General features: G+C 34.6%; 10 protein-coding genes and 4 pseudogenes across 16 annotated transcripts; 11 read left to right on the top strand and 3 right to left on the bottom strand.

Annotated features, from left to right (window-relative positions):
- The first annotated feature begins 13,899 nt into the window (after positions 1-13,899).
- On the top strand, positions 13,900-15,110 carry LOC120152278. The gene is made up of 7 exons (XM_039164537.1): positions 13,900-14,023; positions 14,101-14,205; positions 14,293-14,388; positions 14,480-14,500; positions 14,578-14,636; positions 14,807-14,897; positions 14,991-15,110. The coding sequence occupies exons 1-7, from the start codon at positions 13,931-13,933 to the stop codon at positions 15,078-15,080; spliced, it is 555 nt and encodes a 184-aa protein (XP_039020468.1). The 5' UTR covers positions 13,900-13,930; the 3' UTR covers positions 15,081-15,110.
- A 1,810-nt stretch (positions 15,111-16,920) lies between these two features.
- Positions 16,921-18,332, bottom strand: LOC120152277 (E3 ubiquitin-protein ligase RNF185-like). Of its 3 annotated transcripts, none has more exons than XM_039164534.1 (2): positions 18,201-18,332; positions 16,921-17,772 (listed from the first exon to the last, which is right to left on the bottom strand). In XM_039164534.1, the coding sequence occupies exon 2, from the start codon at positions 17,756-17,758 to the stop codon at positions 17,072-17,074; it is 687 nt and encodes a 228-aa protein (XP_039020465.1). In that variant the 5' UTR covers positions 17,759-17,772; positions 18,201-18,332; the 3' UTR covers positions 16,921-17,071. The 3 variants fall into 3 exon arrangements, with proteins under 3 accessions (XP_039020465.1, XP_039020466.1, XP_039020467.1); XM_039164535.1 differs by having other exon boundaries at positions 16,921-17,768; positions 18,201-18,329; XM_039164536.1 differs by lacking the exon at positions 18,201-18,332 and adding an exon at positions 17,872-17,994.
- Positions 18,333-18,845: 513 nt separating this feature from the next.
- On the bottom strand, positions 18,846-20,732 carry LOC120152269 (UPF0496 protein At4g34320-like). 2 transcript variants are annotated; one of them, XM_039164526.1, is made up of 2 exons: positions 20,428-20,732; positions 18,846-20,243 (listed from the first exon to the last, which is right to left on the bottom strand). In XM_039164526.1, the coding sequence occupies exon 2, from the start codon at positions 20,141-20,143 to the stop codon at positions 18,974-18,976; it is 1,170 nt and encodes a 389-aa protein (XP_039020457.1). In that variant the 5' UTR covers positions 20,144-20,243; positions 20,428-20,732; the 3' UTR covers positions 18,846-18,973. The 2 variants fall into 2 exon arrangements, with proteins under 2 accessions (XP_039020457.1, XP_039020456.1); XM_039164525.1 differs by lacking the exon at positions 20,428-20,732 and adding an exon at positions 20,286-20,420 and having other exon boundaries at positions 18,846-20,244.
- A 10,639-nt stretch (positions 20,733-31,371) lies between these two features.
- LOC120152271 (NEDD8-conjugating enzyme Ubc12-like) lies at positions 31,372-33,038 on the top strand. 2 transcript variants are annotated; one of them, XM_039164527.1, is made up of 6 exons: positions 31,372-31,536; positions 31,755-31,881; positions 32,061-32,169; positions 32,361-32,439; positions 32,561-32,677; positions 32,782-33,038. In XM_039164527.1, exons 2-6 carry the CDS (start codon positions 31,773-31,775, stop codon positions 32,917-32,919), a joined length of 552 nt encoding a protein of 183 aa, XP_039020458.1. In that variant the 5' UTR covers positions 31,372-31,536; positions 31,755-31,772; the 3' UTR covers positions 32,920-33,038. The 2 variants fall into 2 exon arrangements, with proteins under 2 accessions (XP_039020458.1, XP_039020459.1); XM_039164528.1 differs by having other exon boundaries at positions 31,409-31,536; positions 31,768-31,881.
- Positions 33,039-34,923: 1,885 nt separating this feature from the next.
- On the top strand, positions 34,924-36,400 carry LOC120152401 (UDP-glycosyltransferase 72E1-like). The gene has a single exon (XM_039164621.1). It carries the CDS (start codon positions 34,961-34,963, stop codon positions 36,398-36,400), a length of 1,440 nt encoding a protein of 479 aa, XP_039020552.1. The 5' UTR covers positions 34,924-34,960.
- A 2,014-nt stretch (positions 36,401-38,414) lies between these two features.
- LOC120152371 lies at positions 38,415-41,812 on the bottom strand (annotated as a pseudogene).
- A 1,263-nt stretch (positions 41,813-43,075) lies between these two features.
- LOC120152460 lies at positions 43,076-47,209 on the top strand (annotated as a pseudogene).
- Positions 47,210-53,371: 6,162 nt separating this feature from the next.
- Positions 53,372-54,778, top strand: LOC120152262 (pentatricopeptide repeat-containing protein At4g36680, mitochondrial-like). The gene has a single exon (XM_039164519.1). It carries the CDS (start codon positions 53,428-53,430, stop codon positions 54,655-54,657), a length of 1,230 nt encoding a protein of 409 aa, XP_039020450.1. The 5' UTR covers positions 53,372-53,427; the 3' UTR covers positions 54,658-54,778.
- A 996-nt stretch (positions 54,779-55,774) lies between these two features.
- On the top strand, positions 55,775-57,119 carry LOC120152259 (annotated as a pseudogene).
- Positions 57,120-82,638: 25,519 nt separating this feature from the next.
- Positions 82,639-84,918, top strand: LOC120152442. 2 transcript variants are annotated; one of them, XM_039164664.1, is made up of 3 exons: positions 82,639-82,984; positions 83,079-83,294; positions 84,615-84,702. In XM_039164664.1, exons 1-3 carry the CDS (start codon positions 82,751-82,753, stop codon positions 84,636-84,638), a joined length of 474 nt encoding a protein of 157 aa, XP_039020595.1. In that variant the 5' UTR covers positions 82,639-82,750; the 3' UTR covers positions 84,639-84,702. The 2 variants fall into 2 exon arrangements, with proteins under 2 accessions (XP_039020595.1, XP_039020594.1); XM_039164663.1 differs by having other exon boundaries at positions 82,660-82,984; positions 84,685-84,918.
- A 5,865-nt stretch (positions 84,919-90,783) lies between these two features.
- On the top strand, positions 90,784-92,764 carry LOC120152441 (annotated as a pseudogene).
- A 3,167-nt stretch (positions 92,765-95,931) lies between these two features.
- Positions 95,932-98,657, top strand: LOC120152443 (sulfite exporter TauE/SafE family protein 3-like). Its single transcript, XM_039164665.1, has 12 exons — positions 95,932-96,281; positions 96,380-96,539; positions 96,666-96,866; positions 96,945-97,009; positions 97,100-97,139; positions 97,210-97,271; positions 97,351-97,437; positions 97,518-97,568; positions 97,666-97,887; positions 98,018-98,111; positions 98,219-98,359; positions 98,478-98,657. The coding sequence occupies exons 1-12, from the start codon at positions 96,060-96,062 to the stop codon at positions 98,558-98,560; spliced, it is 1,428 nt and encodes a 475-aa protein (XP_039020596.1). The 5' UTR covers positions 95,932-96,059; the 3' UTR covers positions 98,561-98,657.
- Positions 98,658-102,852: 4,195 nt separating this feature from the next.
- LOC120152249 (ATP-dependent DNA helicase DDM1-like) lies at positions 102,853-107,901 on the top strand. Of its 2 annotated transcripts, none has more exons than XM_039164511.1 (16): positions 102,853-102,948; positions 103,178-103,255; positions 103,571-103,834; positions 103,923-104,000; positions 104,397-104,749; positions 104,834-105,023; positions 105,144-105,319; positions 105,781-105,850; positions 105,941-106,130; positions 106,316-106,411; positions 106,501-106,595; positions 106,684-106,803; positions 107,049-107,168; positions 107,262-107,360; positions 107,455-107,559; positions 107,665-107,901. In XM_039164511.1, the coding sequence occupies exons 2-16, from the start codon at positions 103,187-103,189 to the stop codon at positions 107,899-107,901; spliced, it is 2,262 nt and encodes a 753-aa protein (XP_039020442.1). In that variant the 5' UTR covers positions 102,853-102,948; positions 103,178-103,186. The 2 variants fall into 2 exon arrangements, with proteins under 2 accessions (XP_039020442.1, XP_039020443.1); XM_039164512.1 differs by having other exon boundaries at positions 102,860-102,928.
- A 4,981-nt stretch (positions 107,902-112,882) lies between these two features.
- Positions 112,883-118,868, top strand: LOC120152465 (succinate dehydrogenase [ubiquinone] flavoprotein subunit, mitochondrial-like). Its single transcript, XM_039164683.1, has 16 exons — positions 112,883-113,172; positions 113,679-113,840; positions 114,415-114,502; positions 114,955-115,101; positions 115,182-115,322; positions 115,565-115,650; positions 115,739-115,831; positions 115,931-115,994; positions 116,146-116,289; positions 116,624-116,811; positions 117,121-117,295; positions 117,378-117,548; positions 117,777-117,846; positions 117,937-118,057; positions 118,139-118,176; positions 118,506-118,868. The coding sequence occupies exons 1-16, from the start codon at positions 113,068-113,070 to the stop codon at positions 118,606-118,608; spliced, it is 1,896 nt and encodes a 631-aa protein (XP_039020614.1). The 5' UTR covers positions 112,883-113,067; the 3' UTR covers positions 118,609-118,868.
- The last annotated feature ends 9,031 nt before the right edge of the window (positions 118,869-127,899 follow it).

Raw genomic sequence — 127,899 nt, 5'->3', positions numbered from 1 at the left:
GAGCAAACACCGAATTGCCAAGTGTCCGAGCAATGTCATAGTTTGAACGTAACCTACTCATAAGACCAGGGCTTTCAAGTTTCCTCTATAACCAATTGCCTTAGTGGAATAGCTCACCTTTACGGATTTAATTTCTTAAGATTGTCAAGAAGAACCTGTTATAGCCTAGGTGTTTGTTGAAAGTCAAAAATTTCATCTTTAGAGTTCAATTTTCAAGCAATTGACCTAAACTGGATTCACCTACTTGACTCTTTCATTTGTAAAGATCATCATCGTCATTGAACATCTTAAATAAAAAACATAGTAATTGTCATATGCAAATGATGCCCCATGTTATACGTACCTTATGAAAGGAAAAGGTTGTATTGGTTAATTGTAAGAGCAGGGTACGGTGTTTGAGGGTATATTCTGTAACATCCCAAATTATGGATTAGTGACCAAATTGTAAAGTTTCAGAATTTGATGACTAAAGTAGAAGAATGAAATAGTTCAATGATTATTGGATATATATGATGAAGGTTATTTAGTAATTATTAAAGGAAATAAAGGGTAAAATGGTCATTTGATCATTTTAGGAAAAAATGGAATTATATACACGTGGAAAGGGAGAGAATTCTCCAGAATTCTCTTCTCATTTCTTCTTCTTCTTCTTCACGCGGAAGCCAAGAGCAAAGGTAAGTTTGATTTAGCTTTTGATTTCTTGAAAGTTTTAAGTTGGATTTGAGTCTTTGAGGGTTATATAAGCTTAAGGAAAGCTTATATAAGTTTAAAACACCAAAGAGATCGAATTAGAAAGGAATTTCTATTAAGGGTTTATAAATGAACTTTTGTTATAGAAAGGTTTTAGAAGTTCTAAAGTTGGATTTGACTTGCCATCAACTTAATTAAGAAGTATTAAGTGTTAGAATTGGATTTGAAATATGTGAAAAATAGGGTATGATTCTTGAAATTCCTAAAGAGGAGAGGATATTAAGGTTAAAGATGAGATAAATGAATATTAATGAGTTTAATTATGTATATGAAAGTTAGGAATATGAAAGGGGTGGAAATATGAAGGATTTAATCCAAAAAGAAGGGTTTTTCGGGTTCAAAAAGAGGTTCTGGGCAGAGTGCATCGATGCATATTCATAGTGCACCGATGCATCAATGTTAAAACCCAGAAATTGTTTGAAGGTGCATCGATGCATTGGTAGTGCATCGATGCACTCTTTTAAAATAAATACATCGAATGCAATTTGTGCATCGATGCATAAGTAGTGCATTGATGCATCCCATTAATAAGGAAACATCGAATGCAATTAGTGCATCGATGCATAAGGCATGCATCGATGCATCCCAGTAATAATACAACATCGAATACATTTTATGCACCGATGCATCAGTAGTGCATCGATGCATACCTTCATTAAAAGATGAAATTGACTTTTCTCTTGGTCTAAAGAGTGAACCATTAGAGTATATTAGTTATAATACTAATATAGATCTATGTATGATGATGTAGATGTAGAACGTGATCCCGTTCCGGATCAATTGAAGGATTCTAATCTAATCAAAGCAAAGCTAAGGTGAGTGCACCTTCTCTAGTATATGAGGTTCAATGGAAAATAAGACTTGTGATAAGTCTATTTCCAATAGTGAAAAACATGAATTCATAGAAGTATGTATTTGTTATGATTTATATGTGTGCATGGGTATATGTGTTATTGATATGAATATGGTAAGTAAAAGGGATTAATGGTGATGATAAGAATAATAATAAGGATAATGAAGTGATAGGTATATGTGAATATAGGTATTGATATGTTTTGTATGTATTGTAAGATGATATGTCTATGTGGTAACATGATAAGATGACAATGAGTTACATGTCATAGGAACACATGAGAAATGTTATGAGCCATATGAAAGAGAAAGTATATGTGATACATGAGGGTGAATCCTATGTGACATATGAATATGAATTCATATGAAAAGTGACATGAATTACATGAAAGAAACTACGTGATTACATGTATATGTGAATGAAACCATGAGCTTATATGAATATATGATATGGTTACATGAATATGTAAAAGGATATAAAAGATAATGCCCATGTTATGTGTCATGAGAGCTAGGGGTATAGTTGGCATGCCAAGAGTCGAGGGTCTATGTGGTCTTTCGGGATATATATGTATTCTTTGGAACATGTGTGAAGTCTGGTGAGACACATACTTGATCCCTAGTATATGTATATGATTCTTAAGGAGATATGTGGTCCTTCGGGATATATATGTATTCTTTGGAACATGTGTGAAGTCTGGTGAGACACATACTTGATCCCTAGTATTTGTATATGATTCTTAAGGAGTGATATGTGGTCATTCGGGACATTATTATATGGCACTACGGTGCAATTCTACGCGGCACTCCGGTGCAATTCTACGTGGCACTTCGGTGCAATTATATGAGCTGTGGTGACAGCATTAGTGCACAACCTCTATGTACTCGCATATCTTTAGTTCTCACATGAGTATCATGGGCTATTAAATAGATAATATTAATAAAGTGATAGGATAATATGTTTGTTCCCTTGTGGAATTTCATGTGTGATATTGATTGTACAAATGGTAACTTATAAGACTATATGATGAAAGGAATCAATGATAGTGATAAAATAAGAAAGAAATGAAGATGATAATATAATTGATTGAGTGTACGTGTTTTATGATAATATATATATATGGTTTACATGACATGGTATGTGTATGTGCAATTGGTTATGGTATATGTTATATGATATGGACATAAGAGATCATAGGAACATGAGATAAGATATATGAATGATAAGGACATATATGTATGCATATATTCGTTACATGTAAAAGTATGAGTGGTATGAAATGATAGTAAGAATTGTTTAGGTATGATTATTAGTACCGTTTACCTTATAAGTTTTTATGCCTCACTAAGTCTTCGACTTAGCGTGTGATTGTTTCACACGTAGGTTTCGAGAAGAGTAAAGAGTAATGCGGAGCAAGACAGGCCAGTTCTCCTTACCAAATGTCAGATCAGAAAATATATGTACTGGTTATAGAGTGTAGTTGACATGTAGTCTAAAGATATAAATTGTATGAACTCTGATATATTTTGTAAACGTTTTGAATGAGTTAACTGTTATCAAAGTTTTTAAATTACTCACTATTTTATACGAATAAATGTTTGAAAAGTCAATGTGAGACTTCGGACTCGTATCCGGGTCGGATACGGGTTGGGGGTGTTACATTTAATGGTATCAGAGCTACGGTTTAGCCGATTCTAGGCTTAAATCGAAGTCGGAAGTGTTTTAAAAAGTGTACATGCCAACTCAAAGTGAAAAATTCTGATCTGATAGTGTAAGGAGTATGCTGTCTTGCTAATAAAAAAAATAGATTATTATGTGATAATAGAAGTATGATAATAAGAGCTTCGAAAGAAGTGAAAGGTAATAAACCTGAAGGTAATAGCATTCACCTGCCTTAGCCAGACAGGGAGAAGAGCGAACACCTCAGGAAATGCCTGTATAAAATTTGGAAAATTATTCTTCATGATTGAAGAATGTTCTGATGTGTTTTCAATTTATACTTCTTTAACTCATAGAATGAAGGTATCAAATTAGTTGATAAAGTTGCGAGCACCCAAGTTCAAGGGTGGATTTGAGGAAGGTTCTATTGTTATAGACCTTTGGTTGAATGATATGATAGAAGGTTTTCATTTCTTCAAAGTGGAGATGTTGAATTGAGTATTTTTGTTACTACTTTGGTAAGTTAGAGTATGGTGGACAATTGTCACCATAAGAACGTTAAAAGATTAAATGATGTGATTAGAATTGTATAAGAGTTCAAGAATAAGTGCATTGATGACCAGTTTATAAAACAGATGAAACTGGAATACACGAGCTTGAAACAAGGGAATTACACCTTGTATGAGTATGATTATAAGTTTATTAAGCTAAGCAGAATTGCTGCTGAGTTAATTCCGACTGAAAATGATACATGTGATATTTTGTTAGGACTTGCGCCTTAAATTAAAAGAGTGTTACTGGTTTTGAATTTGTTATCGTTTCAAGAAATGTTTAATTGTGTTAAAGCTTTAAAGGGAAAAAGCTCATAACGAAAAGTTTGGAGAAATAAAATCTTAGATGATTAAGAGAATTAGTGCTTCATAGAATTTTCGCACCATCAAAGAAAGGTAGAGATTCTGGTTCAACTTTAAACCAGACATGAATTAGTTGTATTCTCCGTCAGAGAATCAAATCAGATGAGAGTTCGACAGACTCCAACAGTATGGTTGATCTTGAAAGATTAAACAAAGAGTTAATTGAGGATAAGTCAGGATTAAAGACAACCCTTGTGAATTGGGTTAAAAGCTCTTTTAGAAGTTATGTAAATCGAAGCAGAAAAAATATTGAAATCTGGTGATTTTTTTAAACAAGTGGAGAAAACATAAGTATAAGAATGGTAAAGAATAAGGTTTTGTGCGAGTAAAGTTGACTATCAAAGTAATGAAAATGTGATAAGGAGTGATGGTTATGGATAAATATATGTGATATAAAAGAGCATGGGATTATGAAGAACATGATATGGTTTAGTTATGTATAAGACAATGCGGATTATAAAAGGATAAATGGATAAAGATCAAGGAATGGATTAAGTGTTTTGCTAGAAATTAAATAATGTGGAGGATAAGAAGTATTTTAAATGTATCAAGTGAGGTAGATACTGTTTTTGTATTTAAGATGGAAAGAGTTAGCGTGGGCTAACAAGATTATGGGACGGAATGTATTGAAATTACAAGATTTCAAGATATGGTAGGTTATGATAACCAAATATGAAATGAATCTGGATACAGTTGTATACTGTGATTATAGTAAAGTGATAGAGTGAAGGAAGTGAGGATTCAAATGTTTGAGTAAAACTAAGGATTGATAAGAAGAGTTTAAGTATGGGTACATCAATGATCAGTTTATAAATAAAGGAAGTTAGAATGTTAAGCTTGAATAATGGAAGTGAAATGGTGTATGAGATTGAATGTTTATTTGATTAGTTGAGTAAACTATTGTTGAAATAATTCCGACTGCAAAGAATGTATATGGATGGTTCGATGAAGGTAATAAAGGAGACAAGGCATAATACTGTATATGAATGAGAGTATGGGTTCAATAAGTGAATTACACTGGGTTGTTTTTAACTGAAATGATGTGTAAGATTAATTTGATCAGGGCTTACGCCCTAGATTGAAAAGTTGTTATTAATTAGCTGTAATGGCATGGATGTTAGAATTATCCAATTTGAAGGAAACATAAAGTAAGTTAATCAAATGAGATACGAATCTGGATGTGGTTGTATATTTTGATCATATAAATATGATATAGGCAAGGAGATAAATATTTATATGTTTTAAAGAAAATTTTGAAGGAAGAAAATACAAGAAAGATATGATAAGAATGAGGTTTTGTATAAGTGAAGTTGATTAGTAAAATTATAAAGATATAATAAAGACTGGTAATCAGAGATAAGTTTAAGTGATAGGAAAAGAGTATATGAACATGAAAGAAAGATATGATTGGCGTATAAGAATATTTTGAGTTATGAAGAAAATGAAAGGATGAAGTTTAAAGAATTAGATGTGATAAAGATTATGTTGAGATATAGGTTATAAGTTTAACCAGAAGTAAGAAAAGTATGTCAGGTAATATGAGAAATTGTTTAGTTATGCAAAGTGTATGTTTAATCAGTTATGATGAAGATTTAAGGTTATGTTTCTTGGTCAAGTGGATGTAGTCAGAGAAATGAATAAAGATTTATATGTAGTAAGGAAGTTTTGGAGTCAGTCAAGTAAGGCTGAAATAAAAGTTTGGTGATTCTTGAAAGACAATTGAAGATTGGCAAGGAATTTGATTGATTTATGAGTTGGAGTAATAAGAATTAATGTTATTGTCTATCTGATAAGTAACATGATAGGAGATATAAAGTAAAAAGGTAGTCGAATAATTGAAAAGATAAGAACCAAGTTATTAAAGATGATACAAAAGATTAAGTTCAGAAAGCAGCATGAGAACTTTAGAAGATATGTCCTTTTCAGGATGTGCAGTGAAAATTCGAGGACGAATTTTTTTAAAAGGAGGGGAGATTTGTAACATCCCAAATTATGGATTAGTGACCAAATTGTAAAGTTTCAGAATTTTATGACTAAAGTAGAAGAATGAAATAGTTCAATGATTATTGGATATATATGATGAAGGTTATTTAGTAATTATTAAAGGAAATAAAGGGTAAAATGGTCATTTGATCATTTAAGGAAAAAAAATGGAATTATATACACGTGGAAAGGGAGAGAATTCTCCAGAATTCTCTTCTCCTTTCTTCTTCTTCTTCTTCTTCTTCACGTGGAAGCCAAGAGCAAAGGTAAATTTGATTTAGCTTTTGATTTCTTGAAAGTTTTAAGTTGGATTTGAGTCTTTGAGTGTTATATAAGCTTAAGGAAAGCTTATATAAGTTTAAAACACCAAAGAGATAGAATTAAAAAGGAATTTCTATTAAGGGTTTATAAATGAACTTTTATTATAGAATGGTTTTTGAAGTTCTAAAGTTGGATTTGACTTGCCATCAGCTTAATTAAGAAGTATTAAGTGTTAGAATTGGATTTGAAATATGTGGAAAATAGGGTATGATTCTTGAAATTCCTAAAGAGGAGAGGATATTAAGGTTAAAGATGAGATAAATGAATATTAATGAGTTTAATTATGTATATGAAAGTTAGGAATATGAAATGGGTGGAAATATGAAGGATTTAATCCAAAAAGAAGGATTTTTCGGGTTCAAAAAGAGGTTTTGGGCAGACTGCATCGATGCATATTCATAGTGCACCGATGCATCAATGTTAAAACCCAGAAATTGTTTGAAGGTGCATCGATGCATTGGTAGTGCATCGATGCACTCTTTTAAAATAAATACATCGAATGCAATTTGTGCATCGATGCATAAGTAGTGCATCGATGCATCCTATTAATAAGGAAACATCGAATGCAATTAATGCATCGATGCATAAGGCATGCATCGATGCATCCCAATAATAATACAACATCGAATACATTTTATGCACCGATGCATCAGTAGTGCATCGATGCATACCTTCATTAAAAGATGAAATTGACTTTTCTCTTGGTCTAAAGAGTGAACCATTAGAGTATATTAGTTATAATACTAATATAGATCTATGTATGATGATGTAGATGTAGAACGTGATCCCGTTTCGGATCAATTGAAGGATTATAATCGAATCAAAGCAAAGCTAAGGTGAGTGCACTTTCTATAGTATATGAGGTTCAAGGGAAAATAAGACTTGTGATAAGTTTATTTCCAATAGTGAAAAACATGAATTCATAGAAGTATGTATTTGTTATGATTTATATGTGTGCATGGGTATATGTGTTATTGATATGAATATGGTAAGTAAAAGGGATTAATGGTGATGATAAGAATAATAATAAGGATAATGAAGTGATAGGTATATGTGAATATAGGTATTGATATGTTTTGTATGTATTGTAAGATGATATGTCTATGTGGTAACATGATAAGATGACAATGAGTTACATGTCATAGGAACACATGAGAAATGTTATGAGCCATATGAAAGAGAAAGTATATGTGATACATGAGGGTGAATCCTATGTGACATATGAATATGAATTCATATGAAAAGTGACATGAATTACATGAAAGAAACTACGTGATTACATGTATATGTGAATGAAACCATGAGCTTATATGAATATATGATATGGTTACATGAATATGTAAAAGGATATAAAAGATAATGCCCATGTTATGTGTCATGAGAGCTAGGGGTATAGTTGGCATGCCAAGAGTCGAGGGTCTATATGGTCCTTCGGGATATATGTATTCTTTGGAACATGTGTGAAGTCTGGTGAGACACATACTTGATCCCTAGTATATGTATATGATTCTTAAGGAGTGATATGTGGTCCTTCGGGATATATATGTATTCTTTGGAACATGTGTAAAGTCTGGTGAGACACATACTTGATCCCTAGTATATGTATATGATTCTTAAGGAGTGATATGTGGTCCTTCGGGACATTATTATATGGCACTACGGTGCAATTCTACGCGGCACTCCGGTGCAATTCTACGTGGCACTTCGGTGCAATTATATGAGCTGTGGTGACAGCATTAGTGCACAACCTCTATGTACTCGCATATCTTTAGTTCTCACATGAGTATCATGGGCTATTAAATAGATAATATTAATAAAGTGATAGGATAATATGTTTGTTCCCTTGTGGAATTTCATGTGTGATATTGATTGTACAAATGGTAACTTATAAGACTATATGATGAAAGGAATCAATGATAGTGATAAAATAAGAAAGAAATGAAGATGATAATATAATTGATTGAGTGTACGTGTTTTATGATAATATATATATATGGTTTACATGACATGGTATGTGTATGTGAAATTGGTTATGGTATATGTTATATGATATGGACATAAGAGATCATAGGAACATGAGATAAGATATATGAATGATAAGGACATATATGTATGCATATATTCGTTACATGTAAAAGTATGAGTGGTATGAAATGATAGTAAGAATTGTTTAGGTATGATTATTAGTACCGTTTACCTTATAAGTTTTTATGCCTCACTAAGTCTTCGACTTAGCGTGTGATTGTTTCACACGTAGGTTTCGAGAAGAGTAAAGAGTAATGCGGAGCAAGACAGGTCAGTTCTCCTTACCAAATGTCAGATCAGAAAATATATGTACTGGTTATAGAGTGTAGTTGGCATGTAGTCTAAAGATATAAATTGTATGAACTCTGATATATTTTGTAAACGTTTTGAATGAGTTAACTGTTATCAAAGTTTTTAAATTACTCACTATTTTATACGAATAAATGTTTGAAAAGTCAATGTGACACTTCGGACTCGTATCTGGGTCGGATACGGGTTGGGGGTGTTACATATTCTGGGTAAGGTCAAGGTCCTTGTTTTAAAACATGTTACTTTGTCAAAGATCCGTAACTTTGAACCATTCATAGAGTTTCTTAATTCAAATGATATTCAAAGAATTGCAAGTTTGCAAATGTGATTCATTGCTCGTCATCATTAAAATAACATAAATGTTCTTACAAAACTTGAAAAAGTGAGAAAAAAACAATTTCAAACAGAATGCCTCAAATGATGAAATGATCTTCCTCACTTGGATGCCCCCAAGTTGTTGAAGTCAATCCAGTTCTGGTTACGCATCTTCTGTACGACTCTCTTGAATGCGTAACAGTTCTCAATTGTGTGCCCTGGGACACCGCCGTGATATTCACAATGTGCATCCTCATCATACCACTTGGGGTATGGGGGCTTCATGGGTTCCACCGGATATGGTGACACTACGTGGGTGTCAAGAAGTTGCTGATAGAGTTCCTTGTATATCATCGGAATAGGGTCGATATGTTCCCTTTCCTTTCTGGGTTCTCTCTGAGATTGGTTAGAAGTACTAGATGGTACAGCTGCAGTTGTTTTTGAGATCGTAACACCTTTGCTAGCGTTGTGGGTGTTGACATTATTGATCTCGCGGTCCTTGTTCTTCACGGGAGGCTTTCTACTAGAGTCACCTCCTTCAATCTTTCCTTGTTTTATGGCCAGTTCAACCATCTCACCGGCCATAACTAAATTTGGGAAACTTCCCGACGTGATTGCTACCAAATACTCGAAGTAAGGTGCCTTCAGGGTTTGTATAAACAACTTTCTAGTTTTATTTTCATCTAAAGGTGGATGAATTTGCACAGCCAAGTTCCTCCATTTTTTTGCGTACTGCCTGAAACTTTCGTTATGCTTATTTTCCATACTTTGTAGCATAACTCGATTTGGCCTTATGTCGTTGACATGTTTATATTGTTCCAAGAATGACTTAGCCAGGTCCTTCCAGGTCTTGATATTTGATCGGCTTAGCTGGTTGTACCACCGAATGGCTGAGCCCGACAGGCTCTCCTGGAAGCAGTGAATCAGGAGGTGGTCGTTTCCTCCATATCCTGTCATCTTTCGGCAGAACATGGTGATATGAGCGGATGGACAACTGTTCCCGTCAAACTTCTTGAATTCCGGGGACTTAAATTTCGGAGGAAGAACCAAGTCTGGGACTAGACTGAGTTCCGCGACATCGATTTCATGGTAGTCATGGTCTCCTTTGACTACCTTTATTTGGTCCTCCAATTGTTTGATTTTTTCCTCCATCTTTCTCGCTTTGTCCTCTTCATCCAAATCTGGTACATGGTAATAACCCGGATTATTCTTAGAGTTAAATACAAAGGACGAGGGCTTTGCTTTTGCAGCAGATGAGTCCCCTCGAAGTTCTGGTAAGATTTCAGGTAAGATAACCACTTGCGGGGTAGGTTGTATAGTTACCCCTTCCGGTGAACCTGCCCCAGGTGCACTGGTCTGTTGTAGGCCAACTAACTTGGCAATGATCTGATCAACCAAGGACTCTTGGTTCTTTGTGATTGTTTCTAGAGTACTTCGACTATTTTGGTTTATCTTGTCTTCTAGCTCTTTCTGTAGTTTCAACATATTCTCCTCGATTTGTGTAATTCTGGCTTCCATCCTCTTCTTCTTCAAACGAGTGTTATGAGGATGGGGTGTGTCCAATGCTTGAGGCGGTGTATCCAGTATTTTCTCCCTTTGATGAGACATGTTTATGTTAGTTAATGTGAATGCAAAGAAAATAACAAAATGCAAAGAAAATAAAAAATGCAAAATGTCTAAATATATGATGCATGAAATGTCCGAGGCATTGATCCAAAAAATGTGCCTGTTATTCTGAATAACCCTTATTGGTGACAAAAGTGTTACGTCTGAAGAGACAAAAAACTTTTTTTTATGGTACAAATCTTGCACAGCTTCTGACAAGTTGATTCGTCTTTTTCACTGGTTGAATATCCTGTCGAACCATTCCGGCTCCTTTGGCTAAACTTGTGCAGGTGATGGGCTGCTTGCCCCAAAAGGGGTCTCGAAAGACTAAATCTCTGACTTTCACTCTATGTTGAGCTTGATCCAAACGAAAGTGCCATTGGAGCCCTCTATCTGAAGTTTATCGACTTGTTTCTAGAATTCGTCAATAATGGTCTGCAACTTAGCTGGGGTTTCGCCACTTGTTATCGTAGTTTTCAAAATGACCGTTTGGGTCAGCAACATTTTCCTCGTCTTGCCCCTGCAACCTTTGCCTCTGAGTATTCTTTGACCACGGCTGGACTTCTGAGCTTTTTATCTCTTTGTATTATAACCCCTTTTTCCATTAATGCATATTATTCATGTTTAACAAACACATTTTTGGTGGATCAACACATCATTTTAAATGATGCAAACGATGAACAAAAAATAAAAGAGAACAAAAAAAATAAAAGGGTTAGTGAGGTAAATCAAAAAAAAATGAAAAATCCTACCCCACATGATATCTACCATGCATGCTTTAATTCCTACCTGAACATGATCTCTATCCCGCATGCTAATTTCAAACAAATCCTAACCGCATATTTGTCTGGTTCGCATGCTTTGAACAGAAAATAAAGCAGGAAACAAAGCAGTATAGGGTTTGGAATGAGGTTTTGGTATGGGCTCTAATTCCCTATACTCTCTCGGTTTAGGTTCTAAAAAAGGTACTCGAGTTCTCCTTGCCGGTGCCCCATTGGGCTTGCCTGACCCTTAGTCCTAAGCCCATTACAAGCTTGCGTGGACTAAGTTAAACTCGAGAGGACACATTCCCTTATGTCTGTGCGGTGAATAAATTCACACGAAGACGTAAGGTATATGAATCCCGAAGGCTACTTGCTAGGCATATGCGGTGAATAAATTCACACGAATGTGTCGCTTTCACCCCACTTAAAACGGGTTCGGAGCTCGGGTTTAGAGCTTAGAGATGACAATTTTGAAAAAAATATGAAATCATTAAAAAACGTCAGTACAACTATTTATTTGAAAAATAATCAAAGGTAAATAATTAGAATCAAATAAACAAATTAAAATTTAAACTTGTAATTTTCGCTAAAAAAGACAACCGGAAATTAATTTCGACCTATCCCCAGCAGAGTCGTCAAGCTGTCGGAACCGTCTTTCGGTTGGGCCCGGAATTGGGCTTCGACTTGAAATGATTGAGTTAGGAGTCGCCACCGATCATTTTTAAACGATATTTAGGTAGATCGGACACCATTTTACCTGATCTGCGTTTTACCAGAAATATGTCGGGCTCGGGAGTCAGTTACGGTCAAGTAAGGATTAACACCCTTGAACAACCCTTTCGATACCAATTAATTTGCCGGTTGTCTTTATTTGTGAAAATTTGAAATTAAAATTAAAATTTAAAAACCCGATTCAAATTACTTACCTTTGATCGAAAAAATTCCACTGAAAATGCCAAAATGTTAGATGATAAAATAAAAATAAATACGAGGGAAGAAAAATTCTAAGATAAAATAGGTAACAGAGAAAATTAAAAGTTAGTAAAAAAGAAAATAAACAAAAACAATAAAAATAATTAAAATAATAAAAGAAAGTCAAATGAATAAAATAAAAAAAGACAAAATGGTTAGTTTTTAATAAAAATAAGAATAAAATAATAAGTAAAATAAATAAAAATATATTCAAACTAAAACCGTGAAAGAAAAATAATAATAAATAAAACTGAAATGACAAAATTAAAATAAAAGTAAAATAGAGGGTCAAAATTAAAACAAGTGCAACTAGTGACCATAAGGTGAAAACTCAGCTAAACTAGGAGGACTTAGGGATGATTTGACCCTAAATTTAATGGCTTAAACGTAACACTAGGAAAGAAAGGGGATCTAAATAGGATTAAACCAAAATTAGCGACACAAAAAGCTGTGAAATAAGGAGTTAACATGTGGTTTACCCAAAACCTAAAATAAACAACCCAACCTTATCACTCTAGTACACGTGCAAAGCTTAAAAAATGCCTCCCCTCTTCCTTTTCTCTCTATTTTTCTTTTAATCTCTCCTTCTTCTTAACCGGCCGACTCCACACCCAACAGCAACAGAGGTAAAGGTAAACTATAAATCCCTAATTTTTTGTTTTGTTTATTATTATTATTATTATTATTATTTAAAACCTCGAATTAGCATACAATGAACAACGAAGAACTAAAACATAAAATAGATCATATTTCTCATTTGCATTCCAAAAATTTAATCGACTAAACCAAGAAATAAAAACGAGAAAGTACCTCCCTTTTGAAATAATTTTCGGATCTTTTTATTGCTAATTGCTGATAATCCCCCTTCTTGAAAAAAATACAAATGTTTCTCACTATTTTCTCTGGGATTTTCGTGTGATTTCTTTTGAGCTTTTTTCATCTAGTAATCGTCTGATATCGTCCGTGCTTATGTGTTCGATTACATGTAATTTATAGGGTTTACAAAACCTTATTTTTGGGTGTTTAAGTCCTAATAAAACACTAAGTTTGTTGTTGGTGATGAACGTTGTCGAGAAATCCGGGAATGAAGTTGAGAGACGTGCGGCTGAAGGGGAGAACGACGTTGCTGGGTAGTTGATCATTGTTGGGCCACCTGGGCTGCTGGATATTGTTTATTTTTGGGTGGTAGCTCTTGTAGAAAATCTGGGCCTGTAACATGTAGTACAAAATAAATGAAAAATAATATTAGACAAAATTTAGTGTCTTCAATAGTACATATTGTAAATCGTGCGTCCAGTTTTTTTTCTCCCATTAATTAAGTTTAAAAATAGATTTAGCGTGTTTAAAAGATGTGTAAGTGGACACAAACCTAATAATCTCAACAGTTAAGGATTTGTTGTTATCTTTTTAGGTTTCGGGTTTAAATATATTTGAGGGTAGCTAAAAGTGGCACATCAGCTATGGAACTTGACCATGATTCATCATCAGAAGATGAATCGGCCCAAGTTTCATCGAAAAAATCCGGCACTCAACCTATGCCGATCCCGAGATCCGTTAGTCTTGAACCTGCATTGATGCAAGACTTTTTTTTTTTAATGTAACCTGATAGCTGAATTGGTTCATTTTCCAGGCTGCAAGTTATGGTACATTCCTGGCTGCCTCAATCAGCTTACCCTTAGGAAGTAAGGCATGGATGGAAGCAGGAACTGGCTTTATCTGTCGACGACTATTACAAGTATTGTTACTGATAATTCTAACTCAGATTCGAAAAAAATCGGCCCATGTAACTGCATATTACTTAAACCATTAGTCTCCATTGCAGGAACACGGCATGGAGCATAGTGCCCTGGGGCAGTGGCTGGGATGGCTAATGGCTGCCGTATACATGGGCGGTCGAATCCCTCAGATATGGCTAAATGTAAGCATTGATCTGAAATAGGAAACCATGGATTTCTTTCTCATTGTAATTGTTTTGGTTCCTTAACAAATAATTTTCTTTTCTTGACTAGATCAAAAGAGGCAGTGTGGAGGTAATTCTCTGAACTAAACCTATGTATGTATTAGAATATGAAGATTGAATTTGCCTAAACCTGTGGAAATCATATAGGGTTTGAATCCTCTCATGTTCATCTTTGCACTGATAGCCAATGCTGCCTATGTGGCAAGGTCAGCATTGTCTCAGACGATCTATTTCACTCACCGTTTAAAAAACAAGAATGTCGAACCGGTGGTCTCACAGTTTCGACATCAAGTCCGGTTCTTCGAACATTGATTTTTACATTTTTACGTACTCTGATCTATAATCATGTCAAGCTTCACTTTGAATGTTTCCACAGCATTCTAGTGAGAAGCAGCGAATGGGAAAACATCAAGCCTAACATGCCATGGTTGCTGGATGCTGCAGTTTGTGTGGCACTCGACTTATTTGTATCCTTTTTGTTGATTCTCTTACAACAGTTGGAAGATTTTATTACAGTTTCTGCTCACACGAACATGAAACCTTAACATTGTTTATAACAGATCATATCACAGTATATATATTATAAATATTTCAGAGAGACAGTTAACATTGATGGAGATTACATGGAAGAAAGCAAAGAAGCAGAGTAGAAGGGTGAAAGTTTAGACGATAACTTCCTGTTCGCTTCTGTTTCTGTAGGTTTCAATCGGCAAACTGAACTTTTATTCTTATTAGCTGAACCGATTTCTTCCTCCTCTCTTTTCCCTTTTTTTTCTTGTTTACAAATTGTGTCAATTTTATTTATCAATTCAACTTTTTATTCTTTAATTTTATTTAACCAGCGGCGTCATCGATTTTAATGTTGGTTGCCGTCCGTCGATTATCTTTTTTTTCTTTGTTTATTTATTATTTTAATAAAAATAATTATTTCTTTGTGACATATTCTTTACTTTTATGACACGTTATCTCTGTCTTTGTGGCATGTTTTCTTCTACTTTTTGATAGTTTACGGTTTTTTGCCGTTATTTTTGTTTATATTTTTTTTCAAGGTTGGATTTGAAATCTCTACGACTAATCAATACGGCGCTTATTTGTTATTATGATAATCTTTTCAACTTTGGACCCTCAGATTGATTTGGATACGCATTTTACGTTCATAAATAATTTTGTCACGTCGCTTGACTCTAATTTGCGATTTGTCGGTGGTCTTTCAGTAGCTTCATCCTCTTTTGTGGTTCGTTTATCGATACAGTCAAATTTATTCGTATCTTTATTTTATTTAAGTTTTTTGTTAGATTTTTTTCAACATTTTCTTTCTTTGGTCTTTATGTGATCTAGGTAGCTAGTTTTTGTCTTAATGGTAATAAGAAAATGTCATAATTATATTTTAGATTTACGGTTTTGCTTATAAATCTTCATTGTAATTTTAGATATTTTCTATTTTTAATAAAACTAACGATTTTCTATCAAAAGAAATATCTAAACCATTACTTTTGTTCCATTTTAATACTTAAAATCTTACCTAAAATTTAGTTTATATTTCATTTTGATACCCATCATTAAAAACTCAACAAAATTACTGATGTGGCATATATTATATTTTTCAACGATAATGTAATATTGTCTTATAATGACACATCAACATCATTGTTAAGTTTTTAACAACGATACTAAAATAAAACATAAATTAAATGTTAGATGTGGTTAGAAAATGAAATCTAGATGCCAAAATAGAATGAAATAATAATTTAAGTGCTAAACATGTAATTTATCCGTTATTATAAATTAATCTTTATATTATATAGATTAAATAATATATGCAAATATAATATATAAAAATATAAGAAACCGGATAAAATCAAACTCAAGTCTTAAAAATTTAAATCTAAATTTAACCTATATTTTAAATAGGCCAATTTATTTTATCTAAATCCACATCTTGAATCTAATATTTTTACCAAATCTTCCCAAATTTCGAATATTACTTGGAACGTCAGCAAATAGCCCAACCCTTTCACATGGATACCGGAATGTTCATACAGGATTCAGGTAAAATAAGTCGAACTTTTATTCAATTTTAATGGTTTTAAATTTTCAAATCCCAATTCATTACTTGGTGCGTGCATGAACTTTTTGGATCCACTGTTTTACCGATATATATATATATATATATATATATGTATATAGATAGATATATCTGAAGTCAGATACAAGTTTAAGAAACAACTGTAGCTTTGAATGAATCTAACAAGAACTTATGAACCCAAATGGTGTTTCAGAGAAGATGAAAGCCATCAAATGTCCATAAAAATATGGTAATTGCAAATACATTGCAGACCTAGAAAAGTACCAACATCGGAACAGTTTTCCACTCCGTTATTGGACAAGATTTTCATGCTCTCGAGTAGAATAGGATATGCCGAATCACTTCTTCACCGACGACAATGGTACGCCGAACAAGCAATCACAATGTCTCCATGTCTCAGGGGGGAATGGAAAACTTAAACTAGATTTTTATTTTTGAAAAGAGGAAATGACACTGGTTTGAGTTGTTTTTGAAGCCAAAAACGTAATCTACAGTGATGTTGCTATATTTACAGATACTAAATAACCACCACTGGCCAAAGGATTGAAACTATTTTCACCAATAAAGCAGAGCAAGCAAGACAAAGAAACCAATCAACAAAAGAAGATTTTTCAATACATTATCTGCCTGCTGCCCTCCAGTCGTCGGTGGGGGGAACCCATGAGCATGAGCATGTCCACCATGAAACGTATGGAATCCATAAGGAAATCCTGAAGGTGTTCCATACACAGCAGGATCTGGATATCCATGAAACTGAATATTGAACAAGGATGGCAATAAGCCTCCAAAACCCATTGTGAAGTTACCGATCCTTGCAGTTGCCATCGGAACAAAACCTCCCATTAGTCCAAACCCGTAATTCACAAACTGGTTTGTTTCCGGGGGTGGAGGAGAAGCAGTTGCTGGTCTTTGTCCTGCTGGGCGGTTAGGAATTTCCATGCCTAGGTACGATTTAGAGCGGGGGTCGGTCTGGTTTTTGCCCCTGCCATAAAGGGGAACAAGTTTTTCCTCTTGTATGAGGGCCTTGCAGACGGGGCATTCTTGACAATGAGAGTGATGGTGCAACCACCGGTATAGACATGGCCAGCAGAAGAGATGGCCACAAAGTGTGACAATTGGATCTTGGGCCAATTCAAAGCAGATATTGCATTCGAAGTCACCGGCATCATTAGCAGTACAACCACTCGAGCAAGATTGACTTGCGGGAGGCATGCTTGTCGATTCCCCAAAACCACTCGCCATTGCTTATTATATACCTAAACCAGTAGATCAAAATATCATGAGGAAAATGCACGAAAAGGCAAAAAAAATTCTAGAAATTCAAGTTATGGAATGAATAAAGAAAAAAAATTCACCACTTTCAGTCAATCACAGCAAATCCAGATCCCAATTTTTGAAGAATATAACCACAAACCTGATAGAACTCTAAAAAACAAATCTTTCGAATTCATCAAATTATCCCATAAATGATACAAATCATTAACATATATCAACAGTTTATTAGATCTAGGTTAAAAAAACGAAATCCCTAATCTATAATCAGAATATTAATGGAATTTTAAAAAACCCAATAAAAAATCAACAAACACGATCGCATCTGCATTCATCACAGAGTATAATCTAACAAAAGTATAAATTAAAAGAAAAACGTAAAAGATCTAAGAATTAGGTAAAAGGAACTAACCTGAGAATCCAAAGAATTGATTGATAGAGTCAAGGGACAAGTTTCTTAAATGGGTGTAAGGTAGTTTCGGGAAGATTCGAGGTTACTCCAAAATTTCCGTGTTGTTTATTCCAAGTCTAAGCCAATTTAGAGAGGGAATGGAAGATTCTTTATATACTATACAACTTTAACAGAATGACAAAGAAAAACAGTGGGGTCCCATTGTATTTCACAGAAATTCTCAGACGGATTTAATTATTTTATAATTTTTAAATAAAATTATTGAAAACTATTATATTGAGGATATAACATAATTTCAACCAATTCATCTATAATCACTTAATAAATATCTTTTTTTATATAAAAAACTTTCATTCATAAATATAACATGATATATTGTTAGTAAATTTTTTTAAAAAAAAATGTTAAAAATTACTCAAATATTTTAGATATAATTATTTAATCTTAATAAAATCAATATTTAATATAAATTTGTAATTCGAGTTTCTTCACCAATTGGTTTCGACCTCCCTTTTCCCAACTTGAGCCGAAATTCATGACCCGGTCCAAAGAGAAGTTTGGTTGAAACCATCCAAGCCGAAGCGGAAACCCAGATCTAAACACTGGACACAATCAGGGAAGATGTGAAATCGAACCCAAATTAGATTGACGGAACAATGTAATTGATATATATGATCACGTCCAGATCTACTCACTCGTAGAGGTGGAACTTCATTAACTCTAATTGAACATAAAGTTAATACAACGTAAACACAGCAAAACATACGTCATTGCTAGATTTCTAAATGGCCGGAACCAGTTGATGAACTACCAGAATCTTTCATCATCTTCTTCAAAACCACTGTCCTTGCCATCCTAATATTACGGCTACATGTATCGGCCTGTTGACCCAATTCCTCGATGGTCGTCATAAATGCTTCCAACTTTCTCTTGATCTCATTGATCGCGAGCTTCAGTGCATCTTCTTCTGCAAGTGCAAAACCGGCATCATGCAATAGTGATTCCATCTCAATTTCCAGCTTCCTGATAAGCACTCTTATGTTTTCCAAGTCATGGATTGTGAAGTGAGAACGACTCCACATTTCGTTTATTAACTCCTTCTGCCCTTTCAGATCGTTCTCGTATCGCTTCCAAAGCCAATTGCACCATTTACCGACCGAACCGATAGGTGCCAGGGCAGCTGCCAAAGCTGCTACAACGGGCGGTGCAGCTATGGCTGCTGCCACCACAGAGAAGATCACAACCGAAACGAAAGTGGCTACGAACAACACATTGGACACTCTCCTCCATGTTTTCAAAGATTTCAACTTCTTATCGAGCTTTCTCTTCCGAGCTAGTAATTTATGCAGCAATAACTCCTGCTGCCTACGAACTGAATCGAACAGTATAAAGAACTCATTAGTGAATGGCACCTCTGCTGCTTTAAATTTCCCTAGTTCCTCCAAAGTCTTCACAAATTTCCTCTCACCATCCCCAACTTGTAAACCCGCCTCTTCATCAAAATTCCTAACAGCAAACTGAATAATTAACTGGTTGTTTCGAGCACGTTTGAGGCAATTCTCAAGAGCAGCGCAAAATTCTAATGTCTTTTTACTGTTGTCAAAGTATTCCTCAACCAAAGAAAACAAGTCGGGGTTTTTCCATATATCTCTCTGACGTTCCAAAATGATTTTCACCGCTTCCTCGTTGGTTTCAAGAAGACATCCGATAACCTGTTTGAGCGAGTCAAAAGATAAGGATCGAACATTCAAACGAGCAGCGAGTGTGCCAATGACATCGTTAGTGCGTCGATGGAGGGTGGCATCAAATTGCTGCAAAGTTGAATCCTTTCTACAAGCAGCCTCGTAGGAGCTCAAGTCTGATTCGAACAGAAAATCGGTCCTGCCTTGTGAAGATACTTCTGGACCACTTACTGTTTTGCTAGATTTGCATCCCATCATCATAGCTGATAAAGATTCAAATCGTGGTGGAGAAGATCTTTAAAACCCAGAAATAGTTTTCAAGTTTTAAGTAAAACCCAGTAATCAAGTAGAATCCTATTGGCCTACTTAAATGAAAACTTGATTTTTTTGAAGTGAAACAAAATAACAAAAGAAAAAAAAATAAAGCTTGGGTAAGATCTTAAAAACCCAGAGATTGTTTTCTAGTGTGGAGACTGGAGACCAATTAGATCGAGATGATAACAAACCAATTATCCCCAAAGGTTAAAAGGATGAACTTAAAGTACCTTAATTTCAGCTGAAAAGTGAAAGATTCGATGGTTTCTAGAGCCCTGATTTATCCTCACCTGAAATCCTTGGCAGATTGTAAAGATCGAAAACCAAAGTTGACCACAAACAAGCTATGATGTAGAACTTAAGGAACCATCTTGACACACAATTACTAGGAATGAGAGAGGAAAAAAGGGGGGTTATGAGAAGGAAACTGAGAGAAAAATAATTGTAAGACGGGAAAGATAAGAGGAATGAAGTCCAAGGTGTGTCTTTTCCCAACAACCATACATGTTGAAGGGTAACAGTAGAGTTTGATTTGTCTAGCGTTGTCAGAAAGAATGAAATAGAATTGGTAAAGCTTTAGGGCCAAAAGCCAGCCCAGTGACGTCTCGGAGCCTTCGAAGCTACTTCTCAAGGTGGTAGGAACTTCTTTTTGGACAAACTACCATATTGATTTTTTATTTCTTTCAAATTTCATATTTTAAATTCTATTATAAATATAAGGGTTAACTACTTCAAATATCATTTACCTTTAAGTGTGGGTTTGAAAATGTCACTCACATTTCAATTTTATTAATTTTAACACTGACATTTATGTTTAACTCTAATTATGTTATCCGTCGTTAACCTGTTAACGGGACGCTAACATGGCATCTTCTTGCCGTGATAGTGATGACATGGACGATTTCATTAAAGACATTTAATCCAAATAAGTTCCTTGTTGACATTTTAACAATTTATAAAATCTTAATTTGTAACCCTAACCCTAAATCCCAAATTCATTTATCTCATTCTCTTCTCTTCTCATCAACGACAGAAATTAAAAATCACAAGAGAAAGTTTGATGGTGAAAGAAGCATAATGAGACGGTGGATATCTGGGGCGTTTTTCCTGATATATCACCCATTGGTTTTATTTTTCCCTGTCAGACATCGTTCAGACTATATTTCCCGATCTAACACCCTTTGCAGTAAGACGTGCCCCCTGAAGTGCGCCTTATGTTGACATGGAATATACGTGTGTAATGTGCGGCCCTAGGGCGCGCCTTACGCCACATAGGGGTATAGCGCGGGGCAGGGGTCGCTTCTTACCTTTAACTGATACAATTATGTATGGCGCGGTGCAGATACCGCGCCTTGTATAATTATAGTAACTTTTATCGGCTATAAATACCTTCTCCCCCGTAAATTTCCTCACATCTTCCTCTCAACCTACAAATTAATATAACAATTCTCTCAAAGAGTAAATAATTTCGACAATCTTCTCATATTTGATTCAGAAGTTCGTGTGATTATTCGTTATAGGCTAATTTTGTTATAATTTTTTCCTTATTTTTTATTATGATTATTTGAAAAAATATTATACTAATTGTTTTCAATTAATTTCTGTGTTTGTAAAATTTGAAAGCGGGAGCATACGTCAGAATATTTTTGTGGTGCAGGTAATAATATAAAATTATATTATTTAAATTATTTACGTTTATGTGTAAAAAAATTATTGTGTTATATTTTCGTTCATATATTATTTATTTAATCAGGTTTGTTTCAATTATTTTTTTTGCAGATATAATATTGTCGCACTTTTAAACTCTAAGAATAGTGCGACTTTCAGCTATTGTTTATTATGATGGGGAAATTTGAGAAGATGAAATCGGCGTTGTTTTCGTATCAAATGAGTGTGTTAAAATATCATTCAAGAGAAACATAACTCTTGAGGAGATGATAACAAAGATTTCGAGGAAGGTTCATGTTGAAAGTAGTAGAAGAATGTCGTCGTTGCAGTACAGATTTCCAACATCATTGTTGTCATTAACTTATACAACATTCAAACTATCGAACAATGATGATGTTGAAATGATGGTTAATTCTCAAAGTAATTATTCAAACACCGATATTGAGATGTATGCAAAGTTTGTTTAAGTGTGTGTTGTTTGGGGTCAATCATTAAGCTCCCATTATGGGCTGGCTGAACAAGTTGATCAAGTTGACAGCCCGACTACAGTAATGTGTAATGATTTTAATGTCATAATGGGAAATCTGCATCATGGTATCATCACATCAACTTCAATGGGGAGACATTCATCAGCAACTCCTTAGGATATGTATCGAGGTGGGTCCACGAACAATCCATATGACAACACCGCGTCTCGTTCAATAGGAAGACATTCATCTGCAAATTTCTTTGACCTTAATATGGAGATGCCATCGACACAACAATCTGTGCAGTTTCTATTTGACACGATGGCTTCAAGCTCTAGGGGGAGGCATTCAACTGTGAGCTTTTTCGATCTCAATATCGATATGCCTTCTAGTTCAAGGGGAAGACGTGCAAGTAGTAGGTTCTTCGACCTAAATATGGAGAGCATGGAGGAACTATCATCTCTACCAGAAGAACCGCTTCGTGAGCCTGGTGTGGATGGTGCTAAGACTAGACTATTCATTAACCCAGAATCACCGCAATTCAAATCCGATGATGATGATAATGTAGATGAAGTTCCATCAAATGTGGCACAAAGTGACCCTCCAGCACACATGTATTAAGCTGATTATGGTGCAATGTACGGGCCATAATTTGCGGATATGCCTCATCTCGGTAACTATGGATATTACTCATCAATAAATAATGGTGAGTTATCTTTAGGCATGGAGTTTTCAAGCAAATAAGAAGCGATGATGGCCATAAAAAATACAATATTCGTAATTCTGTTCAATTGAGAGTCGACCGCTCCACGATAGAAAATATGTATGCTACTGTGTCCGACGTGAAAACGGATGCAATTGGATGGTTCGCGTATCGAATAGGAAGATGAAAAACAACAGATGGAAACTAACAGTATACAACGGTTATCACACATGTTGTGCTGGAGGGTCAACCAAGATCATCCCAACTTGGACTCTGAAGTGATATGTCAAGCCATCATGCCCATGGTAAAAGCAAGCTCTCGTATAGTTGTTGCTGTGTTGATTTCAGCTATACAATCGCAGTATGAGTACACTGTCTCCTATAAAAAAAGCTTGGTTGGAAAAACAAAATTCCATTGTCAAACTTCATGACGAATGGGATGCATCTTATAACGAACTTACAGGTTGGTTTAGGCTGGTACGGAGGTTGAATCCTGGGACAATTGTGGACTTCGAAACCTCTTATGCATACCATAATGATCGAGTTCTTCACGATCGATGTCAATTTTACCTGGTTTTTTGGACTTACCCACAGTGCGTTAATATTGTCAAATACTACAAGCATGTGGTCCAGATCGATGGGAGTTTCTTGTATGGAAAATACAAGCAAGTTTTATTATTGGCAGTTGTCCAAGATGACAATCGCAACATTCTTCTAGTGGCTTTTTCTCTTGTTGAAGGAGAATATACATATTCTTGGGCTTTCTTCCTCCGAAACTTACGTGCACATGTTATCATGAGGGAAAAATATGTGTCATTTCATATCATGGAGCTGGGATCAAAGCAGCAATGGAGTCTTTGGGTCCAATGTGGCAACCACCCTTTGTCCAACATAGGTATTGTCTCCGACACATTGCTGCAAACTACCATGGAAGGTACAAGAAGAATGATGAGCGTCAATTAATTGGGCGTATGGTTAAGTGAAACTGATGTAGTTTGTTTTCTTTTGATCATTTTAATTTTGTAAAGAAAGCAAGTTAGTAAGTTATACATTTTTTGATCAGGTTACGAACTACTTCCTCAAACGTTTGAATCAATGCTTCAAGATTTGCGGGCGAAAAACGAGGAAGGATACGATTACATCAACCTCATCGATAAAGAAATGTGGATGAACGCATATGATGGTAGATATCGATATGGACATATGACGACCAACTTGGCTGAGGCAATCAATTCAACCTTAAAGGGTGCACGGCACTTACCTGTAGCGACTTTGGTAAAAACTATATATTTTTTGTTTGGGGATGCTTTTTGTGAAGCTCGGGAGTACAAGCTCAAACCTGGATGCAAGGCGGTCATGTCTATCACCCTAAATTAGTTGCAGATCTACAAAAATAAATTGTTGCATCAAATGGAATGTCTGTAACAAGCTTCTCTAGAAGGCATGAAATGTTTCGTGTCACAGAGTTACCGCGACCTCTTCAAGGGATTGAAGATGTGTCGTTAAGAGTAAATCTACGGGGACAGAACGTACGACTGCGGGTTTTTTCAAGCTCTGAAGTATTCATGCTCTCATGTGATAGCAGCTTGCAGGCATACACGTCAAGACTATAACTGTTTTTTGGATCCCGTATACCTATTATCTGAAGTTTTTAAGGTATACGAATTTGAGTTCCCCCTATATGTAATGACAAAGACCCTGATGAGGTTCAGGATTAGCTTCCGATTGTACCAAATCTGACTTTATTGAGGGAGCATGGTCGTCCAAAATCCAATCGAATTCATTGTGATATGGATATTCGAGAAAGATCTAGACAAGATAGACGATGTGGGCATTGTAGAAACCCAAGACACACTAGAAAAACATGTCCACTTCTGTTGTCATCAAGAAACAATTGATTAGGAATTGATATAGTTGTTTATCAAATAATAATTCTTGTACTTTAAGTTGCATTTACTTAAAGTTAATGGCATTCGATAACCCTGATAAAGATTAAAAAAATGATATTGAACGTTGGCGTTATATGTGATTATAATAAAAGAGATAATAAGTGATAAACTGAAGAAAGTTATCAAACTCAATTATTAAATTTTATCAAACTAATAACAATTTGGTATTTGTATATAATTTTAAATACAACAAATTTACAATAAGCATTAAATAGTAAATGATAACCAAATTACAATAACTGATATTAAATGGTAATAAACAAAATTAACCAAAATACATTAACAAAAAGTCCAACAATATTAACAAAATAAATTAAAAAAATTAACCAAAATAAATTAACGAAATAAAGTAAGTATTAAATTATAAATAAAAAAATTACAATAAAAAATCCAATAAATAACTAAATACAAATATAATAAAAAAACAAAATCTATCGATGCCTGCGATACGAATGTGTTTCGCAGGGTGGTGATTGTCGGTCTCGAGGAGGATTTATTCGTATCACTGGTTGTGACTCCTCGCTATCATCACCATCGTCATCGTCGTCGTCATCTTCGTCGTCATCGCCGTGAGCAGCTGCATTTTGTTGATGAGGAGCTAATGACGATGAATCACCTCCAAAGAATAAGAACCCTAGAGGTGTATGACTGACTATCCCACCGGCCTGCGAAAACTGGGAAAACTCATAAAACCTAGACATCACTGAGTGTGAAAACTGTACAGGAAGTGTCTGTGCTGCGGCCATGGGTGATGAGGCTGCACCCGCCAAATATCCAGTATATGAACTCCAAGTCATATCTGCAAACATAGACCCATAATATCCTCCAAGAGGGTCATAAAACTCTGTGACGGTGGTAGCGGTGGGGTCATAAAACCATGTGAATACAATGGCGGCGGTGGCATCTAGTAATAAAAAGACGGTGGCGACATCATATATGGCTGTGGTATGTAAGTCGATGCAGACGGTGCCTGCTGTGAAGGTCCTGCTGGTGCAGTTGAAGACAAACTGGAAGCACATGTTCTCCGTCCACGAGTCGAGGAACGATGGTGTTGTGTCGGTGAACGTCTCTGTCGACATCGCTGAAAGATCCGCCTTCGTGCATCTTCGAAAAGTATAAACGATTTCCCGTTACTATTGAACCACTCATAATAACCGTCAGCAGCCGTCAAGAGGTCATAAAAAATGGGCTCTCTACAGGGAAGACGCCAATGTCAATCCTCCCACAACACGACCCACTCATGATGCTTCACCAGTCAATCTGTATCTGACTTGCCACATCTATTTGTGCTATGCAACTCGTTCATATATTGAGGTACTTCCGAAATTGGTTGAAAACAACCAAATTGCAGGAGCACGCGATCAGTGGAGTCCCACTCGACGATCGTATAACAAATCAAAGGGATCATCGCCATCCAAACATCTGATGGGCCCCTCAACTCAGGTGGAATCACCATCCTTATATCATCTCTAGAATATGACACCCATTCAAACTAAAACAAATATATATAATTTTTATCAAAATAATAATATAATTATATAACAATAATATAAAATCGATTTTTAAACATTAAAATGCATACATGTATGTCAACCTTCTGATCCATTAGCACCCTAATTTTTTTTCTAAATCATCAGGTAGCTCCTGATGATTTTTCCTATCAGTAGACCATCTATTCAAGAAAAAAATTATTATACACTGTATAAAATGATTAATATACGAAATCAGTTTTATAATTACCTTAATAGTAGCGGAAATACGAATGGGTTCTTGACAACGGGACATAAAAAGGGCAATCGATGCCATGCCCAAGACTGCAGCAGCAAGATACATCCACCGATAGTATTTTTCCTGTAAGCATTCGCTCGACACATCTTCCTGTACATGAAAGCCAAAACTTCCTAGCCCCAATTGAGTGATCCAACCAGACAAAAGTCGCCAAGATGTGGCAACCATATATAGTGAACTTGGTTGCGCGATTTGTCCGGCATCAGCAACCCTCTTATCAGCTGCAGTATGCATGCCCGTGCATACATTTTAACTTCATCATCAGAGGTGTCCTCGCTCAACTCCCAAAAATTGGCATCTAACCAATTTAACGGTATCCGACCACCGTTAAAACTTTTCGGGACACGTCCTAGATAATCCCGGCACAAAGCAGTCCAGGAACCGTGCGCCATCCCCGATATTACATCTCCATCCATCGAAAGCCCCAAGTGCATAGAAACATCCTCAAGTATAATCGTGCACTCTCTGCACAGAAGATGGAATGTGTGGGTCTCCGGCCTCCACCGTTCCACTAAGGTAACAATAAGTTATGGTTCTATCTTACAATGACCCTCATATCTACCTATGTGACCGAATCCAACCTCTACTAAATACGGCAAGACACAGCTAGGTATCACTAACTTAAGGTTCCTAATAAAAGGATCTAATACACAGTCCCTCTTCTAAAATTAAATAATTACAAAAATTAATTTTTAAACTAATAACATGCATTAAATAAATAAATAAATTATTACTAATAATTTAAATTAAATTAAAACGTTAAAATGTTACTATATCAGCAAAATGTCTAGATATATGATTTTCATCTAAGTGAAGTAGACCACCTTCCATTTTATATCTACAAAAAAATTAATTAAATAAAATATTTAAATATTTAAATATTTAAATAAATTACAAACAAAAAATTAAATATAATAAAATATACCTTAAATAGTTATAAGAGAATATAAGAGTATTTGAGAGAAGTTGAGAGGATTTGGTGTGATGAAAGTGATTGAGAATGGGGGTATTTCTAGGGAGGGATGGGGGTGTGAACGACCGGGGTAGGTGGATAATTAAACCTAAGGCGTGTCGTAGGGGGTGCGCCTTTCTGACGCGTGTCAGATTTAAAGGTAAGGCATGACCCCTACCCCGCGCTATACCCCTACGTGGCGTAAGGCATGCCCTAGGGGTCGTGCTTTACACACGTGTATTCCATGTCAGCATAAAGTGCGCTTCAAGGGGGTGCCTTACCCTACGTGGCATCAGATCAGCGTAAAGCGTGCTGCAAGGGGCGCGCCTTACTGCAGAGGATGTTAGATCGAGAAATATAGTCTGAACAGTGCCTGACAGGGAAAAATAAAACCAATGGGTGATATATCGGGAAAAACACCGATATTTGGCTCAACGCCCTTGTCTGGTTAGCTTTTCATAAAGTGAAGCATTAAATTAGGGATTTTGTGAAGTTTTCGAGTAATTGAAAACAAGAGTGAAAGAAAAAGGAACATTGAGATAATAAGAGAGGAACCAACTCTAAATTAAAGAAAATGATGAAAATTAAAAAGGTATAAATATGGAGAATGGTCTTCTTTTGATAGAACTAGTTGGAAAAGGAAAAAGAAAATAATATAAGGTGAATCTACAAGGAAAGATTTTGTGAGTTTGGGTTAAAAACTCAAAATTTTTAGGGTTTTATAAGGGAAGTAAAGAAGGAGAATTTTAGAATACGTAAGTAAAGATTTTGTGAGTTTGGGTTAAAAACTCAAAAATTTTAGGGTTTTGTTATGGAAGAAAACAAGGAGAATTTTAGAATATGTAAGCAAAGATTTTGTAAGTTTGGGTGTGGGATTTAATCTGTAAACAAAGTTAGCATATTGATTGGGTGTTTAGCTTTGGTTCCTAAAGATTTATGGTTTGAATCTCATATAAAGCTTTTTTTCCATCAACAAAACGACACTATTTTGAGCTTTTTGAGCATCAAAATGATCGTTGCCAAAATGACTTCATTTTGGTGAGGAAGCCACATCATTACCGTCACGGTAAAGAGATGTCATGTCAATGTCTCGTTAACAGATTAACTGCGGAGTGACATAATTGAAATTAAACATAAACGTCAATGCTAAAATTAGTAAAATTAGTGGTTTTTTCAAGCCTGTGCTTAAAGGTTAGTGGTATTTGAAGTAGTTTACCCTAAAAAAATAAAGTAAAAAGACATATGAGGCCTCTGAACTTTCTAAAAAAACTAATGTGGCCCTCATCCTATTTTTTTGGATCAATACGACTCTTTAACCAATGTTTTTCTTTATTGACCAACAGTTTCGTTAATTTATTTTATTATAAATTGGGTAAATTACACAATTCATCACTCAATTATCTTCTTTTCTATTTTGTTCACTAAACTCTAAAAGTTTTCAATTTCTAAAACTTAAGAGACTTTAGGGATTAAGGTTCTAGTTAACCAATTTTATTTTAAAGGTAAACGGTACAAATAATATTTTTATTTCGAGAATAAATTATTAATCATGAGTTTTTTGTAAACCCAAAATAATTTAAAGATAAAATATCAATTTACTTTTTTTTATATATGTTTTCTTCCCCAAACGTATCTCGCTTCCCTAATTCATCTCTAACTATATTGGTGATCTCCCAACCGTAGGAAATGGGGCCTCAAAGATAAATTTGGAGGTAACTTCCAGACCCTTCGATTGCACCATAGAAAAGCTTTCAGAAGCTCGATCCTCCGTCGACTGTTTTACGAGTCGGGAAGGTGTAGAAGAGGCAATGATGAGAAAGAACGATACCATGACATTGAAAGAGATACCAAGGGAAGAAGATGAAAGTAGTGGGAGCTTGATGAGATTTGGAGATACGAGTCTGGTGAAGACCGAAATACAAAATGAAGGGAAAAAAGAGGAAACAAAAGTGGGAAGCCATGCATTATTGGTGGAAAAGATGAAGGAATTGGAGATGATGGATGTTGGTGATATGGAACACGTATTGGATGTAGAATAGGCAATCTATTATTATTCCCGACATAAAAGTCCCGTGTACCTCTCAATTGTCGACAAGTTCCTCACGGAAATGTACTCTGAATTTTTCGTTCTAATGGCCTCTGCCGGGATCGATTGTTGCAAGCGAAGATTTGAGTTATTAAGGATGCTGAAATCATGTTATTTAGTATCTTTTATTGTGTTTATGAATATGTTTTTTTCATCCTAAACTCTTCTGTTAAGTGTTCTTGCCTGCATTTTTCTGTTGCTTTAGCTTTTTCTGTTTCGTTTCAAGTTACCAATAAACCATTTAAGTTTTATGTCGAGAGTTCGTATTCGATACGTTACAGATCGAAAAATCATCATATATCTAATTAATTTATCATCATATAATCCTCCAAATTTATTTTTGAGGCCCCATTTCCTACAGCTGGAAGATTACCAATATAGTTCAGAGATGAAGTAGGGGAAGCGGCGGAGAAGATAGATATGGGGAAGAAAACATATTTTGGGTTTACAAAAACACCCATATTAGTAATTTATCTCTTAAACAGAAGTGATCATTTGTGTAGATTACCCTTAAAATAAAATGGGTTAACCATAACCTTAGTCCCTGAAGTCTCTATAGTTTCCGAAATTAAAAACTTTTAGAGTTTAGTGACCAAAATAGAAGAGAATAAAATCGTTGAGTGATGAATTGTGTAATTTACCGAATTTATAACAGCAAGAATTAACGAAACTGATGGTCAATAACGAAAAACGTTGATCAAAGGGTCACATTGAGTTATTTTCTCAAATTAAAAAATTACATTGATTTAAAAAAATAAGATGAAGGCCACATTAATTTTTATTTTAAAATTCAAATACTTTGAATACCTTTGTGCCTAAAAATATTAAGTTGTGCACACCCGAGACGGCGAGACCAACTAACTTGAAAACTTTATCATTTTGAAAATATAGTATATATCATATCATTAATTTAAACACGTGATATGTTTATGTTAGTATTTTAAAATATAACTTATTATATCGATAATAAATGTTGATTATTAAACATTAAGTGTTTTAAAAAACAAAATATAAGTTAAAATTACTATTTAATTAAATGTTAAAGCTACTTTTATCATTATGCTCACTCTAAATTAATCATGAAACTTTTGAACGTTTTATTTTATCTCTAAATTCATCTAAATATAAACTTAATTTAAATTACAATTTAACTTACTTTTTGTCTTTTTTGCAAACGTATAATAATATAACTTGACCGAATGATTTTATTAACATGAAACATTATTAACATATACTTATAATATAGAGATGATATTGAAATATTAAAAACAATAGGTCAATTTAGAATAAGAGTAATAATTTAAGGATAAAATTAAAATATTTAAAAATTTAAAGATGAACTTAAAATAAAAGCTATATTTTAGAGATAAAATTGAAATATTTAAAAATTTAAAAATCAATTAAAATAAGGCCCATAATGTGAGGTAATATGGTACAATTAACTGTTATTATTATTGTGGATTTTCTATCCCAATAAAATTATCTGGATTGGGCTTTCCTCACAGTCCGTCAATTGCCATGGGAATCAGTGGCTGTTACCCCCCAACCCCACCAAGTTATACATGTAGCTAAAATTTCCTTTGAAAATCACGGACTTATTCTCGTCTCTTTTCACTCATCCCCGCCGGCGCAGCCACAGAAGCGTCTCACTCACCGCTCAGTGTCAGTCTGTCTTTCTGTTCTGACCCAAGCCCTCTCTTGCCTTCAAGCCAGGAAATCAGGTCAGGTAATTTGCTAAGCCCTAAACTCAACTTGAATTTTGATTTTTACTTTTGAGTCACGACACAGATTTTGAGACCACTCTGCTATGTTTCATTTTCTGTTTCCGATCCTACTGCTTGTTACTTCATGTTTACTTCATTGAGAATGATAATTTTTTTATCGGTTTGACTCTGTTACTAAATTCTTCTAACAACAATGTAAATTAAAAAGAAACGTTTTTAGCATTTATTTGTAGGAGCTATGATTAGATTGTTTAAAGTTAAAGAAAAGCAGAGAGAACTTGCTGAAAATTCAAACGGCGGATCACCTCTCAAAAAGCAAACTGCAGGGGAGTTGCGTTTACACAAAGGTTTGTTTGTTTACTAAATTGTTTTTTTTTAAGAATCCTTCAATTTTGTTGCAACCTTCTTTAGCTTTCTTAAGGATTGAATGGGATTGAGCATTGCAGCAACTGGATTTAAGAGGATTTGTATGATCTAGGATCGAATTAAGGATTTACAGATTTATAAATTTCATATCATTTTGCAGATATTTCTGAGCTTAACCTACCCAAATCTTGCTCCATAACGTTTCCTAATGGAAAAGATGACCTGATGAACTTCGAAGTTACAATACGTCCCGATGAAGGACATTATCTGTAAGGAATTTCTTTCATTAATTGTATCTTAAAATGAGCAACATTTTGTTCTATAGCATAATATATTGATTAAAATTATTCTTAGGGAGGAAGTAATGTTGTTCTTACATACAATTGCTTTACATTCGGTTTTTTGTTTTTGTATTAATAAATCAAACAAGTAATCGCCCAACTGACTGCTGTTTTCTCAGTGGTGGTACATTTTTGTTCTCCTTCCAAGTTTCTCCTGTCTATCCGCATGAGGCACCGAAAGTTAAGTGCAAGACTAAGGTAGACCGGCTCATCTTATTTACTTCTAGGTCCCCTGATTCTTTACCAAATTGATTCTGCTTACTTTACATTTTCCTTTTATTATAACCTGGCTTGTTTCATGTTGTACTCTGATTTCCAGATATACCATCCAAACATTGACTTGGAAGGAAATGTTTGCCTTAACATCTTACGCGAAGACTGGAAGCCCGTGCTCAATATAAACACCATAATCTATGGATTATATCATCTTTTCACTGTAATAACTATCATATTTATAAACATTAGTTCTTTGAATTTGCATCCACCTCCTCTATGCATTTGTATTGTATACATCTGATATCCGAACCATTTTTTGTGAAGGAACCGAATTACGAGGACCCACTAAATCATGATGCTGCTGCAGTTTTGAGGGATAGTCCAAAGTTGTTTGAGTCTAACGTGAGAAGGGCTATGCATGGTGGCTATGTTGGGCAAACCCATTTCCCACGGTGTATCTAGTTTTTGCAAGGTAGCACAAAGTCCACTTAAATTTCCATCGTTTACATAATGTTTGAGAATAATTTTTCCTGAAAGATCATTTACATTTTTGCTTAACCAAAGCTTTCCTAATGTTACCGCATGTTGCTGAGGGCGTATATAGTATGTTAGTATGGAACTAGGATGGACTGAACTTTATGCATTGGCTTAGAACATGACATTCGTCTTTGCTTCTTACACCTATGTTTGCTTAAAACAAAGCAGCTCGCAAATGCTGCAAACTATAACTGCTAAGACAAGCAGCACAGCTTTGAGTTGCAACAACTAAGCATTAGCTTAGAACCTTCCTACTGTAGACATTCTCTTTTGCTCATTTCTACTTTCTTCCGTACCGTTTAGGCCCTCCATTTAGACCAAGTGAAAGCTTTTCATGCTTTCAAGATTTGGGTACTCTCGCTTGTGGTTTTCTTGCTTTAGTCCTCTTCGGTGATCAAAGGGAGTATTGTTCTTCCTAGAGGTCTTGGGTTCGAACAGCTATGTATGCGAGGTGTGCGTTGTCAATTGATAAAAAAAAATATTAATAGATACAATTTTATAACCGCCCCATATTATTAAAAAAAACATTTCTGCTTTTAAACAACATATATGGTTGTTTGGAAACATGAATTTCGAATTTTAGATATTGGTAAAAGTTTACATATATATTATGAATTTTTAATTTAATCTAATTATATTATTCAATTTTTATTACTGATAAATTAATCTACTTATATTAACACCGTTATATTTTTTTAACTGAAGCTCATTTCATCTTTTTTTCTTCCCACCTCATTAACATATTGATTAGTTGGTATTTTTCATGAACCATCTATAGCCTAAATCTTCGTTTTTCTCTTCTTTTCCCCCTAAAAATCACCATCTTCACAAGTAAAATGTTTGATCCAATTATTACTTGAATCAGCTAAAAGAATCACATGAAGAAATGCAAGTTTTATTAATTTGATCGACTGTACTGAAAACGAAAAAACCCCTTATAGTCCCCTTGGATTTAGAAAACATATTAAAGTAGTACAATCAAACGAATTAAATGAGCAAATAAATGCTCAAGGGGCAACCGGCAAGATAAATACCACGTAGTAAAAAAAGTTAGGAAAGGGAGGGAGCCGCTCTCTAAGCCCCTATATATTTAATTCATAGTACGGTAGCATTGGCTAAAATTAAATTAATTCAAATCTAAATTTAGAATAAAAACAAAACCAAATTAAAATATCACATGCCATGTTTGAAAGTTTATATTCTGCCACGTGGATTCGAAAGTAAAAGTAAATATAAAATCTGGGATTTAGAAAATGAATAAATATAATGACATATAACTAATGACAATACTTGTTATAGTATTCATTTTGTTTTTATTTATATATTAAAATAAAGAAGTCAACTTTGTTTCTATTTGTTTTGGTATAATACATTAGATGATATGATTTAGATATGTTTTTAATACTAGGATTCAATGGATAAGATACTAGATCTTTTAGTCAGATCAAAGTTTAAATTATGATATTTACGAATAGAGTAAATTAAGTTAAGAGAGTCATCTTTATATTAGGCCTATACGTTAGTATATTAAATTAATAGATCAAAAATTGATGGTTATAAAAAAATGTATATTTTTTAATAAAATTATCGTTTTAATATACTTACACAAAAAAATTAAAATGGATTACAAACGGATAATAAATTAAAGGTTAATTCATTATTATTATTTTCGAAATCATAATAGATGATTGTTGTTTTTATATAAATGATTAATTGTTTGAACATGTGAGATTTACATAATTGATTCTCTATGGAAAAAACTTATAATTTATATGCAAAACTTGCATTAAATAAAAATTTGATGCTTGATACAGAACGAGATTTTCAACACTTATAGCTGGATATTTTATCTATAAATAACAGTTATAGCTGGATCTTCTCTCTATAAATAACACTAAAGCTTACCCTATTCTTCATCGCCTCTCTTTCGTTAATTTCTAACTTAGCTGTCACCAATCTTCGTTCAATGGAAAGCACAATGCCCCATATAGCCCTCCTTGCAAGCCCTGGAATGGGGCACTTGATTCCAGTGCTAGAGCTTGCCCAACGCCTCGTCTCCCATCAAAGCTTCAAAGTGACGCTCTTTGTCGTTTCAACCGACCATGCCTCCATCACAAACACCCAACTTCTTCAATCACTGGCAGACTCCGATGACGATGGTGATCTCCTTGATATTGTTTTAGTCCCTTTCGTTGACGTTTCCGACATAGTCGGACCTGGTGTTTCGTTTGTAGACCAAATAGTGGTAGCCGTCCTACGGTCTTTGCCGTTTCTCAAAACTGAAATCTCTAAGATGGAGTCTCCTCCCTCCGCTCTAGTCGTCGATATGTTCGGAACTAGTGCTTTGGGGATTGCCGATGATTTCAACATGTTAAAGTTCGTGTTCGTAACTTCTAACGCAAGGCTTTTTTCAGTTATGTTGTGCACGCCGGAGATGGATAGAAAAGAGATCGATGAGCATGTAAAGAACCAAACGCCACTCAACATTCCAGGTTGCAAGCCACTTAAGTTTGAGGATACCTTCGAAGTTTTTTTCATGGATCCCAGCGGTCCGTCGTATCAGGGATTTATCGACGCCGTTATTAAAATGTCTTTGTCTGATGGGATCTTGGTGAATACTTGGGATGAACTCGAACCATTTAGTCTTAAAGCCTTGAAAGAAACAAAGAAGGCACCCATATACCCGGTTGGTCCACTAGTGAGACCGACTAAAAAGTCTGTTTTATGTAATGAAATAATAGATTGGCTCGACAAACAACCGAAGGAATCGGTGATTTATGTTTCCTTTGGGAGTGGTGGAACCTTATCAACCCAACAAGTTATAGAGCTAGCTTGGGGGCTGGAACTTAGCCAACAAAGGTTCGTTTGGGTAGCTCGTCCTCCTATTGAAAATGACGCAGCAGGGAACTTTCTCGCTTTGGGGAATGGATCTGATGGCACCCTAAATTACCTGCCTGAAGGGTTTTCGGCTAGGACCCAAGATCTTGGACTAGTGATCCCAATGTGGGCACCTCAAGTGGAGATACTGAGTCATCCCTCGATTGGTGGGTTTTTAACACATGGTGGATGGAACTCAGCCTTGGAGAGTATAATTAATGGGGTGCCAATGATCGTATGGCCGCTTTATTCGGAGCAGAAGATGAATGCTGATATATTGACGGAAGATATTGGAGCAAGTATCCGAGTAACAATGAAACCTGATAGAGTGGTGGGGAGAGAAGAGATAAGATCGATGGTTAGCAAAATAATGATAGATCATGAAGGACGGAACATACGAACTAGGATCAAAGAGCTAAAGAATAGTGCAACAAAAGCTGTGGTCGAAGGTGGTTCTTCTTATACTTCACTGTCTCAACTTGCAGAGATTTGTATTCAACGTCTGAAAACAAAGGCCTATGGGGCTTGAATCCTTGATCAAGTTCTAATACATACATACATATATATATGAATAAAAACCTGTACCCTATCTTTGTGTTAATATATTTTGGTCAGCATTAATCTTAATATCCCATTTAGTTAAAATTAACCTAGTCGAGAGGTTGCGGTACGCAACTGGAGGCTCTAGCCGCAGGTGCAGGAGTCTACTCCAGGGGCTTGCCGGATATCAGTGGCGATGTGCCTTTGTATCCGTCTATCATGACATTTGACGATCTGATGGATCAATATGCGGTGAAGGTCTCACTCTCCGGTGCAGCAGAAAAGAGAGGAGGTCAAGTGCTGGATGTAACTAAGTAGGCATTTTTCAGTGCAAAAGCATCTGCTTAAGGAGACCATGTTACTATTTTTTCACTTTCCTTTTTATTTGATTATAATCTTTTCTTCGTGTTTCGTTTGTTTGAGCTTTTTATTAACTTCTGTCTATTTTTGGATGAATTAGTGAACCGGTACAAAGTCTTTAGCTCGGTATGATTTATACGAAGAACCGTTAATTCAAAAGAGAGTGATATGAACATATATCTTTTTCATTATATAGCTTTCTTTCTAACCTGTAGAGTGTCCATTTTATTTATGAAATTTAACTATGATTATTTCACCACCTTAAGAAAAAAAATTAAAATTATTAAGAAAATGTCACTATTATAGAAAGTTGTTAGTCGCATCTATAAAAAATTAATAATAATATTACTTAAGGAAATTTAATTAATGGAATTTTTAATTATGAGAATTCAATTAAATACAAAAATTTTATAAGTAAATTATTATTTTAAATTGAGGATTAAAAAACCACTAAGTCAAAATTCAAAATAAAATAAAAGTAAAAATATTCGGATGGAGAGAGCCGCTCTCTATTGAGTTTTTTCACTATTGAAAGTTATACAATAGTTCTTTAATTATAAGGCATTGTTTTGTTGAGTCATTCGATTATTAAAAGTTATAAAATGATCATCCGACTATTCATATGTTATAAATCCATCATTTTTTGTTAAAAAATCAACGATAATTTAAGTTGGACATTAATTTGTTGACTAAGATATAATTGGGAGGACACAGACAAAGTATTATAGGCAGACAAGTTTTTTTTTCGCATCAGCTAGGCTAACAAGTTAAACTTGGTTCTCTAAAACCATTATAGTCATAGATGATTAAATTTTAAGTAAATAATTAGTTTTCTAAAAGAAGAGATTTACGTAATTGATTGTCAATGAAAAAAATAATAATTTACATGCAACACTTGCATTAAATAAAAATTTGATACTTGATCTAACACCGAAGAATGAGCTGGATCGTTTACCTATAAGTAGGTCTTGTACAAAAAGCATGCAGTGCACGGGCACGATTCAACCTTACCCCGTTCTTAATTGCTTCTCTTTCGTTAATTTCTAAGTTTGTTGTCATCAGTCTTCCTTCAATGGAAAGCGCAAAGCCTCGTGTACTCTTCCTTGCAAGCCCTGGAATGGGACACTTGATTCCAGTGCTATCGTTTGCCCATCGCCTCGTCTCCCATCAAAGCTTCAAAGTGACATTCTTTGTTGTTGCAACCGACCATGCCTCCATCGCAAACACCCAACTTCTTCGATCACTGGCAGACTGATGACGATGGTCTCCTTGATATTGTTTTAGTCCCATTCATCGACGTTTCTGACATAGTTGGACCTTCGTTTGTAGAGAAATTAGTGGCAACCATTCTACGGTCTTTGCCGTTCCTCAAAACTGAAATCTCTAAGTTGGAGTCTGGTCCCGCCGCTCTAGTTGACGATATGTTCGGAACTGGTGCTTTGGGGATTGCCGTTGATTTCAATATGTTAAAGTTTGGGGATTGCAGATAATTTATTTTTCTTATCTCCACAACAGAGCTTTTTCAAAAGTATTGTCACCTCTTTTGATGCACGAAACCCCTCCAACTTATCACTAACAGTCACCTCTGTCAGTTTCATAGTCTCCCTGCATCGTTCTTTCCAAAAGCATGAAAAAACTAAGCATCAGTCAGTCCACCTCCGCTCAGATTTTTTCTCAAGAGAGGCGACAGCCTGTTTAGTTTCAGGCTCAAAGAACAGCAAGAGAGCATAGGTGAAAGACAAGATATCAACTTGCAATAATCTTACTTACAGTCTTTTTTTTATTTGCTACCTCCCCTTCCAAGAAGTAACCAGAAGCCCCATAAATCTCTTGCATCTGTTCAATTGAGAGAGCAATAGCATCATTTCCAGCCTATAACCTAGTTGAATATGATGAGAAATATTTTTATTCTGAGATAAGAACCAAATCTAAAAAATGAGTTAGAAGCTTAAAGAATTAGAGAGAATGTTCACAAATTTTTCAAGATAGAAAATAATATACAAAGGTCACAGTCCGATACCTGCTTATCCAACCAGACAAGAAACTGCACAACAGCTGCACCATCCCGGATATGCGCATTTTTTAGCCCTTACAACTCAACTGGATTCTAAAAACGCAAAATTTGTTGATAAATATAGATTAATTTAAGATGAAACAAGACAAAGGAGAATCCATCTTTAAATATTAAAGATCCTTGCATGTTCTTTTAAACGGGTAATGGCTCTCCTTTTTCTCCTTTTCGGAGGCTGCAAATGCTTGTTATTTAGGATCAGTGCAGGTGGATTTACAAGTAACTATCCAAAATCTAAGGTGTTCTATATAAATTATTTTCAGAATATCAGAAGAGGACTTCATATAAATATATTCTATGCAATTCAAAATAAAATTTAACCAGATTAGAAATGCTTCAACAACCTTTAAGGCTTTTTCGAGGGCCAAGGGTGACTGCTGCAGGAGCACCTTATTAGCATCTAGTTTTGAAAACAAAGCAAAGCAGCAGGAGGCAGGATCAACCCATATAAGATCATTATCACAAGTATCATTTTCACAAACATCATTTTGACTAGAATTCACTCTCATGGCCTGGTCAAGCTGATTAGATGCTAACATCACAACATCCGAACTCACTGCAACGTGCTCCCGAACTTCAATTCCATTCTCTTGCAAGGAAGAGCTCACCTGCATTAACATACATGTGATCAATATACCCAAACCATCTAGCCCAAAAAGTTATACCTTTATTTAAGATGATCAAATACGGTAAAAAAATTTTGAAAACTTCAAGAACCAAGTATATATACTCAAATTCCTACCTTAGAAGAAACCTTCCTTTTGTCAACATAAAGGAAAGCCGAGTTCATTGTTACAATAGCAAAGGAATGAACAACTGGAGAGTAAGATACATCGCTCCCACCGATATCATACAGCCAAGCAACCTGTAAACTAGTCATTTAAACTAGAAAAAAAATGCTCAACAGATTCGATTAGAACCAAGAATTTGATAAAACCACACCTCATCTAAAGCTGTGATGGTAATTCCACGAGCCTTTTCGTTGGCGAGCTTTACCCTCAAATCTTTCAACTTTTCTGCAAAAGAACGACAGGAAAATTCCAAGGGATGATCAACAACCGGATTAGTTTCACCTGGTGGCCTGTTTTTCCAAACCTCATCAACCAAATTGGTAGAGGTTTGAACTAATTTCTAATTCCTTTTCGCAAAAGCTCATTCCCTTGATAAGATGCATATTAGACATATATTCTATGATATTTTATTCATATTTGAATAACCAAAATTGCTTAAATCATGGATTTTGATTAGATTTCGTATTTTGTGAATTAGGTTGAAGATTTGAATAAAACAAATTCAAAATCTAATGATTAACATGATCTTCACAAAATCCCCAAATTAAGGAGGAAAAATCGAAATTCAAGAAGTTGACAAGACCGGAAGAGATTTTCGCATAAGGCGTGGACACGACTTATTCATCCTGAGCTTCGCAGAAGAAGTCTTCAGTTAAGACATGGGCGCGCCTTACCAGTCCGTACAACCCTAAATTAAGGTTACGAATTTACAAGAAAAAAAGAATTTAATAACAGCTGGAAGATTTTTTTGAATTATTCTTATCTTTAGAAAATGATGATGTCATTTAAAACTCCTATTTTTGTGGGATTTCCTTTAAGTGAAACTTCTTTATCTAGAGTAAGAAAATTCTTATAAAAGGGGAGTTAGGGAATCAAGTTTTCATTAAGTCTTTCATTAAGTTTTCTTTTTCTTTTGGTGTTCTTTTAATTATGAGTGACTAAATATTTTTGTTCCAATTGGAGGATAATTAAAATTTTGGTTCTTCAAGGATTGTGAGATCTAAATAATTTTCATTGTTCTTTTACTTCTTTGCTATTTATATATCTTCTGTTTTTATTAAGAATTATTGTCTTGATTAATTATGCAAAAGGTCCGTTGTTCAATTATCAAGTTGATAAATTACCATTTAGAACTTTAAATTCGTAATTGTTTAAATATTCTAATATTAGTGGTAAAGTAATATAGTTGATTTTGATTATGTTATGAAGGTATATAACCTAGTCTAAATTAATCGAGCTTGTGCATTTGTTGGCTAGAATTGGTGGTCTCTCAAGTGGTTAATGTTGTTGGTGGATTAAATCTTAAGAGTTTGTCTAGGGTTGTTCATTAACAAGGGAAATAATCAAAGAGTTTCTCTTAATTATCGAGAAAATAAGGATAGACATGTTGTTAGAGCTTCTTAATAACCATAACAAATTTAGTGAAAAATAGAAGATTTTATCATAGCATTTATGATCAATTCTCTGAACCTTTAATTGGATATTTTCTTAATATTAATCTCTCTAAATTCTTAGTTATTTTAAATGCTTTTATTCCTTTTGATTTCTTCTCGATTTTAAAATCCCTTTTATTTTTTTTAATTTTCATTAAAATAAGTCTACCCAATCATTATGAATTCGACCTTGCTTTACCGTTACTACAAATTTATATTTCTAAAAGTAAGTATTATTATTTTTTAGATTCGACACCCACCATTCCCATCTTTGAGCCGTGTCCACTAACACACACCAAGGATCAATCCCGATAGCTGCCTCCCTCTGCAAATTCTAAATCATTTATTATATATAAGTATCAAATTTAGACCCAAAATAATAAATTTTTGGTGTGGAAAAACGGTAAGTTTTACATCAGGCATCCAAACATCAGGTGAAGGATCTTCTCCAATACGCATCAGTTTCCACTGATCACTCAGCTGCTGCATCGCTAGCAAGAAATATCGGCCGTCCGTCCATAGCATTGCTTCATGTTTAGTAATAAGTACCAATCCTGAAATATTCGCCAAAATCAATAGAACTTAAATAATATAAATAATGATGACGATTACTATAATATGTGAAATTTGAAATAGAGACCTGCACTTCCGCTGAATCCAGAAACGAACTGGCGCCTTTTATCACGGGCAGAAACATATTCACTCTGCAAAAATCGATTCAAAATTAAACAAAGAAAATTTTCCATTTTCAGAAATGATAAACGAAGTAGAAAAAAGGATTATTTTTAATTAAACCTGATGATAAAATAATCTTCAGAAGGGACGAGTAAAGCATCGAGAGGAGGAGAGTAAGAGGCCATTAAAGACCTTAAAGAAGCGAGTGTATCCGCCATGAGAAAAAGCTCAAAGCTTTGTGAAGATCTTCGAATATTTATTTTCTTTCTAGGATAATCAGAAGGGTGGAGGAATGCGATTGTTATAGATAGGGTCGTAAATGAGACGAGACAGATCACGAACTACTCGAGATCGATTTGATTAAGGCTCGATGAATACTCGGATCGAATAGACTTGAATCGAACTCAAGTTCGACTCGTGTTGTTAACGAGCCAAAACGATCCATTTGATACTCGACTCGAAAAGCTCGTGAGCAGCGCAAAAATATAATATATTAAGATTTTATTTCTTTAAACAAATTATTAATAATATTAATATTTATGTATTGATTTTTTAAAAAATATATATATAATAAGATTTTCATATATTTAAGATTAATGTTCGAATTTGAGTTTGATGCTTCAATCGATTTAAGTTTAAATTTTTTTTCATTCTTTTCGATTTGCTCACAAGCTTCAATTCAAGATTTCAAGTTCGAATCGAACTTAAAAATTTTAAACTCGTAAATTTTTGAATCAAGTCGAATTCATGAATACTCAAGCTCGATTTAACTCGTTTATCCCTAATTATAGAAGTTAGGAGTTGAAGTTTAGCTGAGGAAAGTCTTAAAAACTCCTCTTTTCTTTCATGTTTCGGAAATTCCAGTGTTGACCTCATCTTTCATGAATTCATCTGATCTGTCCTAGATAAGGATAAATTATTTATTTAATCATTCCATTATTCTCTTGATTTTACTTTAGTCATTAAATTATTTTTTAAAATCATACCTAAAATTATATTTTGATTCTATTTCGATTATTGGTCTTTTAAAAAATCAATTATGATGTTGACATATCATCTTGATAATTTTATTTATTTTTTAACGATAAATAAAAGGATATTATCATATTAATAATTTTAGTTTTTAACGATACATAATTAAAATTAAAATATAAATTTTATATATTTTAAAAATATTTAAACCTAAATGCATGCGTACACAATGGTTTAAACTCAAAAGAAAAATATTTTTTGTAATTAGTTTACTTGAAGGGTTACTAATTTTAACCCTAAACATTAAAATGAATTTATGTTAAGTAGGTACGTAGCACATAAATATCTCAAGGGGCTTGTTTTTTCAGTACTCGCAGCGGCTAAACAGAATCAAAGAGAAACCCTAAATAATCTAAAGACTGCCACCAAAAAAGAAAATGACAGATTACGAAGCTTGCTACCAGAGTAACGGAGAGGATATTGAAAATAGTAATGGCGGTGTTCCCTCTCCTCAGCCTCGCGAAGGTAGTCACGGCGGACTTGATAATCACCGCGATTCCAAATCTCAGGTACGTTTGTTTGACTTCCACGAGATCGCTTAAAGTTAGGGTTTCTTCCCCCTCTCAGTTTAAAGCCCTTGATATTGCTTGTTTAGTCCTTTTTGAAGAATATTTAGAGGAATTTTAGGTTGGTTAGATTCTAGTTTCTTCTTCGTTTACATATCATTTTAGTTGTATGAGTGAGCTCATTTATGAAAAGCAAATTTATTAGGGTTAGTATTGTTTTAAATTATGTATGTTTTTTCGCAAATCGAGTTCTTTTAGCTATATAATTGTTGATTTCATAGTCATTAATGTTAATATGACTTACTGTTTGCAGCATGGATCTCGTGAACAGGAAAGGGGGTCCTCTAGAAGTAGGGAAAGAGAGAAAAGCCGTGATAGGGGAAGGGAGAAGGATTCTGATCGCCATAGGGACAGGGAAAGGGAGAAGGATAGGGAGAGAAGTAAGGATGGGGACAGGGAAAAGGATCGTGACCGTCATCACAGAGATCGACATAGGGATCTGAGTAGGGAACGGAGTGAGAGGAGAGAAAGGGGAAGAGATAGGGATGACGATGATTATCACAGAAGTCGAGACTATGATAGGTAGCATAAATTAATTAATTTAAGCTGCCTTTAATTTGATTACTCTGTTTACATTATTCTGACTGTTCTCATTGCTAGTTGTTAAAGGAGTTATATTTCTAAATGTTGTTTACAGGCGAAGGGATTATGATAGAGACAGGGAGAACAGGAATAGGCGTGGTTCTCGTAGATCCGAACACAGATCAAAGTCAAGGTCCCGCTCTCGCTCACCCTCGAAGAGGTAGGTTATAAAGAACTAGATAATTTATAAAATGTAATTTTCTTTGCTTTTACAAATCTAAGAAGCATTTGGTTAGTTTTAGAATACTTGTGTTGAAGTCTTGTATGTAGTATGGTCAATGGACAGTTTAAAGTTTTTTACCCTGGTTCATGTAGATTATATTTCTTGTCCCTGATATGCTAATTTTATCTATCTGCAGCAAAAGGATTAGTGGCTTTGACATGGCACCTCCTGCTTCAGCAATGTTAACTGCTGGTTCTGGTGGTGCTGTTGCTGCTGCCCCTGCTGCAGTCACCGCCACATCAGGTACATATGCCTTCACAAGTTCTAAGATTTCTATATTTTTGGTAACTGCCACTGTTCTTTTGGTTGATGTATTGTGGGAAGTTCGTACCAGAAATCTGGTATGCGTTTGGTAAGCTGTATTTTTTTCTTCCATTGTGCATATACAGCCTTTTAAGCTGCAATTTTTGAAGGGCTTTAATATTATTATATATACTTGGTGAAATAATTCTGGAACTGAGAGAGTTTTGGTTTTGTCTTGTGTTTGGTGTTTGTTTGTTTGTTTCTATGTTTTTGTCTTTGTTGTAAGAATGCAATGGCGTGAGCCGACTTCTGTAGCTTTTGTGTACAAGGAGGAATCAATGCACCGGTTTAATGGTATTGTTCGTCTTTCCACTGGCAACTATTGCCTTTTTGGGTAGTCTTGCAAGTATTTCCTCGAGAACTTGCTTATGGTGTGTTCTTTTTCTTTTTATCTTTAAGAGGTTGAAATATGGTATGGTAAAGCAGGCATAGAAGTCATTTTGCTGAATCAACTGCTATAGGAATAAGACCGTTGTTTATAATTATATCCTTACATGAAATCTGAATTTCATTTGCAGCCCCGATTCCAGGGAATAATCCAGCATATCCTGGAGTATTTCCGAACATGTTTCCTCTGGCAACTGGCCAGGTATGTATTTCTCTCGTTTGAATGTGATAGTTGCGAGCTCTCTATGTTCTCAAACTTTGTATAAACTTTGGTTCTTTGCAGCAGTTTGGTGGTCTCCCTCTAATGCCAGTTCAGGCAATGACTCAACAGGTTTGGTGTATTATGCTTGGAGTTTAGGCCACTTCTCTGGAAAATGATTTCTTAAATTACACTTAATGATTTATCTTTTCATTCAGGCTACCAGGCATGCTCGTCGCGTTTATGTTGGAGGGCTTTCTCCTACTGCAAATGAACAGGTTTTACTCTGCACTGTGCTTAACATTTTCATTGTTAAAGTTGCGTTTAGTGCTGGAGCTCACCCTAAATATTATATTACAGTCAGTCGCGACTTTCTTCAGTCATGTTATGGCTGCAATTGGTGGAAACACTGCTGGTCCTGGTATATGGAGAAGTTTTTTATCTATCGGTTGACTAAAATACCTGCTTTGTGTCTCTAGTTGCTCATTCTTTTCTTTACATTCAGGGGATGCTGTTGTTAATGTCTACATAAACCATGAAAAGAAGTTTGCTTTTGTAGAGATGAGATCAGTCGAGGAAGCTAGTAATGCAATGGCCTTAGACGGGATTATCTTTGAGGTATTTTATTTTCTTTGGTTCTTCATAATGGTCATTTAAGTACAAAAAGTTGCAATAACCTGTTTGAGTTTCTAGGGAGCACCTGTGAAGGTTAGGAGACCCAGTGACTATAACCCTTCTCTAGCTGCAACTCTTGGTCCAAGCCAGCCTAGTCCTAATCTTAATCTGGCTGCTGTGGGTCTATCTCCAGGATCTGCTGGTGGGCTTGAGGGTCCAGACCGCATTTTTGTGGGAGGGCTTCCATATTACTTCACTGAAGTGCAGATCAGGGAGTTGTTAGAGTCTTTTGGACCCCTTCGTGGTTTTGATCTGGTGAAAGATAGAGAAACTGGAAACTCGAAAGGCTATGCCTTCTGCATTTATCAAGATCTGTCAGTTACGGACATTGCTTGTGCTGCTTTAAATGGAATTAAAATGGGTGACAAAACTCTCACTGTTAGGCGAGCGAACCAAGGAACTACCCAGCCTAAACCTGAGCAAGAGAGTATCCTCCAGCATGCACAGCAGCAGATTGCTTTGCAGGTAAGATGGAGTATTACTTATTTTTACTAAATTTTATTTTTGTTTGTTGCAATTATCATCTTAGATTATAGGCTAATTCACATAGTCCTTTTTTTTCTGTCAGAGGCTTATTTTGCAACCACAAGGTGTGCCCACAATGGTTGTGTGCTTGACTCAAGCAATTAGCGAAGACGATCTTAGAGATGATGATGAGTATGGGGATATTGTTGAAGATATGAGACAAGAGGGTGGAAAATATGGTAAAATTATTCTTAAACTATTTTGGTCCATTCTTTTGTAATTGTTTGTACTTTTATTAACATGCTAATTATTTATATTTTTATTAATTTCCCCCTTTTTTGTTTGTGTTTGTATCTCTGTTTTACATCCCTTCTACATAGACAGGAGGCGCATAACCCCTGTATCTGCATTTTTTATACAGTTTCTGCTCAACTAATTCCTTGAATAAAATTGTGGATGTGAAATTCACACACGTGATGTGCAGGTGAATTGGTGAATGTTGTCATACCCCGCCCAAATCCAAACGGCGAACCATTACCCGGTGTTGGGAAGGTCAGTGTTCGATATTGTTCTTCCATGTTTATCATTTTTCTAAGAAAGCCCATTGTTTTAGCTATCACCTGCGCTGACAGAATGTTTCTGATAGTTGCACTTGGTACTGACCTGCAATTTATTGGTATTTGAAGGTATTTCTGGAGTACACAGATGTCGAAGGTTCGCGAAAAGCCCAAGCTGCAATGAATGGGAGGAGATTCGGTGATAATCAAGTAATTGCAGTGTTCTATCCGGAGAACAAATTTGCTCAGGGGGAATATGATGCGTAATGTCCTATCTTATCAACCGTGCGTTATAGTTGGACGAACTGGTTCTTTCTTTGTTTAGGTTTCTGACTTGAGATATTAGATAAGGTGTAAGAATTTTATCCATGACTGCCCCCTCATTTGTAATTCTAATGTTGGTTTTGCACTTAATATCAAGCTTGTGAGATGCTATGCTCTAAGCAAAAATTATTTAGCTTGTTGGTGTTGCATATTTCTAGTGATTTCTTTACCTTTTGCTTTCCTTCATTTTTGTACTAAAGAAGTCCTAACCTTAGATAAAGGCAGAACCGAATATATTCAAAATGTGAAATCTCGACGCTGTACTATGACTGTCTAATGGATGAAATACCATTGTTTTAACGGTAAGATGTTCAATTCCTCTTGAACAAGGCTTTGGATTCGAGTTTTCAAATATAAAAGGGGTAAATTACAAATTTTATCCTTTAACTATGGCCTCATTTAACTTCTAATTCGTTTATATTTCAGTCAAAGTTCTTAAACATTCAACTATAAAGGAAATGATAACATGACGATTGCATGTCATTCACTTTTTCCCCCTTTTTAATTCTGTTCTTCCCTAAAAAAATTTACAATTTAAGTCTTACGTCATCTCGAAGTTGTATTCATCATTCATCAAAAAAAAAATTCGACCACTCGCTATCAGTTTTAATTTTCTCAGATCATTTTAAAACTCAAGAAATTTAATTTTAAAAACAAAACTCAAGAAACCTTAAATTATTATCATCTACAATATATATCGTTAAATCAATAAATAAAACTCTTCTTCTTCACCTTCCCACCACTATAAATTTATAAGAAGACGTTCTGTTGTTAAAAATTTAAGAGAATTTAAAATCATAGAATTTTAATAAAAAATAATCATTTCATGATTATAAAAGATAGATGCCCTATCACAATTCATAAATTTAAAAAAAATGTAAATCTTAATGAACAAAAAAAAAAGTTGAGTGATCAAATATTTATTTTATAAAATGTAATCATACTTAATATTTTAAATTTGGGTCTCCATAGAAATCAATATTTTTTATGACTAAAATCATACTATAATTTTTTTATTAATATGAAATAAATACAAGGTAATATATATTTAAAGACTGCCCTCAATATTTTATCATTGAATACTCACACTCGTGTAACTATGTCAAATCGACGATGCTATTCATTTGTTTCTTAATCGGTCTTGGTGGGGTGTTTTATTAGGGGTTGAAGATAATGGCTATCTCGAAGGGGTGGTAAGTTTTATATTCTTCTTATATTGCATTTTGATTAATTTTTTTTAAATTATTAATAAATTCACTAATATATTTATTTTTTATAAAACAACATATTGATGCATGAGTGTCACGTCTTCTAATAATAAGGAAATTGAAGAAAAGAGGTACTCGATGGACTATTATGCCGACGTCTTTTCACGCAGCTCACTTGAAGGATCAGAGAGATGCTTCATATAAGTTGGCTAATGGAAAAGCTAAATTTTATCCTGCGTGGTGGGAGGTCGATAAGGTTAGTATTTATTTTTTGAATATTTTAAGGGTTTTCATAAATTTTATTTGATGTGCACAATTATTTATGATTGCAGGTGTTTATCCCTATTTTGGAACATCGTCATTGGCTTCTCGTCGAGCTTCAGCTCCCATCCCTGAAGACAATGGTATATGGCAGCATGTTGAATTACATACCATTGTCTGATTTGAGAGATATTATTACAAAGGGATGGAGCGATCATTTGGCTAAATACTTGAATGCGATTGATTATTGGACAAATTCTGGAAACAAGAAGCCAAAGAAGTTCAAAATTACAATGATCAGAGACGAGACTGCGCCACAACAAACGCAGGGAGCCAGAGGGGATTGTCGTCCTCTCGTATGCTTGTGCTTGGAACGTTTGATGACAGGAAGTATACAGTATCTACCTCCCACAGATAGAGATAGAGCTGCAGTAGGCTTGTGGTTTCGGTATTATATGGTCAGATCGATATATGCGAGACGCTGCCTACCTGCATCCGCGTGCTGAAAGTTGTACATAAACAATTGGTAAGTTTGAGCAAGTGTTGTTAACATATATACTCTTTAATTGGTTTGAAAATATTTGATTAAGTACCTAGAGTAATTTGTTGTTTGTTGGTTTTAGATGTGTAGAAAGTGTTGTTTGAGCAAATGTTTGGTTTCTGCAGGTTAATCCTGAAGTGAGCTGCGTGAAATGTATTTGTGCATAAACAACAGTCTGGGGTACACTTTTTTCTTTGTTTAATTGAATTTTACATTGTAACTTGATTTGTTTAATTGATGAGGAAATAAGATTTATTTTTTGATTAATTAATTTGTAAAAGTTGATTTGTAAAAGTTGATTTGTTTAATTTGATTTGTAAATAAGAATTATTTTTTTGCTTGTTTAATTGATTTGTAAAAGTTGATTTGTTGTTTCTAAAAAATCCAATATGCATTATGTTTGAAGGTAAAAAATACATGTTGAAGGTACAAATTCGCAACGCGATTTTTGGTTTGCGAATTTGACTTTCGCGTTGATCGCAACTACAACATCAAGGTATATACAAAATCAAACATATTCCAAGCTATAAATACAAGCTAAAGACACTTGAAGAAGCAAGAGAACAACTATCCAAAAAATAAAACACAAGAGAAAATCCCAACATGATAACAACTGAACAGATCATATCAATGTTCAAACTCAAGTTACTAATGAATGTATAACTGAAAATGTATGCATTCATACATAAAATACACATAATACAACGTTTGCATTTAAAAATCACCTAAGTTAATAAGTCCCAAAAGGTGAAGTCGGTTGTGATTGGGATTTTGATTTTGATTGCGATTTTGATTTCCTTTTGCTTGGTACCATATGAGCTTTGGATTTTGATAAGGATCCATTTTTTGGTAGAGGAAAAGATGATTGTGATGGCACTGGTGATCCACAGGCCAACCTTGCATGACCACTTTCCTTGCACCGACTACATGTCGATATCCTCTTCTCTTCACCCTTAGACGGTATACGATCGTGATTTTTTGGTCGGCCAGGTAGCTTGCTATCCATGACTGGTGGCAAAACTGTTTGTAAGTCATCTGGTATGTCCCACTCAGAAGGATGTGGACATGGGTAAACAATCTCGGCATAAGTATGTCGATATACTTCTATAGTGTAGCAATCCATAGCGTATGCGCTTGAATCATCTTGGTTTAGATGAAGAGCAACATTTATAACATGGCCACACGAATAACCAGATGTTTGTTATTTCTTACAACTACACGTCTTTGCATTTAGATCGACAAGCCCATTTAAGTTATTATCCAATACTTCAAACAAAATGTTTGAACATGGTTCAACTCTTCAGGACGTTGACTTCACAATACGTTTCGTTATCTTTTTTTCAGTCCATGGTGTAACACGACGTTCCAATGTTCCTGTAAATTTAAATAAATAATACTTAGTAAAATATATGATAAGTTACGAATTTAAAGAAATAATACCTACATGGTTTCTTTTCTTGTAGTACCACTGTTGAATAGAGGCTCGAAAAAACTCTATTAACATAGTAATGGGTAATTTCCGGGAATGACGACTTAGAGCGTTGATTGATTCTGCACTATTAAACGTCATGAAACCATATCTTGCTCCAAGTTGATGTACTATTGACCATCTTTCAAACCCGACATCTTCTAGTGTTTGAGCACATTGAGGCAAAACACGTCTTAAACAATTTATATACTTATTAAAATCCACTTCCCGATAAGCTTTTACAGCCTTCCAGTATGTACATTTGTGATTTTTTATACCAGCAGACCTTGATTTTAGATTTCTGTACAAATGAACACCACAAAGTCCATGAAAAGCATCTGGGAAATACCTTCTAACAGCGTTGTCAATTGAGTTTTCCCTATCGGATATGATTGTCAAATTGCTAATAGGACCTATGCAATCTCTAAGATGCCCTATAAACCATATCCATGAATCAGAGGTTTCAGATTTGCCAACCCCGTAAGCTATTGGCAGTATCTCATTGTTAGCATCCATGGCTACTGCTAATAAATTTACTCCAAGGTATCGACCTTTCAAATATGCTCCATCAACTATAATAACTGGGCGCATGCAAGTAATAAACGAACGAATCTACAAAATCATATACATAAGAAATATAATCATTTAAATGTGAAATGCATGCAACTAACAAAAATGAGTCAACAAAATTATAATTATTTATTAACCGCAGCACCAATGGCGATAAACAGGAACTCAAAGCGTCCATCTCTATCTATTTTGATATGAGTTACCGACCCAGGATTTTTCAGCTTTAAATTGTGACAATAAGCCGGCAGTTGGGCAAATAATTCTTCTGGCGACCCCCTCAACAATTCCAAGGCATAACATTTGGCTCTCCAAGCTTGAGAATATGAGATACTAATCTTGAACCGAGCATTCATGTCAGTCATAATTTCATGTCCCCGATATACCATACCATTCAAAAACATTAACTCAGCCAAAAAACCACCCAACACCTTTTTGTTTGCCTGTCTATGGTGAGGAAAAACTTGGGTTCTTGAACATGTATGTTTATCAATAAAAGTCCTAACTTGAAACATTTCGCAATCTTTTATCCTCTTTGCAATCATACGCCACGTACAGTTTTTATCAATCATACACCTTGTTTCGAAACGATCTTTGCTTGATTTGTTAACTCTTAGTTGATAGCCATCTTCCACACATTTCGTATACAAAGCTATCTTCAAGTCTTCATTTGTATCAAAACAATCATCTTTCTTGATACGAATAACTTTTGTGTAACAACCAACTGATATCTTTACCAACTCTTCTTCCGGTATCTGAAGTAATTCTGGCATATTCCAGTTATACTCCCGTGACATTTTCTTCTTTTTCCTTTCTTCGGGGACTTCTTCTTCTTCTTTTTCTTCTTCAGGGTTATATGAATTACAGAATGGATGTTCAACATGTTCATTCACATTCGTAACTTCCTCCTCATTATCATCAACAACATCTTCCTCTGCAGCGGCTGTTTCATCATCAAAATTCAGGTATTGACCAATATCAAAATCATTACATGTAGGGTTTGTTTCTTCTTCCATCACATCATCAAAATCTGAGTATTGACCAAGATCAAAGTTCGGGTATTGACCAAGATCAAATTTTGAATACTGACTAGTACTCACAATTTTTTCTGTTGGCTCATAATCGTCTAACTGGTCAATACGAAAACCGGAATTTGGTGCTGAAAGTTGATTGGGATTTGCATTAGGAAAAGGTTGTGGGTTTTGAGATTGTGTTTGATATTGTGTTTGGTATTGAAAATGTGGTGAAACAAAATTTGCTTGGTGATGAAATTGTGGTGGAACCATTAAAATTTGGGTTGAAGAACTTAGTTGATTACTACCTGCTACTGACCCAACTTCACTACTTCTAGGTTCAACAACATACAATGTAACATCTTCTTCTTGCGAAACACTAACGTAAGCAATGAATCGTTCAACATCTTAATTGTCGGTTAACAAATAAATTTTACCGTTTCTCATATAAGATAACCTAAATCCACTTAGAGGCTCTAAATTCAATTTCTTTGCAACATGTAACATTAGAGTTTCATAAGTTAACTTTTTTAATGACAGATTTAGTTGAAGATTCATAGGTAAAGACACATATTGTAAAACACCATGAACATTCTCTCATGACCCTCCAAAACACAAATCTATCCAAACATGATCAACATTAGATGATTTCATTCTAAAAATTATAAATTAATTTACTAAACAAATGAGCTATAAACTAGATATCATCACTAATTTAGAGAAAAACATACCTTTATTAAGTTGATAGTTGATAATTTGAGAGAGAAATCATTGAAAATTATATAAAAATAAAATTATGTAAAAAAAATAGAGATGGGGAAGGATGTCGTTGGATATAGGAACGGATGTCGTCGGAGAGAGTGATAGATGAAGATAGAATGAGTTGCGATTTAGGGATTTAGGTTATGAGTTGTTGATGTTGCATTGTTATATACTCAAAACATTTGTGTTAAGAAACTAAAACCTGTTGCGAAATTAAATTCGCTTTGCGAATTTGAAATTCAGTTGCGAATTTGACTTTCGCGTTTCGAAATTGGAAACTGGGTTACGAAATTTGAGATCGCGTTGCGAATTTATTGATCATTTTGACAAATCCAAAAAAAATTTACTTAAATTCGTATATTATAAGATATTTTTAGTCACTGAAATTATTTTATCTTTTATAAAATGTAAAATCTTTGAAGGTTAAAACAAATTTAACAATAACGTCGATAAAAATCTCCAATTGGGTGAACGCTGGCCATTGTTTAGCTCCTCTCGTGTCCTCTCCCACACTAAAACCCTAATCAAACCCTCAAAAGAGTCATCAAACAAGATGTCTTGTATTCGTCTCAGCCAACTCCGTCGCTTTTCGACCACCACCAATGCAGTCGCCGCCGTTCACTTGTCCTCCATTTCAGTTTCTCAAGCCAAAAACAAACTACGCACCGAATACGACCCTGACAAAGCCCTCGAAATCTACTCTTCCGTTTCCAAAAACTACTCTTCCCCTGCTTCTTCCCGCTACGCTCAAGACCTCACCGTCCGCCGCCTCGCCAATTCCCGCCGTTTCTCCGAGATCGAATCCTTTCTCGAGTCGCACAAAACCGACCCCAAGATTTCTCAGGAGCCTTTCCACTCTACTCTCATCAGGTCTTATGGGATCGCTGGCATGTTAGATCATGCCATCAAAACTTTCCATCAAATGGATCAATTTGGTACCCCAAGATCAACAATTTCTTTCAACACCTTGCTCTCGGCCTGTAATCACTCAAAGCAGTTTGATAAAGTCCCCCAACTGTTCGACGAAATTCCCAAGAAATACAATGGTGTTTCACCAGACAAGGTTTCCTATGGGATTTTAATTAAAGCTTATTGCGAAGCGGGTCATCCTGATAAAGGGCTCGAGGTTTTAAGAGAAATGGAAAGGAAAAGCGTTGAGGTAACTACAGTTACCTTTACAACAATTTTAAATGGTTTGTACAAGAAGGGAAAAACTAAAGAAGCTGAGAAGTTATGGATGGAGATGATGAAGACTGGTTGTGAATTAGATGTTGCTGCCTACAACGTTCGGATTTCGAACTTTCAAGACGGGGATCCGGAGAAAATGAAGGAACTGATTGATGAAATGAGCAGCCTGGGTTTGAAACCGGATACCATCAGTCATAATTATCTAATGACTTGTTATTTTAAGAGAGGCATGTTAGATGAAGCTAAGAAGGTTTATGAAAGATTGGAAAGTAATGGGTGCAACCCTAATGCGGCTACCTTTAGGACTATGGTGTTTTATTTGTGCTTAAATGGGTTGTATGAGCAAGGTTATAGGGTGCTCAAAGAGAGTGTAAGGTTAAATAAGATTCCAGATTTTAACACATTGAAGCCTTTGGCGGAGGGACTGGTGAAGAAAAAGAAGATCAAGGACGCAAAAGGGTTAATCAGGACGGTAAAGAAGAATTTTCCTCCGAACTTCTTGAATGCCTGGACCAAGCTCGAGAAAGAACTTCGTTTGGTTTCTTGTAGTGATGCTAATGCTGAAGTTCAAGAGGCCAAAGAATCTACGGGTTAGAAGTGTGATTGTAGCTGTTATTTGCTGGTGGTTTATTTATATGCTAATTTCAGGTAAAACAACCATAAAAGAAACTTGTATGGAGATAGTTTTGCAAATGCCAAATCTGCTTTATTTTCAAGGATTGATTGATGTTACATTTTCTGCTATTTGTTGTTCTTGTTTTGGAATGAGAAGGAAAGTCTTAATAATCGAATTTTCTGCTGAAACTAGTTACTATCTTTGTTTCCTTCATGACATTGAACATTGTTCTATCCCTGTTGATACCCATTTATAGTTTCTAGTTTCTACCACAAAAGATGAAACCAATTAAAGGCTGATTTTTTATGTTAGCTACTTACCTGTGTTGGATTCATGTACCTCTTTATGGATTTAGAGGGCTGTAGGATTCATGTTACCTGTCCTCAAGATATGACTCGAATTCTGAATTGGTCTGTATCTGCTTGAGTCTTTGAAGTATCACCATCATATTAATTTACTCTATCAACCTGGCCATTAGGTTGGACATTGAATGTCCATTCGAATAAGATGTGGGGTATATTTAAAATATAAGTCAACTTATAAACACACGCATACATACGGCAAGGACAATTTGGATCTAACATTTTAAGAAGAAAAAAAGAAATGATCTATTAATGTGATATGTAAATATATGTTTACAATTTGATCCACATACTTTAAACGTAGCTCACTTCATATCTGATTAAACCTTTAGATTAACAATTAAATTGATGAAAGGGCCTGATTGATTCTCTAAGAATTTAATTAGAGTGTTTTAAAGTTTGGACACCAGTTTAGTATCTTAAAAAAGCTTGCGGTTTTATTCTGCAATAATCCCTTTAATTAATTAAGTGAATGGAAAATTTTCAAGCCATCCATTAATAATTGACGAACCAAATCTGCTCCAATATTATATAAATCATTCCCACACAATTCCTACAAGCAAGGAGAGCCCATAAGATGAATCCCTCGCCCATTCATTTTCCCCACGTACGTCCCGATTTTCACTCTCAACAAACAAGATCCTGAAGAAGAAAGGAAGGGCACTCGGTGTGTCCATCACTTGAATTCCCTCTTGCTCTGCATCTCTAACCAAATCACTGATATATGTATATATTCATTATCTGTCTTGTTTTCTTTTTCTTCTTTTACATCTGTTAAATGTGGAAACTTTGTCCTAACATCGACAAAGAAGATGGCCTCGAGACAGTTCTCGAGGTCCCGGTGCCAGAAGGAATGTTCACCGGCATGGGAAACAATCTTCAAGCCCGATTGGAAAACATGTTAACATGGATGAAAGCTCAAGCATCCGATAAGTGGTCTCAGCCGACGCTTGCGGGTCAGATTAGCGAGCTGCGGTTCCTTCTTTACCTTGTCGGATCCCCTCTTATCCCTCTACAGGTGCAATTGGGCCACTCTGTTCACAAACCTGTCAAGGATTGCTCCATTGTAAACTCTTCTCAGAAACACTCTCATGTTTGAATCTATATTTCCTTTCTTGAATTCAGCCTCACGTCGATTAAACCTTGAATTGTGCAGCAAGCTTCAACAGCAAAATACATAGTGCAGCAGTACATAGCTGCAATAGGCGGACAACAAGCATTAAACGCAGTGAACAGCATGTGCGTAACCGGTCAGGTGAAAATCACGGCATCGGAGTTTCAGCAAGGCAATGTAAATGTTAAAGTGAAAAGTACAGAAGAAATAGGCGGATTCGTGCTCTGGAAAAAAGACCCAGATTTATGGTGTTGGAACTTATAATTTCAGGTTGCAAGGTTGTTTCTGGAAGCAATGGCAAACTTTCCTGGAGGCATTCCTCTAATCAAAACACTCCCATTTCAAGAGGTCCTCCTAGACCCTTACGCAGCTTTCTTCAGGTACCTCAATTTTTTCTCGAAAAAATCATATCCGATAACATAAAATCGAGCTCATTTGATTCTTGGTATCTTTTTAAGTAGGGGTTGGATCCAAGATCAACGGCCAATTTGTTTATAGATGCCACATGCATAGGTGAGAAGATTATAAGCAATGAAGACTGCTTTATCCTGAAGCTCGAGACGAGTGCAGCCATCCGTGAGGCCCAAAGCGGACCGAACTATGAGATAATCAACCATACAATCTGGGGTTAGTTTAGCCAGTGATCGGGTCTCATGATTCAATTCGAGGATTCCAGACTATTGATGATGAAGAACAAGGATGACAACGACGTGTTCTAGGAGACGAGGACGGAATCGGTAATGGATGAGTATAAAGCAACCGATGGCGTTAACATCGCACATTCTGGGAAAACAAGCGTCACGGTGTTTAGGTACGGCGAGCAATCGGCTAACCACAAGCGGCAAATCGAAGAGAAATGGAAGATCGAAGATGTTGATTTCAACGTTTGGGGTTTGAGGAAGGAAGATTTTCTTCCGCCATCTGATCTGCAAACGAGTTGAAAGAAAGAATTTCATATATAGTTTAGAAGCGTAAGAAGAAGAGAAATTTACATCTTTCTTTTCACTTTTTTGGTTTTCAAGATGACAAAAGAAAAACAATGGTCAATGGCTTTGGCCTTTACACGATAGAATTTCATTTTAATATAAAAGAAATTTTTGAAGCAGCTTCTTCTTAATCTTATTTTCAGTTGTATTTCAAGTCCAGTTTTCATTCCATTTGTATTAGCGAGATAACTTGATTCAAATCATAATATTTCTAATCCTATAAATTTCCAAAACTGTCAACTCATATAAAATAATGCATTTATTTAAAAATAATAATATAGTTGCTACTTATATTATATATATAATTGTTAAAAACTATATATATAAAATAATTATTAATTTAAATAAATTAAAATATTTAATTTTGATAAATCTAGGGCGAATACAATATAATGTATGTTTAAAGATTTTCAATCTTTTAACAATGAACAATAATGGAGTTAGTTCAAGTGATAAACACTTTGATATTATTTAAGCAAGTCTCAAGTTCAAGTCATTTAATATAAAAAAAATTGGATAAACTACACGGGTGACTACTTAACTATGGTCAAAAATCATTTGACTACCGATGTTTCAATTTGATCAAACAGATCACCCAACTACAATCAAGCCACCGGCTATTAACTTTAACAGCGGAGGTGACGTGGTAGTTAAAATTTAATCGAGAGAATGACTCCTCAGTTAAATTTTTGACATAACTATATATTTGGTCCTTGTTAGTTACACTAGATGTCAATTTGATCCTAATTTTAATTAAATTTAATAAATTTAATCTTCTAATTAAATTGTAACACGTGTTAATCTCTAATTAAAAGACTAAATTTATTTTCCTTCAATGGTGATACATGTCATCCTCCTAGAAGAAAATAAACACATGCTAAAAAGGTAGATAAGGAGAATTAAACCCAAGACCATTAACAACAACAGCCAATCCACTAAGTGGAGATGCACATAGTCGGATTTAAATCTAATCCAGATCGGATAAAAATCGATATGGTTTTTGCATTAAGCCAAAAAATCGGTTTATAAAAAAATTGGTTCGGATTATAACCGGTTTGGAGGGCCGGATGATGTAACCGGTATAATCGGTTTCGGTTTGAAAAAAATCGGTTTTTTTAAAAAACCAGTTTTTAATCCGGTAAAAAATCCGGTCATCCAATTTTTTAAACCTCAGACCGGATTTTTAAACCCCAGACCGGATTTTTTTCCGGATAAAAAACCATATTTTTATCTGGTTTTTTTCAAACCGGTTTTTAATCCGGTAAAAAATCCGATCGTCCAATTTTTTCCCAAACCGGTTATACTATCCGGTTTTAAAATATCCGATCCGGTTTAAAAAAACCGGTTTTTCCCAAATCCGGTTTCGAATTTTTTTTCCGTAAAATCGGATATTCGAATTTTTTGTGCACCTCTACCACTAAGCCAAGAAATCAATTTGTTTTATAGTGGATAACAAATGTATATATCTTGTATTATAGTAAGTAAATGTTTTACTCAAAACTAATGACATTTTATATATCTTAAATATATCTTTTATTTTTGTTTTAACTATTAAATTTTTTTATTTTAATGTAAAAATTATATGTTTTATTTTTATCATCACTTAAAAATTTATTATTTAAAATATTTTAAAAATATTTGAGTTAACGGCTAAATTTAACGATTCGTCACGGACTGACCCAATTTAAGCTACGGAATGAAAAGTTGGGCACCAAGTTGGAACAAAATAAACGTTAGGCACTAAACTGAAAAAACGAACATACATTATGTACATTTTGTATATTTAAGCCAAAAATAAAAAAGAGTATTTTTATTTCCTTTTAATTATATTTTATTTTTAAAGAAATTTAAGTTCTTATATTTTATTTTCTTAGGTTCGAATTTCATCTCAGATTGTTATTTCGGATAACAATCTTAAGGAAAAATTTCTCATTCTTCGACCTTTCTTAATCCGAGATGAATTGAAAGTTGTGAGAAAATTGAGAAAGCAAATAAATTTGTTTCATGATTTATCCTGTCGTTTTAACGAGTTTTCTAAAATCTCAAAAAATCTGTGAAACATAAATTGTCATGAAAGTAATTGTAGTTACTTATTTTATTTTAGAATATTAATTTTGTTCGATAACAAAATAAAAAACTAACGAGAATTAATTTTCTATTAATCGAAATTTTTTATTTCGTATATGAAATCAATTGGGATCATAATTTTGTCGTCTAACAAAATTATTTGATTACTATTACTAATAAAAAATAGTTGGAAAGTACCAAGTTTGTTACTGATTTGTTTTAGAATTTTAGTTCATGACTAAATTTTGTTGATTGAATAAATCAAAATTTAATTTTGATTTATTGTTGGAATTATTAATAACTCTAATTTTGCGTTAAACGAAATAATGGCTAATATCAGTGATTCACCTAATTTTGTTTTAGTATCAACAATGTTGATGGTTGTAAGTCACAATAAGAAACTTATAAAATTTTATAAATAGAATTTCAAGATATGACAACTTAAGATATTTTATTTGGTCATGTTGAATTTGATCAAATATCGAATGATCCTCCAATTATTAGAAATGATGAGGTAAACATTGTTATCACATTAAAAAATGTGTAAGCATTAATCATGGTCTTTTAATATCAAATACTAAATATGTCATGAATAAAGAATATTTTTTTATATTTATAATTATTATAAAATATTATAATAATTATGGATTGGCTTGTGTTTAGAAACAAAATATTATTAATTTCTTTTGAGAAATTTTATAGATACAGGTAGATTCAGAGTTTAATCAAAGACTCTTGAATATTTGGTTGTCAAAGTTAAATGATTAGTTTATTTTATTCTTGGTTGTTAAGGAGAATCAAATTGCCTTGATATATATGTTTCAGAAGATATAACACTGAAAAAAGAGAAATAAAATGTTGAATTTATTTCACCTTAGAATCTTGTGTTGATTCTAACTTTGAAACGGAAATAAATCGTTGAATTTATTTTCCTATGAATCTTATATAATTTTGTTTGGTAAAAGGAAATAAAACATCAAATTTATTTCTTTGAAATCTTGATCGATTCCAACTTTTAGAAAGAAATAAATTGTTAAATTTATTTTCATAGAATCTTTTATGATTTTGTTTTGTAAAAGAAATTAAACCGTTGAATTTATTTATTGAGAATCAAGTATGATTCTATCTTGTAAAAAAATTGATTATTTTTTTATTGAAAATGTCGAATTAAAACTTGAAAAAACATGGTTTTCTAAGATGTAATCACATTCTCAAAGCTTTATATGATGCATGTTATGAAGTGTACAATATTTTAAAATGCCTAAAGAATTATGGATGATATTGAACCACAAATACGAAACGGAAGATATTAACACTAAGATAATGACATATTTATCAAATTTGTAATAATGACAAAGACAAGAGGAAATAAATATTTATTACCTATTTATTACCTTTATCAAATTCGTATTAACGTTTAAGAGAAAAGATGAAGTTATAGAGAAATTTATTTTCTATAACACATGAAATTGAAAACCAACTTAATATAAAAGATTAAGATTGTAACCCCCTAGACCCGGCCTATGCGTTTCGACTAAGTCTAGTGGATCACATTCATGATTCTTAAAGACATTTTTCCGAAACCGTTATTCTATCACTTAAAATCATATTTATAAATGACATTTATAAAATTATAATTAATTATACTATAAAAAAAACAACTCATAATTATGAGAAAAATAACAAGTTAATTAAAACATGTCTTAAAAATCCAAATTACAATAAACCAATATAAATTAGCAAAAGGAGTACTCATTATAAAATCCAATACTTTTAAAATAAGGCCTTTGTTACCATAATAGAGTCAACTTAAAAGAAAAAACATTACAATACGATATATTTCAAGAGATATGTTGATCCTCCAAGTGCTTGATCCGAGTATCTAACCAACAGTATCTGAAAGGGGAAAATATTTTTGAAAAGTGAGCTAGGCTCAGTGTGTCCCAATAGTACAATAAAATCATAGTAGGTACAGTAAATGAGTAATAGTTCAGAAATTCATCATCAAACAATAATGAAGTTTAACTTTTTAAACTCGTAATTTAAAACCCTTCTCCTGTATACCATCCGCAATTCTCCAGAACTGCGTCCATAGGGCTTACCTTAAGCACACAGCAGAAAGGAAGTCAACCTAAAGATAGGCTTTGGGGTCTGTATCCTTAAGTCCATAAGTCTATAGGGCTTACCCTAAGCACACAGCAAAGGGAGCCAACCTAATGAAGCATATTGAGGCCTGTGAGCCTACCCAAGAGTCACATTAGGTCCATAAGGTTTACCAGCTTGATCAAAGCTGTACCTCCGTAATGCAATCCAACCCAAAATCAGTATTTCAAAAATACTATTTATGCAGTAAGCATAATTTCCATAATTCCATAATCAATATTATCATATACCAATGAAAACCAATCATATATCAGTCATATTCCATAAATCATCACCAGTAAATAGGTGGATTAATAAAACATTAAACCATAGCTTTCAATGTACCATATTTCAAAACATATAAAATAGTCAAGTAGTACACAGGGAACACACCTCGACAATAGGTTCAAATAATAGATCTAGTGATTGATGGCCTCGCCACGCTCTGCTACTGTTTTCGAACCTAATCCATAATAACACTATATTACTAATGGGAAACAAAATTAATTTCTGAAATCATAAAATTTACGGGTCTTACGGGTGAATACTGGCACACGCGGCTTAACTGATCTAGAGGAGCTGGGTCGAGCTGTCGAACGGTCAGGAGAGTCTCTTGTACCTTCAAACATTATAATTTATCAGTCTCAAGTTTTACTCAACCATTCAAAGCTTAAACTCTTTAGTACATAAGCATTTTTTGGGTTTGACTATCAATTTGAAGGCTTTCGAGTCTGAATTTGACCCAACGGAGTGCGGAATCGGAATCAGGGCGTCGAACAACATAAAGTATGACTTTTCAAAAATTCAAATTCTTGGTCAAAAATCAAAGTCAACAGGTTTGACTGATGATTTGGAGGCCTTCGGGTTCAAATATGGCAAAATGGACTTCGGACACGGATTCGGCACGTCGAAAAATGTCAGAATAGGTATACTCGAACAAAATCAAAGGTCATTTAATGACCGTTTAAAGGCGGTCAAAGTTATGGTCAAAGGGGTTTAATAGTCCACAAAAATTATAAAAATATCACCTTTTTTTAAACTAATTACCAAAATATCACTATTTTTAAAATAATTACCAAAATATCACCGTTTTACAAATAATTACCAGAATGTCTATGTTTTTTTAAAAAAATCCCAAAATATCATCGTTTTAAAAATAATTGCTAGAATATCACTATTTTTAAAAAAAAATCCAAAATGTCACTGGGTCGGGTCGGTTCAACTGGTCGAGTCGGGTCAACCGGTGGGGTCGGGTCAGACCGGTTTGGACCGGTCAAGCCAGTCAATATATATAAACCCCCATTTCGAATATTCCCCATACGCAGGGGCGGCGCTTGGGGGCGCGTGAGACCGCCTCCAGTCTCAAAAAATTCATGCAAAAATTTCCAAAAATTCTTTTAAGCGCTTTTGAGTCACTTACCAACCTCGGTTCAAATTTTTGAACGGTGGAGAGCTCGATTTCACTTCGATCGAACTTTGACCGCTCCACCTCCCTCACGCGTCGCTGCCTACGGAGAAAAGGAGGACACTGTCGGACTCGGAACGACACAAGGAACACGATGGTGCGGGAGGTGTCGAAAATCGATCAACGATCGGAGATGAATTTAAGATTTTCTCGGCGGTGGTGCTAAAGTCGAGACTTTAACTCAAAATTCACGTCGTTTGACAGCGTTTCGCTATAATTGGTTTACTGGGTTTTGATCACGGGTCGAAGATGAACACGACGGTAGTTTCAATTTTACGATCGGAAGTCGGACGACGTCGGAATCGAACTTGAAAGAAGGATGAAGGAGAAGGGAAATTGAGCCTGTGTTTTCTGATTTCAAAATCAGAAAACACGCATATATCATATAACCTGTCGACACTCCTTGGGTAAATTCAGGGCTTGGTCCCTGAATTTCCTTTACTTCTAAAATGACATACAAGTTTTCAAAAATTTTAATTTAGTCACAAAATTTCACCGATTTAAACATTTCTTTTTCTTCAAATTTTCCGGGTTGTTACAATTCTCCCCCTCTATAAGAAATTTCGTCCTCGAAATTTACCTTATGAGAATAATTGAGGAAATTGAGCCTCCATTGACTCCAATGTCTCCTAAGTAGCTTCAGAGGGGCCTCAATTACTCCTTTGAACTTTTACCCTTGAAAATACGTCTATTCCGAAGAACTCTCTCATTTCTATTTAAGATCTGAATGGGCTCCTCCTCATATGACAAATCAGGTCTCAACTCTACCTCTTCAATCTGAATGATGTGACGTGGATCTGGACGATATCGCCTTACGCCCGATAAATCTTGGGCTCAATTTACCCTTACGCCCGAATCTCAATATTTTCTTCCAGGGTGAAACTTTTAAAAAGACATGATCTCCAACTTCAAACTGAATATCTTTCCTCCTTTGATCTACATAAGACTTCTATTTATCAAATGCCTCTTTCAGACGGTCACGAATCAATCTGACTGTGTCCTCCGTCTCGCGTACTAAATCAGGTCCCAACGTCTTCCTTTCACGCAACTCAGTCCAACAAATAGGGGTGCGACATTTATGCCCATAGAGTGATTCATAGGGTGCCATACGAATGTTGGTCTGATAACTATTATTGTAAGCAAATTCAGCCAACGACAAAAAGGTCTCCCATCTACCATGAAAATCAATTACGCAACCCCGCAACATATCCTCCAGAATCTGAATCACTCTCTCAGATTGACCATCAGTTTGTGGGTGAAAGGATGTACTATAATCCAATCTTGTTCCCAAAGCCGTATGTAGCGCCTTCCAAAATCTCGAAGTAAATCTTGGATCTCGATCAGAAATAATAGACAATGGAACACCATGCAATCTGACAATCTCTAAAATATACAATCTCGCTTGTCCAACGTATAATTTACCCGCACAGTAATGAAGTGAGCTGACTTTGTAAGTCTGTCAACAATCACCCAAACTGAATCCTTTTTTGAAGGAGTCATAGGTTAGCCAATAACAAAATCCATAGTAATACGCTCTCATTTCCATTCAAGAATCTTGATAGGCTGTAACAAACCTGATAGATGTTGATGTTCCGCTTTAACTTACTGACAAGTCAAACACTTAGCCACAAAATCCGAGATGTCATTCTTCATGCCGACCCAATGATACCTCTCTCTCAAATTCATGTACATCTTATCTCCACCGGAGTGCATAGTATATGGACTACTGTGAGCCTCATTAAGAATAATCTGCCTCAACTCAGAATCATCAGGCACACAATATCGACTCTTAAAGCATAAAACTTCATCCTGATCAAGGGCGTAATCTGAGCTTGTCCCCTGCTCTATTTTCTCAAAGATGGATAGCAAGGAGCTATCAAGGGGCTACTTAACTTTAATTTCATCAACCAAAGTCGGCTTAACTTGTAATTCTGCTAACAAAGTGTCATCGTCATATAAATTCATCCTGGACATTAAAGACCTCAACTCCGATACTGCCTTTCGACTCAAAGCATCCGCCACAATGTTAGCTTTATCAGGGTGATAATCAATCACACAATCATAATCCTTTAGAAGCTCTAGCCAGCGCCGTTGTCTCAAATTAAGCTTCTTCTGGGTCAGAATATACTTTAAGCTCTTATGATCAGTGAAAATATAACACTTCTCTCCATAAAGATAGTGTCTCCAAATCTTCAAGGCAAAAATCACTGCTGCTAACTCCAAATCATGAGTAGGATAATTACACTCATGCGGTCGCAGTTGACGTGACGCATAAGCCACTACCTTAGCCTCCTGCATTAGAACACAACCAAGTCCTGAATGTGAAGCATCACTATACATTGTAAAATCCTTCCCGGACTCTGATTGAATCAACACTGGTGCTTGAGTCAAAACCTCCTTTAATTTCTCAAAGCTCTCCTGTTGTGCCTCGTCCCAATCAAACGGCACGTTCTTCCTTAACAGCTTTGTCAAAATTACAGCAATGATTGAGAAGCCCTCGACAAAACGTTGATAATATCTAGCCAAGCCCAAGAAACTGTGGATCTCAGAGACGTTCTTGGGTCATTTCCAATTCACAATAGCCTCGATCTTGCTTGGATCGACCTGAATACCTCGAGCAGAAATAATGTGCCCCAAAAACGACACTTCTTGAAGCCAAAACTCACACTTGCTTAGTTTGGCATAATACTCTCTCAAGGTCCGCAGAACAATCTTCAAATGCTCATCATGCTCTGTTTCCGTCCAATAATAAACTAGAATATCATCAATAAAGACAACCATAAATTGATCCAAATATGACCGGAACACACGATTTATCATATCCATGAAAGCTACGTGAGCGTTCGTCAAACCAAAAGGCATTACTAAGAATTCATAATGACCATATCTAGTGCAAATGGTTATTTTTGCAACATCTGGACCCTTAACTTTTAATTGATAATACCCCGAACGAAGATCAATCTTAGAGAATACAGTAGCTCATCGCAACTGATCAAATAAGTCGTCAATCCTGGGTAATGGGTACTTATTCTTGATCGTCATCTTGTCTAACTTCCGATAGTCAATATATAGCCTTACCAACCCATCCTTCTTTTTCACAAACAGAACTGGAGCTCCCCAGGGTGAGGTACTATGCCGAATAAATCCTCAATCAAATAATTCTTGCAATTGGACCTTCAACTCCTTAAGTTCCTTTGGAGCCATGTGATAAGGTGCCATAGAAATAGGTGAAGATCCCAGATACGTCTCAATCTCGAACTCTAACTCTCTATCTGAAGGTAACCCAGGCAACTCCTTCGGAAAAACATCAGGAAACTCGCTAACTGTACGAATCTCCTCGATCGTGGACAAGGAACCTTTAGTGTTCAAAATACAGGCAATGAAAGTCTCATATCCCTTCCTGATCATATGATCAATTTCCATAGCTGAAACAATATTGGAGAGATAGCCACGCCGTTCTCCAATTAACAATACAGTCCGACCATCTGAAGTCTTTAGAGTAGCTCGCTTGTATTCTCAATCCAGATTTACCTTGTGTTTATTCAACCAATCCATCCCAAGAATTAGATCAAACTCCTCTAAAAGAAACTCCATAAGATCAGCGAGAAAAATTTCTCCCTGAACCTCCAGAGGACAATATCGAAATACTTTATTCACTAATACTGCATGTTCTACTGGACTCGTAACCGTAATAGTATTATCAGTGTTCTCGATCGAAATCTGAAGATTTCGAGATACTGAACTCGATACATATAAGTGGGCGGATCCATTGTCCAGTAATGCAAAGTATGGAATAGAATATATCGTAAATGTACCTACAATAACCTCAGGCTCATCTATGTTATCCCGACATCTAGTGGCATAAACCAACGTTGGCTGTCTAGCCTCAGAAACTATTGGCTCTCTATTATGTTGAGGTCGGGCTCTACTATCTGTTCTGGATACTGATCCGGAAGGTCTTCCCTGACTACGACCTCTGGCTGGAGTCTGAACTGATGCCTGGGAACGCGCAGGAGTCTGGTTAGTTGTCCTCTCAGATGAAACTAACTATGGGCAATCCCTCCATAAATGACCACTGGATCCACACTGGTAACAAAGTCTCATCTTCTTACGACATTTTCCTCTATGCTGACTACCACAATACTCACATAGGGGCCCATAATAAAACGACGAGGAACCACCTCGACTGACAACTGAAGGTGAAGATACTGCAGGCCTAGAACTGGTATTGCTTCTCAAAGGACCTGAAGTACGAGTCTTCTTTCCAGGACATGCAGAGAAGTCGTTCGGGCTAGAAAATTTCCCAGGTCGCTCTCGATCAACACGATATCTTGTTGGAGCTAAGGTCTCTACCTCCTCAGCATCATTCGCTCTGCCCACCAGCACATCAAAAATCTCATCTTGATGGGTAACAACCTACCTACGTAGCTCATATCTGAGTCCGAGAGCAAATTTACGGCATCGATTTCTCTCATTAGGTACCATACTGAATCCATACTTTAGCAACTTCAAGAACTCGATCTCATACTCAGAAACGGCCATGTCTCCCTGAACCAGGTTCTGGAACTGCTATCGTCTCTGAGCTAAGTAACGCTCTCCCAGAAAACGGCTCCTAAAGCGTTCCTTAAAGAAATTCCAAGTCAGACGATCAGTCGAAATACTACTGACTACTGACTCCCACCAGGTGTGGGCATTGCCATCTAACATCGATACTGCACCCAGATATCTCTTAGTTGGATCCAAACCTAACTGATCCATGCGTCTTTTTGTATCCTGGAGCCAATCTTCCGCTTCAGTAGGAGGTCCACCAATCTGTCCTCCAAAAGATCTGACTCCATTGGCAATCAGAGTCTGAGAAATAGGCACATCGGATCCAACACCAGCAGCTCTGACCGCTCCCTGAATCAACTGTAGAAATTGTTTACCAAAATTCTCATCAGGTGCAACTCTGGTAGAATCGGGCTCAATATTAGTCGCTCCTATGATTGGTGTAGTCATGTCAATACCAGCGGTAGGAGTCAAATTCGTCGGGGTCGTAGGAGCAGGATCACCTATCGGAGGTGAGGGATCTACTCGAATCTCATCGATTGGGTCTGCAAATCTAGCCATTCAACCTCGTCCACGGCTAGTTCGACGTCCACGTTTAGCACTCATTTTAATATATCTCTAGTTTACTACAGAAGATGAAACTTAGGGTTAGATAAGCACTTGGAGTATCTAACACAATTAAAACCGTAAAAACTTTTAGACATGGCCTTAGCAACTTATTTTGTAAAATATTTCAAAACCGTATTTTCAATTTGGACTCATACACAGTCCGAGGTTTAAAAACCAAAAGATCTGATACCAATTAAATGTAACCCCCTAGACCCGGCATATGCGTTTCGACTAAGTCTAGTGGATTACATTCATGATTCTTAAAGACATTTTTCCGAAACCGTTATTTTATCACTTAAAATCATATTTATAAATGACATTTATGAAATTATAATTAATTATACTATAAAAAACCAACTCATAATTATGAGAAAAATAATAAGTTAATTAAAACATGTCTTAAAAATCCAAATTAAAATAAACCAATATAAATTAGCAAAAGGAGTACTCATTATAAAATCTAATACTTTTAAAATAAGGCCCATGTTACCATAATAGAGTCAACTTAAAAGATAAAACATTACAATACGATATACTTCAAGAGATATGTTGATCTTCCAAGTGCTTAATCCGAGTATCAAACCAACAGTATCTGAAAGGGAAAATATTTTTGAAAAGTGAGCTAGGCTCAATGTGTCCCAATAATACAATAAAATCATAGTAGGTACAGTAAATGAGTAATAGTTCAGAAATTCATCATCAACCCATAATGAATTTTAACTTTTGAAACTCCCCAGAACTACGTCCATAGGGCTTACCCTAAGCACACAGCAGAAAGGAAACCAACCTAAAGATAGGCTTTGGGGCCTGTATCTTTAAGTCCGTAAGTCCGTAGGGCTTACCCTAAGCACACAGCAAAGGGAGCCAACCTAATGAAGCATCTTGAGGCCCGTAAGCCTACCCAAGAGTCACATTAGGTCCATAAAGTTTACCAGCTTGATCAAAGTTGTGCCTCCGTAATGCATTCCAACCCAAAATCAGTATTTCAAAAATATTATTTATGCAGTAAGCATAATTTCCATAATTCCATAATCAATATTATCATATACCAATGAAAACCAATCATATATCAGTCATATTCCATAAACCATCACCAGTAAATAGGTGGATTAATAAAACATTAAACCATAGATTTCAATGTACCATATTTCAAAACATATAAAACAATCAAGTAGTACACAGGGAACACACCTCGACAATAGGTTCAAATAATAGATCTAGTGATTGCTGGCCTCGCCACGCTCTGCTACTGTTTTCGAACCTAATCCATAATAACACTATATTACTAATGGGCAACAAAATTAATTTCTGAAATCATAAAATTTATGGGTCTTACGGGTGAATACTGGCACACGCGACTTAACTGATCTAGAGGAGTTGGGTCGAGCTGTAGAACAGTCAGGAGAGTCTCTTGTACCTTCAAACATTAATAATTTATCAGTCTCAAGTCTTACTCAACCATTCAAAGCTTAAACTCTTTAGTACATAAGCATTTTTCGGGTTTGACTATCATTTTGAAGGCTTTTGAGTCTGAATTTGACCCAACGGAGTGCGGAATCGGAATCAGGGCGGCGAACAACATAAAGTATGACTTTTCAAAAATTCAAATTATTGGTCAAAATCAAAGTCAACTAGTTTGACTGATGATTTGGAGGCCTTCGGGTTCGAATTTGGCGAAACGGACTTCAGAAACGGATTCGGCACGTCGAAAAATGTCAGAACAGGTATACTCGAACAAAATCAAAGGTCGTTTAATGGCCGTTTAAAGCCGATCTAAGTTATGGTCAAAAGGGTTCAATAATCCACATTCGAAAATTACAAAATTATCACCCTTTTTTTAAATAATTACCAAAATATCACTGTTTTAAAAATAATTACAAAAATATCATCGTTTTACAAATAATTCCCAAAATGTCATTGTTTTAAAAATAATTACCAGAATGTCATTGTTTTTTAAAAAAAATTCCCAAAATGTCATCTTTTAAAAATAATTGCCAGGATGTCACTATTTTTAAAAAATTCCCAAAATATCACTGGGTCGGGTCAGGTCGGTCAACAGGTCAAACCGGTTCGATCCGGTTTCGACCGGTCAAGCCGGTCAACATATATAAACCCATATTTCGAATCTTCCCCACGCACAAAGACGACGCGTGGGGGCGCGTGAGACCGCCTTCGGTCTCCAAAAATTCATGCAAAATTTTCAAAAATTCTTTTAAGCGATTTTGAGTCACTTACCAACCTCGGTTCAAATTTTTGAACGGTGGAGAGCTCGATTTCACTTCGATCAGAACTTTGACCGCTCCACCTCCCTCACGTGTCGCCGCCTACGGAGACATGGAGGACATCGTTGGACTCGGAACGACACAAGGAACACGATGGTGCGGGAGGTGTCGAAAACCGATCAACGATCGAAGATTAATTTAAGATTTTCTCGGCGGTGGTGCTAAAAAAACGTCGAGACTTTGACTCGAAATTCACGTCATTTGGCAGCGTTTCGCTATAATTGGTTTACTGGGTTTTGATCATTGGTCGAAGATGAACACGGCTGTGGTTTCAATTTTACAATCGAAAGTCGGACGACGTCGGAATCGGACTTGAAAGAAGGATGAAAGAGAAGGGAAATTGAGCTTGTGTTTTCTGATTTCAAAATCAGAAAACATGCATATATCATATAACCTGCCGGCACTCCTTGGGTAAATTCAGGGCTTGGTCCATGAATTCCCTTCACTTCTAAAATGGCCTACAAGTTTTCAAAAAATTTAATTTAGTCACCAAATTACACCGATTTAAACATTTTTTTCTTCAAAATTTTTGGGTTGTTACAAAGATGGTAAGAAGTGATTATAGTTGTAATATCCCAAATTTTAGACTAGTGACTAAAATATAATTTCAAAAATTTATGGACCAAAGTGTAAAGTTGTAAAAGTGTTCATCGTGTGGAATATGCAAGGATTATAGATAGCTTAATGTATCTCATGAGTTGTATGAGACCAGACATCGCTTTTACTATGAGCAATCTAAACATATTCACGAGCAATCTAGGTGAAAATAACTGGAAAGCGATAAAAAAGATATTGAGATATCTTTGATATACTCGGGATTATGGTTTCTATTATTCTATAGATCATGTTGTCTTAGAATGATACTTTGATGCTAGTTGAATATTTGATATTTAAGATACCAAAGGTACAAGTGGATATGTATTCACTTTAGGAGGAGGAGTTGTGTCTTGAAAATCCTCAAGACAAACGATTATAACTAGATCCACAATGGAATTTGAGTTCGTAGCTTTAGACAAATCTAAAGAAGAAGTATAATGACTTTGAAATTTTCTTGGGGATATTCTAGAATGACCAAAACTTGTGCCCACAATATGTACTAAGCAATAATTTCTAGAGGATTTTCATGTATAATGGTAAATTGAGACATATGCGTCGTCGACACAATGCCATTAGACAATTGATTTCAAATGAAGTTATCTCTATTGATTTTGATAACATCGCGGATCCGCTAACCAAATGGTTAAATTGAGATCAAGTTGATAAAACATCTAAAGGAATGAGACCAAAGCCCATGAAAATTTAAATGTTATGTGAAGAAAAATCTACCTTGTTGATTGAAGATTCTAAGATTTAGGTTCGAAGGAACAACCTAATTGTATAACCCATGTACGGTCATTGTGGGGGTTTCTTATCCCAAATACGTTCCTATGATGTAAACAGTGATCGAAATGGTATAAGCTAAACTAAAGCTTTTAATGACCATTATGTGATGTAGTGAGCAGAGCAACATAAATCACCTATGTGAGAGTGAAGTAAGGCTGCTTCAAGGAGATTATTGGGCATAGTTCTCTCAAACTATTACATAATAAGGTGACGTCCATGGCTTTAAGGACATACCCATGAGAATTAATTTATTGTAAGAGAGGTAGTTGTGTCAAGTATATAATTGTTTACACAAACGAAAAAACAGTTCAAGGACATCGCTTCTACTATTTAACTAGTAAAGTAAATATATTGTCATAATGAAAGGTTTAAAAGATGACACCTACATATCCTATGCAACTATTGATCTAGAGACTAACATCACATCATGTCAAAATGTTTTGATAAAATCATCAATTTCATTCATGTGGGGATTGTTGGAAAAAATGAACGAATTTCATCGATGGATTTAATATTTATATTAAATTTATATTCCTTTAAAATATTACAAATTAAAAGATATTATTTAATTTGAATATTGGTAGGATACTTAATCTTTTGAATATGTCAAATTAAATAGGTATTTATTATCTATTTAACTTTGAATATTAAAAGATAATTATACACTTTTGAATATTTCAAATTAACATAATATCTATTTAAATTTGAACAGTGAAAGAAGTTTATATCATTTGAATATTTTAAAGTAAACAATATTTATTAACTTTTTAAATTTAAATATTAAAGATATTAAAAAGATATCAATATCTATTTAAATATTTCAAGTTAAAAGATATTATCTTTTAGAGTTTGAATATGAATGAATAACACTATTTTTTAGTAAATTCTCTTTTAAATATCCCTATAAATATAGTGCTAGCCTTCTAAGTTTAACAAGTCTCAAAATTCAAAAACTTTTATTTCTTTGAAAAATAGTTTCTTCTATTCTTATAAAATATTCTTTTTCCTCCTTAGTTTTCTAGTGATAGTCGAAGACAATGATAGTTGACGACCAAAAGATCTCGAGCAAACCGAAAATTTGTCTTAAGGAAACTGTATAGTGACAGACCTCAACTAATTTCGATCACAAAATAAAAGGAATATTTTAATTCTCTTTTATTTTTAAAGAAATTTAATTTCTTCTATTTTATTTTTTCATATTCAAATTTCATCTTAAATTATTATTTTGGATAATAAAATATTTATAATTAAAATTAATAATATTTTTAATTAACATATCGTGAGTGAAATAAGAGAAAGAAGAGTAAACTTGAAATTTACTCTAGTTTTAATCACTTAAATTGTATCATATACGTAAATGTGATTTTATTAGAAATGTTTTTTTCAAAATTTTGTTTAATTTATTTTCTATTTATGTGACGGATTTAGTTAGTGTTTTATTTTTTTGTCATATAAATTAGAGAAAATAACCTCAGTGACCAAAAATGCCTTATAATATACGATTTTAACCAACTTTTTTTGGATTTGCCAAAATGACCAACTAAATCGCAATGCGATCGATAATTCGCAACGCGATCTCCGGTATCGCAAATCAGTTTCCAGATTCGCAACGCGATTCTGACTATCGCATTGCGATTTTCCAAATTCGCATTGTGATTTTCCGACTATCGCAATGCGAATATGAAATCGCAATGCGAGTATGACTATCGCAACGCGATTCTGACTATCACAACGAGATTCTGGCTATCGCAACGCGATTCTGACTGTCGCAACGCGATGCTGACTATTGCAATGCGATTTTCAAAGCGCCATTATTATCGCAACACGTATTTTTTTTTTCAAATTCCAAACATGAATATTAATATATCGGAACACTGAACCGTCCATAGTATATCCCGTAATCGCAACTCATAACCTAAAACCCGAAATCACAACTCAGTCCCATCTCGATCTCTCACTCCCTAAGGCGACATCCGACCCCATCTCTGACGAAATCAGTCCCCATCTCCGGCAAAATCCATCTATCTCCATCTCTCAGAGCCACCCTCACAATCATTCACGGTCAGAAATGGAAAATCAACCAAATCAACCACCGAGGGTTATTTTTTTAATTATTTTTATTTTGAAATTTTTGCATTATTATTAGGTTTTTCATATTCAAATTGATGATAAGTTTACTGGTAATTTCAATAATAGATTAACCATTTCATTTAGATTACTTATTAAATTCATTCGATTGCTGCCAATACTGCTAAATTGTTTAGTCTTTAAACCCTGTGAATTTAGTATTTGTCTTTGTTTTGTCTTTTGATTGAAGTAATGCAATCCATTCAATTTTCAATTTTAGTATTTGAAACCGAGAATCGCAACGCGAAATGAAAATCGCAACGACAGAATCGCAATGCGATTTTAGTTTCGTTGCGATTTTTATTTCGCGTTGCGATAGTCATTTTCGTGTTGCGATTTTCATTTTCGTGTTCCGATTTTAAGTTTCAGAAACTATTCTTCTTCTGCAAATTGAAACTTGAATGAATTGCATTACTTCAACAAAAAAACAAAGACAAATACTAAATTCACAGTGTTGCAAATTTAAGTTTGAAGAATAAACTACTACTCTTTATGTTTATTGTTCTTGGTATATCTTCACAGTGTAGTTTTTGGTATATCTAACTTGGTATGTTTATTGTTTTTGTAGAACTTTTATTCGGCTCAATTGACCTTAAGAAATAAATTAAGCCTGGCCAAAACAATTGCGTCGAAGCTTTCACCTGCACAAAGAAAAATATTTGAGGATACTTACTTCGGGCCATGGCTGAAAGTACAACATCCGGGTGGAGATGCTATGTTGACCCATCTGTTTCTTCAAACCATGACTAGCGATCTACCAGAGACTATACAACATCGTGATGAAGAGATATGGTTTGATTTTCCACCGGCGTATACGTGTTTTGGGCGGAAGGAGTTTTGCTTAATCACCGGTTTACGCTTCGGACACGATGATGTAGATCGGTACACTCGACATATTACCCGCCTATCATGGTTATCCCGGGTTTTTCCTGAGCTATCAATGGAGAAACCGAATTTATACGTGGAAGACTTGACGGGATTATTGAATAAGAAAGATGGTTTTACTCGGATGGATGACGTCGATGTTGTCCGAGTATGCCTTCTAATACTTTTGCATCCCGGTTTTTTAGGCAGAGAGGCCAGACAACCTATTCCTAATGATCTAATTAAATTGGTAGAGGACCTAAATGCCTTTGATGATCGAAAAATTTTGTGTGGCGATGGTTCCAAATACACTTTGTCAGGCTTTATTTGGGCCTTTAAGGTAAGAATTTTTATATAATGTTTACAAAATTATAATTAATTATTATTTAATAATTACTAATGTTTGTTATTATATTGTTTGTAGATTTGGATATTTTAGGCATTTCCCGCCATGCAGACATATGCATTAAAAACTTCTAATGATATTCCTAGGGTTATTTCCTGGAAGAGGAAACGGACCATGCAGCAATGGGAAGATTTACTATCGTATACGACAATAAATAATGTAAGTTAACACAAATACTATCATATGTTTATAAACAAGCTATTACTAGTACACGTTTAACTTTGTTTGAGCTTTTATATTATTATGAGTCCAACACTCCATTACAGAGGCTGACACCCACGGAAGCTGAGCTTGCCACTGATTGGTGGCAAGCTAGTAAGCATTTTTTTGATGGCACGGATGATGAGCAGCCTTCACTTCGAGAGCCATCACCTCACCCAGAGCCATCACTTGATCGACCCGACTATACACCTCCACAACGAGAGCCATCACCTATTCTGTCACATCATCGAGCCTCTTCTCCACCATCACCTCATGATAGGCGACCGACAAAGATGCCTCGATGTTTATCTCCATGTTCTCCACCTCCACGGGATGAGTTAGGGGAGTTACGTGATGAGGTCAATGCCTTACGTGAGGAGGTCAGTACTTTACGCGATGACAATGGTGCATGGCGTGTTGAGGTGTCTACTTTACGTGGTGAGGTAGCCGCTCTACGTGAGATGGTAGCATCGTTGTAGAATGAGGTTCATACTCTACGCAACGAGGTAAGTTTAATATTTTTCATATTTAACTTGATGATAAATTTACTCGTAATTTCACTTAGATTAACCATTTCACATAGATTGCTTAGTAAATTCATTCGGTTGCTGCCAATACTGATAAAATATTTATTCTTTAACCCTGTGAAGTTAGTATTTGCTTTTGGTTGTCTTTTGGTTGAAGTAATGCAATCCATTCAAGTTTCAATTTGCAGAAGAAGAATAGTTTACTTTCGCAACGCGAAAATGGCGATCGCAACGCGAATTTGACTATCGCAACGAAAGAATCGCAATGCAAAATGAAAATCGCATTGCGATTCTCTTGTTACGATAGTCAAATTCGCGTTGCGATAGTCATTTTCGCGTTGCGATAGTCATTCGTGTTGCGATTTTAAGTTTCAGATTCTATTCTTCTTCTGCAAATTGAAACTTGAATGAATTACATTACTTCAACCAAAAGACAAAGACAAATACTAACTTCACAGTGTTGAAAATTTAAGTTTCAAGAATAAACTACTACTCTTTATGTTGTCATTGAACCTGCACTAAACCTATATGTTGTCCTTTTAAATGTTTATATAAGTGATTACTTCTGGAATGTTATCTGATGCATTTTGTGAACAATGATAGAATAATGACTTGAGTGAATACCGTGCAAGTTTGAAATATATTTGTCTTTGTTTTCACTGTTTAATATCATGTATGTTTATTTACTGTTTTATGTATTAATTTATTTTTAGCGGCTCGCTAAGGTGGATGCTCTACGTCGGGTTTTTCTTGCAAGACGGAGTTCACGCATCAGACGGCGTGCACGTGCCATTAAGTCTCCGTTCACCCCAATAGTGAGAAGAATCCATAAGAAAAAGCTTGACTCATCTGTCAACGTTCAAGAGGCCTCCCCTATCGTTCAAGAGGCCCCTATCATCCCTCAAGAGTCCCCTCCCACCGTTCAAGAGGCCACTCTCATCGTTGAAGAGGTCCCTCCCAACATTCTAGAGCTCGTTTCACACGGCATAATATATTGAATTATTGAGAAACCCCCTCACGTGCCGGACATGATGGATGACTGTTGGCTTTCGTATAAGTTACCGGCCAATACAATTCCGGCAGATGAAGTGGAGAGGAAACAACTACCGGAAACAATTCTGGATAATACCCTTTGGGCTAAGACCGCAGTTGATTTATATCTACATGAGCGGAGCCAAGGGTGTTACGCTGACATATACAAACTCAACGATGATATGCATTTGTTGATTGAACGGTCTTGGTGGGGTGTGTTATTAGGGGTTGAAGACAATGGCTATTTCGATGGGGGGTAAGTCTTATATTTCTTCTTAAATTTCATTTTGATTAATTTTTTTTTAATTTATGTAATTCACTAATATATGTCTTTTTTTGTAAAACAGCAAATTGATGCATGAGTGTCACGTCTTCTAATAGTAAGAGAATTGAAGAAAAATAAAAATAAAAAAAAATACGCGATATATAATTATGCCGACATCTTTTCACGTAGTTCACTTGAAGAATCAACGACAGGAATCATATGTGTTGGCTAATGGACAAGCTAAACTTTATCTTGCATGGTGGGAGGTCGATAAGGTTAGTATTTATATTTTTTAAATATTTTAAAGGTGTTCATAAATAAGTGCGCAATTTGAATTATTACTTATGATTGCAGGTGTTTATCCCTGTTTTGGAACGTACTCATTGGCTTCTCGTCGAGCTTCAGCTCCCATCCCTGAAGACAATAGTATATGACAACATGATAAATTACATATCATTGTATGATTTGAGAGATATTATTAAGGGATGGAGCTCTCATTTGGCTAAATTCTTGGATGCGATTAATTATTGGACTTATTCTGGAAACAAGAAGCCAAAGAGGTTCAATGTTACAGTTATCAGAGACGAGACCGCGCCACAACAAACGCGAAGCCAGAGGGGATTGTGGTCCTCTCGTATGCATGTGCTTGGAGCGTTTGACGACAGGAAGTACACAGTTTCTACCTCCCACCGATAGAGATAGAGGTACAGTAGGCTTGTGGTTTCGGCATTTTATGGCTAGAGCGATATATTCGAGACGCTGCCTACCTACATCCGCGTTATGAAAGTGTCCATAAACAATTTGTAAGTCAAATGCAAGTGTTGTTAAGTACCTAGAATTCAATAATAATTTGCTGTTTTTTGGTTTTAGATGTGTAGAAAGTGTTATTTAAGCAAATGTTTGGTTTCTGCAGGTTAATCATGAAGTGAGCTGCGTGAAATTGATGTATGGGTGCATAAACAACTGTCTGGGGTACACTTTTCTTGATTGTTTAATTGATTCTTAAAAGTCTGATTTGTTTAATTGATGAGGAAAATAAGAATTATTATCATTTTTTGCTTGTTTAATTGATTTGTAAAAGTTGATTTGTTTAATATTGATGTGTAAATAATTCTTATTTGTGCTTGTTTAATTGATTGAAATGTAAAAGTTGATTTGTTGATTTCAATCTGCATCATATTGAAAACAAAAGACCTGTTGGAGGTACACTTTCGTAACGCTAAACTCAAAATCGTAATGCGAAAGACAAAATCGCAACTCGAAAGTCAATTCGCGTTGCGATAGTCTAATACGCTTTGCGATTTTCTCATTGCGATAGTCAAATACCCGTTGCGATAATCAAATTCGCGTTACGATACTCAAATTCGCGTTGCGATACTCAAATTCGCGTTGCGATTTTCTCGTTGCGATAGTCAAATAGCCGTTGCGATAGTCAAATTCGCGTTGCGATTTTTGCGTTGCGATAGTCAAATTCGCGTTACGATATTCAAATGAATGTGTAATAAGTGATAACAACTGAACATATCATAGCAATGTTCAAACTCAAGTTACTAATACATGTCTAACTGAAAATGTTAAAAGTTTACACATAAAATACACATAATAGTCAAATTCGTGTTGCGATATTCAAATGAATATGTAATAAGTGATAACAACTGAACAGATCATAGCAATGTTCAAACTCAAGTTACTAATACATGCCTAACTGAAAATGTTAAAAGTTTACATATAATACAACGTTTGCATTTAAAAATCACCTAAGTTAATAGTCCCAAAAGGTGAAGCCGGTTGTGATTGGGATTTTGATTGCGATTTTGATTGCCTTTTTCTTGACACCATATGAGCTTTGGATTTTGATGAGGATCCATATTTTGGTAGAGGAAAAGATTATTGTGATGGCACTGGTGATCCATGTGTCACCCTTGTATGACCAATTTCCTTGCACCGACTACATGTCGATCTCTTCTTCTCTTCACCCTTAGACGGTATATGATCGTGACTTTTTGGTCGGCCAGGTAGCCTTCTGTCCATGGCTGGTGGCAAAACTGTTTGTAAGTCATCTAGTATGTCCCACTCAAAAGGATGTGGAATAGGGTAGATAATATCGGCATAAGTCTGTCGATATACTTCTGTAATGTAGCAATCCATAGCGTATGCGCTTGAATCATCTTGGTTTAGATGAAGAGCAACTTTAATAACATGCCCACACGGATAACCAGATGTTTGTCATTTCATACAACTACACGTCTTTGCATTTAGATCGACAAACCCATTTAAGCTATTATCCAGTACTTCAAACAAAGTGTTTGAACATGGTTCAACTCTCCATGACGTTGACTTCAAAACACGTTTCTTTATCTTTTTTTCAGTCCATGGTGTAACACGATGTTCCAATGTTCCTGTAAATTTAAATAAATAATACTTAGTAAAATATATGATAAGTTACGAATTTAAAGAAATAATACCTGCATGGTTTCTTTTCTTATAGTACCACTGTTGAATAGAGGCTCGAAAAAACTCTATTAAAATAGTAATGGGTAATTTCCGGGAATGACGACTTAGAACGTTGATTGATTCTGCACTATTAGACGTCATGAAACCATATCTTGCTCCAAGTTAATGTACTCTTGACCATCTTTCAAACCCGACATCTTCTAGTGTTTGAGCACACTGAGGCAAAACACGTCTTAAACAATTTATATGCTTATTAAAATCCACTTCCCGATAAGCTTTTACAGCCTTCCAATATGTCCATTTGTGATTTTTTATACCAGCAGACCTTGATTTTAGATTTCTATATAAATGAATACCACAAAGTCCATGAAAAGCATCTGGGAAACACCTTCTAACAGTGTTTTCAATTGAGTTTGCCCTATCGGATATGATTTTCAGATTGCTAATAGGACCTATGCAATCCCTAAGATAACCATGTCCATGAATCAGAGGTTTTAGATTTGCCAACCTCGTAAGCTATTGGCAGTATCCCATTGTTAGCATCCATGGCTACTGCTAATAAGTTTACTCCAAGGTATCGACCTTTTAAATGTGCTCCGTCAACTATAATAACTGGGCGCATACAAGTAATAAACGAACGAATCTACAAAATCATATACACAAGAAATATAATCATTTAAATGTGAAATGCATGTAACTAACAAAAATGAGTCAACAAAATTATATTGATTTACTAACCGCAGCACCAATGGCGATAAACAGCAACTCAAAGCGTCCATCTCTATCTGTTTTGATATGAGTTACCGACCCAGGATTTTTCAGCTTTAAATTGTGACAATAAGCCGGCATATGGGCAAACGATGCTTCTGGCGACCCCCTCAACAATTCCAAGGCATAACATTTGGCTCTCCAAGCTTGAGAATATGAGATACTAATCTTGAACCGAGCATTCATGTCAGTCATAATTTCATGTCCCCGATATACCCTGCCATTCAAAAACATTAACTCAGCCAGAAAACGACCCAACACCTTTTTGTTTGCCTATCTATGGTGAGGAAAAACTTGGGTTCTTGAACATGTATGTTTATCAATAAAAGTCCTAACTTGAAACATTTCGCAATCTTTTATCCTCTTTACAATCATACGCCACGTACAGTTTTTGTCAATCATACACCTTGTTTCGAAACGATCTTTGCTTGATTTGTTAACTTTTAGTTGATAGCCATCTTCCACACATTTCGTATACAAAGCTATCTTCAAGTCTTCCTTTGTATCAAAACAATCATCTTTCTTGATACGAATAATTTTTGTGTAACAATCAACTGCTATTTTTACCAACTCTTCTTCCGGTATCTGAAGTAATTCTGGCATATTCCAGTTATACTCTCATGGCATTTTATTCGGGGACTTTTCTTCGGGGATTTCTTCTTATTCTTTTTATTCTTCAGGGTTATATGAATTACAGAATGGATGTTCAACATGTTCATTCACAGTCGTAACTTCCTCCTCATTATCATCAACAATATCTTCCTCGGCAGTGGTTGTTTCATCATCAAAATTCGGGTATTGATCAATATCAAAATCATTACACGCAGGGTCTGTTTCTTCTTCTGAAACATCATCAAAATCCGAGTATTGACCAAGATCAAAGTCCGGGTATTGACCAAGATCAAATTTTGAATACCGACTAGTACTCACAATTTTTTCTGTTGGCTCATCATCGTCTAACTGGTTAATACGAAAACCGGAATTTGGTGCTGAAAGTTGATTGGGATTTGGATTAGGGAAAGGTTGTGGGTTTTGAGATTGTGTTTGGTATTGGAAATGTGGTGAAACAAAATTTGCTTGGTGATGAAATTGTGGTGGAACCATTAAATTTTGAGCATCATAAACTGGGGTTGAAAAACTTAGTTGATTACTACCCGCTACTGACCCAACTTCACTACTTCTAGGTTCAACAACATACAATGTAACATCATATTGCGAAACACTAATGTAAGCAATGAATCGTTCAACATCTTCATTGTCTTGTTAACAAATAAACTTTACATTTTCTCTGATAAGATAGCCTAAATCCACTTAAGGTCACTAAATTCAATTTATTTGCAACACGTAACATTAGAGTTTCATAAGTTAACTTTTTTAATGACAGTTTTAGTTGAAGATTCATGGGTAAAGGCATATATTGTAAAACACCATGAACATTCTCCCATGACCCTCCAAAACACAAATCTATCCAAACATGATCAACATTAGATGATTTCATTATTGTAAATTAATTTACTAAACAAACGAGCTGCGAAACTAAAACATGTTGCCGGATGAGGAAGGATGTCGTTGGATATAAGAACGGATGTCGCCGGAGAGAGTGATAGATGGAGATGGAATGAGTTGCGATTTATGGATTTAGGTTATGAGTTGCTTATGCTGCGTAGTTATATACCCAAAACATTTGTGTTGCGAAACTAAAACCTGTTGCGAATTTGAAATTCAGTGTTGCGACAGTCAGAATCGCGTTGCGATAGTCAGAATCGCATTGCGATTTGCATATTCGCATTGCGATTTCATATTCGCATTGCGATTTCATATTCACATTGCGATAGTCGGAAAATCGCAACGCGAATTTGGAAAATCGCAATGCGAATCTGGAAACTGATTTGCAATACCAGAGATCGCGTTGCGAATTATCGATCGCATTGCGATTTAGTTGGTCATTTTGGCAAATCCAAAAAAAAATTGGTTAAAATCTTATATTATAAGGTATTTTTGATCACTGAAATTATTTTCTCTATAAATTATTATAAAATAATTTTTTAATAATGGCATTTAAGTAAGTAAATCAGATAATTCGATTTCATAAAATTAAAATATCGAGTAGCGGCAAAAAACGTGCCGTCCACAGTTGGTGGATATAGCTAAGGTAGTTGACAATTATCCTGTAAAACTGCAAAATCTGTCGGGACACATCAACGGTCAAAATCGTTCAAGATGAGTACAAGATCAAGTAAAGCGGAAATAATCTAGAATGGTGGCCAGCAAAAAAAAGCTACGTATAATAAAATATCAACTACTTTTCCCATTGATCTCCACTGTTGAGACGGCAAATCAATCATCAATCATCAATCACCTTCTTGAATGTGTCCTCCCCAAATCCAAGCTCATCTCTTAGTAGTATAACTCAAAGGTAAACAATAAATTTGTCAAAATATTGGAACCAAAGTTTACATTGCGAGTCGAGATGAAGGATGAGGACAGTCGGCCGACATCGGCGACAGCGAATTTGAAAAAGGAAAGTTCATGTTCCAGTTTATTTGGTAAAAGCCGGTACAAGTGCTGGGCATTAGCGGCCATTTTGTTGCTTGCATTATGGTCTATGTTCACCGGCACCGTTACTCTACGTTGGTCAGCGGGTAATCTGAACCGTCTTTCCGGTGATCTCCATGGTCCCTTCCACGGTGACATAGATGTCCTCGTATGTTCCTCTCAATTGTTTTGTTTTCTTCGTTTCTAAGTTTGCTTTTTATCTAAAAAAATTTATTTCTCAATTGTTCTGTTTTTCTTGGTAGGAAATGGAGGAGAGAGAGAAAATGGTGAGGCACATGTGGGATGCGTACACTAACAGCCGTCGGATCAAATTACCGAGGTTTTGGCAAGAGGCGTTTAAGGCTGGTTACGAGGAGTTGACCAGTGATGTGCCCGGGATTAGAGAAGACGCAATCACTGAGATCGCTAAGATGTCCATACGATCCGTGGATCTTTACCATCCTCGCATCCAATCAATGGTAAGAATTCAGGGTTTTCTTCCTATGTGAATTAATTATTTGCTGCATGTTATCATTTTTTTCGTTCTTATCTTAGTTTTTGGTGATATAGAATAATTGTGGCTATTCAAGCATTAATGATGTTCCAATATTCCTAAATTGGATTTCCCTTCATTAGAAGTGATTTTACTGCCTTCTAATATTTGTTTCTACATTTACCAAATTTAGATGAATATGCAATTTCAATTTCATTCAATTTTCTTCATAACGCCATTGTTGCCTACTTTGCAGTCTGTAGACAATAAATTAACCTGTTTGACTGTTTATCTTCATTTTGTTCCAAGAAAGACTATTAAATTTGGTTGCTAATCTTTTAGAGTCAATGTGTTCCTGATTTGCCTTTCTAGCTAAGTTATTTTTCTTATTGTCTCTATCAATTCTGTTCGTGGATTAAAGATTTTTTTTTAAATAATGTATTGTACCTCTTGGCCTCGATTGGTATAAGAGATCAGTGCCGAGTTTTGACAAAGCTTTAATTAATCTTAATCTTGAGCATTTTAAGTTTTGGAGTTTGAACCCAATTAAGTGACCTTTTCCATGGTGCTGTGAGGATGTTGGAATGTTTCTCTTGACATAATTTTATAAGGGGATAGAGATGTAAGATTCGGTGGTTCAAGTTCATCTATTAGTGAGTTCTTTAGTTTGAATGGCTCAAGTAGTATGAATAAGTCAATTGAATTAAATCAATGGTTAGTAAAGTTTCACATAGAAAGGCATTCAAATAGATCTGATTAGTTCAATGAACTAATATGTAGATCTATCCCCTCAACCAGTTTGACAGTTGGAGCTTATAATCTGAATTTGACATGAATTCTTAGATGAAGACATTCCTTGGTGCTACATTTTACTACGTTTTTAGGGAGACAAATAAGGAACAGGGGTCTTTTTCAATTATTCTTCCGATCATTTGCATTTTAATTTGATGAGCCATGGGGATTTTCTGGACTTAAGAGCCAGTTTATCTAATAGAGTATGAAGAGAGAATGTGATCACGGGTAGACAATATCGACTGCGATTGTAATCCTAAATTGTTTGCCCTCCTAATTGACTAGAGTGAACAATCTGCATGATCCTGCCCCCTAGTTTTCCTTCTCTTGCAATCAATGTTTTCATCATGGTTGAAGCTTATTGGCATCAGGCATCATAGTAGAAAGACTTTTCCTTTTGGATTTGATTGTAGAAGTAAAATTGCAGTTCGGAACAATTGAAGGAAACAAGCTTATTATAGAAATAGTAACTTCTAAATTTTATATTCATTATCTGTTTGTTTGCACTTGTTAGCTTTGTAGAGAGAGACATGCATGAAATTTTGCAGTGGCCATGAGACTTTCCTTACCATTTATGTTGGCAGAGTGTAAGAGAACCCAGGAAAAGTCTGAAACAAACCAGCATGGACAGGTAGACCCACAACTGGAAGTGTGATCAATGAATGATGTTTATCATGAATGCCGAATCTGAGGCTTCAAAGTTGAGATCTTTGTTACACTTTTGTACTCTGGTTTTGGCTGTGTGCTGCCCAAGTTTGTAAGAGGTAACTAATGATTGGCAAAACCATATAATTCTTCTCGAACTATGTATTTATTTAGGCAGGGTCTCAGTTCTTCCTCTTCTTCTGTCATGACCTTTATTCTTTGTTCTGTGTGGTAAATCTGGAAAATCTTCTTACATCAACCTGATAAACCAACCTTTAAAGCGCAATTTTGTTATTATTTTAATTGCGTAATATATATTTTAATTAATACTCATTTTTTTAGTAGTGCAATCGAAAAACAAATGCCTCCATTAGTTTTGAATATCATTTAGAAAATTAGAAATACACGATACGAATAAATAAACTTAAAATTGGAAGAAATTAATTTCTATGAATATCTGTCATATGCAACTGTTTTGGGTTTGAAAGTAGTAGGCTGGGCCGTGATTCGACGGTGCTTAGCCAATCCAGCTGTCCACAACAAACGTGTGTGGCACTTGCGTAATTTATTTAAACTCCAGTGGTATTCTTCTAATCTTCCTGATATTTTAACTTCAACGGACGTATAAAAAATTTGAAGGTTCGTCGTGTTTGTGCCTGCTCATTTTCTCTCGTGTGCCTGTATCTATGTAGAAAACAAACACACCCACTTTCGATTCTCACCGTCCATTTTATCCGCGTCACCGATCCGTATCTTCCTCAATCCAACGGCTTTCCAGTCTTTCAATAATTCACGAAACCACTGCCTTACCTCAACCCCCACTCCCTTGAACAAAACCGCACCCTTAGGCCTTAACCCTAGCCAGGAACAACGAGCCCCAATGGCCCCATCCTTTCCAATGGAGTAGAGGTTCATCAACTCTCGACGCCCATAAGTACACGTCTCTAATTATAAGCGGAAAAAATTATACAAAAACAGGAGAGAGAGAGGGAAAGAGGGAGAGGGAGAGGGAGGGGGAGAGTGAGAGAGAGAAAATTGAGATTGGAATTTTTTTTCTTCTCTTTAATTTGGTGTTTTTATCAAAAAAAAATTATACAAATATATATTATTTATCTATCAGACTCCCTTTCTCTAAATACTATCGAATATAGCCCCATTTGATAGTAAAACGCGATTGACCAAATGTGTCTTGCACACGTGGATGGAAGTTGCGGATCATCAAGCATGTCTTCCGTTAGAGTTGGCATCACGGCAGTAAAGTGTGATACTCAGGCACGCCTTTAATAAGATTCTGACACGTGCTGGTCTACGCCTTCCATTATTTTCAAAAATTATTATCCCTTCAATTATTTACCCAAGTCAACAATCAATCATCCACTCCCCTATAAATATATCCCCAAATATAATCGAACCACACATAAGTCCAACGATATTTTACTTTTATCAATTCCTTTTATCAAGTTAAGTAAATTTTTTTATAGTTTTTAGAAGTTATAATTATTTTTATTATATTATATTTATTTCATATTGAAAAGTTTGACCAAATTTTATTGTATTAATTATTTTTTATTTCTTTTTGCAGTTGTAAAATGGAAGACGTAATCATATATTGATGTATTTTATCGATACAATAATAATATTAAATTATGTTATTTTAAATTATTGTGAATATTTTAAATTTTGTTAGTATTAGTTTATATTTTAATTTGTATATCAGAAAAAAGTAATGTCATTTTTTGTAGATATAAGATTCACAATCTTTTAAACTCTCAAACTATCAAAATGAGGCGTATTTCAACTATTGTTTATTATGGTGAAGAAATTCGAGAAGATGAAACCGACGTTGTCTTCGCATCAAATCATTCTGTCAGCTTATCCTTCAAAAGGAACATCACTCTTGAGGAGCTAATCACTAAAATTTCAAAGAATGCTCATGTTGGAAGTACTAGAAGATTGTCCCTACTTCAGTTCAAATTTTCAACATCACTATTTTCGTTAACTTATACATCGTTCAAATTCTCCAACGATGACAATGTTGTTATGATGATTGATGCTCAGAATCAAAATTCAGACGTTGTTACACAAATGTATGCCACATTTGTTGAAGTATATGATGATCGTGGTATATCATTATGCTTTCACTATGGGCTGGCTCAACAAGCTGATCAAGTTGACAGCCCAACTCAAGTAATGTGTAACGATTTTAACTCGTTAATGGGAAATCCACATCCTAGTATCATCCCATAAAGTTCAATAGAGATACATTCATCAGCAACTTGTTATGATCTCTACCGAGGCGGCTCCACGAACAATCCATATGGCAACATCATTTCCAGTTCAAGGGGAAGGCATTCATCTGTCAATTTTTTTGACCTGAATATGGAGATTCCCTCGACCCAACAATCTGCTCAGTACCCATTTGACATGATGCATTCAAGTTCCAGGGGAGGCATTCAACTACGAGCTTCTTCGACCTCAATGTGGAGATACTTGCGATACAACGCTCATTTCAAAACCCGTTTGACACAATGCCTTCAAGTTCAAGGTGAAGGCATTCATCTGTCATCTTGTTCGACCTAAATATCGGCATCATAGAGGAACCATCATCTTTACCAGAAGAATATCTTCGTGAGCCAAATCATGATGGTATTGAGACTAAACTATCCATTGAGCCCGAATCACCACAGTTCAACATGGACTCCGATGATGATAATGTAGATGAAGTTCTCACAAATACGATACACATCAATCCTCCAACACACATGTATGAAGCTGACTACGATGCATTGTACGAGCCAAAATTTACGGATATGCCTAATGTTGGTGAGTAAGGATTTAACTCATCAGTCAATTATGATGAGTTATATAAGGGAACAGAGTTTCCATCCAAAAGAATAAACGATGATTGCAATTAAGAATTACAACATTCATAATTCTATTCACTCCAGAGTCGACCGATCAACCAACGAAAAGTATGTCTGCTATAGCGTCCAACGTGATAACGGATGCAATTGGATGGTTTGTGTATCGAAGAGGAAAAAGAAAAACAACATATGGGAACTAAAAGTATACAATGTTCCTCATACATACTGTGCTAAACGGATCAACCATGATCATCCCAACTTGGACTCCGACATTATCTGTTAAGCCATCATGCCTATGGTCAAAGCAAGCTCTCATATAGCTATTGCGGTGTTGATTTCAACTATATCGTCTCAATATGGAAGACAAAGCAGAATGTCATTAAAAAACATCACGATGAGTGGGATTCATCTTACAACAAACTACCAAGTTGGTTTAACATAGCGCACAGATTGAATCCTGGGACAATAGTCGACTTCGATACTTTCCATACATATCACAATGATCAATGCCATGCATACCACAATGTAGTATACCCATGTATAGAGGCGGGCTGGGTATGTAAACTGATGTAGATTGTGCATGTTGTGATAGTTTCTATCGGGCAGTTGAGAACGAGCCAAAAGCATCTGCTCTCCGACCACTAGTCGGGGGATGATGATGATGTGACGATGGATTATTTTCTCTACGCCGATGAATGCTCCTACCTCGTGCTTCCTCGAAAAGTATGAATGGCTTCCCGAACGTGTTGAACCACTAATAATAGTCAGTCGTAACTGAATAATTATCCACATAAATCGACTTCCTATTAGGAATGGATCCACGTCGATCCTCCCAGATCACTATCCATTTCTTGTGCTTTATCAATCAGTTGACATCCTTTTTTGCCCATTCTATCAACGTTATGTAAATGGTCGAGATTTCTATGTGTTTCAGGAATATATTATACGAATCCAAATTGGTGGAACATGCGATCAACAAGATGTCACTCGATAATAACATAACATATCAGAAGGACCACCTCCATCCATACATCTAATAAGCCACTCAAGTGAGGTGGGATGCACAACTTCATTTCTTCAATAGAATAAGTAGCCTATTCAAACTAAAACAAATATATATATAATTCTTATAAATAAAATATTCTAATTATATAACGATAATTAAAGGTAAATAATAAAATTTAAATGCATATATCTGTATCAACATTCTGATCAATGAGTAGCTGAATTTCTTCCAATTCGTTTGGTATATCACGATGATATTTCCTTCAACATGACCATATATTCAATGTAAAAAAATTAATTATATACTCGCAAAAAATTATTTATATACGAATTCAGTATTGAAATTACCTCAACAAATACGGAAAGACCAACGGGTTATTCACGATTGGACATAAAAAGGGCATGTGATACCACACCCAAGATTGGAGAATAATGAGACATCCGCCGATAGCATTTTTTTAGATAATCAGTTGCCCAACATATTTATCTATACAGAGATGCCAAACTGCTGAGCCCCAAAAGAGTGAGCCAACAACGTAAAAATTATCAAGGTGATGCAATCGCATACAATGAACTTGGTTTCAACATTTCTTAGACATCAAGATCCCTCCTATGAGTTGTAATATGCAAGCATATTCCTTGGAACAGTCTTCACTCAAATTTTTAAATTTGTAGTCAATCATGCTAACGGTATTTGATCATCGTTGAAAGTATGTGGGATACCTCCAAGATACTCCTCGCACAATGAATGTCAGTCGCCATCCGCCACACCAAAAATAAAAGTCCCATCTATCGAAAACCCCAAATGTATAGAAATATCCTCTAGCGTAATAGTGCATTCCCTACACGAAAGATGTAATGTGTGTGTCTCTGATCTCCACCTCTCAATGAGTGCAAAAATATGGAGAAGTTTAATGTTATAGTGCCCTTTATCTCGCTATGTAACCGAATATAGCCTCAGTTAAATACGGCCAGACATTATTCGATATCTCTAACTTAATGTTATGAATAAATAGATATAATATATGGTCATTATCCTAATTAAATAAATAATATATAAATTAAAATCTAAACTAATACTAAAATAAATAAATAAATAAAACATTCATAATAATTAAAATAACACAATTTAAATTTGTTATTGTATAAGCAAAATAATTGGACATAAGATTTCCATCTAAACTCAGTAACCTAATTTTTATTTTATAACTGCAAAAATCAATAAAAATTAATACAATAAAATAAAATAAAATAATAAATTATTAAATGATTATAATATAATAATAAAAACTTTATACCCATGGCGCCAGCTCGGACTGAAGGTGCGCTTGATTATCCATGTCTTCCATCCATGTGTGCAAGGTGAATTTAGTTAACCGTGCTTTACTGCCAAAAAGATGCTAGATCGGTAATATTTGAAGAAACAATGTTTGATAGGTAAATAATATATATGTGTATTTTTGGATAAAAACATCATTTAATTTTAGGATTTTATTTGCGAGGGTTGAGAACTTCGGAAAAACTGGATTCGTACATCTAAAGAAAAAAATTTAGGGTGTGTTTGGTTGGGGAAATGTAAGATTTTCATGAGAATGAAATCTACATTCCCCCGTTTGGTTGGTCGGGAATGTCATTCCCGATAATCTTACATTACCAATAGTGGATTTTTTTGGGTATATTACTAGAAATATCATTATCTCCCTTTCCTTAGGTATTGTTGAATTACCGGCGTTTTGAACTAAAATGTCCTTAAATTTTTTTTTCTTTAATCTGTTATTGAATAATACAAATTCTACGAATGTTAAATTATAAATTTATCCTTAAATTATTTTAGATTTCAAAAAAAAAACTATAATAAAAAATTTATATGAAGTTCAGGGGTTAAAATAAAATTTTACCCTTTCATTAAATCTTTTTATATTTTAAATTTTGTAAAAAAAATTATATAATTTTTATGAATTTAAATTTTTTAAAGGAAATATATAAATATTTTTCAACTTGTTAAAAAAATAAATATATAATAAGGACAAATTGATAAAATATACATTTCAATAATCTTTTATTACTTTAATCAAACACGGTAATATTATATTTTTGCTAAATCAACTAAACACAAAATACAACTTTCTCAGTAATCATATTCGTCGATAATAATTTATTTTTAAATAACCAATTAGTGTTTAAGCCGTTTAGACAAGTTGGATCCAAACTCTCGATTTATTAGAAAAAATAGGGTTAGGGTGTCGTTCTTGATGGACGAGATATGGGAGAGAGCGGTGGAGACAGCGCTAGATGAACACACGGACCACACGGCGGCTCGAACCTTGGCAGTTGATGGTGCGGTGAAGTGTGTTCAAGGTCGACTCCCGCCGCCTAGTCTCTTGGAAAAAATTGAGAGTCTTGAACATCTTTCCATCGCCAACATAGGGGTTTCATCCCTAGAACAGTTTCCTCGTCTAAGAAATCTCCAGAAGATTATTCTTTCTGTCAACAGAATCGCCGGTGGACTTGAGTTCCTCGTTGAAGCAGGCCTTGACTCGGTTCGAGACTTCGACTTGTCCAACAACCAGAAAGGAGGATGACGATGAAGATGAAGAGGAGGATGATCCAGGGAGTGGGGAAATCGACAGAGAAGATCGGCCCTACAGAATGAATAATGGGCATAGTAAAGAAGAGGGAGGGATTGCTGATGAGGATGAAGATGATGATGATGAAGAAGAGACTGAAATTGGTAGAAGAGTAAATGGGCATAAAGTAGGGAGAGATGATGACGAAGATGACGATGATGAGAATGTCTCAGATGAGGAAGTTGATGATGATGATGACGATGATGACGATGAAGAGGAAGAAGAAGAAGATGTTGTGGAAGCTCATGAGATTGGGGGTAGTGATGACAAGGAAGATGGGGTTGAGGATGATGATGAAGAGGTAGATAATGATGAAGTAGATTTTACTGCTATAAATCTGGCTAATTTTCTTGTTAGAAAATCATATATGTGGTTTACGTTCCCCCCCCCCCCCCATGAAAGAGCTCATGCACACAACATTTTAACTATTTTTGCATGCTTCATTGATCATTTTCTTATTTGTATGTTTTGCTAATGTATTTGGTGGTTCTAGGTTAGGTTTCAACTATTTTTCTCATTTACTCTTATTTATAAGTGCTTGCACGATGAGAAATTATGTCAAAGCACAATAGTCTTGGATTTTTAGCTTGATGGAGGTTTAATGTTTTTCTTGAATCCATTGAAACATGTAGCTCATTGGCTCTTTCGTTGAACTGTTGATTTTTGTTTCTACATATACTCTTGTCAGAGTAGGTGAATTTGGGTCTCGTCTTTGGAGCGTGTTTTATGAACTTCTTCTTCACCATGATAATATACTTGTAAAGCTGATAAGCATCTTTGAAATGCAATGGCTGCTTACTTTATGAAGTTTCTGTAGATTATCTTGATATTCAAGGTATCCATGTGATTACATTTATTTTATACAATTTTATCTGTTAACTTTTTTAGTTCCTCTCAACCTATCTGCCTATTTGACAATCTGTACATTGCATTCTTAGTGAAGCTGTTTTTGCTCATGGATTTAGGAACTTCTTGTTTCTCTTTTGAAAAAAAGATATTGGCACTTTGTGTTTGTTTTTTGGTGTTGTTACAGTGGTTTTAGTTGAATTATTCGTTGTTACTGTAATTATTTTGCAGTCTAATTGCAGTGCCATCTTAGATTATATGATATTTTGTTTTCAATGCAATGTTTTTTTCTTTAAAAGGAAAATTCGGTTCATTGTAATATTTTCTGCTTTGATGAAATAATTGAATTGAGTTCTTTGTGTAACTCATATTTGGTGTCTGTTAATGGCAGCAGGATGATTATGGTGAAGGATACTTTGTTCAACCAGTGTGCAAGCTGAAGAACATGGTGCCAGAGGTAGTGGTATGGAGCAGATGAATGAAGAAGAAGATGCTGAAGAGGAGGAAGAAGTTGAAGATGATGAGGAAGTGTTGCCATTATCTTCACAGATTAAGAGAAAGAGAAGTGGCGATGCAGAGGAAGACGCGGACGACGACGACGACGTTGTTGAGTTCACAAAGTCATCAAAGAAGCATGGTTAGCCTTTTCTAAATTCCGGAGTTAGATGTTCTATGTTAAAAGCTTAGAAAAGCTTTTCAAGATATGGACAGTGCTTCACAGTTTGGTTGTTTTGGGCCAACCCACTTCTGTTTTGTACTTTTTTTCCATAGAATCGGCAGCTTGTTTATTGTAAATAACTTGCATAAATATTGAAGTTTCCTTCTTTTTTCTTATTGTGATTTCTCATAAAACATTCTTCTCCCAAGTCTAAAATCCACCTTCGTCTAACAACAGACGTTAAACAGAACTATCCGTTTAGTGCCAAAGACTAGGGGTGAGCATTCAATTGATTTGGATAATTTTTATTTTTGAATTATTCGAATTAACGATTTATATTTTAGAACTTAAATTAAAATTAGAAATTTTTTAGTTGAGACGAGTTATTCGAATTTCTATGTCAATTTTACTATAATTATTTATAGTATTAAGATAAGGATTGGTTTCAATTTTTTGACTATATATATATATATATATATATATATATTTCATATTTTTTTCACACTATAATGTTATTTGATATATCAAATACAATCTAAAATTATAAAAATATATTAATAATAATATATTTTTCTTTATTTTGAGGGTAAAATATTGGTGAGAGTATAAAATAGTCAAGATTGATTGGAAGAAATAATTTGTAAACAATTAAAATGAAAAATCAAATTGAATAAAATGCAATGTTAAGAGTCTAAATAAAAAAGGAGAGTATATTTTCAGTAAAAAAAAATAAGAATTGAAGTTACATGGGTATTATGTAGTGGTAGATGAGTATGTGGTTTAAATTTAATATAAAAAAGACATAAAATAAATGATGAATCGAAAAAAAATCATGAAAAATTGAGGGACTAAATAAAAAATAAAAAATTGTTATCGAAAAGAGGAACTAGAAGTATATATATATATATATATATATATATATATATAATATTCTATGGTTTAGGAACATGTGATTACTTAAAATGAAGAAGAAATTGAAAGACTAATGAAATTGGGTGCTATATCATAAAATTGTCAACATACATAATTAAATTTTCGTTTATTCGAGTAACTCCAAATTGAATTCGAAAACTAAATTGATAATTTGAGTTGACTTGAATAACTTAAAACGAAGAAAAAAAATCGATTTTTCGAGTGGACTCGAGTTTTACTCACCCCTACCAAAGACTCTTGAACCAGCAAGCGACACGCCTCAACATTATCCGTTTCAACGTCGACTCTCCTGAACCTCATACTCCAAGAATGTTTCAATGCATCGTGTATAGCTCTGTTAGGATCACCGAACAATTCCTTAAGCTTTGTGAGAAACTTTGGCCTGTTGGCCATCTCTTACTATACCGCTGAAACAGCATCCCTTCTTCTGCCATCGTCCTTTGTCGCTTCATCACCGATATCAGCCATAATTTGTTCCAACCCTTCTTCGTTAGTCCTATCCTTCACGCGTTTCATCGCCCTAGTAACACTGCTGGACCTGGCCGTTCTGATGATGAAGAGAGTGCGAGGTTATGTTCCAATTAATTACACTCTAGGTTCAAGGGCTACAACGACCTTTTAAAAAAATGAGGGCTAAAAATATCATTTTACCAATTTTATATAATGATAATAGGACGTCAAATACTGTTAGTCACCTATTAAGCAAGAGCTGTAGATTTAGCTTTTATACTATAATTTGTTCAATTTAAAACCTGTACTTTTGAAATTTTAATTTTTTTGTCTTGACTCGAATAATAGTTATGGTTTAGTTCTTGTTCTTTAATCATCATTTTAGTCCTTGTTTATGCAAAATTTGTGGATTTAATTCCTGTTTGATCATTTGAAGCTCCTATAATTTAGTCATATTGTCCATGAATTGTTTGGATCGTAATTAAAATTTGAAATATGAAAAGTGCAAGGGCTAAAATTCACCAAATTAGAATATATAGACTAAATTCACAACTTATACATAATGCATGGACTGATGACATAATTTAAGCATAATATGTCATTGTTTTTCTTTGTCTCAATCTCTATATCTTTGGATAACTACATTCACCGTCATTGTTACTTTGAATCTCATCACAATTAATTATCCATCGCCGAAGTGAAGCGGTGGGTCAGAAAATTCCAAAACCAGCAAAAGACATGAATACAGTAAAAACTAGAGAAGGAAACATGTGAGTGGATGTGTTTGGAAGTACGTAAGCGGGCATTAAATAAGAAGCCAAGATGGACTGAAGCAGCTATGAAGCTTCATGGATTTTCCTTATAAATCAGCATTAAAATTAAAGCAGTACCCCAAGCCTTATATACCTCGGGCCTGACTTCCCTTTTACTGTGACTTTCGATGCTGCCTATTAATATTACTTCCTGTTCCGTACTAAAATGTTTGACCATTTTGTATGCTGCTTCGGAGAAGTTTCCTCCAAGCATAGCTCGCCACCTTGCCTTCGCTTGCAAATAAACAAACAGTTTGATAAATTTTTCTTAAATCCTACGTGTTTGTTTGATAAATTTTTCTTAAATCCTACGTATAATGTTTATATTCATTTAATAAACGAATACAGTTATGTTTGGGTTGTCTATATTATCTATAAACTCATTACGAAGCTCGTTTATCTGATTCTCTATGTTCTTTTATTTTTTTATCTTTTATATTTTAAGTACTAGTGAAAGTAGAAACTAAATTAAACACTATGAATTTTGAGGTTCAATATGTGAAGTCTAAAGAGCTTAATGGCTACTGGCATAGTTTTATTATTTTTAACCATATAAATAAATATATTGATGAACATAACATTAAATGAACATATTAGTGAATGTTAAACGAACCAAACACGAATATTTTTAAATGTAAACAAACGAATACGAACCGGAAAAAAACAAATTTTAAGAATAAACAAATAAACTCGGACACAAAATAAGTAGTTCAAACTCGATTCATTTACTCTTCTTGACTTAGCGGAATTCATGATGAATTGCAGACATGAGTATATATCCTGTACAAGTATGTCTTAATATTTTATCTTATTAAAATATCTTATCTTATCTTTATATCCATGTCTAGATATATAATCCACCATGGTTAAAACATCCAGTTAGTACGGAGAGGATCTGAGGAACTGTGTCGTGGGGTAAAAAGTAGGGAAGGAGTACAGAGACGTTTATAAATGTAGACACCAGGGAAGGTACCAATAGAGTGAACTCGTTCATATTTTCTTAATTTTCTCCCATGTTCTAAGCTACTGTATTGGTACCAGAGAGGGATAAGAAGAGAATTGAGTGAACTTAAAGCTTCAAAAAGAGTTATTCATTTGAACTGCAAATTTGTTGAATAGATGGCTGGAATTAAGGTTAACAGAAGATGGTTGGCAATCATGACATGGAGAGTCTTTCTGGTTCTTGTGGTGATGAGCAATGTGGGGACAGCAGAGAGATTATTGAAAGACAAAGGGAACCGACATGTCCCCAAAGAGACAGTTAAAACACAGGGATTTCTTGTTAGAGTTGTCAACTTCCTCTGGCAAGGTGGAAAGTCTGGCTATGAACCTGTCTGGCCGGTAAGTAAATCCGTCAGCCGATTATCTTATGCAACTGTTAATTATTTTCAAGATTCTAGAGTTTGATATATATATGAATTTAATCATTTTTGGAGCAGGAGATGGAGTTTGGTTGGAAAATAGTTGCGGGGTCGATAGTTGGATTCCTCGGTGCAGCGTTGGGCAGCGTTGGAGGCGTTGGAGGCGGTGGGATTTTCGTGCCGATGCTCTCTCTCATTATCGGCTTCGACCCGAAGTCTTCGACCGCCATTTCCAAGTGTGAGTTCATGCATCAACATTGCATGATCGTGACATGATTAACATTGTAAAACTCGAGCATTTATGCTGATTGTTTAGTTTTTAGCACTAATCACATGTTGATAACAAGGATTTTTATGATTGCAGGTATGATCATGGGTGCAGCTGGATCAACAGTATATTATAACCTGAAACTTAGGCACCCAACCCTGGAAATGCCCCTCATAGACTATGATTTGGCATTGCTCTTCCAGCCCATGCTTATGCTTGGAATCAGTATTGGAGTTGCTTTCAATGTCATGTTTGCTGATTGGATGGTCACAGTTCTGCTCATCATCCTCTTCATTGGTAATAAGAGTTAACACCGTATTTCGAGTTCAAATTCATTTGTTCCATTTTCGGTCTACGAAAATTTGTCTATGCCAGGTACATCTACGAAAGCGCTATTCAAAGGTGTGGATACATGGAAGAAGGAGACAATGATGAAGAAGGTATAATTTCCCATTGTTCCTTCAGTTTTCCTTGGATTGCTTCCCTTTGGCATAACATTATTTATGAGGATTTTGATATTCTGTTTTCAGGAAGCGGCTAAGTCCGAAGTCGATGATTCCAAACCATCCAGTGAGTGCTGTAAGCCTTAAGTACGATAGAAATTATCTCAAATGGATTATGCTAAACTTGAGAATTGCAGATGGAAGTGCACAGGACTATAAACCACTACCGAGTGGCCCTGGAAACCAGCCAATTGATGAAGTAAGTTCAAGAACAGTTCGGTTTTCATAAAAGTTATAGTCTTTGTTATAATTGCTTATCGTTGTTATGTTCATTTCAGGTATCTCTACTGCAAAACATATACTGGAAAGAGGTACTCCTGCTCGTCTACGTGTGGATCGGTTTTCTTGTTGTTCAGATAATCAAGGTATGCTAATATTGTGCATATTACAAGAACGATTTCGATGATCTTGTATCTTTACATAGTCCACATGTTTGTTTCTGCAGGAATATCTTCCAACCTGCTCAGTCATGTATTGGGTTGTGAACTCTTTGCAGGTAAAATATGGAATAAGTGGCAAATCAGAAAATCTAGGGTTTCTTGGGGCTAAAAGTTCGAGACTGATCGTTATTGTTTCGTTTTCTGTTTTAATAGATACCCATTGCTGCCTCTGTGACACTCTTTGAAGCCGTAAGCCTGTACAAAGGAACCAGGGTGATTGCATCTAAAGGAAAGGAAGTCATAAATTGGAAGGTATATCAGATTCTTTTATACTGCTCTTGTGGAATTATAGCCGGTATGGTTGGTGGCCTGCTTGGACTCGGAGGTGGCTTCATCTTGGGTCCTCTATTCCTTGAGCTAGGAATTCCTCCTCAGGTACACTTTAGTACTACTTGCATATAGTATATTATCAGACAAAATTGCTGGGGTCCAAAAATTTCCGGTCCAAAATTACTCTTCAGTCTTCATAGTAACCGAGTTCGACATACTAACATGCATTCTGCAGGTAGCTAGTGCAACATCAACGTTCGCTATGGTATTCTCGTCCTCAATGTCAGTTGTACAATATTATCTTCTCAACCGTTTTCCTGTCCCATATGGTAATAGGCAATATCACTGAAAGTTTACTCTTAGGACTGAAAAGAAATTGACCATGAACTTCATCAGCCTTATAGTTTCAATGTTACCTTGATGTTTTCCTCTGCAGCTGCTTATTTTGTTCTCGTGGCAACAATTGCTGCCTTCACTGGCCAGCATGTAGTCAGGAAGATTATTGCAGTCATTGGAAGAACATCGATAATCATCTTCATACTCGCTTTGACGATCTTTATCAGTGCTATCAGTTTAGGTACAACGGTTCCTCACTTCCTCAAGGCCTTAAAAGTTACCTTGCGAAGCAAGTCACTTTTATTTATACCTCCTAAAATGCCAAGATCCTGATCCCATTTTCCTGAACATTGTTGCAGGTGGAGTTGGTATTGTTGATATGGTTGAGAAGCTGGAAAATGGAGAGTACATGGGATTTGAAAACCTCTGCAAGATATCTTGAGTTCTTTTCTTTTCGTTTTGCCTTGTTATAGGTGGAATTTTCTCGGTAGAGAGCAACTTCATCATCCACACTGCATTTAACTTTCAGCACATCAAAATCAAGTATTTTGTCAATTTTTTTACCTATATAATTTTGATTTTTAAATGTGTTGTTCTGGCATTGATTTTCTTGTAACTCCCTAGATCCAGCCTAGATGTTACGGTCAAATCTAGACGATCACATATCATATTCAGAAATCATTTCATGTTTTAAAACGTTATTAAAATCAATAAAAGTGAATAAATACGAATGAAATAAAATATTATGAAAATATTCACCCAGTAAAATCTGTATCAATAAACACACAAATGTACTATCATATAAAACCAATAAAAACATGTTCATAACAAAATACAGTAGTACATATATATAAAGACAATAGTAAAAACTCGTGTCACCAAAATATAACAAAAGGGCATGTAGAGATATACAGTGATACAAAAAAGATAAACGGTCAACATCTTGATCCCAAGTTTACTAGTCTATTGTCTGGTAATATCTGACAGGCTTAAAAAAATTAAAAAGTGAGCTAAAAAGACAATGTTCCTTGCAGTGTACACAAAAAATACATATAAAATACTTCGATAAAATATATTTAGAAAACATATTTAAAAAAAAAATATGAACATTATCATCGTCCAAACACCATAAATGTATAGGTTCCCCTAAACCATACACCCACCGAAACACAAAGTAAAGGAGCCTACGATAAGAACTTACTTTGTGCACAAAATAAATGAGCATGCGGTAAGATATTACAAGTCATAGACTATGCCTAAAATATTTCCTCCAACAATACTCCCTATGACAATAATAATATGCATGTACTTTAAATGAAAAGAACTATTTAATATCAAAAAAATGAAAATGATCCATGATTTAAAATTCATATTCATAAAAACATTGTAACTAGAGATTATGTCAAAAATATACAATAAATTAATAGTCTAATAAACTATATAAAATAAATAAGAAATCATGTCATTAAAAGTTTCAACACCGCCAAAAGTTTAGAGCAATTCATACAAATCAATCAAAATAGTAATATAATACTATCATGAACACATTTGTATCCGTTTGAAAATTTTGATAGGGTAGCCTACATTTGAATCTACCTATCACAATAAGTGAAAGTGTTAGATCCTACGAATCGAGATAAATTAGATCACTATCCTAATATAATAATTTAGAAAACCTCATTTAAACAATTTATAGAAACTTAAGAGTAACTCTCGAAGTCATGAATCGTGTGAATCTTATGAGCTAGAGGCGTCAGATCTAATCGATCTTCAATCAGGGTAAACACAATACCTTCGTAAAAATATATTCTTGAATCTATTATAAATTTATCACTCAATAAACATGTAAAAATACTAAGAATTCTGAGGTATTTTTGAGTTAACATGCAAAAATATTAATTATAAATCGTAAATGATTACACATAAATTTAGGTTGTTACCTAAAATCGGTAAATTTAGTGAGATAATGGTTTGAAAAAAAAATTCGTGAGGTAATGCTATTGGAGAATTAATTGTTGAGATAGGGTGTTGCTACAGGAAGAGCATTAGTCGCCAGGTACTCTGAGCGACCAAGGAGGTCGCCAAGCCGTTCGAGCGTCATGTTGCTCCACAATGGAGGTCGTCAAGTATGCCAGGCGACCAACCATGACTCCCTCCTGCGCATGCTGCTGCTCATTAGTAAGCATTTCATATTTTGCAGTTTTATTTTCTTAAAATATTGCTTGTGTTTCCATTTTCCCTCTTACAATAGTGTTAAGTGGTTCCACCTTCAAAGCATTCTTAATTTTAGTTTTACCATTATAGTAATTTAGGACCCACTTTAGGATTTTGATGTGATAAAAATTTAATTAATTAAAGTTTGGTTGAAAAATAAGAGCCTACATTATATTTTTTTATGTTTAAATGTCACTAAATTATATTATAGGGGCAAAATTCGTGAGATAATGGTGTGGAAAAAAAATTCCTGAGATAATGTTGTTGGAGAATTATTTGCTGAGATAGGGCGTTTGTTACAGTAATAAGCAAAATATTTTAGGGTTTAAGGTTCCAAAATTAATATACAACAAATAATACAAGTAACTATTGATTTTGTGAATTCTAAATCCCAATCCCTAAAATATTTTAGTTGTTGTTAAAAACCCTAAACCCTAAGCATTCTCCCTCCAATCAATTTCTTCTTATAAAAAATAAATATGTAACCACCATCATGGTAGATATCACCATCCTCTACCCCTTTCATTGCCCTCAACATACCATAAATTTATAAAGGTTTTCAGCAATAACTAAAATATTTTAGGGTTTAGGGTTCCAAAATTAATATACAACAAATAATATAAGCAACTATTATTTTTTAAACCCTAAACCCTAAAATTTTTTAGTTATTATTGAAAACCCTAAACCTAAATCATAAACCATAAATCCTGACCATTCTCTCTCCAATCAATTTCTTCTTATAAAAAACAAATCTGTAACCACCATCATGATAGATATCTCCATACTCTACCCCTTTCATTGCCCTCAACATACCATGAATTTATAAAGGCTTTCAGCAATAATCAAAATATTTTAGGGTTTAGGGTTTCAAAATTAATATATAACAAATAATATAAGTAACTATTGATTTTGTAAACCCTAAAATATTTTGATTGTTATTGAAAACCTTAAACTCTAACCCTAAATCTTAAACCCTAAACCCTCACCATTCTCCCTCCAATCAATTTATTCTTATAAAAAAGAAATATGTAACCACCATCATGATAGATATTACCATCATCTACCCCTTTCATTGCCCTCAACATACTGTGAATTTATAAAGGTTTTTAGTAACAACCAAAAGATTTTAGGGTTTAGTGGCGATCAACATTCGAACTGTAGCAAACGACCTATCTCAACAAATAATTCTCCAACAACATTATCTCAGGAATTTTTTTTCCACACCATTATCTCACGATTTTTGCCTATTATAGGTTATTAACTTATATAAAAATTAATTGTTTTAAAAAAATTAAATTATATAAAAAGATTATTAAAATTTTCAAATAGATATAAAATGATTATTAAAATCTATTGAATTATATTATTATAGGTTGTGCTAAGAAAAGCTTTATTATATCATTAAAAATTAATTAATATATTTTTTTGAAACGTTAATTTCGTGTCAATACCTATATCTAGTAGTTAAACAAACCCTTATTATTTTATGTTATTAATTTTTGAGCTAGTGCTAAAGGTTGAATGAGCAGTAGCAGGAGGGAATCACGGTTGGTCGCCTGATATATTTGGCGACCTCCATTGTGGAGCAACAGGACGCTCAAACGGCTTGACGACCTTCTTGGTCGTTCGGAGCACCTAGCGATCAATGTTCTTCCTGTAACAAACACTCTATCTCAACAATTAATTCTCCAATAGTATTATCTTACGAATTATTTTTTTCAAACCATTATCTCACGAAATTTACCACCTAAAATCTTATTGTTTTATAAATTTGATATTTACTACTATGATTGATTGATTTCTTATGGGTTACAGAGTGATATGATGCAAATATATTTTTAAATATTATTTTATAATTCTTTAACTTAATAAAAAAATTGATACATAAAATTATGTTTCAAATAATATAAGACCTAATGATATTTTCAATTCTCAAAACTAAAAAAAAAACAGATTGTTTTACTTTTTAAATTTTTTCAGTTTTAATATTTTCGAACTTCTAATTTTTTTTATCAGATTGAATCAATTGATAAAATAAATCATATCGATCATATGTTAATTAATCAAATAAAAAAGTTCGTTGAAATTATCAATTAAATCATATCGAACATACATTAATTAATCAAATAAAAAAGTTCTTTGAAATTATCAATTAAATCATATCAGACATACATTAATTAATCAAAAGTTGAAAATATGACACCATTCCTCGAAGTCCAAAAAAAGGAAGAGAAGAAAATTAGTGGAGGGGACAGAGCGTGCCCCAGAATTGGGAGCCCATAACCTACCTGTGAAGGCCACGTATTCTGGACCCAGAAGAAACGTGCATTTACTAATATACCCTTCAGATTCAGTATAGATTAAAGAAGTTGAATCCACTATATATAGTGGATAATTAGGGGCATTTTTCAACGTTCTTTTTTCCCGCCTAAACTGACAACAGTCAATTAAAAAATAAATAAAAATATTTTTTAATGCTTAATATAAGTGTTCTGCTCGTGTAAAAACATATATCTCTCATTTTCTCTTTTGCGCTCTGCTCTGCTCTCTTTTCCTTTACATCGGTTCGACTTCGGTTCTCTCCGGCTACTCTCTGGTAATTGAAGCGCTTTCACTGTATGTTAAGTTCCTTGTTCAACATTTCGTGCTTTTACTCATTGGGATGATATTACTCTGCGTTCAACGATCTAAAATCTTAGGGTTTTTTTTGTAGTTGGATGTAACTAAAGCTTTAGTTCATATGCCTAGTATCTTAGAATTTTATTATTTTGTTTTCATGTTCATGTTTATGTTCGTGTTCGTGTTCGTGTTTGTTTTAATTTTGTGTCGGTGTACGTACTTTTAGGGTTGGAATATGGGAACGGAGAAAGGAAGGGAAAATGACGCTTCTGCTGAATCACCGACATCAGTTCTCGAAGACGAGGTTTGTTTGGATGTACTTTATCTATTTCTTTGTTTCCCTTAAGATTTGTTTCCTTGTGGTTTTAAAGGTTTTGGTTTCTTTTTAACTGCTTATGTTTAGTCTTTGATAAAATGATTGAAGATAGACCCTAAATCTTTATGTTTGTAAACTTAAAAGGCTGAGCGAGGAAAGGAAAATTGCTGAAAGCAGAAAGTTTCAAATGTGATATTGTCTTTGCTTTAAAAGAAACCTTTTAGGTCCTTTGTAGCTTCTTGAGGATTGAAAAATGCTTATTTTCTGTCATTTTATATAATATTTATTCTTTAAAAAATGAAGGAGAAGTGCGAAGAAATCATAAAGTTGGAGCAGGAGCCAACGTTGGTAGATGCCAAAAATGGAGATGCATCTCTTTTATCAGAGGTTATGGTCAAGGAGGAAGAGAAACTATTGGAAGATCGGTTGAAAGAGGATATAAAACAAGAGGAGCCTGAAGAGTCGGTGCACTTGAATGATACACAGTTTACTAGATTGGATGAGCTTTTGACCCAAACTCAAATGTACTCAGAGTTTTTGCTTGAAAAGATGGAGGACATCACATTTGTACTTCCCTATCACCTTTCTTTAACATATATTTTTATATTTTGAATTGGTTTTGTGCTCTTCTGATTATCTGTTATGATATTGGTAGAATGTACCTAAGCCTGAAGCTGCTGAGACAAAGAGAGGTCGAGGTTCAAAAAGAAGAGCTGCTAACCAGTACAACAATGTATGATTTCTGTTTTATTTACCCTGACAACATGGAATGCTTACAATACGTGTGCTGTAATGCAGCATCATATGTGCATGATTAGTTGTGTCTATTTCTTACTTGGTAGGTCCTTTATCTGTTACATTTTGTCTTGATATTTACTATTCTTAATTTATGCTTCTGTTATTGCTTATCAATGCCCAGTACAACTTGTAAATTGTTCAGTCCTCCTGTTCCCTGTTAACAATCTGATTGATCTCAATAGTTCTTGCCTGATAATAGTTTTTTTTTATAACAATGCTAGTTTGCAGGTTGTATGTTTCTGATCCATTGGTAGCCTTGAGATCCTTGTAATATAATTTGAAGCCTTGTGTTGTATTAAGCCATTACTTTTCTGTGATTTCATTTTTCCAGAAGAAGGTCAAGAGGGCAGTTGCAGCTATGCTTACTAGATCTAAAGAGGGAGAGAGTGTTAACACTGAAGATGAAACCCTGACTGAAGAGGAAAAAATTGAGAAAGAGCAGAGAGAACTTGTGCCCTTGTTGACTGGTGGAAAATTGAAGTCTTATCAACTTAAAGGTGTGAAGTGGTTGATCTCCTTATGGCAGAACGGACTGAATGGGATCCTTGCAGATCAGATGGGTCTTGGAAAGACAATTCAAACTATTGCTTTTCTTGCACATTTGAAAGGAAATGGGATGAATGGGCCCTATTTGATTATTGCTCCTCTGTCAACTCTTTCTAATTGGATAAACGAGTTTACTAGGTAAAATAATTTGTTAGGTTTTATATAAAAACATATAATCAAATTTCATCTTTTAATTGGTCTTTTCCCTCTTTTTTTAAGCAGGTTTACACCCTCTATTGATGCAATCATTTATCATGGAACTCAGCAAGAAAGGGATGAGATTCGTAGGAAGCACATGCCTAAAGGAATTGGCCTCAACTTTCCAATTGTTGTTACTTCTTATGAGATGGCTATGAATGATGCAAAGAAATGTTTGAGGCATTATGACTGGAAATATCTTGTGGTTGATGAGGTTAGTATTTTGTCCCGGGTTGTCTATAGCTTGGCTAAGTCTTCTGGTTGTACTCCTAAATATGTGAAAACTTGTCGATTGGAAAATGCTCCATTCTAACTATCATTCTCTTTCTTATAGGGGCACAGATTGAAAAACTTCAACTGCAAATTAGTGAAAGAATTGAAACACTTGCGTGTTGCCAATAAGCTCCTCTTAACTGGAACACCTCTGCAGAACAACCTGGCAGAGCTATGGTCATTGTTGAATTTCATTTTGCCTGATATTTTTCAATCTCATGAAGAATTTGAGTTATGGTATGTTGCTTAATATTTTCTTGGTCAACTCTCAAGTTAAAAGTATGGTACTAAACCATGTTTGAGCTCTACATCCCAACTCCAACGATCCTCCTAATGAATGAAAAAACTTAAAAAGTTTAATCATACCTGTGTTCGATATATATCAATATCCGATACTCATGGTTCCACATCTAGTAATTATTCCATGTAAAAGTCATCATGTTCTATTTTTCTGTAGTTACTCAGCTTACTATATTGATTTCTTATTTTAGCCGGAGCGCATATCTTGGTCCTCTTCTCTAGTACTTTTGAATACTCGGGAAAAGTAGGAAATGCTTTGTTGGCCTATTGGGTCATTAAAATTTACTGGAAAGCATTCAGGGTTTCTATTTTTTATGAGTTATTAATATAATTGTTCTTTCCTCTTCTGCTGCATTGGCTTACTGCTATCTCATTTATGACATGATTTAAATAATTAGGTTTGATTTTTCGGGGAGAAGTAATGGTGATATGTCACAGGAAGAAATGGAAGAGAAAAGAAAAGCTCAAGTATGCACCTTTCTGACTGTTTTCCTGTCCCCGCCTCTGAAACTACAATTTATAAATTAATTCTGATTTTGACTTTTTCCTTACCTGCAGGTGGTAGCTAAACTCCATGCTATATTGCGCCCATTTCTTCTTCGAAGAATGAAGGCTGATGTAGAGCATATGCTCCCTCGTAAAAAGGAGATCATACTGTATGCTACATTGACCAAGTATCAAAGGAATTTCCAAGATCATTTGCTTAATCAAACTTTGGAATCATATCTAAAAGAGAAGGTTGACACAGGTATTAGATCTGTTGAGTTTGGTTTTAGAAGCATCACTTTTATCGTTTCAATTTGAGTAAAACATGAGAAGGGCAGAGGAACTAGAGATTGACTATACTGCATTATGTTCGAAATCTTAATTTTAAGCATTCTGCATTGTATTCTGCCACGATTGGTATGATAGTTTACCTTTGCAATACTGCAGGGCGTGGCATGAAAGGGAAGCTTAACAATTTGATGATTCAGCTTCGGAAGAATTGCAACCATCCAGATCTCCTAGAAGCTGCCTTCGATGGGTCATGTACCTCTCTTGTGCTTTTTTTTTTGTTGAAAAATTGCTCTGAAAGAATTCTTGGCAACTTCACTTGCACTTTTTTCTTGTTTGTGAAGATTTTTATCCACCTGTAGAGCAGATCGTTGAGCAGTGTGGGAAGTTTAAATTGCTTGACCGGTTGTTGACCCAGTTATTTGAGCGTAAACACAAAGTATATTATGAGCTTTTAGTTTGTATGTTCTCATTGCTTTATATATATTTAAAGCTGCCTACTCATTCTCCCAGCCTTTTGTCAACAGGTTCTCATCTTTAGCCAGTGGACCAAGGTTCTGGATATAATGGATTACTATTTTAGTGAAAAGGGGTTTAATGTTTGTAGGATTGATGGTGCAGTGAAATTAGAAGAAAGGAGAAGACAGGTATGTTCAACGTGATGAAATGCTGTATATTTATTATGATTTGTTTTATAGTTCTCTCAAATCACCTTAAAGTTGAAACCACATTATGCACAGAAATGGGTTGATCTGTGTATATTGGTATTCATTAGAACAAAATAGCCAAAGTCTCAGTCTTCTTTAATTATGTTCTCCGGTATCAGATATCTCATTAATTGTAATTATTAACTGGCTACATTGTGTTACCGTCTTTTTGGTCCTGCAAATAGATCCAAGAGTTCAATGATGTGAACAGCAATTATAGGATATTTATTCTCAGCACAAGGGCAGGTGGCTTGGGTATCAACCTGACTGCAGCTGATACTTGCATACTCTACGACAGTGACTGGGTATCCGGTTCTGTTTATGCTTATTTGTTCCTCGGTTCCTGAAAAATGTTAATGGAGTTAAAACCTTACTCATTATGCTACTGTCTATCGCAGAACCCTCAAATGGATTTGCAAGCCATGGATAGATGTCATCGCATTGGACAAACCAAACCTGTTCATGTTTACAGACTTGCAACAGCACAATCCGTTGAGGTATACACTTTCTTTTTCCAATATTTGGGCCTTTTTTAAGTTCCCTACTGGCTGTGAGATTAAGAAGAAACTGAAAGTTGTGTTTTTTTAACAGTGTCGCATTTTGAAAAGAGCTTATAGTAAGTTGAAGCTAGAACATGTGGTGATTGGAAAAGGGCAGTTCCACCAAGAACGGAAACCTAGTAATGATGTCATTGAGGTATGTTTTATCATCCATTTCATTTCTCAATCCATTGTCCTTGTGAATTGTAAAGATTATCATGTGAGGCTGTTAGACTGATTTTCAGACTAAAAAAAATTTCAGGAGGATGACCTGCTGGCACTTATCCGGAACGAAGAAACTGCCGAGGACAAGATGATTCAGACAGATATCAGCGATAAGGATCTGGAAAGGATTCTTGATCGCAGTGACCTTATTGCTGACTCTGGCGATGGAGAGGAGGCCAAGGCTAGTGCCAATGCAGTTCCCCTCAAAGGTCCTGGTTGGGAGGTTGTACTGCCGACTGGTACCGGAGGCATGCTTTCAACCCTCAACAGTTGATTCTTCATTTTGTTGATGCCGAGTCTGCGTCTTGATTTTTGCGGTTGAGCTTGAGATATAGCTCTAAAAGTAAAGCTCCCTTATCCATTGAACTGTGGATTATTTGGAATATTAGAGAGCTGATTTTGTAAATGCCCGAGGTAGGACTACAAAGTTGTAGGTAACGTTCGATTATTGATTATTAATAAGCTGTTTAACAACTTAAAACCTAGCTTAAGCCAGTGATATTTTTCGGTTAATTCGACTTTGATTTATGAATCGATGCTTTTCAGCTGTTAACGATAATTTAGGAATTCTTGTTTAAAAATTTTGAAGACTGAATATATAATATGAAAAATAAAGTGATAAACAATATTTATGAAAAACCGTTCCATCTATCGAATACGGTCGCTCTCTGTGCCCGAATCAGGAAATTGCAGTTATTCTGTGCGTCTAAATCAGCAAATATTGATCAACTCCGGTTTCGAGAAAAGTTTAACTCGTTATCAGCTTGATGATTAACTCAGAGGGTACCAAATGAGATCTCAGAACAAGCGGCCTTCTCTTTTCTTCTCTCCTCCCAAGCTCCATGTCACTTGAGGTTCTTTTTTTCCCTCAAATAATTTGGGTTAACGAAAACTGAGGATTTCAAAGTTTGGAATTTGGTACTGTTCCAAATTTCATGATCGTAGTATTGACCAGTATTAATTCGAACAGAATGAGAAATTCTTTGGGGTAAACAAGCAATGATGAGTCCACATTTGGTCCCAAACTCAGGTTTAGTCTTTCGACAGTGCTGCTAATCTGAAATGGGACGTACTAGATCAAATTGCAGTAATTAGGTCCCAGATAACCAAGTGCAATATCCTGATCCCCATAGCACACACCTTGTCATCTTGCTTTGATGAATCATTTTCCACTCTCCAGACGCTCTTCTTTTATCAAAATTTGATTGAAGCTTTACTAAGCTTCCATAGAGGCTCTTAACGATGATGTTAACCGGAAAGATTTGAACTTAACTTTTATTCTCGATTGTAACTTGTAAGCATGGTCTTTGACATCGATTTTGCAAAATATAAACAGTTGACTTGCAGAGTATCGTTACTGTTTGATATCGGTTCCCAAATATTATCATTACAGTCTGTACTTTTGGGGTTTCCCCCGTACCCACGCGTGAATTATTTGATCCAATAGGTCAACTAAAATTTTAATTTGCTGTAATACCCTTAATCTCGTATATCCCTGAATACGAATGAAAGATTTAACATAACATTTACAAACATTCTACAACTGAAAACCATTACAAATTTGAATATTAATTTTTTTAATTTAATCATTCTAATAAAATAATTTAATCACATAACGTCAAAATATAATATTTAAATATCTAAATTGATATCAGTTTCAGGCAACAACTTTATAGTTTGATGTTGTTCCATGTCACAAAATAAATTATCGAAAAACTGCAAAATTTTAATATCCATTTCGATAATATATAAAATATAATTTAATAAACTATTATTCATACAAAATACCATTTTATCTACTATCAGTTATACTAAGTCCATATTATTTATATTATACAAATCAGTTTAAAACTACGTTGACCAAACATTATTATAAAACACATTATATACATATCAATAATAAGTCAAAAGATCAGAGGATGATCATATTGATACTGGATGAGAATATGATTCTGCACAGTGATGCTCAATATACTCCTCACTCCGTAGACTTTTCATTTCATTTACCTACTCGTGAAACAATCACACGTAAAATATAATTTAGTGAGACATTATAAATAAAACGAGGTGAGATAAAATATAAAATAACATAATATTTCAAAACAATATAATTAATTCAAATAAAACACTTGAATTTCCAAACCGACTTAAATAAGCCATTTTCTCATCTGTAAACTTGTAAAATCAATATCTCATGATTTTATAAAATCATATCAACCAATGTCAAATCACAATAATCGGTAAATATTCATTTCCATTCGATCACATATTCAACATTTTCACATTTCAAATTTATAGCCCAATGTATACCTATAGAGAATGCAATGTACGTGAGTCACTCGAGTGTGTGCAATATGTACCCGTAAATGCCTATATCAATCTGCACCATAGGTGAACACGTGAAGTACGATAATGTACTATATCAATAACAATTAAACAATGATCACTCCGTCTCATGACATGTCAATTGTACCTACGACTACAATGGGTTTTACTGTAAAATCATATCACTAGTATATCCAATTGATGACATATCCAAATATGATTTATTAAAAATCAATGTGCTGGGCAGTTCATACCCAAAATAATTCATAAATCATTTCGGTAAACATTATGAAAATATTCCATAATTTTGATTCAAACCTTTCTTTAAAAATCATACGAGTTTGATTTATCGTAAGTCTTCCTCAATCAATATAATTAAATAAATAAAATACACTCACATTTGTCTCACTATCGAACCTTTACATCGATATTCCTTTTAATCACGTACTCGATCCTTTGCCTTCGATTCGATTCAATCACAACATTTATTGCACTCTAGACAACATCATGTACACAACATAATATTCAAAGTATACGTTAGTATTATACTAACATAATCAAAATCCAATAATAAAATCCACAAAATATAAGTTGATACTTATTCGATATAGAATCACTTCATTTCTCAACAACAACTTCAACATCTCTTATATAACACTTCAATTCCTTATATTTTCATATTCATCGTCAAGCCACTCAATTTCATAAACCTTACAACTTAGTCACCATTTATGAATTCATACCAACTTTTCCAATTAATTCAAAATGATCCTTAACCATTTTATTCAATTCAAATCCAATACTAAAATTTCCGAATTTGAAATAATATTTTCAATCTAATACATTCTCATTTGTAAACTTGTAATTCAATCCCCAAACTTTCCAACATATTCAAATTATCCACCAAACCTTACCATATTTTGCAATTTTATCCAAAACAATATTCTAACATCAAATTCAACATTTAAATAACAATTTCCAGCATTAATCACTCATAATTGAACAATTATACATCAACGTCTCATAATTTCCTAAACTTGCAAAATAGTCCCTTTACTATCGCAATGTTTCAAATCAACTTCTAAAGCATGTAGAATCATTCCAATATCAAATATAAACCATAGGGATTTTTTTTTGAATATTTCCCTCTATTTTAACCCTTTGGACGAACGTAATTAGAAAAATAGGACAAGAATTTGATTCAATTTCAAGCATGGATTCAACCTTCTATGATCAAATTCATGTGATTCCAATCATCCTAACATCAAATTCAATCCAAATTCTATCAATTCTCATAAACCCTAGCTTGGCCGAATTATATATGCAATTCTAGATGATTTTAATCATCACACATACTTGGAAATTAATCTACAACACCAATAACATAAAAATCATCCTTTAATTCTTCAAAATTCAACATGTTCTTCATGGATCCTAATTATGAATTTCATCATCCAAGCATGTTTTCCATGAACTAATTATACCAAATGATAGAGAATTTCAAATAGATTAATTCTATATCTAATAGCTTAATCCAAAAATCAACCATAAAACCTTAAAAATCAAATTGAAAACCTCTCTCTTACCTTCAATAGAGCTCACGGCCAAAGCAAGAAGAAGCTAAAAGTTTCTTGATTTTTCTACAAACATTTCATAATATACTTGGCCTTAATTTAATATAATTGAATTTTAAATTCAATTAATATAAAATTATCATTTTACCCTTAATGAAACATGATAATTTCTTATTATCTTTGTAATATCTTTCATTTTAATATTTCAAATTCAAATCTGAACAAATAAAAATTGACTTTCCACCTTTACCCATGTAATTTTTTGAAAATTGCAATTTAGTCACCAAATTTCACAATTTCGGTTTAACATGGAAAATCGACCGTAATTTCATTGGTCCATGTTAAATTTCATTTTTCTAAATTATGAAAATAATATTTCTAACCTTTTTCTACCATCCTTTAGAATTTCTCGAAATTCCGATTCAATTTGATTATCCGAAATTCTTCCAAACTTTACTAATTTATAACTTTTAATACGAATCCCGAATCAAAATTATGATCCCACAAAAATGTTATTTTCGGAGTGAACTATTCATTTATGGCAAAAAAAATATAACCTTTGAAAAATCATTTTTGTCCCTAAACTTTTACAAAATTTATATTTTTGCCACTAAACTTTCAAAATGTACATTTAGTAACTAATCAAAATTTGGGGTATTTCATTTGCAATCTATGACAAATACTACAATAAACTCATCACGTCGATGTGACGAGTTTGCTTGGGAATATTTTTTAACTGTCAATCGTTTATAAAGAAATTAACGAGGTGACGAGTTTGCTTGAAAATATTTTTTAATGGTCAGCCTTTAGTTTTAAAAAAACTAGCCGTTTATAGCCGTCATGCAATAGGCATCTGCAATGGTCAGATTGCAACGGTAGAAACTTGTCACCTCAAGGAGATGAATTTCGTTGGAGTTTTTTTTTATAAAAAATTTAATCATTCATGGCCGTTGGTTTTAGGTTCTAAATAGGAGTTTGAGATTTAAGTTTTTTTATTGTGTTTTGTTAAAAAAAATTGAGAGAAATTAAAATATTTTGAAAATTCCCAAAAAAAATATCTACCGTGATGAAATGTTACACTTTAATATTATTCGTATTTCTTCACTCAAATTCAATCTAAAAGAAGAACAGGATATTTGTCATCGAGGAATGAATTTGAGATATTCATCTCAGCGAACCTAGATATGAAATAAAAGGTTGATGCGATCAAATTTCGATTCGCAAGTCCAACTTTTATATATACACATGCCCTCGACAAAATACATGAAATGCAGCCAGAGTGGCATTTTGGTAGTTATCTAGAAACACAAAGGGCAAGTATAAGAATATAGTGTCACCAATCACAACCCCCGGCGATTAGCTTGAGTTCCTATTTCGCCGCCATCCTTTTAGCTCTCTTCTTTTTTTATTTATGCTCTCTTTTTTCTTTCTCCGATAACAATTCCAAGCAAAGATATACAAAATTAATCACACGCCTTCCGATACCCAAAACTTGGAAAAACCAAAGCCTATTGAACAAAAACTTGATAAAGCGAGCGGAGATGTGGCGATGCGTATCTCGTTGCCTTCGAGTTCCATACTCGAAGGGATCAGTTGCCAGTGATTCTCTTAGATCACACATGTCCAGATTCTTCTCCACTGATTCCGTACTGTTCTTTCTTCCTCCCTTTAGTTCTAGGGTTTTTGAACTCCTTGTTTGTTTTTTTATTTCATTTCCTTTTTGATACTTTGAAAATCAAAAGCTGATTTTCTTTTTTGTTCCCGATTACGAATTTTCTCGGTAGATCTGATTGGTTTTATCTCATATGTTAGTGTTTGCACTGTTTCGCTGATGAGAAAAGGAATGCATGCAATCTACGCTTTATTCTCTTAAATCATCTTTGATTTAGCTCCTTTTAATCGACTTTTCTAATATTATGTATAAACAAATACCATGTAGAACTTAAGCTTAGTTAACATCTTACTCTAATGGGATAAATTTCCGTTTTCTCTCCACGTTGATTATTTTAGCTGCGGTCACACAATGCATATAAATTTTATTGTTTGTAAAGTACTATGTGTTCCTCTGATCATGGACGTTTCGTGGAATTGATTTAGTTATTATAAAAAAATAACAAAAAAGGGATTCTGTTGAACATTTGCTATTTTGCAGGGAAAATCCCCTTATACAATAGTGAATCATACCTATGATGCAGTGGTGGTTGGTGCTGGTGGTGCCGGGCTGAGAGCAGCCATTGGTCTTTCAGAGCATGGATTTAATACTGCTTGCATAACTAAACTTTTCCCAACTCGTTCGCATACCGTTGCAGCTCAGGTTTCTAGACCTTTGTTGCTCGTGATTATGTGTTATGCTGTTGCTATTATTCAGGGCATGCATGTGTACGGTTACTATAGATTAATGGGACTCACGGTTATAGATTTTATGGGCATATTGTTTCTATGATTTAGTGGGTTTACATAGATCGTACTTGTCTCTTGCTGTTGTTTCCTTCCTCATCACGGATATTTGGGTGGTTTGCACAATAACTGGTGTTCTCTTCTCCAACTAAGATTGAGAATGAATTGCAATTACCATTACTGTGGATTGTGGACTTTTCTTATAGTTCTTCAAAGACAATAACTTACCACTCCTATACTTTTTATATTTGATCTATTTTTGTCTTTTTCATTTTAAAGTGCAATACATGGGTATTTGAATTTCTTATTTCGATATTGCTTTATGAGACAAGCCACACTTCTCCATATTTCTATGTAAAAGCAAATTCAGTTTTTATTTACATGTTTAAAGCATGGTCTCTAAGGAGGTTATGAGTTCGGTGGTGCCTTTTGCTTTTCCATTCCATTTGAAGATTATTGTCTCATTTGTCTGTCGGGACATTTCTGTTCAGGGTGGCATAAATGCTGCTTTAGGAAATATGTCTGAAGATGACTGGCGATGGCACATGTATGACACAGTTAAAGGAAGTGATTGGTTAGGTACATGAATTGTTTGAACTTGTATTTCTTGTGATTTTATAGGTGTTACAGGGAATGTAAATAAGTATATGTTTTTTCTCGACATTTGATCATGTAAGAATAGTTTATTTTTAATCACCTTCTATTCTCAAGTAAAGTTGCATGTTTCCTTTAAGTACACTTTTGTCTTGCCTGATGTAGTTTATTACATCTCCATGCATTCATTGAATTGGTTGTCATATTTGTTGACCTTTTACCCTTTGAACTCCATTCAAACTATTTATAGTAGTTGTTTGCCTCCCAGAGCAATATGGCTGAAGCTAAGGTATAAGAGCTATGCCATAGGCTTGAACTTTTATATTGCATTAAACTACTTATTTTACTTGCATTTTTATAGCATCGTGAAGTACCTTTTTAACAATCATTTCCTCTTCACCGCCTGTTCTAACAAAAAAGAGGTTGTACTATTGTAGGCGATCAGGATGCAATTCAATATATGTGCAGGGAGGCTCCAAAAGCAGTGATTGAACTTGAGAATTATGGCTTACCTTTTTCTCGAACAGAAGATGGGAAAATATATCAGCGAGCATTTGGTGGTCAAAGCCTTGACTTTGGAAAAGGTACAAGTATATAAATTTGATAATTGGGATTAATGAGAGAATTCTGATCTTGGCTTCTTGGTGTTTTCTATCCTGGCCAGGTGGACAGGCTTATCGTTGTGCATGTGCTGCTGATCGAACTGGACATGCTTTATTGCACACCCTCTATGGCCAAGCTATGAGACATAATACCCAATTCTTTGTGGAATATTTTGCTTTGGATCTATTGATGAATAGTGATGGTAGGTTATAGAAGGGAATTTAAAAAAAACTCATCAGTTGTGTATCATGGTACTTTTGTTTGCGTTGGTTACCTGAGGCTGGTATGGCATATTTATCATTTCTTGTTGTTTACCTGTCGAAAATTTTGAGTTGTACACTTGTACTTGTTTTCTTAGTTTTGATGTGCATGCCACCTTACCATTTCATTTTCTTTTGTTTCTCATTTTTGTGATAACTAGTGTTGATTGGTTGTCTTGTGCAGGAAGCTGCCAGGGAGTAATAGCTTTGAACATGGAGGATGGAACACTACACCGATTCCAGGCTGCTAACACAATTCTGGCCACTGGGGTATATTTAACCCTGATATATATTTATTTATTTAAAATGGATTATAAAAATAAGTAGGACCTTTACCTTTGCTGTTTCTTTCTTTCAGGGTTATGGTAGAACCTTCTTTTCAGCAACCTCAGCTCACACATGCACTGGTGATGGAAATGCTATGGTTGCACGGGCTGGGCTTCCCCTCCAGGTTTCTTTTATTTTTTAACCCTGAATTTAGTTTCTGAAACCTCTTCCTTAACTATCTCTTTATCTGTTCTTTCCCCTTTTTGATTTACTCTTCTTACAGGATTTGGAGTTTGTGCAATTTCACCCAACTGGAATCTATGGGGCTGGGTGCCTCATTACTGAAGGTTTGTGCCTATTCCACTTCTTATGAAGTGTGATGTTATGGGTTGAGATTTTCGGTTACATTATCCATTTCATTTTTCCTTATTAAACTTAATTTTTATTGCACGCCTTGTTGAGAGGAATTCATTTCTAAGTTCCATCTGCAATTTGCAGGGTCTCGTGGTGAAGGCGGTATTCTTAGAAATAGTGAAGGTGAACGCTTTATGGAACGGTATGCACCTACTGCCAAGGATCTTGCTTCAAGGGATGTTGTTTCGAGATCTATGACGATGGAAATAAGGGAAGGTCGTGGTGTAGGTATGATTCTCTCTTCATTGCTGTCATCTCTATATTTCAGCACCCAGCGTCATCTGTATTTTTCCCCCTTGAAGAGTTTATATGAGGTTGCCAATGTGCAGTGAGTTATTGCAATATGGTGCTTGTGGTTTAGAGTAGGTGATTGGTTTATTTTTTTTGTCATTTATGTAATTGTTTAGTCATAGTTTTATGAAGTTTTAGATGTTTTTGTCGATGTATGTGCCATGCCATAAGAAGCATATTTTTGTTTCTAATGTTTTGTGATGCAGACGGTTACCAGTTCCTGCAAGCTAATTTGAACTCATGTTACTAATTGTGATCTTATCTCCAATAGGACCTTTGAAGGACCATATCTATCTCCACTTGAATCACTTGCCTCCAGAGGTGCTCAAGGAGAGGCTTCCAGGTATCTCTGAGACTGCTGCCATTTTTGCTGGAGTGGATGTTACAAAGGAGCCCATCCCAGTCTTGCCTACTGTACACTATAATATGGGTGGAATTCCAACAAATCATCATGGCGAGGTGTTATATTCAGATGCATAGATGCATTTAGATGTGATTCTCAGTACAAATGCTGAAATTTAATTGAGTTTTTCATTTAAGATATACACAAAACAAATGCAAATTTATGTCTGTATGATCTTATAACTGATAAACTCATTTAAAAGTGAAAGAGAATGCAATACTATCTGAAAATAAAAACATGTTACATTGGGTTCTTCAAATAATCTCATCTGGTAGTCAACTATTTGTGGTTTTAGCATTTCCATGATGCATCTTTTGCTGAATAGCTGGCTCGTCTAACATAAACAATTTTGTTTATATTCTCAGGTGGTTACTATCAGAGGCAGTGATCCAGATTCTGTAGTTGCTGGACTAATGGCTGCTGGAGAGGCAGCCTGTGCATCAGTTCATGGTGCCAATCGGTTGGGTGCAAATTCCCTTCTCGACATCGTTGTCTTTGGTCGGGCTTGTGCCAACCGAGTTGCAGAGATCAATAGGCCAGGCAAGTTGTATTGCATTCTTTTGTATACAAGTACCTTTGCCATTCATGTCTAAATGTTAATTCATTTACTAGTTATTTTCAGGGGAGAAGCAGAAACCTTTGGAAAAGGATGCTGGTGAAAAAACAATTGCATGGCTAGACAAACTAAGAAATTCTAATGGTTCTCTTCCAACTTCAAAAATTCGATTAAATATGCAACGAGTAATGCAAAACAATGCTGCTGTGTTCCGGACACAGGAGACACTAGAAGAAGGTGTGTCATGCTTCTTGTTAATGTTGTAACTTTGCCCTTCTATTTTCCCGTCATGTGTCTTCCTCCTGCCTTTCAGTCTTTTGCTTGTTCTTTTGCTGGCAAATTTAATCTAGCTTTATGTTCTTTCAAAAAAAAATCTAGCGTTATGCTCATGAGATGCCTACTTGATGGAACCAATATTAAGTTAACACTTGGGAAAAGCTCTAACTATATCTTTCTATTTTTTAGGTTGTCAGTTAATCAATAAGACATGGGAAAGTTTCCATGATGTTAGCTTGAAGGATCGCAGCTTAATATGGTAAGATTGCAGGAACTAGGATTTTTTTGGCCGAGTAATTCTTGTAGTTTTAGTTCGTTTTATGTACTTCATTTTTAAAATGTTTTGCAGGAACTCTGATTTGATAGAAACTATTGAGTTGGAAAATCTTCTGATAAATGCCTGTATCACTATGAATTCTGCTGAAGCAAGGAAAGAGAGCAGAGGAGCACATGCTCGTGAAGATTTTACAGTTAGTTTTACCTTTTTTTAGTTTGGTTGTGTCCTTTTTGCTTAGCTTTGGTACAATAAGGTTTTTTCTTTTATTTTGCAGAAAAGAGATGATGAGAACTGGATGAAGCACACATTGGGGTAAGTTCTCTTTCCATTGAAAGAATACAATTTAAACATGTAGACCGGTTATCGTGACGGTTGGGCGGACGTGTTTGTAGTGAAAACAGGTTTCTGTTATTATCTCGTATAATCCTGATTTATAGTTTCCTTTTGTTCGGACTTTTAAGTTATTGAGTCTCATTTAGAATATGAACCAGAGGAGTGGTTTATGGCTAGACTCTTGGTTGTGGTCATTAAATCACTCCCCAATGCAGTGAAGGTGCCTTGCACCATGTTCCCTCAGGAAGCCTAAATCTATCCAGAATGTCATGAAGTTGAGTGTTTACAAATTCTACTTTGGTTTGCAGCTACTGGGAGAATGAGAAGGTGAGACTGGCTTACCGGCCAGTTCATATGAACACATTAGATGATGAGGTTGAGTCATTCCCACCTAAAGCTCGTGTCTACTAATCTTTGTGCCTTTATGCAAATGGTTAAGAGGATCCAATAATTCAGCATGGGGTAAACTATGCCGAAAGGGGATGCAATAAAATATTTGTAAGCACAACATGCTGGCAATATTTGTGCCATTCATCAATCTTGGAACTTCTGTGATTGAAAGCATTCAATAAGTTTCAGTTTGAGTCAGAATTTTGTAATTGTATGTCAGCAATAAGGTTATGGTTGCTGAATTCGATCATCTTTCTTTTATACAGTGACCTTTTTACTTCGAACTTTATCTCGAGCATGTGGACTATCTGGACGCATTTCAAAGTTTGCTTCGTTTCAAGGTTTTCAGCTAGCCAACTACCCCAAGCCAGAGTTCCCTAACCCCTTTCTCTAAACCCACCCAGGAGGCAAAGATAATATCGAAACAAGCAACCCACAAACTCGAAATATCAGAACGAGCAAGTCATAATCGTGATATCCCATGTAGTAACTTTTTTAAGTAAATGAAGGCTAGCAATAGATAATAGTTTTTTAAGAATGTCAATCAGTTTTAAAATTATATTGTATTAAAGTTATTTTTAATATTTTTATATGAATATTATAAAAAAAATTCACACCCACCCCCAACAATTGCTGTAGAGTGTCTAGTAACTGTATGAGTTCCATCGAGAAGTGCATCTAAGACTCGTAGAATTAAACAAAGCCATGGATCTTTAGAATGTGGCTCGATACACATTCCCTTTTCCTTTGTATTGCCAATTCACTGTACTGGGATCATCTGATTCCTGATTCAAGATTAGAATCCAAGAGTCTGTGGTATAGAAAACAGAATAAGGTGCCTAATTGTTTGGATTAAGATGTGGGGCTGCTAATCCATACGAAAGGCCTTGGAAACCAGCCGTTAAGTTGTTGATTGTGTTCTCTCTCTTGTACAAACCATCACTCACTATCGAGGGAGACAGGCAAATGTTATCACTCCAACCAATTCAAGTGGGTTGCTTGTCAATGCTGGTAATTCAATTAGAACAATAATTTCAATTATCTAATTGTTAAAGACTTTAGGAGGCGGTTTAAGAGTTTTTTTCAGTACTCGTGCTCATCCTTTTTTTACAATATTATCCTTTATTTTTTCCCCTCAAGGATAACATTTACTTTCATGATTACATTAATTTAAACGAAGTTATTTTCAAGACAATAATTTATATGATATAGTAATTTTATTTTATTATTTTTATTCGTTATTATTTTTTAACGTTTAGTGTTAACCTTTTAGTTTTACAGCATTATCTATTTACCAACAGTCAATACATTAGTTCAGAAATACTAATCATTATAACCATGACTAAAATAAGGTACAAATATACATTGTGAATTATAAAATTGAATGGTAAATATAAATACAGTTTTCCAGGCGATACAGAAAAGCCTTGTTCCGTTTGACAAAAGTACAGTGTCTCCCACTACAGATGGTCAGTCATCTTAACAGATCCAAACTGATATTTCATATTTGCAATTATATTTCTCTACCTCAAGCTATATATATGGGTCGTCGTTTCTTCACTATTATGTTGAGGACATTGCTGTCACTGTTTGTAGTCCGCTTTTGGGTAATCTTCGGATGACGAGGGATCCACTTAATTGCACGTTTGAGTGAAAGATCCAACTCTGTCATCATTTACTAAGAAATAAGAAACGTTGGGGGATTTCACTCTATCCTCTGCCTTTCTATTTTCTAATCATTACGTGTTTGCTACTAATTATCTCTTTTTACTTGTTTGGAATTTTGGAATTGGTGGTTTTAAGTGATGGATTAAGGACAACCATCTTCAAAAACCATACATTCATGTCACGTCCCTATTCGATATTAAACTCTGACCCAAAACAGCTGCACTTTCCTTTCCCACAAATTTCCTTCCCATTTGTGAAACGCATCTTCGTTATATCTTTGCACTGTGATCTTTTGCCCCATAAAAAAATCTTGTTAATAATTAACGAGGGTTTAAATTAAAAATTCAGTAATAATTTGTCACATCGTTTTAAAAAATAAGTATGATAATGTAATAAGATCTGAGGCTAGAATTAGATGTAGAACGTGGAAGTTGATTAAACTAAAAACAAAAATATTATAAGACATGTAGATGTTTGAAAATGGTTCTTTTAATATCATTTTAAATCTAAGTTAAACCCAAATAATAATATTTTTATATAAAAAAAACTATTGCAAATGAAAACAAGGCCAGACCATTATCGATGGACAAAATATCAAATCAAGTGTTTATTTTTTGATATAATTAATAGCAAAAAAAATTGACATTGATTTTACGTGGACGATGTCGTCCAAAATATAAGTCGATCAACATCTTTAACGGGACAAAATAAATAAGACTGAAAGCGATCCACATCTCATAAAAAATGGCAAAGCTTCCGTGCAAAGACGTCGAGTAATCTGCTGAAGACATCGAGAGATCACATTTAACTGTAACAAACAACTCATTTGAGGAAATAATCGCATTACAACATTACTTTGAGAATTAAACATTCCCGTTTGCATTACCGTGGAAGTTTTGCCCATAAATAATGATACTAGTAATGAATGTAATTATAAAATCAATACGTGCCATAATAACATATGAATGTGGATTCAAGCCCATCATTATTAATAAAAAACAATATATTATTATTACGTATACTTAATGTAAATATTTAAAATTTTATATAATATGAATGAATAATATTTATATATAAAACATTAATATTCGTCTTTCTTTTTTCAAAATGTTGATGGTGGGGGGAAAGTCACAATGATAAAGTGAGTGTGAAAAAGAAAAGTTATCAACTTTGAAAACGAATGTCGCAAATTTTCTTCTCAATCATCCAACTGCATGATCATTGACTAAAGACGCAACCATCTAGAAAATAATATAAAAAATATAAATTATGAACGTTTTTAATTAATTATTTAAGTATTTTTTTTCAAAATGAGGAAAATATTAAAAATCAATAAACAATAGTATTGTAATTTATTTAACCCTCAATGTAAACAAATTTCAGTGAACTAAAAGAGAAACTATTAATGAATTGTCGAAATAACATTTTAATATTTGATGGTTGAATAAGACGTGTAATAAACAATTAATATTTATAGAAAAATATATTAAAACTCACATCATATATGTTAAGAGGAACCATCTTCCACCCCCACACCGCAGCCATGAGATGCCAGCGCCTTTCAGTGGAGAAGACGAGACATTGCCTACTGGGGATGTACAAAGTATAACATACTTAATATACTATTAAAGAAAAATGTTATCGAAAATATTAATATTTTTTTTTTAATATTTATGGTAAAGCATTACTTAAAATATTATTTTTTTTATCAAAAATATTAATATTAGATACTACCTAAAATGTTTAACATTTCCGGTAAAGCGCTACATAAAACATTATTTTTTTTCTACTAAAAATATTAATATTGAGCACTACCTCAAATGTTATTTTTTCTACTGAAAATCATTTCATGCACCGTTGCTTTTAATTAATATATGCATATGATAAACCATGTATTTAATCACTTAATATCACTTTAATTCCATTTTGATCACTCAACTATTATTTTTCTCAAAATTATAGTTAATATTACATGTTATTCATCTACTTCTACAAGATTATCAACGATGTCGATGTGTCATCATAAGAAAGTGTTACATTATCATGAGAAAAATAAAAAAAAATCATATCAGTATTTTTATTTATTTGTTAACGATGGGTGAAAAAGAAATAAAAAATATGTTTTAAAAAATAGTAATTTAATGACCAAAACGAAAGTAAGTGATAGTTGGAAGATTAAATACATAGTTTATCCTATATTTATATTTATATTAGTTGTTCTACGTATGAACTAACTTACTTCAGCGATTAAAAGAATGATTATTGTTTTTAAAGATAACAATCAACAATTACAATAAAATAATTAAGTATAATAATTAAAAATAAATAATATTTTATAATCATTTTATCTTGATAAAAGAATCAATTGCACCCCACCTTTGTTATGTTTCTTAAAGCGAATCCCTGGCCTTAGGTGTCCCTCTCTTGTGGGCCCTTAAACGGCCCATAAAAGGACAGACCCTATTCACCAAAACACTTTTGACCCCACCTTCCCGTTTACACTTTCTCTTACCTATCTTTCCATCATCCTTAACAACAAAGGTCTGAACCTATGCCAAAACTAGCACGCACCTCATAAATGGGATGCAGCTGTATACGTCTGCTGGTTTCCATAGGCCTCGGTGATCATCAATGACTTCTAATTGTTGCCTGATGGCTCCATCAAAATTTAATATTGTTGACAGAAACAAATTTAATTGATTACTTATTAACAGTTTATTTATTTATTATTTAAATATAAAACTATAATCAATAAAAATATAATCGTTGATAGATATTTTTTAATTAGAGAACGATAAAAAATATTAAAGAGGATGATAGATTTTAATGAAGATTTAAAAAAAACTTATTTGACCTTTTTATTAAAATATAAATAACCTAATCGTAAGATATTTGATGTTAAATTTAAAATCATCGTGATTGTTAATAAACTGTCAAATTATATAGATATAGGGGGAGAGTTTAAGGAAATAGAATCTAATTTAAGGTTAGGAAAAGGCACGATCGAAAAATATTATAAAATTTATAACATTTTTTATTGTGCGTAACTTAAAATATTAATTTATTCTTAATAGTATTCTATTGTAAACTTTTTGTAATATTTTAGGTTTCATCCAACTAAAAATGTTGTGATTTTTATAATATTTCAGGTTCAACTCAATTGAAAATGTTAGAATTTTTATAACATTTTCTATAATTATTTAGCTAAAATAGATAGGGATCGTAGAAAATTTAATAATTTTTATGGATTTTTAAAAGGTTTGCTCAATAACTACTATAGGTGATTATAATAACGAAAAATCAATACTCTTCAACGAGTTTATTCTGCAAATATAGCACAGGTAAAACAAGACAACTATGCTGAATTACAATTAATTATTGAATTATTCAAATCAATTCATATTATAAAAATTAAATTAAAACTAAATTATTGGATTAAGGATTTTTTTTAAAAACTCTTTAAGTATTTTAGAAATCATTAAACTTTTATTTTTTTATCTTATTAAAATTTTAAACTCAAAAAATTAGTAAATATAGTCTTATAAACTAAAAATACTATATGATATATATATATATATATATATATATATATATTATTTGAAAAATAAAATTACAACGTTTTAGAATTTTAAAAAACATGAGATGATCTAAGAAAATTTTATGGTAAAGATAGTATATGGAAACACACCATTGAAATTGTGTCGAAATATATTATTAACTAAATCAAAATAATATAAAATTATAAATAATCATTAAATTATAATAAAATTATCTTTTTAATCGTTTAACCTTTTAAAAGTTATAAGACAAATATTAAATTTTAGATTTTGTTAAAATGTAAGCATATATCATTAATTATCGTTAAGAGATTAACATTTTAAATTAATTAAAAATTCTTCTTTGTCCCCTCAATTGTGGGAAAATTTATCTGTAATATTTTTCAATAATTTAAGTAAAAGTTAAAAAATAAATAAAACTTATGTTTGGAATTATTGTTGAAAAATGAGTTTAAAAATAAAAAATACCCATTATAGACACGTGTTAAATTATAATCGAGTGAAACCTATACATTAATTAAGATAAAATTATTATTTATTTTCAAACGTAAAATTAAAATTGAAAAGCTAGAAATTTTATTTTTTACAATTGATTTGAAATTATATTTTCTCTCATAATTTTTTTTTACTCATTTAACAATGATTTTACTATCAAAATAAATATTTTATATAAAAAACTTCTAGATTATCACGGCAGAAAGAACCTTAACCGGATGATTTGCGTTTGAGGACTGCGGTGTGGGCGCTTCGTATTGGCAGCCAACCAGAATCCAGGGGCTCAAAATGTAATCCCGCTGTTTTCGAGACGTTCGTAGGGATTAGAGAAAAGAGAGAGAGAAGAGGGGTGGGGGCGGCTATCAATGACATCACCGAGATGGGGGACACCAATGCTTGAATGCGCCGTATAAGATAGATTATCGTGACAGAAAGACGGTAGGGGGTATGGCGGGTCCCGTTTGGAACCCCCAATTTCGATGGCGGACCCGAACAGAGCGGGAGGGAGAGAGATTGTTTAAATGAAATGACAGGAGGGAGGGGTGTAGGTAGGCCCATTTCTCATTTTCTGACTGTTAAATTACCTTAAGTGGGTCCCACGGCTAGGATTAGGGCACGTCATGTAAACATCAACCGGGACAGTCTGGGAAAAGGCATATGCAAATTAGTAGAAATAAGATAAAGGGAGAGAGAGAGAGAGAGTAATCGCTGGTGCACAACTGCAACAGTTGATCAGCTGCTCACACTATAACCGATTTTATACGACAGAATTATTGGGGAAGTTCTACGGTACGAGATTATTAATATATAATTTAAAAATATTATTAGTTTTATTATTATTTAAAAAATAAAATTGATAAAATATTATTTAAAATATTATTATTTTTATTTAAAATATCAATATTTTTTAATATTTTTAATAAAGCGTCCAACAATAATAAAATTAGTAGAAAAAATAACAAAATCTTTAAAACGTCTAATAACAATAAAATCGATAGAAATAATAATGTTTACAATAATTTTTTACAGGTTTTATTATTTAAATAATAATAAAATCAATAAACAAAATTTACCGTATATTAATTCTGTCGTACGTGATCATTTCCCGAATTATAAAATATATTGAAATATTTTGAGTCTAGAGGTGAAAAACGCTACCTTTCTGAGAAAATATAAATTTAAGTTGTAATACGATAGTATTATATAACATACTGATAAATTTAAGTTGATAAAGATGGTTGTTACAGTATTTAATTATTTATATTTTAATATTACACTCGTTCAATCAAATTAATTTTTCAATATTTTTCTTTGATGGTCTAACTCTAATTTAAATCCTTCAAATATTAATAAAATTTTAAAAGAACTTATTTCACAATAATTGGGTCAAGACTAAACCTAATACAACCCAACGTGCAAATTCAATAAGTTATACCACTCCCTCGATCAAATAATTGATTCTCGAGAAAACATTCACATATTGAATCGTTATACTCTAATTGTTCTTTTTAATATTGAAGTACTAAAAGATAAAAAAACATAAGAGATAGTCAAAATACGAGGAATGACAGACGTAAGTAAAAACACCTTTACAAAAAGAGAATGATATAGCCAAAAGAATAATTAAGTTTTTTTGGTTTCCAAAATAAGGAAAAGAAAATGGGGGATTTCTGGGCGTTCGTTAGCAGGTCTGATGGCATCTCAGTTTCTCCTCGTTTTTTCTAATTCTTGCTTTGTTTATTGCTTTCCGGCTTTCTGGTCTGTTTTTCTGGGTTATCGTATGGAATCGGATTCCATTAACCTAGATTGGAAGAATTTGTTTGGGGGCTCGAAGGATCAGTCACTGGATTTCTTTCCTCCTGAGTTGCGGGATGGTGTGGTCACTGTTAACCCCCCGTCTGAGGTGATCGATGAAGGAATTGCGGATTGGAGCCACGCTTTGGTAGGGCAGTTTATTGGTTCTTCCCCGAGCTTTGGATCTATGCAGCGTATTATCGAAGTTATTTGGGGGAAACCGTCGCAAGTTAAGGTTAGTCTCGCAGGCCCTAATCTCTTCGTGTTTTCGTTTTTGGATGTCGGTTTAAGGGAGTGGGTTCTGGAAAATGGACCCTGGCATATACAGAACAAACCGTTAATTTTGAGGGATTGGACTCCTGGTATGAAGAAGCTTTCCTTCGATCTTTCACTCCTCCCGATTTGGGTACAGCTCTATAACGTTCCTTTAGAGCTTTACTCACAGAAGGGGCTTAGTTACATTGCTAGTGCTCTAGGCAAGCCCTTATTCATGGATTCTATAACGGCTTCAAGACAGAGGCTCGAGTTTGCTAAGATTTGTGTTGAGATTGAAGCTGGAGCTATTATTCCTGAGTTTATTCAAGTTCTCTTAAAGAATGGATCTTATGTGAATGTTAGAGTTCTTGTGCCTTGGTTCCCTAGATGTTGCGCTTTATGTAAATCTTTTGGTCATCTTGCTAGCTCTTGTACCGAGGCTAGGCAACCTCCTCAGAAGCCTAAAGAGCTGCAAGTTTGGAGGAGGAAAGATAGTAATACCGTTGATTCTGTCTGTAATGATATTTTGACTGTAATTTCTGCTGTTACTTCGGGGACTTCTGAGGTTGCTAATACATCTAAGATGTCTAACTCAGTTTCTCCTCCTGGTAGTGCTAATAATTCCGAGGAATTGGAGATCAATACGGAACTACGGGTTGGCAAAGCTATGGAAACTTCAGTTCTGGCATTGCAGGAGGTTTGTGAGCCTAATTTGGAGGCTATTAGGGAGAATGACAGTGTAGATACTGGTGCTTTGGGTGCTAATCAACACCTGCTGGGAGCTGTCCATTCTGGGGAGTTCCCTTCTCTCCAGGACTCTCTCAAGAAAAAGGTAAAGGGCAGGAAGAAGGAAAATTTTGGCTCCTCAAGTAAAATGGAGGTTGTGGTTGATGCTCCTAGGAAAGTTCGTGAAGCTCGTGCTGCCTCTATGGGTGTGGCTGCTCTTCTCAATGAAATTAAATCTAAGAAGAAGGATCATCTTGAGAAGGCCAAGAGTTCAGTGGTTAATTTGGGCATTGGCAACTGTGCCCAACAGATTCCAGCTTAATGATTGTTAGTTTCTGGAATGTAAGGGGGATCAACAACCCTCTTAAGCAGTTGAAGGTGTTAAGGAGGTTAAAATCTTATAGTGTTGATGTTTTTTGTTTGATGGAATCGCGTATTAGGAGTTCTAATTCTGCTAGTTTCATTGCTGCTCTGTCTAGTGATTGGAATTTTGTGGAGAACTATAACTATGTTGAGGGGGGCAGATTGTGGGTCTTTTGGAGAAAACTTTGGTCTTTCTCTACACTGAGATGTTGTGACCAAGCTATTTCCATTATTGGGACTGTTGATGGCCATAACACAGCTATTACTGCTGTTTATGGTAGCAACTATGGTGCTTCAAGAAGGGCTCTCTGGGATCATTTACATAGTGTTGGTAATGTTATTGGTTTTCTTCTTGGCTGGTTGGGGGTAATTTCAACATTATTTCCAAAACTGAGGAGAGCTCGGATTTTGAAGTCATGGGAATCCATTGTACTCCTGATATGAAGGAGTTCCA

Source organism: Hibiscus syriacus, unplaced genomic scaffold (assembly GCF_006381635.1).
Source record: "Hibiscus syriacus cultivar Baekdansim isolate YM2019G1 unplaced genomic scaffold, ASM638163v2 tig00111088_pilon, whole genome shotgun sequence".
Taxonomy (NCBI): domain Eukaryota; kingdom Viridiplantae; phylum Streptophyta; class Magnoliopsida; order Malvales; family Malvaceae; genus Hibiscus; species Hibiscus syriacus.
Note: the sequence above shows the minus strand (reverse complement) of the source record. Positions and strands in the feature narration are given on the sequence as shown.

Bases quoted from the DNA above. Each gene is read 5' to 3' on its own strand.
- LOC120152443 (XM_039164665.1), top strand. From the start codon at position 96,060: ATGGCTGGAATTAAGGTTAACAGAAGATGGTTGGCAATCATGACATGG. The intron at 96,867-96,944 runs GTAATAAGAGTT...TGTCTATGCCAG, and splicing joins GCTCATCATCCTCTTCATTG to GTACATCTACGAAAGCGCTA. The intron at 98,112-98,218 runs GTAATAGGCAAT...TTTCCTCTGCAG, and splicing joins CCGTTTTCCTGTCCCATATG to CTGCTTATTTTGTTCTCGTG.
- LOC120152262 (XM_039164519.1), top strand. From the start codon at position 53,428: ATGTCTTGTATTCGTCTCAGCCAACTCCGTCGCTTTTCGACCACCACC.
- LOC120152278 (XM_039164537.1), top strand. From the start codon at position 13,931: ATGGAACTTGACCATGATTCATCATCAGAAGATGAATCGGCCCAAGTT. The intron at 14,024-14,100 runs GTTAGTCTTGAA...TTCATTTTCCAG, and splicing joins CTATGCCGATCCCGAGATCC to GCTGCAAGTTATGGTACATT. The intron at 14,637-14,806 runs GTCAGCATTGTC...ATGTTTCCACAG, and splicing joins AATGCTGCCTATGTGGCAAG to CATTCTAGTGAGAAGCAGCG.
- LOC120152442 (XM_039164663.1), top strand. From the start codon at position 82,751: ATGAAGGATGAGGACAGTCGGCCGACATCGGCGACAGCGAATTTGAAA. The intron at 82,985-83,078 runs GTATGTTCCTCT...TTTTCTTGGTAG, and splicing joins ACGGTGACATAGATGTCCTC to GAAATGGAGGAGAGAGAGAA. The intron at 83,295-84,684 runs GTAAGAATTCAG...TTATGTTGGCAG, and splicing joins ATCCTCGCATCCAATCAATG to AGTGTAAGAGAACCCAGGAA.
- LOC120152465 (XM_039164683.1), top strand. From the start codon at position 113,068: ATGTGGCGATGCGTATCTCGTTGCCTTCGAGTTCCATACTCGAAGGGA. The intron at 113,841-114,414 runs GTTTCTAGACCT...ATTTCTGTTCAG, and splicing joins CGCATACCGTTGCAGCTCAG to GGTGGCATAAATGCTGCTTT. The intron at 115,102-115,181 runs GTACAAGTATAT...TATCCTGGCCAG, and splicing joins AAGCCTTGACTTTGGAAAAG to GTGGACAGGCTTATCGTTGT.
- LOC120152401 (XM_039164621.1), top strand. From the start codon at position 34,961: ATGGAAAGCACAATGCCCCATATAGCCCTCCTTGCAAGCCCTGGAATG.
- LOC120152277 (XM_039164534.1), bottom strand. From the start codon at position 17,758: ATGGCGAGTGGTTTTGGGGAATCGACAAGCATGCCTCCCGCAAGTCAA.
- LOC120152269 (XM_039164526.1), bottom strand. From the start codon at position 20,143: ATGATGATGGGATGCAAATCTAGCAAAACAGTAAGTGGTCCAGAAGTA.
- LOC120152271 (XM_039164527.1), top strand. From the start codon at position 31,773: ATGATTAGATTGTTTAAAGTTAAAGAAAAGCAGAGAGAACTTGCTGAA. The intron at 31,882-32,060 runs GTTTGTTTGTTT...ATCATTTTGCAG, and splicing joins GGAGTTGCGTTTACACAAAG to ATATTTCTGAGCTTAACCTA. The intron at 32,440-32,560 runs GTAGACCGGCTC...TCTGATTTCCAG, and splicing joins AAGTTAAGTGCAAGACTAAG to ATATACCATCCAAACATTGA.
- LOC120152249 (XM_039164511.1), top strand. From the start codon at position 103,187: ATGGGAACGGAGAAAGGAAGGGAAAATGACGCTTCTGCTGAATCACCG. The intron at 104,750-104,833 runs GTAAAATAATTT...TTTTTTAAGCAG, and splicing joins TGGATAAACGAGTTTACTAG to GTTTACACCCTCTATTGATG. The intron at 107,169-107,261 runs GTATCCGGTTCT...TGTCTATCGCAG, and splicing joins TACTCTACGACAGTGACTGG to AACCCTCAAATGGATTTGCA.